Raw genomic sequence first — 141,777 nt, forward strand, 5'->3', positions numbered from 1 at the left:
ACAAGTCTTCTTATCTTCTTTTATTAATTTCTCAATGAAATATCCAAATAACCTTCATATATCTTCTTTTCAAAATGTGAATAATATACAAATAATCAAACAACTCTTCAAATAGTTCATTCAGTAGCAGCGTCAGTAGCGGCAGCAGGTATAGTCTGAACAAAGTCCAGTGCAACTTTTGGATCAAAGAATGTGTGAGGAGGGGAATTAGGAGGAAAAACTTTAATTCTTGTCAGGTAATACAAAGAGGGAAACAGTTTCTTATCATATGCTTGTTTCATTACCAAAGCAAATCTTGATCTTTGTTCCATTACTTCTTTTGGATAATCTTCATAAAAACAGAGCTCAGACTCCTTGACTCTAAAAACTCTGTTTTCTTGTCTGTCGCATTAATTGATCTTTAATTTTAAAGTGATGAAAACGAACCAGAATGGATCTTGGTCTACTTGAATCCTTAAATTTCAAAGTAAATGCTCTATGTGCTCTTTCTATAGCAGGCGGCTGTGATAAAATAGTAGGAAATAGAGTATGGAAAAGCTTACCAAAGTAAATCGTTAAATCTCCATCTTCAGCTCCTTCTTGCAATCCAACAATTCGTATGTTCTTTCAGCAAGACCTAGTTTCCAGGTCTATAATCTTATTTTGATATCTTTCTAAACAGGTTGTAGTTTCAGACAATCTTTGCTTAGTTAACTTCAGTTCCTCTTCATGTGCAATAACTTGAGTTTCCACATCTTTAAGTTTTCCCAGAAATGACTTCATTTCATTATTATTCTTTTCCAGTTGGTCTTTAATTGATCTATTCTGATCTTGAATTAAATTCAGTGTCCAAATGATATCTTCAGCCCATGATGGCATTTCATCAGATCTTTCCTTCGGCATCTTTCCTTTTCCATTACCTTTGTCACTAGGTTCAGGCAGATTCTTCCCACTCCTCGTAGACATAAACATATTACTCCCCTTCAAGAATCAGCAAATAAAAATTTTAAATACAAATTTTAAACTGGGGGGGAGAGAGAAAACTAAGAGCAGCACAAAATTACTGCTACTCCATCTACAGACAGAGGCGGTCTCCGATAGTGTGACAATCAAACAGGCTGCTTCATCATGGATTGTGTTGAAGTGCATGAAAATAGTTGGATCTGCATCAACGTGGCTTGTGGAAATCTTCCATCACAGTCCTAACATGTACCTTGCAGAAAAAGCTTGTGGAATAAATTTGGGGTATCAGGAAGTGGGTCACTCGCCATAGAATACATAGTCTCTGACTTGCTCTTGTATCCACAATATTTGGTAGCTGGTCCAGTTGAAGTCCTGGTTAATCATGGCTCTCAGGATAATGAAAAAGGAGAAATAGTGATATAATGCCATTGAATGGGCCAATGATTAGACTCTCTCATTGACTAGAATTTCCTTGATATAAGTTTTACCTGTCACTTATATGCACATACCTGCAATATTGAGATTGTGCTGCATGTGGGCAAGGACTGTTTCGTTTGCTGAAGATTTGCAAATAGAACTCAACATTGAGCAAATATCAGTGAACATACCCAGTTTTGAGCCTATGATGGAAGTAAGGTCCCTGATGAAGCATACTATATGCTTCTTTAAAAAAAAGTGAGGGAAGTCAAAGAGATGGTGAAGAGTCTGAGAATTTGAAGATTGGTTACAAGACACTAAGAGTGAATAAGACTAAAATTCGAGCAAACAAAGCATTGAGATGTAAAAAGTTTCTCATAATGCTCAATAGAACAGTGATATACAGTTGAAAGAAAGTTTAGCCCAGGGAGGAATAAAATATTTCATATTTCTGCATACCTAGAGTCAGTGGGAAATTCCATTACGAAATATGCTGTAGGATTGTTGTTAGAACTAGGAAATAAAATTTGATTAAAGTGTCCCAAATGACATTAATGAAAAATGCAAGGCCCAGTTTTTATCTTCAGCCTGATTTTCAACCTCATTGATCTGTAGAACAAGACCTCCTACTCACATACAGGGCAATTAACTTCTGCTCATGATTTTCCTCTTGAAATGACTCTTCATAAAGCCACCAGTACTCAGAGTGTACCTGATGCACCATCAATAACTCTCAGAGACGTGAGTCAAGATAGGCTTTTATTAGCTGGAAGAAAGCACCGTCAGCAGCAAGAGCCCACCACACAGCATCCTGGAGACTGAGGGAGGAGCAGTGCCTCCAATCGCCTTTATACAGGGGTCTGTGGGAGGAGCCACAGGAACAGTCAGCGGGGGGGCGTGTCCAGACAGGTATATGTAGTTCACCACAGTACCGTTCGTTAACATTCTCCACAGCACTCTGCAGTCTATCCACTTACTCTGGGCACTGCTCACATTTTAGTGTTCTTTGTATCATCAATAGTTTTGCTCCATTCAAGAACTGATTTTTAATGGGCATTTGCCCACATCCACCATTCTCTTGGTGGCATGGAGATGCATCATAGGTATCAGAGACATCAAGGCAGCCATAAATTTTATGTAGTAGGAGCCACAGTAGGCGCAACACTTCAATGAAGACTAATGCTGTCGTGGTTTCTCGTGCCCCACAAACAACCAGGAGACGCAGAAGATTCTTCAAGAAGTATTAAACTTTAATTTGCAAATCAAAGCTGAGACAGTCATTGAGCTAGTTGCTGATTGCCCACCGACCGATCTTTGTACATAGCATTTTTTATAGCAATCTCCTGGTTTAGTTGTATTAGCATATCCAATCGGTCTACAGTTGCGTATCACCAGTACATCCGCCACTATTGTTTCTACCCATTGACTTAATCATGTTCTAATCTACATCTCTTAGCTACCTCTCATTAACACACCATTATTTTAATGCTGAGTTTAATGCTGAGAAGTGTGAGGTTCTACATTTTGGCAGGAACAATCCAAATAGAACATACAGGGTAAATGGTAGGGCATTGAGGAATGCAGTGGAACAGAGAGATCTAGGAATAACAGTGCATAGTTCCCTGAAGGTGGAGTCTCATGTAGATAGGGTGGTGAAGAAGGCTTTTGGAACGCTGGCCTTTATAAATCAGAGCATTGAGTACAGAAGTTGGAATGTAATGTTAAAATTGTACAAGGCATTGGTAAGGCCAAATTTGGAATATTGTGTACAGTTCTGGTCACCGAATTATAGGAAAGATATCAATAAATTAGAGAGAGTGCAGAGACGATTTACTAGGATGTTACCTGGGTTTCAGCACTTAAGTTACAGAGAAAGATTGAACAAGTTAGGTCTCTATTCATTGGAGCGTAGAAGGTTGAGGGGGGATTTGATCGAGGTATTTAAAATTTTGAGAGGGATTGATAGAGTTGACATGAATAGGCTGTTTCCATTGAGAGTAGGGGAGATTCAAACGAGAGGACATGATTTGAGAGTTAGGGGGCAAAAGTTTAAGGGAAACACGAGGGGGTATTTCTTTACTCAGAGAGTGATAGCTGTGTGGAATGAGCTTCCTGTAGAAGTAGTAGAGGCCAGTTCAGTTGTGTCATTTAAGGTAAAATTGGATAGGTATATGGACAGGAAAGGAGTGGAGGGTTATGGGCTGAGTGCGGGAAGGTGGGACTAGGTGAGATTAAGAGTTTGGCACTGACTAGGAGGGCCGGAATGGCCTGTTTCCGTGCTGTGATTGTTATATGGTTATATGGTTATAATCTACATCTCTTAGCTAGCCTCTCATTAACACCCCATTATCTTCTACATTCTTAAGATTTCATTCTCATTATACATGCATAGCAAATAGCAAACTCAAAGCTGACTACATAATCTTGGTTACACAGCAAACAATGCAACTTTTATACTCCAATATATCCCCCTTTGAGACCCATAGGGTCTCATACAGAGAAAGAGTCCGCGCACAAAAACCCCAATAAACTCAAGCACTTATTCCCAAATCTTGGGTTAAACTATAATTTTCTGCACCAAGACCTCAAAGTATTCACTCCCTGTTACCCTGGGCCGCTAAGCCAAAAACCTGTCCCTTTGTACCTGAGACAGGGAAAAAAAACTCAGAAGCCCTTACAATCTACTCCCACACTGTCGTTTTGCTCTTGCTCATCCTGCAGGTGTTGTAGGCTGTAACGATACATTTTCGGTGTTTCTTTCTCCGCTAAGCTTGCTTCAGTAATTGCCACGAGCATCGGAAATTGTTTGGTTGCAGCACGCACTACAAGAGACTTGAGACAAGGAAGAAAACAGCACGGCACAAGCGCACAGCTCAACAATACAATACTGACAGTTATTGCTATTTTAGTCAGCCATGCTCCCCATCCTCCGAGTCTACTTTCTAACCAGTCAAATAACTGATGTCCGGACCCTGCATTCTGTTTAACTTCCTTTCTTAGACTTTTCAACTTATACATTGCCTTAGTAAACGATCCTTCTGGACTAGTGTTATTTGGTATAAAAGTACAGCACTTCTCTCCAAACATCACACAAACTCCTCCTTTTTCTGCCAACAGCCAGTCCAATGCTTGTCTATTCTGCCACGCCATTTTGCTAGTTGCATCTAACTGTTCTCCCAAGGCCTCCAGTGCATCATTGGTGTAGTTGATGAATCTTTGCTGATTGTAATATATATAATTTATCCATTCAACAGTCTTAATAGTTCCTATCAAGGGTAGAAATGTTTCGAAGCCTGCAGCAATCTCATTTCTCGCCTTAAATTCGTTAGGTATACCTCTCGGCTGTCCTATACTATCTATCCAGATCGTCGAGTCGGGTTCATATTTTCTCCTTTTCCGTAATAGTGTCTGCTGTTCAGAGATATCAGTGTTGAAGTGTACTTCAGGGGATACTATAACTTCTTGAAGTAGCATAACACGTGTACACGTACCTGCCCAATTGATGGGAAGCGTGGATCTTAGACCGCCTTCCTTACCACACAGCCACCAGGTGTCCGCTAAGGGGATGGTCTGTGCGTCCAATGCACCTTTGGGTGGAGGGGAACCTACTATGTGTCTTTCACCTGGGGTACATCCCACATCTGAGTGCAGCTACCTCTGAAATGACCCACTGGACGAGCACCTTTCCTCGTAAAACATTCATAGCTCAACTTATACTGCATTATAAACTGTTCCAGTGTAGGTGTCTTGCTCCTTTTGTTTACAGCCCATGGTCTGCTGTAGTTGCAGTCAGAGGCAAGCTTGCGTTGATCAAACTGCGAGGAAGCCTGATATAACATACACCAATATGGGCACATTGGTGCGTTTCTCATACAGCTTTGATAGCAGAGATCTGTTATAACACAAAGCTTCAGGAAGCAAGCCTTAATCGAACCTGGACACTGTCGTTCACATTGCTCCCTATACTCTCTTCGCCACCGTGTGCAAGTGGAGGAGTTATAAGGCATGGGAACTACATGCTGAGTGGGGCTTTCCCTTGAGCACAGGTAACAATTCTGTCTCTTCATCATTCCTGCCGTGTAAGTTGCCCATTGATACCACTGATTAGTACGTGTCTGTAACCATGGTGAGGAGGTAAGTGTTGTGCTCCTCTTACTTCTTTTCTGTAGGTTCTGTGGGGACTTAACAGTCCCATTCCATATCTGCCACACTAATGGTTTCCAAGTCTGCATTGGAGTATGTGGGTGCTTTGTCCCCAGGGGCACGACTGGTCATTCCCAGCTCATCCCCATTATCTGAAGAAGCCCTACTATCCACCACCACATCCTGAGGGTCTTCAGACCCGTCCTCAGAATCAAAAATTTCCCTTACTAATTGATCAAACTCCTGAGGTGCAGTGTCAGCTTCTTGTTCCTCCTGTCTGTCTCCTGCTAACTGCTCTTCCGCATCACTTACCTCGGACACCTCACCTGATTGCCCTTGCGGGACTGCCCTCGTGCAGTGGTTCAGATGGTACCAGGTGGAGCGTCCTTCTACCTGAACTGCGGTGGGTGATGCCTTGGTCACCGTAAAGGGTCCTTCCCTTTTTGGCTCGTTCCACTTTCTCCGAAAAACTCGCACGTAAACCTGGTCTCCTGGATTGATTGGTCCTTCCCCTTGTACAGTCTCCGGCTCTTTCTGTTTTTCCTGTGCATAAATAGACCTATGTATCATAGCTAGCTGCTGCATGTATTGTTTCAATTCTATTTCCAATTGTTCCAAACTAGGTCCTTTATACGGCCCTCTCCACTGGGGCACTGGCATGGGCCTCCCAGTGAGCATCTCATGTGATGTCAGGCATGTCATTCGATTAGTTTGCATGCGGTAACTCATCAATGCTAACGGTAAAGCATCGACCCAATTAAGTTTAGTGTCTGCACAAATTTTGTTGAGTTTGGCTTTCAGGGTTCCATTAATTCTCTCTACCATGCCCTGCAACTGAGGGTGGTATACACATCCAAATCTTTGCTTTATCCTCAGCGCTTGTAGTACCAATTTGACCACTTTCTGGATAAAAGCTGAACCATTGTCTGAGCTAACTTCTGTAGGTATTCCAAACCTTGGGATTACTTCATTTGTCAGAAATTTTACCACTGTCTTTGCCCCTTGATCTCTTGAAGGTACCGCCTCCACCCATCTGCTAAATCGACCAATTACTACCAGCATGTATCTTTTCCCTCTCACTGTCTTTATCATGTCTACGTAATCGATCACTAGATGTTTTAATGGTCCTTCAGGTACAGGAATGTGACCTATTGGGGTTATAATTCCCTCCCGAACATTATTCTGTGCGCATACCTCGCACTGTGACAAGACAAAGTCCACTGAAGCCTGTAAATAAGGTGACCAAAAACCATCCTTCTTTATTTTCTTTATCACTTCCCCCCTTGCACAATGGTCAATCCCATGCGCTTCTGAAATCAGAATCGTCAGTAGAGGGGTGGGCGCTACCAACAAACCGTCTTCCATGCTCCACAAGCCTTCCGGGTTCTGCTTGGCCCCCCTTCATCTCCACATTGTCTGTTCTGCCAAAGTTGCCTTACCTTGTATTTCAATTAGGTCCTCTACCACAGGTTCTGGAGCTAGGCTTACCTGGGGGGCAATGACAGCTGATGTACATCCAGACGCTTTTCTGGCTGCCTCGTCCGTAGCTTGATTTCCCTTTGTTATTACATCATTTCCCTTTTTATGTGCCTGGCATTTTACTATAGCCAATGCTTTAGGTTTCATTATGGTTTTTATTAAGTCTAGAATTTGCTGACAATGTTGTATGGGATCTCCACTGCCTTTTTTAAAACATCTCTGTTTCCACACTGCCCCGAACAAATGGCATACTCCATGAGCATATGCCGAATCAGTATAGATGTCTACTTTCTCACCTTCCATCATTTCACACGCAGCTGTCAGGGCTTTGATTTCCGCTAGTTGGGTGGAACATGGTTGGGGACAGGACTCCATCCTAATAATCTTATAGCTCGACTGATCCTGCTGCACTACTGAGAACCCTGCATGATTTCCATCATAATCCCTATAACAAGAGTCATCTACGAACAGAACCTTTTTATCTGCATCCTCTAGTGGTTCTGACCGTAAATCTGCTCTCAATTTGGCAAATGCCATCGTCTTCCCTACACAATCATGGGGTTCTCCTTCATAACCCAAAGGGACAAAATCGGCTATATTACTGGTAGTGCATCTCTGTATAGTTATGTCAGGAAATGTCAATAGCATCTGATACGTTGCTATCCTGGCTGGCGTCAACACAAATTTCCCTCTTTCCAGCAATTCTGCTACTTTGTGGTGTGTGTACAGAGTCACAGGATAGCCCAGGGTTACAGATGATGCCTTTTCATATGCATAGTACAGCGCCGCCAATCCCTGATAACAGGGTGGATACCCCTGAGCCACCTCATCTAGTCTCGTACTGTAGTATGCTATCAGCTGCTTTGCTTTTCCTGTGCCTGTCTCTTGTGTTAGAACCGCTGTGACATAACCCTCCTGTCGGTTGGATACATACAAATGAAAAACCTTCTCGTGGTCAGGCAAAGCTAATGCTGGTGCTGGCTGCAATTCCTGCTTAATAGTATTGAAAGCTATCTCTGCCTCTCCATTCCACTGTAAGCCGTTCTTCAAATTTGTATGTCCTGCTTCTTTCATTATCTTTCTCAAAGGTGTCACAATCTCAGCATATTCTCCTATCCAACCTGAGCTGTACCCTGCCATTCCCAAAAACGTCATCATTATCTTCTACATTCTTAAGATTTCATTCTCCTACTAAATTGGTACATGCACAGCAAATAGCAAACTCAAAGCTGACTACATAATCTTGGTTACACAGCAAACAATGCAATGTTTATACTCCAATAATGCCTACCCAGGTCTGGGCTTATTAAGATAGTCCTTGCTGAGATCTGTAACTTGCAGACTCAAGTATAGGCACACATACATTCCTTTACCTGTGGATGTCAAGATCATAGACACCCTCTGCTCCCAGGCCTAGGGATCATCCCAGACTGCTACCATTCATCTCTACCACATCTCAGTGTCCTCCTCACTGCTGCATTAGAGAGGGTACTTTATCTCCAAACTTGAGAAGAGATTTATCTGCTTTGAGACCACAGAAGCAGGGGTTTGCTATCATTGCAGTTTTCCCTAACATCAGAATCAGTATTGGGTTTAATATCACGGGCATGTGTCGTGAAATTTGTTAAGTTTACAGCAGCAGTACAATTCAATACATGATAAATAAATGTAGAGAAAAAAACTGAATAACAGTAAGTATACAAATGTCTATTAAATAGTTAATTTAAAATAAGTAGGAGAAAAAAAAAACAGAAATAAAAATGTAGTGAGGTAGTGTTCATGGGTTCATTTAGGAATCGTATGTCAGAGGGGAAGAAGCTGTTCCTGAATCACTGAAAGTGTGCCTTCGGGCTTCTGTACCTCTTTTCAGACTAACAATGAGAAGAGGGCATGTCCTGGGTGGCAGGGTACTTAATGATGGATGCGGCTTTCCTAAGGCACTGCTCTTTGAAGATGTCTTGGATACTACAGAGACTACGGAGCTGACACACGGACATGTGACTTACTCTGTTTTAAGACCTCCTGCATGGAGGACCCAGCTGTAGGCTGGAGGTTCACCATGGCTCCTTTCACAAAGAGCATGCCATCCATGGGAATGTCCTTCACTAGCCTACCAGGTCCTACTGAAATCCTGAGAGCTCAATCTCTCTCTCTCTCTCTCTCTCTCTCCTTTCTTTTGCAACATTTATTCTTGAAGCATTAATACTCTCCAGCATTTGAAGAGTGCTGCGATGCACTTACGTCTGTTTAAGTGCTGGATCTGAGAAACTCCTGGGAACTTGGTAGTAGAAGAGTTCCTAAGGGAACCTCCTTAAATAGCATTAGTAAGCCATAAGGGGAATTTCAAAACTTGGGGATCCAATCCGAACACTGCCCAGTCAAAAATTGGATAGTCAACAAGTACACATGGTAATTCATTTGGGGATGCAAGATGCTGCAGGTTCTGGGATCTGAAGCAATGAACAAAATACTGGCGAAATTCAGCAGGTCAAGCAGCATCTATGGAGGTACATGGATAATCATTGAGTTGAGATCTTCCTTATAGACATACCCCATACATGTCCTGATGCAGTGAACCTAATTCTAAACAGCATCTAGCTATATTTCAAAACATACCCTTGTCGATATGGGGTATTCTTCTCTCAACACATGTTAGGGGTAAACCTGATAACTATGAAGATACCAACAGGGTAGATAGTAAGAAATGACAGACACGGTAGCATAGTGGTTAGCACAATGCTTTACAGTACTAATGACCCAGGGTTCAATTCTTGTCACTGTCTATGTAAGCAAGGTTGTACGTTCTGCCTGTGACTGCTTTGGTTTTCTCCAGGTGCTTCAGTTTCCTCCCACAGTTCCAAGTCGCACCAGTTGGTAGGGTAATTGGCTATTGTACATTGTCCTGTGATTAGGCTAGAGTTCAATCAGGGGTTGCTGGGCCATGCAGGTCGAACGGCTGGAAGGGCCTATTCCACGCTCAATAAATAATAAATAAATCGACATGCCCAGGATCAAATAGCTTGGGTTTAAAGTTGGGGAATAAGAGGGTTAGAGGGAATCAGCCAGAGGCTGGTTGCAATCTGATCTCCCATTGCCTGAGAAGGGAATGGAAGGCAACAGCACAATTGCTGGGAAATGGATTAGTGCCCATTTGTACATGATAGTGGATAGCACAAACATGATAGGCCGAATGACTTGGTTCTGTCCTCTGATTCTACATACATGAATTAACTGGCTGGAGCCCAAAATACATTTGTAGACTGGCCTCAGCCTCTAACTTACATGATTTGCAGCAGAAAACTATTTAGCCATGAGGGTCCCGAGGAAATGATACGGCCTCTAGTTAATAGGGTTCCCAAATTAGTAAATAAATCCTAAATCCAACTTGACATCTGGATTATAAACTAAGTTTTTTCCAAAGATACAGCCAAATGATCTGGACAATACTTTTATTGGCAATGACAGATGAAATATATAGTGAAATAGCAACCTGTATCTATAAAACTACATTTCTATGCACCTACAAATATAATGGCATTAGGCCATAATGGCACCTTGGTTCTGGACCCACCATTCAATAAGGTTAAGGCTGATCCTACATATTGTCCATTTTCAAATCTCCCGATATCCACAATAGTCCAACTAAACTATGAATAACAACCTCAAATGCAGTGAACAATTCAGAGTGCACAGTCCAATGGAAGAATATTCTGACTAATAAAATTCTCACTTTATTTACACATTATTAACCCCTAATCTGAGACCCCTTCTCTTAGTTCTGAATTCAGGAGTCACTGGACAAACAGAATTTCAGAGTCTGTCCTGTCAAACCTTTGCAGAATCTAGAAACTCAAATACCGCAGATCCAAAATGAAACACAAAATATTGGATGAGAGCTATCGGCCTGATATGTTAACTGTTTACTCATCTCCGTAGATGCTACCTGGCCTGCTGAATTTTTCCAATACACGATATTGGAAATAGGTCAGCAAACCAGGCAGGACTTGTAGACAGAGAAATGAAGATAATGCTTTAAGACACTGAACTTCTTTCACAACTGGGAAACTTAGAGATAAAACAAGTTATGAAGTGCAAAGAAGTGGTGGTTGGGGCTTTCAAAAAGGAAAATGTTTTGGTAAAGTGTAAGCCAGCAGGGAATGAAAGACAGAACAAGTGATGATGTATGATAAGAGAGAGTAGCAAGGAGATCAGTGAATAACAAAAGGTCTGGGGAATGTAAATAATGGAAAATGAATAGTTATCTGAAGAAAATATCTATGAATGCAAGAGATGTTGCTGAAAATATTGGAATTAGTGATTATTTCATGCTGTTGAACTCCCCGTTGAGTTCTGAAGATTGTATTGTGGTAGGACACAGAGGGTGGTGATAAATTTTTTTCCAAACTGGAGACATTTCACCAGTGAAATCCTATAGGGATTCATGCCACCGGTGTTCCTCATTTATATGAATAATTTGTATGAGAATATAGGAGGCACTGCTAGTAAGTTTGCCAATGACACTAAAATTGGTAATATTGAGCACAGACGTTGAGATGTCATGATACAGTTGGACAAGGTGCTGGCAGGGCCGCGGGTGAAACGCTGTGCATAGCTCTAACTACCGTGCTGTTTGAGGGATTTCATAAAACTGGCAAGGGTGAAAAAAACATTTACAAGGATGCTACTGGTAATGGAAGGTTATAAGGAGAGGCTGGTTAGAAAAGGACTTTACCTTTGGTGCATAGAAGCCAGAGGGATGATCTTGAAGAATTTTATAAAATCATGAGGAGCATGAACAGGCGAATAATTACAGCCATTTTCTCAGGCAGGGGAGTCTAAAACTAGAGGGCTGAGCTATAAAGAGAGAGGGGAAAGATTTATAAGGGACGCCAGGAACACCTTTTTCTGTATAGGATGGTTACATAATGCAATGAATTGCCAGGGAAACTGGTAGAGGTGGATACAATTATTACATTTAAAAGACATTTGAACAGGAAAATGTATAGGAAAGGTTGAGAGGGATAAGGGCCAAATGGAGGTAAATGTGACTAGCTCAGTTATGCAACTTGGTCATCATTGACAATTTGGGTCAAAAGACCTGTCTGTATTCATGCTGTATAGTTCTATGACTAGTCCATAAGACATAGGAGCAGACATAGGCCCATCAAATTTGCTCTGCCATACGATCTTGGCCTCCTTTCCCTCCACTTTAAATATACCCAATGACTTGCCTCCACCACATCCGTGATAATGAATTCCACAGATTAACCACCCTTTGACGAAACAGATTCCTTCTCATCTCTGTTCTAAAGGAAGCTGTGCCCTCTGATCCTAGCCTCTCCCACTATCGGAAACATCCTCATCACATCCACTCTAACTAGGTCTTTCAATTTTCAGTAGGTTTCAATGAAACCCACCCTTCATTATTCTCAACTTCAACAAGTACAGGCCCAGAGCCATCAAGTGCTCCTCGTATGTTAACTCATTCATTGCCCGGATTATTCTCGTGAACCTCCACTGGACCCTCTCCAATGCCCGCACATCCATTCTTAGATATAGCGCCCAAAACTGCTCACATTACTGCAAATACTGTCTGTTCTATGCCTTACAAAGACTCAGCATTATATGCTTGCTTTAAATTCTAGTTCTCTTGAAAGTAATGCTAACATTGCATTTGCATTCTTCACTACTGATTCAACCTACAAGTTAACTCTTAGGGAATCCTACACTAGATCTCCAAAGTCCCTTTGCACCTCCAATTTCTGAACTGCAGAGTTCTCTAAAAACTAGTCCAATCCCCAAACTGCACTAATCAAACATTGCCCAAAACCCAATACTCCTGCACCTTCCTCCAGCAGCAGCAAGCCAGAAGGAGAGGGAGACTGGTCAAACAGAGGCAGACAGTGCTGAACACCAGCTTACCTTCCACTCTCATCCTTGCTGATTTCAATCTTGCTCAAAGCTTTAATTGGTGATTAATGGAGCCGGTCATGGGTTTGCACCACGAGGCTGGATACTCTGTTCTCAACCTCCGCAAATTTCTTCCGAGGTAGCGAAAGCACCAGATCACCTAGTCGGCCCAAAATGTGAATTACAGGCTCCAGTCGTACACAGACTTGTAGTAGAAATATATTTTATGACAGATTAAGTATTCGTGAACTGTGTGCAAGACGTCACTGTTAATCGCTGGCTCCATCCTGACACAGCTGCAAGATGGCATGGCCCGGATGGGGGAAATTTAATGAAAGGTGTTGCTTTCTTGAGCAAGTGCCTCATGATTGATGTGGGGAGGGATGTACTGGCCTGAGTTCACAGCTCTTGCACCTTTTTATAATTTCTGTACCAGATCAGTTAGGAAACCTGCAACAGTACATCTGTAGAAATGTTAGTATTCGGTGACATGCAGAATCTCCTTCACACTCTGAGAAACTAAGGACGGTGTTATACCGAATAGTTCATACAGAACTGGTAGAAGGCCGTCAGCAACCACGACTTGTACTTATTTCAAATGCCAAGGCGGAGGGCTCATTATTAAAAGAATACAGAGTACATTCCAAATTGCATGAACACCTCATCAGACTGATGGATGGAATCACTCGCTGTAGTAACCCAACAACCTTTACCCCGCCCCGCCTTGCGTTGGCAGGCTGGGCCGGAAACGGTGACGTCTACGAGGAGCGTGGGAGTCCGCACGTAATGACGCACGCAAGCGTGCGTTTACCGGCAGCGCGCTGACGTTGACCCGCCGGCTTCTGGCGGACGGCCATCTTTGCCAGTGCGGATCCGCGGTTAATGCGAGTGAGTGGTAGTGGGGAGAAAGGAAGACGAGCGAGGTGCACGGAGGTCCTCAGAAGCGCAGCACGCCGGGTTCAGTGGCGCCCGGCCGGCCTGAAAACTCGCCGACTTTCGGGTTTTTCTTCCCCACCCCCCGCAGAAGAGAAAGCGAAACAAGAGAACACGCCAGCAGCAGACGGCGAGGTAAGGCGAGTGGAGCCTGGGCCCAGTAGCCGGGTTGGGGCCTCGGAGTCTGCAGTCCGCGGCATCTCGCCCGTTCAGCCGCCTCTCGATCTGCGGCCCAAGCTTATGCTACCTCGCAGCTCCTTCCTGTAACGTAGGGGTGAGCCTGCCGGTGGGGCTGAGAGTGCGCAGCTGAGTTATTTACGGTGGGGAAGTACTGATGGTTGACGCACTGCAGCTTTGTCTCGAAGCCTGTTCACCATCAATCTCCTTCACCCCCCCCCCCTTCCCCATCATCAAACTTTACACCGAGGCCAGATTTGTTCCCCAAGCTTTGTTTCAGTCCTACGCATTACTTGTCTGTGTGCGTCGAGAATTTTTTTAAGTAGCCTTGAGTTTCGTATCGAAAGTACATTTCAGGTTAGGATCTGTGAGAAGAGGAACGAGGAAGACGGATTTACAGCTTTGTTTCACCCTCTTTCTCTCCCCAATCTCTCTTCACCCCTCCCCAACACGCACATACTGTTTTAGAGTGGTCTTTTAGTTTTCTTTTAAATTAGTACATCTAAATGAAATATCTATTGTAATAATTTAGGAAGTTTGTCAGGTTCCTTTTAAGAATGTCTTCATGACCGAAGTGGCAGAAGACGTTCCTTTTCGTGTTCTGTACTTCGATGCCAATAGAAGTTGCCCAGTATTGTGAGTAAATGTAATAAGATGTCCCTCAAACCAAATGTAATCTTTTTAAGTGTACAACTGCGAAAGCGGTGTTCTAACGTTCATTAATATTTTCGCATTTCCGCTGTTTATCATCTTGCCAACTGTTTACTTATGTAATTGCAGACCGTGTTTATGAAAGCAATAAAACATGTCCGCAAGCAGATATATTAATATTTATTAAAGATTATTAAAAGGTAATCAATTTTGGCGTTTTGGAGCAAACTTGTAGATTTTAAATGTCCACAATTAGCCACGGAATTTTGTAACCCCGTTTAGTTTAGCTACGTTTCAAACTGCAGAATAGGTTGATCCTGAAACAGACCTTCAGTTTGTACTTTAAAAGATCATTGGAATCGCCAGGAAGTATTGGTCAGCATTTCCTTCTGGTTATTGTCCAGTTATGCAGATAGGCAGAGTCAGAATGTGACTAATACTTTCTTGATTTTGTAGTCATGTTGGTCATTGACAAAAAGGTGATAAGTAATGTGCCCCTTTAAATTTTTGTCTGATTCGTTACTGAAGCATTTAACTCTTCAGTTTCACAGAAGTTTGCTGATGATGGAATTTGGAGCAACAAACAATCTGTTGGAAGAATTTAGTAGATCCAGCAGCATTTGTGGGAGGAAAGGAATTGTCATTGTTTCAGCACAGTCCTGATGCAGTGTTTTTTTTGATCCACTGAGTTCCTTCAGATTATTTTTGGTTATTAACTATTTGTTACTTGGCAATTGTCTTTTTCCAGGGTTGATTCTTGGCTTCACTCATCTTTGTATTGCAGGATACCATGACCCAAAAATTATCACTAGTTTACTCTTTTTTTACTCCTGGAATGAATTTTGAGGTAGTATCTGAATGGTTGACTATGGGAGTTTTATAATCTAATCTGCATTTCTGTATTGTTCATGTATACTGAAAACATGCACTTTTTGTACTTTTTCTGGTTTTGTTATAGGAATTTGTTACTACTGCCCTCTAGTCCAGCACAGTTGGAATCCAACTGTTTCTGAGCCACAGAAATTAACCTTAATTATCTTAACCTGAGCAGGAGAACTCTTCTTTTTTAAATAAAACATTTCCCAGTTCACAAGAGTTCCAGAAACTGTCAGTAATCCTAAATTTTCCTGACTGAGAAAGGCTTTCAGCTGAGATTGCAAAATTTGCACTGGTAAGGTTGATAAGCTTTAGGCTAACAAATTTTGGTTAGTTTTGGATCTTAGAAAGAATTAGTTAATTGTTATCCATCTGTATTACAGATTCAAAATGTAATGGGTAACAAGAGTTGCCAAACTACAGAATGCCGGTCTAGAGTGTTTCAACCTGTAGGAAGCTTTCAACCTTTTTTGTCCAAGCCTTGATCATTGGATGGAGCACAGTTCCAATAGCTCAATTATATATAGCTACATTAGAGATGTTACATATATCCCCTGTTAGTCCTTAACCATTTTTCAATATTTTACAACAACACACACAAAATGCTGGTGGAACACAGCAGGCCAGGCAGCATCTATAGGGAGAAGCGCTGTCAACGTTTCGGGCTGAGACCCGTCATCAGGACTAACCGAAAGGAAAGATAGTAAGAGATTTGAAAGTAGTGGGGGGAGGGGGAAAATGCGAAATGATAGGAGAAGACCGGAGGGGGTGGGATGAAGCTAAGAGCTGGAAAGGTGATTGGCAAAAGTGAAACAGCTGGAGAAGGGAAAGGATCATGGGACGGGAGGCCTCTGGAGAAAGAAAGAGGGGGGAGCACCAGAGGGAGATGGAGAACAGGCAAACAACTAAATATGTCAGGGATGGGGTAAGAAGGGGAGGAGGGGCATTAACGGAAGTTAGAGAAGTCAATGTTCATGCCATCAGGTTGGAGGCTACCCAGCCGGTATATAAGGTGTTGTTCCTCCAACCTGAGTTTGGATTCATTTTGACAATAGAGGAGGCCATGGATAGACATATCAGAATGGGAATGGGACGTGGAATTAAAATGTGTGGCCACTGGGAGATCCTGCTTTTTCTGGCGGACCGAGCGTAGGTGTTCAGCGAAACGGTCTCCCAGTCTGCGTCAGATCTCACCAATATATGAAAGGCCACACCGGGAGCACTGGACGCAGTATACCACACCAGCGGACTCACAGGTGAAGTGTCGCCTCACCTGGGAGGACTGTCTGGGGCCCTGAATGGTGGTGAGGGAGGAAGTGTAAGGGCAGGTGTAGGTGTTCCGTTTACAAGGATAAGTGCCAGGAGGGAGATCGGTGGGAAGGGATGGGGGGGGGGGGGGGGAGTGGACAAGGGAGTCGGGTAGGGAGCGATCCCTGCGAAAAGCAGAAGTGGGGGGAGGGAAAATATGTTCGGTAGTGGGATCCTGTTGGAGGTGGCGGAAGTTACGGAGAATTATATGTTGGACCTGGAGGCTGGTGGGGTGGTAAGTAAGGACAAGGGGAACCCTATCCCGAGTGGGGTGGCGGGTGGATGGGGTGAGGATAGATGTGCGGGAAATGGGAGAGATGCGTTTGAGAGCAGAGTTGATGGTGGATGAAGGGAAGCCCCTTTGTTTAAAAAAGGAAGACATCTCCTTCGTCCTGGAATGAAAAGCCTCATCCTGAGAGCAGATGCGGCTGAGATGGAGGAATTGTGAGAAGGGGATAGCCTTTTTGCAAGAGACAGGGTGGGAAGAGGAATAGTCCAGGTAGCTGTGAGAGTCTGCAGGCTTATAGTAGATATCAGTAGATAGGCCGTCTCCAGAAATGGAGACAGAAAGATCAAGAAAGGGGAGGGAGGTGTCGGAAATGGACCAGGTAAATTTGAGGGCAGGGTGAAAGTTGGAGGCAAAGTTAATGAAGTCGACGAGCTCAGCATGTGTGCAAGAGGCAGCGCCAATGCAGTCGTTGATGTAGCAAAGGAAAAGAGGGGGATGTTTCACAAAGCCAACAAAAAGGCAGGCATAACTGGGACCCATACGGGTGCCCATGGCTACACCCTTGGTTTGGAGGAAGTGGGAGGAGCCAAAGGAGAAATTATTGAGAGTAAGAACTAATTCTGCTAGACGGAGGAGAGTGGTGGTAGAGGGGAATTGGTTAGGTCTGGAATCCAAAAAAAAGCGAAGAGCTTGGAGACCATCTTGGTGGGGGATGGAGGTAGTGAAAATAAGATGGTGGGGGCCAGGGAACTTAAAATCATTGAAAAAATTCAAAGCATGAGAAGTGTCACGAACATAGGTGGGAAGAGATTGAACAAGGGGGGATAAGACAGTGTCAAGGTATGCAGAAATGAGTTCAGTGGGGCAGAAGCAAGCTGAGACAATAGGTCTACCTGGACGGGCAGGTTTGTGGATCTTGGGTAGGAGGTAGAAACGGGAAGTGTGGGGTGTGGGAACTTTGAGATTGGTGGCAGTGGATGGGAGATCCCCAGAGCTGATAAGGTTGGTGATGGTATAGGAGACAATGGCCTGGTGCTCCTTAGTGGGATCATGATCAAGGGGTAAATAAGAGGAGGTATCAGAGAGTTGTCGCTGTGCCTCGGCCAGGTAGAGGTCAGTACGCCAGACAACAACAGCTCCCCCCTTATCAGCAGGTTTTATAGTGAGGTTGGGATTGGTGCGGAGGGAGCGGAGAGCAGAGCGTTCGGAAGGAGTGAGGTTGGAATTGGAACAGGGTGTGGTGAAGTCAAGATGGTTGATGTCCCGTCGGCAATTAGCAATAAAGAGATCCAGAGCAGGCAGAAGACCAGAGCGGGGTGTCCATGAAGAGGAGGAGGGTTGAAGATGGGAGAAGGGGTCCTCGGTGGGGGGTAGGAGAGTCCTTGTCAAAGAAGTAAGCTCAGAGACGGAGCCGGCGGAAGAAAAGTTCAGCGTCATGGCGTACGCAGAACTCACTGAGGTGTGGGCGAAGGGGGACAAAGATGAGGCCCTTAATGAGGACAGAGTGCTCTGCCTCAGAGAGTTGAAGGTCGGAGGGAATGGATGAGAGATGGGATCAGAGGGGGGAGGGAGGCTGGTAGTGTCAGTGGAGAGGGAAGGGTTGGGGTGAGAGGAAGATGGAGCCTCTGAGGGCCCAGGAGCTGACGATGGGATCTGAGGGTGAGGGGATTGCATAGTGGTGGTGGGGGAAGGGGAGACGGGAGTCACAACATTTACATTTACATTCCAAGAATCCAAATATTCCTTTGAGCCACTTGTTTACTTTTAGATAATCTGTAACAAACCTGTTTCTTTTGACTTTAGATACTGGATAAACTATTATGTTTTGCTATTATTCTGTAGCAAGTACTTTGCTGTTGTTTACCTTTGATTATTCAAGCCACTTAATGGTCTGCCTTCATAATTTCAGTTTGACCAGTTTATGTTACCTTCATTTCATTGACTGTATGGCATGAAGCTAGAGGAGAAAATTATTTTGTACATCATGTCTGGATATTCGAAAGATATCAAATTAGCATTGCTGGGTCTGTCTGTTTCACCCACACCTCAGCCACTGCAACTTTTCTCTATTAAGTACTCATCTAATTCCCTTTGTTTTTGTTTTGTTGAATGTGTTGAACCTCAGAATCAGGTTTATTATCACCGGCATGTGACGTGAAATTTGTTAACTTAGCAGCAGCAGCTCAATGCAATACATAATAAGACCATAAGATATAGAGCAGAAGTAGGCTATTCAGCCCATAGAGTCTGCTCCACTGGTCCAATTCTTCCAGTCATCCCCAGTCTCCTGCTTTCAACCCATACCCTTTGATGCCCTGGCTAATCAAGAATAATATAGCAGAAAGAAAGATAAATAAACAAATAAATCATTTAAAATATACATATATTAAATAAATCAAAAATCATATTAAAAAAACAGAAATAATATATATTAAAGTGAGGTAGTGTTCAGGGGTTCAATATCCATTTAGGAATCGGATGGCAGAGGGAAAGAATCTGGTTCCATCTCTTTTAAGTACAGTCAGCCCTCCTTACCTGTGGGGGATTGGTTCCAAGACCCCCCCCCCCCCCCCCCCCCCGCGGATACCAAAAATCGCGGATGCTCAAGACCCTTATTTAACCTGGCTCAGTGCGGTGGACATTAGGACCTGGCGGTGCAGCTCTGAATCCGCAGTGTTTCTGTTCACTAAAATAATCACAATTGAAAATAAGATGGAAGTAATAAAGCGATCGGAAAGAGGTGAAATGCCATCGGTCATTGGAAAAGCGTTAGGCTACAGTCAGTCAACGATCGAAACAATTTTAATGGAGCATGTGAAAGGCTCTGCCCTGATGAAAGCTACAATTATTACTAAGTGGCTTAATTATTGAAATACATATGTTTCTTAAGTGTTTTATATGTATAGAAAGGTAAAATATGTACTATATACTAAGAAAAACGTTTGACTAACTGACGCTAAATAATACCGGATGTACCTGTTCCGACTTCAAATCCGACTTAAAGACAGACTCAGGAACGAAACTCGTTCAGAACTCAGGGACTGCCTGTACTTTTAAGTCATTTCTAGATTACTTATACCTAATACAATGTAAATACTATGTAAATAGTAGTTATACTGTATTGTTTAGGGAATAATGACAAGAAAAAATAGTCTGTATATGCTCAAATAGCAATTGCTGGAGAGAGAACTTCCGGGTTTTCCCGCTCCGTGGTTGGTTGACTCTGCACATGCGGAATCCACGGATAAGGAGGACCGACTGTAATGTATTTCAGATCATCATAGCTTGCTGCTCTCTTTTTAAGTCATTGTGCTTCTGGTTCTTGCAGTGAATTTAAATCTGTCTTCCAGTAATCAAATCTATGTGCACACATAAAACACACATCTTTCTTCCTACATTTCTTCCACTCCCTCAAGTAATTTCACGTTATCACCTTATTTAGAATTACAAAAGGCCTTGTGAAGAAAGCAGTACTGTGGTGTATGAAAAGCAATCTCAGGCTACGTCCACACTACACCGGATAAGTCCGTAACTGAAGCTTTTTCTCTTTGTTTTGACCCTCCATCCACACTAAAATGGCGTTTTCATCCCCCGAAATCGGAGCTTTTCAGAAATGCTTTCCAGGGTGGGTATTTTTGAAAATGCTGATTCGGCAGATCAGTGTGGACAGGGTAACTGGAGAAATCTGAAAACGCTGTCAGACGGCAGCGCGCCATTTCATTGTTTTCTTGAACGCAACCTAACAATTTCAGAACAGACGGCAACAAGACTGAAGCCAGAAGAGTTAAAAATGTACTCAGCAAATACTTTGACCCATAACTTACTGAATAAATAAGTATACTCACTTTGCCCTGTTTTCTGGCCTTGCTTGTATGAAGGTGGTTTACCTATATATGCAAATACTTCTCTGACAGTAGATGTGTAACAGCCTAATGTAACTTTGTATGGAAATACAAGATAATACTGATGCAGACATGTTTTACACATTTAACAAGCAGTTTTATTAATGCAACAGAGTTTGTCAGTTTTCCAGTGTTCGTTGTCAGCTGGGTCATACTGTCCGTGAACTCCCTGTCGGTTGCCTCCATACGTTTCAGAATTTGTTTTTTTTAGTTTTAAGTCCTCCTGCGCGAGAACCAACAGCTGCCCATCGTTTAAGTTTTTCTAGTCTGTAACTGCACAAACACTCACCATCTTTCACAGCAAGATTCGACACCAAACATGTCGCTTGTTTTCGGTGGATGTGTCCTGCGCATTCGCAGTAGGAGGAGATTTGCCAAAATCTCCGTTTTAATGTGGACAGAGATATTTTTAAAAACGCACAGTGTGGACGCCTATCATTTTTGCGTGAAACTGGCGTTTTCAAAATTATCCAGTCTAGTGTGGATGTAGCCTCAGTATCTGCACACAGCTACACTGCTTTTAGTAGCTCTCTTCAGCGATCTCAGTTAAGCGTGTCCTTGATGTCTGGCTTCAGAGTTGAACAGAATTCCATCTTGGATATAACTGGTAACATTTTAAAACAAAATCAGCATATGTCCAATCCTCTTGAAATTGAGTACTGTATTCTGTTAGCCTTTGGATTGCGCTAAAATTGTTTTCTGTTAAATTTTAGTAGATGCTTTCTTGTTCTGTGATAATCCCTGAAGACATTATGATAGGAGTGCTTCAGTTAAATTACCACCTCAACCACATTAATTCTCATCAATACATACTATTTATGGAACATAACCACATAATTCAAGCTTTGAAACTTGGATATTGTAGTCCATTTTAGCTTTTTGAAGACCAAAATTTGCTTGAACTTTGGTGCCCATTCTGAATGTAATACTTTTGGTTGGAATCTTACCAAGGCCTCGTACAATGTAAGCATTGTATCCTTGTTTTTAAGTTGCAACTTCTTAGAACCTGGATGAACACAGGATGAGAAAATAGTTCCCATTGATATACTTTGATAAGTTGGAGGCTTGTGTAGGTTAAACTCAAGATAATGCTTCATGTTCTTTACGGTTTTGAGACATTTCAGTATTTCATTTATTTTGATTACTTTTATACCCATGTGCAGTAGTTTTAACATGACCACTGTTGGTGTCTCTTTCTCTCTCTACTTTAAATTCATCTTTGTATTATTTTAAAATCTTCATTTAATCCTATTCATGTATGGGTATTGTTCTCATTTGTGGAACAGTTCTCTTTTCCTAAGAGTATTTATGGTATGGTCAACAACTTGTGTAATAACTCATTCAAAGTAGTGACATCATATTTATTACATACTTCCTCGGGCAGAGTTGATTGGCTTTTTCAGCCCATTGTGCCTGTGGTGGTTTGCAGAGCAAATCCCAATCCCCCTCTAATTTTCCTAACCGCTATTGATCAACATTTGACATTGAACTGAAACAAATGTTTTAAAGGGTCACTAAGGAGATGGCTGGAGAGGCCAAGGGAAAAGAGCAACTGAGAGGTTTTAGGGTAGAAGTGCTAGCGCAAAATACTTGGCCCATTGATTAAATTTGTATGTGCAAGATGCTAGATTTGGAAGAATGTAGGTAGAGCAAGGTGAGCTTTTTAAGCTGAAAGCTATTCTGGAGATCCAATACATCAAGACAGTTCAGTGCTAGACTGAGAATGCAGAGCAATTATCTGGATCATCACAGCATTGAGTTGGAGGCCATTGCTACTACTTTTCTCAATGCTCAGTTAACAGGTGTGATGCTAAATATCATGCATTGGTAGACAACTTGAGGTTGAGTAGAAATGAGTATCCTCCGCATAAAATAAAGCATATTCAAATAATGTTGATAAGGAATGAGCAATCTGAGAATCCAGAGCAAGTTTCACAACTCGACTGTGATCCAGGAAGGGGAAGTAATAGCAATTTTAATTCTTTTGCTCCAGATAGGTAAGACAGAAACTAGATAAAGGTATCTCATTTATTTGGGTATTGTTAAAGAACAACAGTAGAAAATGTGGCAAAGGGATTGAAAACATTCTAAATTAGTTATTTATGATCTTTATGGGCTATTCCCTAACTGTACCAGGATGGGGAATTTTTATTTGAAGGAAATTTGGAATAGAGGGAAACACGTGCATATATTTGGGATTTTACATTATTCATGGATTTTTGGAGGAACAGTAGGAATTTAAGAGGACAGAAGTTTATTTAATAAACCTGAGTGATCATGAAGATAAGTATGTAATCAGAGTACATTTTAGACTGAATACCATAACGTAAAGCTGAGTGGTCAGCAGCTTGGTGGAACTAGAATGAAATGGAGTTATGGGCATTGTGAATTCAGAAGTTGTATGTTAAGGAATCACCAGTTCTACAGTGAGTCCTTGATGTTCGGCTTTACAGAATGGGAAGACTGAAGTGTCAGATAGCTGAGGTCATTGCTTCCTCACATGATGTTAAGACGAGGATAGTCTATGAAGACTTTTTTTTAAAAAAATTGGAAGTTACCTTTGATTCTGGGATATTTTGCAAAGGATAGTACAACTTGTAGTTCTATGTTGTCTAGATGTAACTGGCAATGATTAAGCTCATTAATAAAAACAAGATGAACATGTAATTGTCTTAATGTGGACAGTGGCGTCAAAGCTGGACGCAAGTTGGTAACGCAAGCAAAGACATGGTGAATTGAGGCTTTGGCTAGAGCTCCAAAGTGAAGGCTTTTGAATCAGACAATGAGACAACGGGAGAAAAATTAAAATGTGGGGAAAAAATTGTGCAGCGTTTCTCATGTGGGCAGGTGAATAAGGATTTTAAAGTGCTGAACAGTGTTAAGTGTGTCAGTAGGAAAGTGTATATGGATTGGTGCGATATGTTGCACCATAAAGTCATACTTTCCTATTGATATCTTTTCTCTTTAAGCTGCTGTGGTGGAAGGCGCTGGAAAGCTTCATTAAAAGTATCAGATAGGTCTCTGTCGAGACAATGATTTTGATACAAGATCTTTTTCAATCTAGTCCTTTCAACATTTGGTAGGTTTCAATGAGAACCTCCACATTCTTCTAAATTCTAGTGAGTGCAGGCTCAAGTCTGGAGGAAGGAAGACTTGTAGAAAGCCAGTAAGAATGGATTTGCTATTGCAGTTTAATGAATCAGTTATGGAAATGTTGAATAGGACAAAATGGAGGTTCGTTAGTGTTATGTGTGAGAGGACAAACAGCCAAAATAAACAGTTGAAGGAATATAAAAACTCAAGGTTAAAGCTGAGATCAATGTATCAAATCTAATAAAAGGGAAGCCAGAGGTAGAGAACTATTGAAGTTGTACAGTGGTGCTCATCTGTAATCTAGCACAAAAGTGCCCAGATAGCAAAGTGAGAGTTAGGTCCAGGTGTTATTCAAAGGTAATTATAGGCTAGTAAACCTAACCTCAGTGGTTGGGAAAGTGTTGGAGTCTATGTTGGCTGATCCTGAGGATATTAGGACAGCTGTTACTAGTGTCTAGGCATTCACCTAAAGAACAATATTAGTAATAGACCAGGCAGCTTCCAAAGGATGTCTGTTGTATGAGTATAAAAGCTGTGACGTTATGAACATGGGTCATATAGTTAGTTATGCCGCTGGAGATTTTTCCTTAAGCTTTTAGAAGCTTGCAATTGAGAGACCAATTGTTCAGAAATCAGTACTGCAAATCAGAAGGCAGTCCCATCTGTGATTGTTCCCCCTGCCAGTTAGCCCTCGATGTTTTGCAGGTGAGACACACAAGACTTGTGGAGCATTCTATTGCCCTACTTCGTGAATAAAGAATGGTGTCTATAGTGCATTACTGTATTAGCAGAAGGACCTCTTAAAACAAAAAAATGCAGCAGTAAAGTTCTCCTTTGCTGCCAGTATCCAAAATTCTGATTTCTTTGAAAACTGGTATGGTCCCAGAGGACTGGAAGATTGCAAATGTCTCTCCACTCTTTAAGAAGGAAGGAAGGCAATAGAATGGAAATTATAGGCTAGTTACCTAACCTCAGTGGTTCAGAAAGTGTTGGAGTCTATTATTAAGGATGAGGTTTCAGGATACTCGGAGATTAATGATAAAATATGTCAAAGCATGGTTTCTGTAAAGGGAAATCGTGCCTGATATTTCTGTTAGACTTCGAGGAAGTAACAAGCAGAGTGGACAGAGAGGCAGAGGATGTCATTTACTTGGATTTTCAGAAGACGTTTGATTAGATGGCACACATAAGGTTACTTACAAGATGAAATCCTATGGCATTACAGGAAAGATACAGGCCAGCATAAAGGAATAGCTGGCAGCCAGGAGGCATCAAGTGGGAATTAAGGGGGCCTTTTCTGGTTGGCTGCCAGTGACTAGTGGTGTTCCTTGGGTCAGTATTGGGACCTCCACTTTTCACATTGTTTGTCAGTGATTTGGATAATGGAATTGATGGCTTTGTGGCAAAGTTTGCAGGTGATACAAAGATAGATGGAGGAGTTGTTAGTGCAGAGGAAGCAATGCGATTTCAGCAGGACTGAAACTAATTGAAAGAATGGACAAAAAGTGGTAGATGGAATAAAGCGTTGGGAAAAGTATGATCATGGATTTTGGTAAAAGAAACAATAGTGTAGACTATTATCTAAATGGGGAGAAGGTTCCAACATCAGAAGTGCAGAGAGGGACTTGGGAGTCCACATGCAAAACTCCCAGAAGATTAATTTACAGGTTGTCTGTGGTAAGGAAGGCACATGCAATGTTGACATTTATTTCAATGGGAAAAGAATATAAAAGCAAGGAGATAATGCTGAGCCTTTATAAGACTAGTCAGGCCACACTTGGAGTAATGCCAACAATTTTGGGTCACATATCTCAAAGGATGTGTTGTCATTAAAGAGACTCCATGAGCTTCATGGGGATGATTCTAAGAATTAAGGTGTTAACATATGAGTGTTTGGCTGCTTTGAGCCTGCACTCACTGGAATTTAGAAGAATGTGGGGGTGATCTCATTGAAACCTACCAAATGTTGAAAGGACTAGATAGGGTGGATGTGGAGAGGATGTTTCCTATGGTGGGGTATCCAGAACTAGAGGGCACAGCCTCAAAATTGAGGGGTGACTTTTTAGGACAGAGGTAAGGAGGAATTTTTGTTTTTTTTCAGCCAGGGAGTAGTGAATCTGTGGACACAAAGTACACTGCAGATGCTGTGGTCAAATCAACACGTACAAACAAGCTGGATGAACTCAGCAGGTCGGGCAGCATCCATTGAAAGGAGCAGTCAACGGATGCTGCCCAACCTGCTGAGTGAATCTGTGGAAATGCTCTGTCACAGACTGAGGTGGAGGCCAAGTCTGTGGGTATTTTTAAGACGGAAGTTGATTGTTTCCTGATCGGTCAGGGCATCAAAGGATACAGTGAGAAGGCAGTGTTGTGGAGTTGAATAGGATCCAGGATCGGCCATGATGGAATGGCAGAGCAGATGATGGGCTGAATGGCCTAATTTCCTCCTATGTCTTATGGTCTTAACTGCAATTTTTTGGGTTTTCTTTGACATTACAGTAATTCGAGCTCTGTTAACCTTCAATAGCCACCATTTTTCATGGAACATAAAACAGTAGAGCACAGGAGCAGGCCCTAAGGCCACAATGTTGTACTGAACCAGCTAAAAAGCAAAAAAAGACCCAAACACTCATTCCTCCTATTACCACAATGCCCATACCGCTCTTAACTTCCTCACATTCATGTGCCTATCTCAATGTCTGTTAAAAGCCACTAATGTATTTGCCTCTACTTCCATACCAGGCAGCGCATTCCAGGCATCCATCACTCTGTTTAAAAGAAAATCTTGCCCCTCACATCCTCTTCAAACCTAATCCCTTCTCACCTTCAATGTGTGCCCTCTGGAATTTGATGTTTCAACCCTGGGAAACAAATACTCCCTGTCAACTCTATCTACGCCTCTCATAATCTTAAACCATAATCAGATCTCCCCTCATCTGCTGTCTCTCCAGAGGATCCAAACTAAGTTTATCCAGCCTCTCCTGATAGCACGTATACTCTAAATCGGGCAGCATCCTGGTAAGCCTCTTCTGCGCCCTCTCAAAAGCCCCAGCATCCTCCTTGTAGTGCAGTGATCAGAACTCTATGAAATAATCCAGACGTGGCCTAACCAGAGTTTTATAAAGTTGCAACATAACCTCTTGACTTTTGAACTTAATGCCTCAACAAATAAAAGCAAGCATTCCATAAGCCGCCTTAACCACACTATCAGGCCTGTGTAGCCACTTTTACGGAGCTATGAACTTGGATCCCATGATCTTGCTGCTCAGCAATACTTAAGGATTTTGCCCTTAACAGTGCACTGTCTCCTTGCATTTGCCCTATCAAGGTGCAACACCTAACATTTTTCTGGTTAAACTCCATCTGCCATTTCTCTTCCCATATCGTACTGTATTCTTTGCCAGTCTTCTATGCTATCCACAACTCCACCAATCTTGGTATTATCTGCAAGCTTACTAACCCATCCAGGTCATTTATATATATATTATAAACAGCAGCGGTTCCAGCATAGCTCCCTGCAGAACACCACTAATTTACAGACCTCCAGCTTGAATAAGTCCCTTCAACCACTGTCTTCTATGCGCAAGGTAGTTCTAAATCTAAACGGCCAATTAGCCTCCCATGAGGGACTTGGTCATATGCCTTACTGAAATTATGTAGACAACATCTGCCCTACCTTCATCAATCTCTCATCAGCAAACTCAGTCAAGTTGGTAAAACGTGACCGGCCATGCACAAAGCCATGCTGGCTCTCCCTGATTAAGCCATGGGTTTCCAGATGTTCATATAACCTATCCCTAAGAATTTTCTCCAGCAATTTCTCTGCAACTGGCATGAGACTTGCCATTCTATAGTTTCCTCAATTTTCCCTTGTTCCCCTCTTAAATATAGGTGCAACATTCGCCACTTATCTGTCCTTTGGGACCTCGCCTGTGCCTAGACTGGACACAGATACTGATCAAGGCCCCAGCAGTCTCATCTCTTACCTCCTTCGATAACCTGAAATAAATCTCATCAGGCCCCAGGGTCATTCACCTTAATACTTATTAGGGGGCCCAGCTCTTCGTCCTCGATCTGTAAATACCCTAACACCTTAACATATTTATATACGTACTTGGCACTGATCTCCTGGTTCTCCATGTCCTTTTCCTTGGTAATTACTGCAGTAAAGTACTTTTCAAGTACCTCACTCACATTCTCCGCATCCAAGCGGATGTTCTTCTCCCCTCGCCCCCCATCCTTGAGTGGTCCTATCCTCTCCCCAGTTGTCCTCTTGCTCTTGATGTATGTATAGAATGCCCTGGGATTCACCTTAATCTTACTTACCAAGGACTCTTCATGGCCCCTCTTAGCTTTCCTAATTCCCTTTAGTTCTTTTCTGGCATCTTTATATTTGTGTGTTTTGTTTGATCCTAACTTCCAAGCTTTACACTCACTTTTTCTTGACCAAATTCATTGCCCTCTGGTTATCCAAAGTTCTCTATCTTTCCATCCATGTCCTTTCTAACAGGAACATACCTGTCCTATTGTCAACCTTTAACTGTTACCTGCTCAGTTGAGGAAAAACACCAGAGACACAAAATTACCTCTGAAACGGTTTTTATTCAGAGAGAAGTTCGCAGCCCCACGCACTTCGGGCATAAGGTAGCCAACTTCCAATTTGTCGGTTTACAAAGGTCATACTTATACCCAAAAGCAGGATACTACATTCGCAAATATGGTTACTGATTCGAATTCATCAATTGATTGGCTATTGCATAGCTAAGCATGCGAACTACTCAGAATTTAGCAAAGGTTAAAGCGTAATACCTAGAATTAATACTGACGTACTTCAGGACACTTGAAATAGGTATCCTTAAAATATTTTGCCAAGCACATTGTCTTGTGGTTGTAGGTTCCCTTTTCCTTGTGGTCTCCACGTCTGGCCTGGCACCTTATTTTAGCTACCTCTCCTTACTTCCCCAATGATGTACCTCTCTCTTGTCCTGTCTACATATTTTGCTACACTTACCCCTCGCCCACCCCCTCTACACGTACCCCTTACCCTCTTCACATTCTCACTATACTTAGTACAATTGATCTTTAAACACCGTCCGCATGCTTGATGTGGACATACAAGAAAAAAGGTGTTCCAAATTAACTCTTCTCCATCCTTGCCTAATGCCCTCATAATGCTCTACTCCAATTGAAAACTCTTGAGAGAACCATACCTATCCTTATCTATAGTTACCCTAAAAGTTAAGGAGTAGTAGTGGTCATTGTTTCCTAACTGCTGAACACTGAAAGGTCAGTCACCTGGCCAGGTTCATTATACAACAACAGGTCCAGTAGAGCCCCTCCTCTCATTGGACAGTCCACATAATGATTGTAGGAGCCCTCCTTCAGACAAATTCTGCAAACAAATTCTGACCCACCTAAATCCCTTGCACCAAGATGGTCGCAGTTTATATAGGGAAGTTGAAATCCCACATGACAACAACCCTAATATTTTTTACACATTTCTTTAATCTGATTACATATCTGTCCCTCAGTGTTCTGGGAACTACTGGGGAGGTCTGAAGTACAGTCCCATTTGTGTGATTGCACCCTTCCTGTTCCTGAGTTCTTCCCAAATCTGTCAGCCATAAGTGCAGCAGTGCTATTATCCCTGATTAGCAATGCAGCTCTTCTCTCACTCTTTGCCCCCCCCCCCCCAATCTCCTCTATCTTATCTAAAACTTCGAAAACCTGGACGTTAATCACCCGTTCCTGCACACCCTCAACCAAGTTTCAGTATTAACCACAACATTGTAGTTCCATATACAGTCGGCCCTCCTTATCCGCGAGGGATTGGTTCTAGGATCTCTCATGGATACCAAAAAACGGGGATGCTCAAGTCCCTTATTCAGCCTGTCTGAATGCGGTGGACCTTCAGAACCCCAGACCTTTATTTAACCTGTCTCAGTGCAGTGGACATTAGGACCCGGCGGCGGTGCTCTGAATCCGCAGTGTTTCTGTTCACAAAAATAATCACGATCACGATTGAAAATAAAGTGGAAATAATAAAGCGATCGGAAAGAGGTGAAGTGTCATTGGAAAAGCGTTGGGCTACAGTCAGTCAATGATCGGAACAATTTAAAGGATGAAGTGAGAAAGGCCCTGCCCCAATGAAAGCTACAATTATTACTAAGCAACGCAATGGTTTAATTTTGGGTTTTTGATCCTCCACATCAACCAGGCACAGATGGAGAGTGCGCTAAGGAGCGATCTGTCACTGGATCGAACTCGAGAACTTCCGCTCCTAAACATGGTGCTGAAACATACGTTCTTAAGTGTTTTATATGCATAGAAAGGTAAAATATATACTGTATACTAAGACAAACATTTGACTGACGCTAAATAATACCGTTTGTACCTGTTCTGACTTACTTAGTAAGAGAACTTACGATTTTTTTCGCTCCTGATCCACGCAACCTACACACATCTTCCCGTATACTTTAAATCATCTCTAGATTTCTTATAAAACCTAATACAATGTAAACACTATGTTAAATAGTTGTTATACTGCACTGTTTAGGGAATAATGACAAAACAAATAGTCTGTACATGCTCGAACAACAAGTACTGGAAGAGCTCTTCCGGGTTTTCTTGCTTCATGGTTGGTTGAATTCGTGCATGCGGATAAGGAGGGCTGACTGTATTCATCCATGCTCTTAAGTTCATGACCTTTACCCATAGTACTCATAGTAATAAAGTACACACTTCAAACTACCTGGTTTACTTCCGTAATTTCCTTTGGATTTTGTTTCTGATTGAATAATATTCAAATGATAAACTGCCAGAGGTTCTCATCAGGTCAGGCAGCATCAGTGGATATAGGAACAGAGTTAATGTTTCAGCTTAATGACTAAAAGATTATTGTCTTGAAATACTAAAGTTCAAAATAAATCTCATTATCAAAGTACGTATGCCCCGTTCTGAGCCCCGAGATCCATTTTCTTGTGGGCATACTCATTAATTCTGTAGAATAATATCTATAACAAAAGCACTGAAAGCTGCCCAACTAGGGCATTCAACCAGAATGCAGAAACACCAGATGAAGAGTACTTGACAGTGAGTCTTTAGGTTCTGGGAACATTTCGGTGATGAGTTCAAGAACCTGAAGGTTGAGGGATAGTAACTGTTCCTGAACCTGGTAGTGTGAGCCCTCCTGACGGCAGCAGTGAGAAGAGAGCATGTCCTGGGTGGTGGAGGTCTCTGATGGATGCTGCTTTCCTGCAACAGTGTTTCATGTAGATGTACTCAATGGCTGAGAGGACTTTATCGTGATGGATTGGGCTGTATTCACTACTTTCTGTGGGATTTTTTGTTCAAGGGCATTGGTGTTTTCATACCCATCTGTGATACAGCCAGTCTATATACTCACCACCACGTCTATTGAAATTCATCAGTTTTAGATGTCACGTTGAATCTCTACAAACTCCCAAGGAAGTACTGCCTTGCTTCTTAATTGGACTTGTGTGCAGGGCCCAGGATAGGTCATCCGAAATAATAACACCTTGGATTTTAAAGTCTGATCTTCCAATGAGGACTGGCTTGTGGACCTCAGGTTTCCTTCACTTGAAGTCTATAATCAGCTCCTTGGTCTTCCTGACATTGAGTAAGAGGTCGTTATGACTCTACTCAGCCAGATTTTCAGTCTTTTTTTTGCTGATTCATCACCACCTTTGATTTGGCCCACAATGGTGGTGTCATCACTGAACTTGAGTATGGCATTATAGCTGTGCTTAGCCACACAGTCATAAGTGTAAAGCAAGTAGAGAAGGGAGCAAAGCTCGCAGCTTTGTGGTGCATATGAGCTGATGGATATAGTGGAGATGCTGTTGCCAATCTGAACTGACTGGGGTCCGCAAGTGAGGAAATCCAGGTTCTGTTGGATCAGTAGTTTTGCATAACCAGTCTAAATATGAGTTCTATTGGGAGGTCCTTTTTTAGATTTTAGTTTTAACTTGCAAATTTGACCAGGATGTTGTATATCCTGTTACTGATTTCACTCCCTTTCTTCTCCCCCACCCACACTCCACTTCATTTACTTCAACAGGTTCACTATTGATAGTGGCAAAAAATAGTAGTGGATAACTGTCAGGTTGGAGGCCAGTGACTAGTGGTGTGCCTCAGGGATCTGTACTGGGTCCAGTGTTGTTTGTCATATACATTAATGATCTGGATGATGGGATGGTAAATTGGATTAGTAAGTATGCAGATGATACTAAGGTAGGTGGCATTGTGGATAATGAAGTGGGTTTTCAAAGCTTGCCGAGATTTAGGCCAGTTAGAAGAGTGGGCTGAACGACGGCAGATGGAGTTTAATGCTGATAAGTGTGAGGTGCTACATTTTGGTAGGAATAATCCAAATAGGACATACATGGTAAATGATAGGGCATTGAAGAATGCAGTAGAACAGAGTGATCTAGGAATAATGGTGCATAGTTCCCTGAAGGTGGAATCTCATGTGCATAGGGTGGTGAAGAAACCTTTTGGTATGCTGGCCTTTATAAATCAGAGCATTGAGTATAGGAGTTGGGATGTAATGTTAAAATTGTACAAGGCATTGGTGAGGCCGAATTTGGGGTATTGTCTACAGTTCTGGTCACCGAATTATAGGAAAGATATCAACAAAATAGACATGATTTGAGAATTAGGGGGCAAAAGTTTAAGGGTAACATGAGGGGGAATTTCAATTTAAAGATCTGAATTCTGATGAAGGCCTGCTGAGTTTTTCTAGCTTTGTTTACTGATGATTTTTATCAGTTACGGATCTAGAACTTCCACAACAGCTGCATCTGGTTCAAATTATGTGAGCCTGGATTGGCAAATATATTGCTTTCTGAAATTTATAGGTAATTCCTTCCAGGACCTAATATTCCCATGGTTTTAATTTCCACATCTGTATGATGCACACCAGCCTTAATTGAAGGAAAAAGAAGTAACATGTCTGCCTCCATTATATTATATCGTTTCTGGGGAATTTTAGGCAAATTATTACAATTAATTTTTGTTATTTACTTTGTATCAATTGAGGCTTAGCTTTGGTTGATAAAAGTATATTTCATAGAAATTGGTTTAAGGTACTGAATCTAATACCAAAAACCTCCTTTATGTTTTATGTAATAATGGTCTGAAAATTAGAGGGCATTAGGTGTCTGCAGTACCATTGTGGTTGTTTTCCCCTAAAAGGTAAACACCATGTGGTAATATGAAGAGCAAACCTAGGAATGATGGCTAATGAAAGGCATTGCCTGCAATATATGATCAAGTCAGGACTAAGAAGTGTAATAAAATATGATAAATATTTTGTAAATTAGACAGTTAGAGCATATATTAAATTGCATAAAATGGTTTTTGATTACATATTATTTCTTATGGGTTCTTTGAAATATTAATGACAAAACTGTTGTGGAAAGTTTTAAATTGCTTTGACCACCTAGTAACTGTTTCAGCAGTAGCTTAGTTGATAATCTTCTTGAATTTTACTTGAAGGTCTGTAACATTCTCGGTTAATTAAATTTTCATACCTTATGACTTCAAGCATATAAACGGCATAGCCTTCTGTGGTACTTTAAAGCAGAAAATTTCATGCAATGATAGGCCTTACATTGCAGTTTAAAGGAGAAAAGAATGCAACTATTAATTTGTATCTTCTGTTTTTATGTACTGGTCATTAAAGCAGTCTGAAGTTGAATTCCTGCCTTAACTTTTTGCAGTTGCCCAATACTTAATGTGCCATTCTAACAGTACAACATCTTTTGCAAGAAAAAATTTGTACCATTGCATCCAATTCTTCCTTCCCACCCAAGCAATGATAGACCTAGTTTTCTGAACATATTTGGTTTTACCTGATTGGTATAGGCACAATGAAAAAACTGAGACTTGATAAAAATGAAGGCCTTGCATATGACTAAGGTTACTACTGGTCAAGAAAATGAAAACTAATATATTACTATCTCTGAAGACTGTTAGTAAGCATGTGTGGTTACAGTTCGTGGTTGTCATGTAACAGCGTCTTAGAGGTTAATGCTCCAGGGACCAGCTTTGATCGTAACTTCGGGTACATTCTGTGAGGAATTTGTACTTTCTCTCTGTGACAGTTTGCACTTCTGCTAAATCCATTGATTTCCCCCCCCATATATCAAAGATGCATTATGTTAATTATTATAAATTCCTCTTAATGTGCGTAAGCAATAAAAGAATTGATGAGAGTTCTTGGGCATATGATTGAGTAGAGTACAAGGAGATGAGGGGAAATTTGGAGTTATTCTGCTGGGAACTTGCATGGTCTCCATGTAAATAAAGTTTTGTTTTATTTAGAAACTATGCATTATTTATAAATGGAGCATTTATAACTGGTAACACACATAATTCTGGAGGAACTCAGATGCTTCATCTGGACACCTCGGCCTGAAATGTTGACTATTTATTCTTTCATCAATGCTGCTTGACCTGCTGAGTTCCTCCACCATTCTGTGTGTGTTACTTTGGATTTCCAGCATCTCATGTTTGTGATTTATAAATGGTTGCTCCTTTTTTAGTTGCTGCTTTTGGGCTATTTTTGAATCAGATGGCCTGCAGATAATGAGCACTGAGCTGAACTGAAATATGCCTTTTTATTTTGTATTTTATATTTGGTGTTTTGGCTCTTTTTTTGCCATGTGGGTGTTTTGTTTTTTTCTTGCTCTGGGGTGGGGGGGGGGGGGGTTGGTGTTTTACTTTCAACGGGTTCCATGGGTCTGTTTCATAGCTGTCTAGGCAAGACAAATCTCAGGGTTATATACTGCATGCATACTTTGAATCCTTTGATTTCAGTTTCATTGAATATTTTGTAATACTTTTTTGATGTACTTAATGAAAATATTATAAAGCAAAATTGAGTGAGACGTGGTACATTTTCCTATTAATAGGTAAAGCAGTATGCAGGAGCTGAGCACATTGCTAAAGAATTCTTTGAAAGTATAATCAAATAGCATTTGCAGAAGGTAGTGAAAGGTAGCGAGCAGGTCCTGCAGAATCTGTGAAGAAATCCTACATGCTTAGATTATCAGCATTAGTAATATTGCTTTTATTTCAAACAAATAATGTTTTGTCCACTTGTATAGAAATGATTACAAAGCTGAACACAGATTCTGCATGTACTAGAAATCATGAGAAACAAACAAACATGCGTGAGTGTGCACACGCACACACATACACAGTGCCGGAGGAATTCAGGTCAGGCACCGTCTATGGAAATGAATAAACAGTCAACATTTCAGGCTGAGACCCTTCATCAGGACTGGAAAGGAAGGGGAAAGAGAGCAGAGTAAAACGATGGGGGAGGGGGAAGGAGGACAATCTAGAAGGAGATAGGTAAAGCCAGGCGGATGGGGAAGGGGGAGTGAAGAAAGAGGCTGGGCGGTGATGGGTGGAAAGGGCAACGGACTGCCAAGGAAGGAATGTGCTAAGAGAGCAGTGAACCATGGGAGAACCAGGGGTGGTGGAGTGATAAGCAAGTGAGGAGAAGCTGTAAGGGACCAGAGTGAGGAACAGAAGAAGAGAGAGGAGGAAAAATTGAATTTTAGCAGAAAGAGGAATCAGTATTCATGCCATCAAGTTGGAAGCTACCTAGAGAGAATACAAGGTGTTGCTCCTCCACTCTGAGGGTGGCCACGTGATGACATGTTGGAATGGGAGTGGGTTTTAGGAATTTAAATGGCTGGGCACTGTGAAATTCATCTTATTGTGGATCGTGTTGAGGTGCTTGATGAAATTGTCCCCTAATTTCCATTGGGTCTCACCAATACAGAGAACGATTGCAAGCATTGTAGCTTTGTTATCAAAATGGTTTAATTTGCAGAAATTATACTAGAATTGAGAGGTTATACAGTAAACAAAAATAACCAGAGCGCATGAATAGTCCTTCAAAATAACTTGCACTCAGTTGCTTGATGATTATGGTGAGTTAGAAAACATAGTATAATTGCTAATATAGAATGTAGTTCAGTGCTTGGAGTAGGGGAAAGAGGAACCTTGTGAGGATTTTAGTGACACAAAACTCTGGTTCCAAAAGTCTTAGTCAATTATTATTTATTCTATCTTCAAGTATTTTGCTTGACTCCGATTCTTCCTATAGCAATCACATGTTCTTCTGTTTGCCACCATGTTTTCAACCATCACACTCGTCCAAAACATTATGAACAGTTGGCCCCTCCAGAGATCAGTTGTATCCTACTAATATTCTCCCAACCAATCCTTGTAATTATAATGCATAGAAGGATATTCATCCAGTAATTTTCTAGTTACAGCTCCAAAACTCAATGGATCTATCAAATATGGTTTCAAGTTGTCTCATCCCAATTTTCAAGATACTAGTCACCTCCATCTTGTGACGGTCAGATATGTGGCTGTTGCACAATATATTTAATAATACATGAGCCAACTGAGGAAATTACACCAAGGTATTTAACTCAACTATTAGATATTCTCACGCAGCAGAAGATGCCTACAGCCTCATAGCAGCTGGCAAACCCATTTTGCCAATCTCTCAAATGCTTGTTTGTACTTGTAGGCTGTCTATAAGCTACACATTTGTAATCTGGGAGAACCTGTCAGGACTGGCTGTTGTTTGGCACACCAAGGGTTCGGCCTGAGAGTCCGGCTTGTATTTGGAAGCCTAAGATCTCTGGAGATGGGTGGATCGAGGGTCGGTGTCACAGCAGGAGACCTGTGTGTTGTCGGGGGAGCCAGAAAATCTACTGCTACTGTATGCCCGAAGACCAGGGATCTTTGTGATCTTCAGGCACAGAGCTCAGAAAAAGCAACGTAATGGAATTTTTACATTGTAAACCAGCGAGTTGTTTGTTATGTCTCCCCACTCGCTGGGAAAATGGAGACACCTCCCTTTCCCTTATTAGAGAGAGAGAGCCTGTGGTATACCTGATGAAATGCAAAGTCTTTGGGGTAACTCAAGTCTGTGTCTTTGCTATTGCTTTGCTCACACTTGAGTGCTCGGTGGTGGTGCTGATGCTTGCTTTTTTTTTGCCAGTGGGGGGAGTGGGGATTGTTGCTCGCTGCCACTTAAGCGTGGGGGGGGACGACTTTTAACTGTCATTCATTCTTTGGGGCAATTCTCTTTTTTTTGTGGATGTTTGCAAAGAAACATTTCAGGATGTATATTGTATACATTTCTCTGATATTAAATTGGACCTTTGAACTTTTGTACTCTTCCTTACTACTTCCTTACTGATAGATTTCTGCAGTTTCCTTATTACTGATTTGAGGTTAACCAATCTGTCATTATTTTCTCTATTTTGTCATTGGAGCACTAGGTTCTCTAGTGCTCTATTACATTGCTGCCTTCCATTGTGAGAGACATTCTAGAAATCAGTGCAATTTTGAGAGATGACAGTCAATGCATCCACTATCTGACCTATAACAAGCTGACACGGTTGTTCTAACCACTACTTGATTCATAATTCAAAACTTGTGCTGTATTGTCTTTACACAAATATTGGCATAAGTTGTTAACCCTGTGCCAGCAAACAATTTAAGTCATGCATGTTGTTATTCCCTTCGTACCAATATTTCACTCGGATCACCATTCCAACAGCACTTAAGAAAAGGGATCTGCTGTTGGCCAAGCAGTTGATCCTTCTTCCTGCCCCTAGCACGGGATCATCCCTGTGATAGTCTCCAGAGCTCCTGCTGCTTCACATCCAAAGTCCCTCGTTCTTATCAGTTTAAACTGTTCCAGTTTTGTCGGCTCTGGCCAATCTTGTTGATGTCTGTTTTGTCATTGGCTCTGGTCCAAGGCAGAAAGAAGTGACACATTGATTGGAAGATGCTGACTTGTGAGTAGACTTAAGAAACTGCAATGGTAAAAAGATCCTGATGGGAGTTATTTACAGGCCTTGGAACAATAGCCAGTATGGGATATATAAATTACAATAAGAGATAGAAAAAGCATGTATAAAGGGCAGTGTTACGATGGTCATGGGGAAGTTCAATATGCAGGCATATTGGGAAAATCAGGTAGGGCCTGGATCCCAAGAGATGGAATTTGTAGTGTTACGAAAACCCCGTAACCAGGTAACTTACCAGCAAAGATAGATGGATCAGCTGAGTCGGATGCTACTATTTTCAAACGTTTTATTCAATAAGGGCACAAACGTATGGTTAATACAAACATTCAAATCGTCAAAACTCAATCTAAAACACCGGTGTAACCATAATCAATCAGAAATAAGCTCTTTCGTTGTCTAGGGTATATAATACTGAGTCCAATTGGAAATATAAAGAGTCACTCTGAAGTCTGCAGGCTTTTCTCTTTTGGTTTCACGTGTTGGAGAGAGAGAGAGATAAAACGGAAAAACTTGCCGTTTACATCCGTGGAATCAGGGGAGCGATCTTCCCCGTTGTTAGTTAAAAGCGATCTTCCGTTGGTTCCAGCCACAAACCCCGCATTCGGAATTTAACGCACGTGGCTTATTTCAAAATGGCTTCCCGTTCCCATGGGAAGCGGTATCGTGCTTCTTGGTGTCTCCTTGGTGCGTCTGAGGGTCGTCCTCTTTCAGACCCTTCTTTATACTGCCTCACGGGATCTCAGGTGTCAATCAGGTTGCAGGTGATGCAATCTCTCTCAACCAGCCCACTTTGCCCGAGGGCTTTACAATGTCCCTGCGAGTTGGCACGTCTGCAGTTCCCAGGTGTCTCCTGAGAACAATGCCACAGTCCCCAGCTTTTGTCCCAGTGGAATGTCTTTCCATTTCCTGTGTCCATTCAGCCTGTCTCTCTCTCTCTCTTTTGGGTCATTGACCCCCCCTTTTCTAGGGCTCTTGCAATTCTCACAAAGGAGGGGGCTGGTATCATAACACCTCCCCTCTTAAAAAGGTTTTTACCAGCGGTTAAAACCCAGAGTGGTACAGTCTTACAGAAATTTTGAATCTAATACAGAGTAATACAGTTATACATTCAAGTCAGCATCTAAACAGTTAACAAGTACAGTGCCCCTTTAGTTAATATCTTAACATCTTAATATCTTAAAGTCTTGTAGCATCAGACTTCAATTCAATAACCACCTATTTATTTATTGTTTTCAGCCACAAAACTGCGGAGGTGTGATCTTAGCTTAGGTGCATCTACAAAAGTTTATGCGAATACTAATCGTTTCGGTCGGTTTACTTCGCCGGCAGGTCTCCAAAGGTCTGTCTTTATTATTCACAGGCTTTGGCGCAACCCGTAAAAAACCTGCTTTGCTGTTTTAAAAAAAGTGGCATCCCCATTAACCGTCACCTCTTTTCTGGCGAGTCCCCCCGTTGGGACTCCCGCCCGCCTCGTTCATCGGGGCTATTTTTTCAACACCATGCCCCAAACTGTCAAGACCCTTCAGGCTATTTGTTTTTAATTCCAACTCCTCTTTCAGGTAGCATTTCGAATGCAACCTCTTCACACCCCACCCTGGCGTAACAATAGAGTGGGGGGCCCCGCTATTTCCCGACTCACTCTGTGAGCGATCTGCCAGGTTTAAAATTTCTTCCTTCGACTTGGGAACTACAGACTTTCCGTTTCCTTCAATAACAATCCTCATTCCCCCCTTAAATTCGGCATTAACCTTGGCCCCACTCTCGAATACAAACACCGTGGAACTCACACTTCCCACGGTTACCAAGGTTAACCCTTTTCCTACTGAACCAACCCTATCTGATCCACAAAGACGGCCGCCCCGTCCCCCTGAATCAAACACCTCAGACTTCCCCTGAGCTCTGTTACCAGGTTCAGCACCACGTGCGCCCCCATCTTGGACACACCCAAACGGGACATTGGCCCCTTCCAGGCTTTCAATACCCGTACCTTTTTCAAATTCTAACGTCCCCCGATCCTTCCAGTTACTTTCTAGGCAGCCCCCCGTTGGGGAAGGCGCAACCCTGCGAGCTGAAACAACCTCCTCGGCCATTTCAGCTGACTTCTCCACAGCAAGGATACCCTTCCTCTCTAAGACTGCCCTCATTTCACTCTCGGGACCATCGAGAACACCTTTAGAACTCTGAACTTCTTCTAACAATTCTGCCAAACCAGACAGATTAACCATGTCCAACTCTGGACATTTTAACAACTTTATCCGTTTCTCAACTTTAGTTCCTACCTCTAGGACCTTTCTCTTCACTAAGGGCAGGGCTATTTCCTCTCCCTTACCCCCTTTTACTATACTGCTTTCTGTTTTACCACCCTCGGAACCCTCATGGTACAGGGTCGGTACAAACATCTTGGCCAGATTACTGCTGGCCCGATTTAAACTGCTCACTGCTTTTCTGGACAGGCTGCGTGTGACCGCGCATGCGCAATAGCTTTGGGACTCTAGGGGCGGGGCCACCGCACTCGCCGGTCGGCGGGTCGGCATCATGGCTGCCCAAATCCTCCCTCCTGCTAACACACTTTGTAACAACGCGACCCACTGCTCTTGTGGCCACTTCTGGTTCACTGCCACCGTTTCAAAAAAACAAGAAATAACTATCAACATCCGTCTCTTCGAACGGAGGTACTACTCTCAACTCCCGACTAACATTAAACCGCTCTCTCCTTAGCTCCTCCCTCTCTCTTTCTCTCCCCGCTGCCGCTCTCTCGGCTGCTGCTAACTCTCTGATCCGAATTTCATGCTGTCTTTGCCTCTCAGCGTGATCCTGCTCGTTTTCCAGTTCTAACCCCTTCGCCAAATTTAACAAGTCTGATTTGGTGCTCATAAATTCACACACGTCCATCTTTGCTGGTTTTTCTGTCTGGCTACCTGTGTACCAGATCCAAATTATTTTGTTTTGACTTACAATCCCGATTGACTGACCTCCCCCTTTTTGGTGTCAAATCCCGAGACGAGAACCCCACTTGTTACGAAAACCAGTAACGGGTTTCACTTACCAGCAAAGATAGATATGTCAGTTGAAGTCCAATGGTACTATTTTCAAAAGTTTTATTAATAAAGGGGCACAAAAATTAAGGTTAATACAAACATTCCGATAACATGCGTCAAAACTCAATCTAAAACACCGGTGTAACCATAATCAATCAGAAATAAGCTCTTTCGTTGTCTAGGGTATATAATACTGAGTCCAATTGGAAATATAAAGAGTCACTCTGAAGTCTGCAGGCTTTTCTCTTTTGGTTTCACGTGTTGGAGAGAGAGAGAGATAAAACGGAAAAACTTGCCGTTTACATCCGTGGAATCAGGGGAGCGATCTTCCCCGTTGTTAGTTAAAAGCGATCTTCCGTTGGTTCCAGCCACAAACCCCGCATTCGGAATTTAACGCACGTGGCTTATTTCAAAATGGCTTCCCGTTCCCATGGGAAGCGGTATCGTGCTTCTTGGTGTCTCCTTGGTGCGTCTGAGGGTCGTCCTCTTTCAGACCCTTCTTTATACTGCCTCACGGGATCTCAGGTGTCAATCAGGTTGCAGGTGATGCAATCTCTCTCAACCAGCCCACTTTGCCCGAGGGCTTTACAATGTCCCTGCGAGTTGGCACGTCTGCAGTTCCCAGGTGTCTCCTGAGAACAATGCCACAGTCCCCAGCTTTTGTCCCAGTGGAATGTCTTTCCATTTCCTGTGTCCATTCAGCCTGTCTCTCTCTCTCTCTTTTGGGTCATTGACCCCCCCTTTTCTAGGGCTCTTGCAATTCTCACAAAGGAGGGGGCTGGTATCATAACAGTAGAATGCCAATGAGATGGCCTTTTAGAGCAGCTGATGGCTGAGCCCACTGGGGAAAAGGCAATTCTGGATGGGTGGTTGTGTAATGAACCAAATTTGAATAGGGAGCTTAAAATGAAGGAACCCCTAGGAGGCATGATCATCATATGATAGAATTCACCCTGCAGTTTGAGAGGAAGAAGCTAAAATCAGATTATTGGTATTGTGGAGTAAAGAGAAATACACAGGCTTGAGAGCGGAGCTGGCCAAAGTTGATTCGAAGGGGATTCTAGCAGGCATGTCAATGGATCAGCAATGACTGGAGTTTCTCCAAAAGTTTTGTTTCAGATATATAAAGAGTAAAAGGCAAGAGTGGATATCGGATCACTGAAGAATGGCACTGGAGGTGTACTAATGTGGATCAAGTAAATGGCAGTCAAACTGTAATTCTTTTGATCTAGTCTTCACTGTAGAAGACACTAGCCATGTGTCGGAAATTTGACAGTGTCAGCACAGTGCCATTACTAACGAGAAGTGCTTGGGAAGGTGGAAAGTCTGAAGGTAGTTAAGTCACCTGCACTAGATGGACTATCCCAGGATTCTGAAAGGTAGCTAAAGAGATTGTGGAGGCATTAGTACTGATCTTTCAAGAATCACTAGATTCTGAAATGGTTCTGGAGGATTGAAAAACTGCAAATGTCACTCCACTCTTTAAGAAAGGAGGGAAACAAAAGACAGGAAATTATAGGCCAGTTAGGAAGATGTCCATTATTAAGGATGTTTCGGGTATTTGGTGGCACATAATAAAATAGGCTGAAGTCAGCATGGTTTCACTAGGGAAAGTCTTGCCTGACAAATCTGTTGGAAATCTTTGTGGAAATAGCAGGCAGGGTAGACAAAGGAGGGTCAGTGGATATTGTTGGCTTTTCAGAAGGTCTTTGACAAGGTCCCACACATGAGGCTGATAAACAAGGTTACAGTTTCCCTTCCCCCTATTTGTGACATTTAACAGGAGCACTGTAGGTGAAGGCCCTGATGCATTGTTGAGAATTCCTACCACCTATCTCTCAATCTTTGATTCATTCATCAGGGAGGAGGTACAAGAGCATCAGGTCTGTGACTGCCGGATTGGGTAACAATTTCTCCCTTCAGGTCGCAAAATCAATGAATACCCTGTCACCGTCAAAGTCTCATCACTAGTAAAAATAAGCTATTTATTATTTGCCTGTGATATGCATTACATGCATTTTGAATTCTATTTATTTATGGTAATATTTTGGTTTATGTGGTGTATGTGATATGTTTATTGGGACATCCATTCATTAAGAGAATTGTGCATCCTTGCAGGTTGAGTCGGTAATAAGGAAGGCAGATACAATGGTAGCATTTGTTTTGAGGACTGGAATATAAAAGTAAGGATGTAAAGCGGAAGCTTTGATGCATTGGTCAGACCACGTTTAGACTATTGTGAGCAGTTTTGGACTCCTTATCCAAGAAATGATGAGCTGCCATTGGAAAGGATCCTGAGGAACTTAGAGAATGATCCCAGGAATGAAAGAGTTGTGTATAAGAAACACATGGCTTTTAGAAGAATGATGGGGGAGGAATCATTGAAATGTATCTTGAAAGGCCTAGATAGTGTATGTGAAGAGGATGTTTCCTATGCTGGGGAAATCTGCGACAGAGGGTGCCCCTTTAGAACAGAGATGAGGTTTCATTAGCCAGAGAGTGGTGAATCTATGAAATTCATTGCTGTAGACAGCTGTGGAAGCCCATTAAATTTAAAGTGGAGGTTGATAGGTTCTTGGTTAGTGAGGACATCAAAGGTTCTAGGGATATGACAAGAGAATGAGGTTGAGAGCAACAATAAATCAGCAGAAAAAAAACTTGATGGGCTGAATGGCCTAATTCTGTTCTTGGGTCTTCTGTCTCTTCAAAGAACATCTCACAAGCATCTTCAATTTGGAAATGACCTTAAGTTATCAGAATATTTGGAGGAGCCATGTTGCGTGCAAATTTAATTGCTTTGATCTAGCTATTCCAGAGCAAAGCCAGTTCACAAAATGGAGGTTGCCAAACCATCTCACAAAACGGTGGCCTCTATTCCTTCTACCACATGACAAGAGCAATGACAATTAGTTTGTTTACTTCCACTGTTCATGGCTTGTTCCAATTAGAGGTTGGTCATATTTTAATTCGTGGCCACGATCTCTTCTTTCTCCCCCTGCTCCAAACAAACAGAAGATTCTGCGGATTGCATTAATTAATGTATCAGGGTGAATACAAGCCACGAGAAACTAAACAATTCAGGTCCATATCAAATAATATTGGTAAATTGAAAATTAGCAAAATGTTATGTACTGTATAGATATTGTAATATCAATAAACATTTAAAAATATCAGTATAAGCTTGTATTGAATATTTTAAAAGTATGTCTAATTTTATATTACAGTATATGTTGGTGTGTATAGCATTAATTAGTAAAATACAATGAGGTACAGGTAGGTATTACTCATCAAAAAGTAAGACAATCTCTAAAGAGACTTGGAATGGCATTTAGAATGTAAACTTAAATTGTTTAAGGTGACCTTGAAAAATATTTAGGAAAATAAATGACTGGAAAATCATTTGACCAAAGAGTAAAACAACAATAATGTAGAAACCATATGAATGCAAGAATGTAAATTAATATTCAGACCACAATTTCAAACTTAATCCCAAAAGGGGGAATTCTGCAAAATATCATTACTAAGTCCACATGAATTTAGTAATCAATCATTTATCCCATAGACTAATAATGGCTTCATTATGGTTAAGAATTCTGACCCACTTAAGTATGGGTGGTTTTATAGCAGGCTTGGGTAGTACTTGTTCAGCAAAACGAAGTCCCTTGAAACTTCGGAAACCAATGTTAGGATTAAGTTAGGCAAACTGCAATTTAAGGATCTATTTTTATGATGTGTACTTGAAATGGCAATGTGATAGGATCATTTGCCAAAGCAAATTTTAGAAATGTCCTTTTATTAACAGGCAAGATAGATAGCGAATAGTTATAAGAAGCAAGCTCATAATCTGTTAAGTCTTAACCAGATCTAATACTCTCCCTTCTGATGACAGGAAGTCACTTGGTCACTTCAAAGACTCCAAGTACATTTATTATCAAAGTTTGTATAAATTATACAACTTTGAGATTTGTCTGCTTACAGGCTGCCACAAAGCAAGAACCCAATTCAAAAGCATGCAGTAGCATTCTGAGCCAAAGTTAATCCATAGACCTGAATCCTCAGAGTAGACCCATAGCCTCGGACTCAGTTCATAATGTATCAGTTTGTGCATCCTTGCCATTTTATAGTTTAGTTGGGTGGGTTAGTAATTGAAACCCGAACTCCACTTTATGAACCTTGGATACCAGGTAGGTTGGGTTGTATCTATGATAAGAAATATTAAGAATTACTCCAATAGACCCATTCTACAATCCAAGGAGTTGATTTCTCAAAATGAATTCCCTAATGTCACAGCCTCCTTCCTGTCCATACCTTCAGTTCATCCAAAATCCAATCAGGAGCCCTGTAATTCTTTAATTGTATCATATTGGCCCCCACTTACAGAAACTAACTATAAGATGCGGGCTATACAAATGTCATCCTTAGTATGTTAATGTTGTGATGGAAAATAACTGGTTCTTTGAGTCTCAACAGTAGAGGCCTGGACACACGCAGTTTTAATAATAAGGAATTTATTTACAAGGGGAAGTCGGGTCAACACAAGCAACTACAATACACAGGAAGTGGTGTGGGGACAGGGTACGGTTACACAAACAAAGAACAAGGGACAAGCACTACAACAGCTATCCCCCTTGACCTTGGATAGCTGCGGCTCCCTTACCAGGACAAACGATAGACCTTCCCAAGCATAAATCAATGCACTTACCTCCAATGTGATGGTCTGTAAGAGGGCGAGCCAAGGGCAAGTCTCACCTTTTAAAGCATGGGGCTGGGCGAGATAATCCAATTAAGGTGACCAATAATTTAGGTGTGCATTGATTAGTTAGGAGGGACCAAATGTTGATTGGCATGTGGTGTGTCCGACCAGCCAGGTGGCAGTGCATCTGTCACTTGGCCGGTATCTCTGGATACAGTTGAGTAGTTTCATTATTTACTTGGTCAATAATTCAGTTTGTCTTGTTTCCCGTGCCATAAAATATGGAGCATTTTCAAAGCAACATTCGCCTGTTGCTTACCTAAAAGTGTTAGTCCTTTCAATATCTTCATCATGTCCATTCACAATTTCTTTCATTTTGTCATAGAAACTCAGCTGAAGGTTTTACCTCCACAATATCTAGTGCACTTACAATGGAAATTCGGGCCCCCATTTCTCAATCCCATAAGTTTAATAAACTTCCTTTGCCTGTCTCATGTTTTGAAATCTGAGTGGGTAAACTATTTAATAGATGTTCAAAAATCTGGAGACTTATTCTACACCAATTAGGAACTTGCAGTGATGTCAAGTTCAGCAACACTTACACATTGATATATCCAGGTACTAGGATTATTTATTATGCTTTTTTTCTCCCCTGACTTGTGAACAGATTATGTTTCTTATAACATAAGCTTTGATCCAACTATTCCTGAGGAAAGCTAGTTCACAAACCAATTCACAAAGTTGAGTTTGCAGAGCAGTCTCTCAAAATGATATTCCTTCCATGGCAAGAGTAAAGACAATTCTCATATTTCACTTGATGCCAGCAGTCTCCATGGTCAACGTCTTTGTAATCAGGTTCTGCGGGCACCGATATTTCAGATTGATTAATTTCTCCAAACATTTCTTTGACTACTCACTCCTATACGGCACTGTCTCCTTGAGGATAGACACAAAAGAATTGTTTAATTCCTCAGGCATTTTCTTTTTGGAACATAGTATCTCCCATCCCTTTTCCATAAAACACAGTTGCATGGCTTTTCCTTTTTTCTCATTCATACAAGTCCTTCCAACCTGTTTCTTTCTATTCTTTTGTGGTTGTGCTTTCCCTTTTCTGATCAATGCTTTGGTGCTTTTTGTTCTGATCCCCCCCCCCCCCCCCTTTGTAATGTTTTACTTAGGTATATAGTCAGGGCTACTTTTCCTCTTTTCTGCCTTAAAAGGATATGATTTAAATGTTAGCTGCTTCTTCACAGTGAAACTTTTAATGCTATTGCCTAGTATACTATAGCCAATGTACTTAATGTGTTATAATTTTTTAGATTTAAGATCCTATGCTCATTGAACTAAATCAATTTCATTTTTACATAATATTTATTTATACTCCCTAAAGCATCATTAACTGCCATAATCAAAACTAACTCAGTAAAGAGCACCAGATATAAAATAGACGCTTCTCCTGCACCAACTGAACTAAAAATAAAATCCTCTTTTACACTTGAGACCAGAAGACAAAGGGGCAGATTAGGCCATTTGGTCCATTAAGTCTATTCTGCCATTCGATCTTGGCTAATTTATTTTCCTTCTCAGTCCCATAGCCTTTGACAGCCTTACAAATTAAGAACTTCTCAACCTTTGCTTTAAATATGCCCAATGAATTGGCCTCCATAGCTGTCTGTTGCAATATATTCCACACATTCACCCCATCTGATGAAACTCCTCATCTTTTTTCTAAAAGGGCATCCTTCTATTCTGAGGTTTTGCCATCCGAATTTTCCTAGACTAAATTAATGTTCCCATGTTGTCCTTGTTAAGTACACCTCTAATTTCCTGTTTATTTTATTTTACAACTGTATCCATAATCACAGCTGTTTCAGGGCATTTAAACCAATCCCACAAATGTTTTCTGCCCCATCCAAATACATTTCACTTGATCTTCTGAGCAAGGTCCTTCTTCTGTTGACTTTACGTGTTTAATAAACACCCCTTCCTCTGTTTTGCCTCGATGTTCTTTTAAAACGAACTTCTCTATTATTTAACTCGTGCCTTGGTCATTAATTAACCATGTATCTGTAAAGGCTATTATATACATCCATTGTTTCTATTTTGCTATTATTAGGAGTGAAGTGTCAGTTCATTTTAAAAATACTCAAAAAAGATGTGCAATATTTGGGTGGATAGTGTTTACAGTGGGGTCTTATAATCGTCTTCCCTGTTCTCTAGAAGGCACTGTCCTTGGCAAACTTTTGTTATTACCTTTTTTTTGTTGATACTTTAGACTCTTGCATTTTGCCTACTATTGAAGTCTGTAATTTTTAGGTTGCAGGATTGCGATCAGAGATTTCCTTTCTAGATGAGCTGCCAACCTGCCCAAAGTGTCTGGGTTAATGGCGGCAGTGACCCTACTTTGCTCCTCCTGTCAGTAGAAACGTCTGTTCGACCTGTTTGTCAGAGGCTATTTGAGACTCTCACCATTAGCTTTTACCAACTATTCCCCCCTCCCTGCAATAGCAACCTTAAGGAACACCTTGAAACACAAAATAATTAATTAAATGTGTCTTTGACATTGGAAATATATGAATCTAAAATAGCCTATTCACTGGTTGGTTTCTTAATCTATTGATTTTCTTGTACATCTGATAAGTTCATCCTCCAAGCTATTTAGTAATTTGACTTTGTCAGTGGATAGTAAAATAATCTTGATCACGATAATTTGGCACCTAACTTTGCTGTAGTTCACTGGAATATCTATCATGCTATAATGATATTGAAAATAAGTAATTTAAAAATGCGTTGGGGTGCTAATAACCAGTAGCCAGGGAAATATGTGTACTCCTCTGCAATATCTCTTGCATAGAATTTCTTGTTTATTTATGTGATGAAAAGGTAGTTAATTTTCTACAGATGTATTATATTTGGACTCGTGAGCTGAAGGCTATTGTGTCCTGTTTAAAAAGGAAGGAAAAAATATTTTGTCAGATGTTAAAATAATTGTATTTCTAGAATGTTGTCGAAAAGTTCTCAGTAATCTCAGTAGGGGATTTTAGATGTTCTTTAATATTTTAAATGACATTCAGCAGTTTACTTACGAGCAATGGAACTGTAACAAGTCTTATGACAAGATTTTTTAGTAGTGACTTTAAATTTTCTGAGAATAGAAACTTTATCTTTTAAGATTCTTTGAAATTGTGTCTTTACAGCTCGTGGCTGGTTCTGGATATGATCTAGGCCTTATCAGACTCGATGAGTTTCCATTGAAATGTCCGAGAGGTCAGGCCAGAGCACAAAGGCAAAGGATGGGAAAACAAAGTATGCTACACTCAATCTTTTTAACACTTACAAAGGGAAGTCAATAGAAACTCAGAAAAATGCAGGTGAGTCTTGTGTAGAAATGCTTGTGCCCTTTTTTATCATTGGGCTCCCAAAGCCAGTGTTTAAGCATCTTCTCTTTTTTTTGGGGGGTACAGGTTTTTCCTTTATCAAGTCACCCTACAGTAATTCTGTTCCATCTTAAAGGGATACTTCTGGTCAATATGTCTATTATTACCATGGTGAAACTTGGAAAAACACATAGTGAGATGAGCACTTACCCTTTATTTAACAAGAATTAGTACACTGGAGCAGTGCAATTCTTTTTCTTAATTAGCCATTTTAAGACCAAAATCCTATAAAATCAAATGGAATCTTATGAAATAGTTATCATTTATTACAGGTCATGACTCGTTTGGGTGTGAACAAAAATACTTTAAAATTGAGGTCCAGTTCTGCTATGTCTTGTACAGAGATCTGCAAATGAGTTAATGAATGTAGTCATGATATTGAGAAATCAATTGAAAATTGTTAACAAAAAGTATTTGTGCAAAATAAAAGCTGTGTGTAGTTGATTCTTATTCCTGACCTTCATTTGGTCATTGCCTATAGTTGCAGCACGCCATGGATTGCAGAGCCTGGGAAAAGTGGCCAGCTCACGGCGCATACCACCACCCGCCAATCTTCCCAGCCTCAAAGCAGAAAACAAGGGAAATGATCCTAATGTGAATATTGTACCAAAGGATGGATCAGGATGGGTCACAAAATCAGAGCAACAGGAAGAAAGGTACAGACTGCATTGAATTTTACTGTTCTGCGTCAATTAAATCCATAAATTTTATTGCAGCTTCCAATATATGGAAATTTATTTTATCTGTAGTAAGATTTTCTTGTGATGCCTGTTATAAATCTAAGTATATAAAATATATTGGTTCTTTCTCTTAAAAAAAGAACTTATTAACATCTAACTTTTTTATGGTGGATCATCGTTGCCTCCTGAGATGAAACATCACCAGTCCACTGTCTTCTTCCATTGACAGCGGAGTTTTTAAGAATGATTGGTGTTTATTTTTTTTAGTTGCATTTGATATTATGACATTTAAATAATTTTGTTCTGAAGGAATAAGGAAGAAAATAGAAATGTTTTTGTCAGCAGTTACTTGGTCAAGTCAGTGCAATTTGAGTGGAATAGATTTGTATGAGAGCTAATATCAGTATTGTGATTTCAGTAGCATTGCCACAGAAGTCCAGGTACAAGAACCGCCGCAACCTAGCTCGGATCCCCCAGCTTCAAAAGCACCAGAGGCACCAGTTGTGAAAACCTGGGCCCAAACCAATAACAAGCATACTGGGCAAGGGGATGGTAAGTTTCTTCAAGATGGAGTTAATCAAAATTGTGTTAAGTAACATGCCCCGTACTTCTGTTGAAAATTGTTTTGTTTGTGTACAGTGATACAAGTGTGGTAATCTTGTTTTGGAACTATCTGTGAGGTATGTGAGTCAATGTCCGTTCTCTGTTTAATAAAGTACCCCTCCCCTGGTTTTGCCCAGATGTTCTTTTAAAAATAATATTACTGTATTACTTAACTCGTACCTTGTTCATTAATCAACCATGCCTCTGTAAAAGCTCTTGTATCCATCCATTGTTTGCTTTTACTAGGACTCACGGAAGTGTCAGTTTGGTTTTTTAAAAATGCTCAAAACAGCGTATGCAATATCTGGTAGATAGTGTTTACAGTAGTGTCTTCTAATCATTTTCCCTGTTCTCTAATTAGTAAAGCACTGTTCTTGAAAACTTTTGTTATTGTCTTGTCTTGCTGCTACTTTAGAGATTCTTGCCCATGCAGCAGACTCTCCCCTGTCCGCACAGCTGATGAATCCAAAATAATGGCAGAGATTGATTGTTTGGCACCAGCAACATCACAGGAGTTGACAGTCATTTGAGCATAACATAGGACTGCCTTTGGGACTCATGGTATACTCCCGAAGCCTTCCTCATGAGTGGGTATAGCCCAAAGGTAGCGGAGTTTTGAGATTAGAGTTTTCCTTGTAGATGAGCGGCCAAACACAGCTGACGAGCCCCACTTTCCCAAAGCGACTGGTTTTAAGGTTCAGTAACCCATCTTTGTCCCCTCTCATGTCAGTAGAAATGGTTCTGCTGGTCTTCAGAGACTGCATTTGCTTCAATTCATTCTAATTTGTTTCCCAGCTAGTAATGAACCTGGCAGTAACAACAAATCCCATCAACTTTACATTAGAATCCAGAAGGTTCATGTTTTTTGGTAACTTTTTTAGGCTACTATAAACTGTTTCCATCAGCATGTGGATTGTTTCTTGTTGATAAAGCTCATTTTTATCTTTTCACTCTCAACTCTATCACTTTGCATTAGGTTGGCAGCCATGGCAGGAAAGTTAGAATTGCTTTTTCTTGTGACACTATAAATTTGGGTACCTTTGCCCTAGATATCATTCAGCACTTTGTCTTGTCTTTCTAACTAATCCAAGCAAATCGTAGTCTCTATAAATGTTCAGCTGAGTTTAAAATCCTACATCCCTGTTCCTGCAACTTGCTTGTTACAATTCAGGCATATTCACTGTTCTATCACTTGGCCTCACCACCTCCAAAATTTCTTTGCCTGCATTTTTCCCAACCCAACTTCTGGGCCCTCCGTTGGTCAGTGTTGACCATGGCTATTAGATCCCAGTTGTCTACACCATATTCAAGCTGAGGCAGTACAATATGAAGAGCAAGCTGTTGCCAATGTAGCAGGCTCTCCTTCTCCACGCAGCTGATGAATTCAAAGTAATGGTAGAGGCAGATGTAGTTTGGCACTAGTGATGTCACAGGAGTTGACAGTCAGCATTAAACTCAACATAGGACTGCTTTAGGGACTTCAGCTCCTGAGTTTTCCTTGGGGTTTAGTCCTAAAGCCTTCCCCATAAGTGGATATAGCCACAAAGCACCGAAGGTTTGAGATCAGAGTTTTCCTACTAGACATCAGCCACAGTTGGCAGTGCTCGAGTCCCATCCACCAAAACATCGCAACCATTTCTTTGGTGTTCAACCAAAGGTATTCTGTCTTCCAGTGTATGAAACATCAACAGCCTGCTTCTCCTTTGATCCCATCTTGTAATCTTTGCTCTCTGACTCTAGCTTTCTATGTCTCTTACCCTGCCTTAGGTCCTCCTGAATTTTGACGTACATCAGACGAATTGTCTGGAAGGGATTATTTTGTAATTCCACACTTAATTGTGCTGTATTCTTACTTTCCACCTTTATTTTCTTATTTCTGCTATCTTTCTCATCAGCATCTGTGCCCTTGTTTCTTGGGGCATATCTAAGTTGAAGCCTGTATGAAAATATAAGTTAAAATTAAATGTTACTGGTATAATTGATTAGATTTTGAAAAACAAACGAAATACACAGAACTATTTGAGGCAAATTATGTTTATAATTTCTTTTTTTGGTATCTCAATTCAGGTATTCAAAGTTTAAACAGTCACTTCCAGCATGAGTTCCCAAGCCTGCAGGCAGCTGGGGATCAAGATAAAACTGTAAAAGAGTTGCCAGATGAGACTTTTGGATCTGGGCCCAGTTTACGTCCCCAATGTAGGTGTTCAAGTTTACAATTTTTCTAACTCTGTTGCCATCTTCTTGCATCTCTTGTAGCTTCCAAAGATCACTGGCTGCTTCCTGTCAGCTGGAGCATTAACATATGAATTTTCTTAGCTGTATTGACTTTACTGTTAACGTTGATGAGAAACAGATGGGGATTTTTCCTGTGCTAGAGTTCTTGTGAGCGTCTCCAGCTGATGAAAGCTGGAAATGTTCGGAGTATTAAGATCAGACCAAAATAAAAGGTGATGTTGACAGTAGTTTCATAGAACGATCCAGTGAACTACCAGTCTTCCAAGTTATGACAGGGTTTTATCCCTATGAATTCTTCATAATTGACAAATTGGAAATGCAACTGTGAACCAAGTTTCATACAGAAGATGATGCCTGCAGCTGGTAAATCCATCCTGCTGGTCTCCCAAATGTTTATTCTTGCGTATGGCTTTAAACATATGATGGGTGTTAAGCTGGGTAGCCCTGTGCACACTGTTGGATTATCAGGTCAGTATCATAACTTAATCTACATGTTCATTTTATTTTCAAAGTATATGTATGTCACCATATACCACCCTGAGAATAATTTTCTTGTGGGCATACTCATCAAACCTATAGAATAGTAACTATAAAAGCATCAATGAAAGATCAACCAGAGGCAACAAACTGTACAAATGCAAATATAAATAAATAGCAATAAATAATGAGAACAAGAGATAGAGTCCTTAAAGTGAGATCATTGGTTGTAGGAACATTTCATGATGGGGCAAGTGTAGTAATTTTAGTCTTTAAAAATTCTTTCCCCACCTATGTGTTTAAGCCTCAAAAAAAAAAGTTTGAGTTGCATGAAATCACAGTGACTTCAATAACTGAATACCTGATACCAGCAGAGCACATTTATTTTGAGAGATTTCATGTTATTCTGGGTTAGTACAACTCTCCAGACCTGTACAAGGCAGAGGTCAGCATATCTATTTGTTTGACTTGGAATTCCAAGTATAAAGGTTAGGAGAAAATGACAAATTGCTTAAATTTCACTTACACTTCAAAAAAAATTATTGTATTTTGCATCTTTAATGGATCTTGCTGTTCCTTGCCAGATTCCTGCAGTATGTGGTTGAACAATTCAGTTGGCTCTCCCCATATAGTTCAGGTTATTTACTTATTTCAAGATGCAGTGCAGAACAAACCCTTCTGGCCCAACGAGCCACACATCCCAGCAACCCACCTATTGAACTCTAGCCTAATCACAGGACAATTTACAATGACCAGTTAACCTACTAACCAGTATGTCTGGATTGTGGAAGGAAACTGGAGTACCCAGAGGAAACTCACTCGGTCACTTTGAGAATGTACAAATTCCTTACAGGCAGCACCAGAAGTGGACTCCAAACTCTGCCCTGAGGTGTAATAACGTCGTGCTAACTGCTATGCTACTGTGTATAGATGGAGATTGTGAGTCAACTAAAATTCCATACCAGCCACTGTAACACGGGCTATTTTTTTCTTGCAAATCTACGCTGATATTTTTGCTTCACACAAGTCTCCTCCAGCTCTGCATCATTTTACCCCATCAGGTTGTATTTTTTCCTGTCATGAATTACACAGCAGGCAGTCTCTACTTGGCAGTTTGAGCAAGTACTGTCCTGTGCAGTTGTGAAGAAATCAGATTGACCCTATTAAAACAAAAAAAAATTCAGGGGGATTTCCATTTTGGAAAGCTTGCAGCTATGTTGTAGTCTCATACAGTGGTGGTAGAAAGTTTGTGGACCCTGTAGAATTTTCTCTGTTTCTGCATGATCTAAAATGTGATTGAATCTTCACACAAGTTCTAAAACTGGTTAAAGAGAACCCAATTAAATAAATAACACAAAAGCACTATACTTCATTTATTTAATGAGAAAAAAAGATCCAATATTACATGTATTTGTTGGAAAAGTAAGAGAACCTGGGGTAATGCCTTTTACAAAAGCTTTTTGGAGTCAGGTGTTCCAATCAATGAGATGAGATTGGAGGTGTGGGTTGTAGAGGTGCCCTACCCTGCAAAAGAAACACAAAGTCGGGTCACTGGCAGAGCCTGCTCTTCTCCAGAAAGATCTGTTTATGTGCACCATGCCTCAATCAAAACAGCTTACAGGGACCTTGGATGAAGAATTATAGAGTTGCATGAAGCCGGAAAAGGCTACAAAAGCATTTCGGTCCACAGGAAGAGAAATTGCCTAGAAATGAAGGAAACTCAGTACTGTTGCTATTCTCCCTAGGGCATCCTACAAAGAGCACAGTGTGTAATGCTGAATGCTAAAGGAGGTGAAAAAGATCTCAAGGGTAACAGCAATGACCTGCAGAAATAATCTAGAACTTGCTAAAGTCTCTGTTCATGTGTCCACTATAAGAAAAACATTGAACAAGAATGGTGTTAATGGAAAGACACCACAGATGAAGCTGCTGCTCTCCCAAAAAAAAAATGTTACACATCTCAAGTTTGCAAAAGACCACCTGGGTGTTCCACAACACTTCTGGAGCAATGTTCTGTTGACAGCTGAGATGAAAGTTGAACTTTTTGGCAGCAATGCTCATTGCTATGTTTTGAGGGAAAAGGACAGTTTCCTCCCTATCCAAAAAAATAAAAACACACACAGGTTTGTAGCTTAATTGGCCACTCTAAAATCTACCAAGTTTGCAGGTGATAGAATCTTGGAACTTGATAGGAATATGTGGATAATAAAATGTGACTTTCTTGTAAGATGAATGTAAACAGGGTTTTATGGTCAGAATGGTGGGTTAAAGGGACAATTTCTATTCTGTACTTTTCTGATTCTAGGACTTCAGATACATTGAGGCTTCAGAGGAACAATCTGGGTGTGTTTCTAAATGATACCACTCGATACAATATAGAATTTAACTTACATTTTGTATCATACAGATGTTGCTACTTGGAGAGACGCTGGAGGAAAAACAGTGATGGAACAAGATGGAAAGCCCACTAATTTAGAAGATGGTGGGACCAGAATGCCAATGCCAGAACTGAATGATGGATTCAGGGGTCTTGATAAACGTGATATACGAGAAAAGACATCATTGCCTGTAACTAAGATAAATGGACAGCTGGTTATCTCAGCTGCACCACAATTTAGAGGAATAATGACACCGTATGTAAGTACTAATCCCTTGCTGTAAAGACGACTATATATGTACAGTGGCATGCAAAAGTTTGGGCACCCCATTCAAAATTTCTGTTACAGGGAATAGCTAATCAAGTAAAAGATGACCTGATTTCCAAAAGGCATAAAGTTAAAGATGACGCATTTCTTTAATATTTTAAGCACAGATTACTTTTTTATTTACATCTTTTACAGTCAAAATAACAAAAAAGGAAAAGGGCCCGAAGCAAAAGTTTGGGCACCCTGAATGGTCAGTACTTAATAACACCCCCTTTGGCAAGTATCACAGCTTGTAAACGCTTTCTGTAGCCAGCTAAGAGTCTTTCAATTCTTGTTTGGGGGAACGTCACGCATTCTTTCTTGAAAAAGGCTTTTTGTTCTGTGAGCTTCATGGGCCATCTTGCATGCACTGCTCTTTTAAGGTCTATCCACAGATTTTCAATGATGTTTAGGTCAGGGGACTGTGAGGGCCATGGCAAAACCTTCAGCTTGCACCTCTTGAGGTTGGCCATTGTAGATTTTGAGGTGTGTTCATGATCATTATCCTGTTGTGGAAGCCATCCTCTTTTCATCTTCAGATTTTTTACAGACAGTGGATGTTTGCTGGTATTTAATTGGATTCATTCTTTCCTCTACCAGTGAAATGTTCCCTGTGCCACTGGCTGCAATACAAGCCCAAAGCATGATCGATCCACCTCCGTGCTTAACAGTTGGAGAGGTGTTCTTTACATGAAATTCTGCACCCTTTTTTCTCCAAACATATCTTTGCTCATTGCGGCCAGAAAGTTCTATTTTAACTTCATCAGTCCACAGGACTTGTTTCCAAAATGCATCAGGCTTATTTAGATGTTCCTTTGCAAACTTCTGATGCTGAATTTCGTGGTGAGGATGCAGGAAAGGTTTTCTTCTGATGACTCTTCCATGAAGGTCATATTTGTGCAGGTGTCACTGCACAGTAGAATAGTAAACCACCACTCCAGAGTCTGCTAAATCTTCCTGAAGGTCCTTTGCAGTCAAACAGGGGTTTTGATTTGTCTTTCTAGCAATCCTACGAGCAGTTCTCTCAGAAAGTTTTCTTGGTCTTCCAGACCTTAACTTGACCTCCACCGTTCCTGTTAACTGCCATTTCTAAATTACATTACGAACTGAGGAAACGGCTACCTGAAAGCGCTTTGCTATCTTCTCACAGCCTTCTCCTGTTTTGTGGGAATCATTTACTTTAATTTTCAGAATGCTAGGCAGCTGTTTAGAGGAGCCCATGGCTGCTGATTGTTGGGACAAGGTTTGAGGAGTCAGTATTTATAAAGCTTTGAAATTTGCATCACCTGGCCTTTCCTAATGATGACTGTGAACAAGCCATAGCCCTAACAAGCTAATTAAGGTCTGAGACCTTGGTAAAAGTTATCTGAGAGCTCAAATCTCTTGGGGTGCCCAAACTTTTGCAGGTGCTCCTTTCCTTTTTTTCACTCTAAAATTGTACGAAACAAAGTAATACACTAATCTTACTTAAAATGTTGAAAAGAATGTTTCATCTTTAACTTTAAGACTTTTGGAGATCAGTTCGTCTTCTACTCACTTAACCATTCACAGTAACAGAAAGTTTGACCAGGGGTGCCCAAACTTTTGCATTAACTGTATAAAACTCTTCCCCCAGCCTGAAAAGGTGGTACCTCTGCATGTCTTCAAGATGTCTGACAAGTCTTGCAGAATAGTGAATACTTGATTCCAGGTTCTTTAGGAGAATTACGGGGTATTTTGTATGCTTTCAGTTGTGCAAGTGTACACTTGGCTGCTACCAGAAATGAGAGAAATCAGTTTTGTGAAAATACTGTAGGAAATCATAGGAAGGATTAGAGGACTAAAATTGAGCAGATGGTCAGAATTAGGAATGATGTCAACTGAATGATTAATAATGGTAAGAAAAGATTAATAATTAAGGCACACAAGTTCAAACTAATTTCTGAGCTAACTGAAGTTATGCTTTATACACTGACTTGTTATCTAGGGTGATTGGAACAGTGATAGAAGTCCTTTAATGGTAACATTCAAAATTAATATCTTTAAAAGTAGAAGCAAGAGAATTGCAGAACATGCAGTAAATGCAGGAGTGAGATGTTTGGTAGTTCCATCAAAGAGAACATGCATATTGGGCTAAATGGTGCTCAGCTATCCTCTTGTGTAGTTGTGTTGCAAGCATATCAGAAGTGAAGTAAGGCAGAGTCTGATGGATTGAAGGGAGAACAACAAGTTAAGTAAATTGATGGATTAAAGATGGAAAGAGAATTTGTTTTTTTTATTAGAGGCATATGTTGAATAAAAATGAGATTTTTGACATTTTGCTCAAAGGATGGTGCTTCTGACGGGTACTTAATTATTGGTTTTTTGTTTGGCAATGGTTATACTATGCAAGCTTATTGTTGGAAATAAGAGTTTTGAAAATATACAATGATATGTGAGATGTTGATCCTTGTTATTCATAGTGTAAAATGAAATCAACAAGATTAAGGCAGGATTGTATCCATTGAAAAATAGCAGAATTTTAAATTTCTTGGGCAAATTAAGAAAATTTTATATTCTATCTTCTCTTCAAAGAAATGCTTTAAATTATTTGATTTTTTTAACCAATCAATAACAATTAGAAAATGATGGTCAAACCTGCACTCAGCAGTGATTTACCTTTGAAACAGCTATGATCAAATTGCTTTCAGTAATATATGCTAGATGAGCCCACAAATTAATCAAGCAAATTATTTTTCAGACAAGTCAAAGGTGAAACAACACAAACTTATGCATTATTTTTCTTTATTATAAATGTACCCCTAATTTCCTTATGAAGGTTCAGCCACCTTTACTTTAAACAACTCCATGCCTTGGCTTTACAGTTCATCTCTTTAACAGTACTTATTCTTAGAATCACCTTTGCCATTTGCAATGCACCTACGAAATATCTTGAAAAACCTTGACCAAACGGAGAGCACTGTATAACTGAATCTTGTTCTCAAAGTCTACATCTTAAAAGCATTGTTTTCAATCACAATTGAATTAATGTAGGAAGTTAAAATTCAAATTTGAATTTATTAAGTATGAATGATTTTTCTCTCTTGTAAGTTGAACTATGAACATTTATGCAAGTGTTTGCTTTTTTCAGATGTCTTACCCACCTGCAAAAATGCAAGGGTCATATCGGTTACCATACCCAGCACCAAATACCAAGTAAGTATTCTACATTTTCAAAACATAGACAAAATTCATGCTTCTGAGGATAATAGAATAATTTTGTTTTCATAAAAAATGAAAAATTAGGGCAGCTGATCTTTGTACTTTTTTTCTGGATAAAACGATTACTGAGATTCCAGTGGTAGTTGCATTGGAAACCATAATTGCCTAAATTTTCAAATCTCAATGTGCTTGACATTTTAGTATTATTTTAGCATTAGTTTTAGATGCCCTTTTAAAGTAAGGGAATACTCTGTTAAGACTAGAAATACCTCCCTCTTTCATTCAAAAAAAACTGTTCACATTGAAAATTGAATAAGCTTAAGTCCACAGTTATGTACCATTAACAGTTCATTGCTCATGGTCTAAAACCATTGCCACATTTGTTTAGCAAGATGAAGGGCCAGGATTATGCATATATTATTAAGTATATGAACCAGATCCCCAGCTATGGGTAACTAGCCCCACTGCCTTATGGGCAGCCTTGAGAGAGATGAAGGCTACAGGAATAAACCCAGATAGAATATCTGGAATGGCTTGATGACTGGGCATCCCAGAATCTCCATACCTTCTGCCCAGGCTTGTGCCCTAGAGCGGTCATGTCAGTTTCACTCCATGGTCTTTTGAGATAGGTGGATGCTATCAATATCGAAGTTTAGACATCAGACTGCTTTTTATTTAACAAATGTAGAATATTATTCCATTTGATAAATTGTTTTTTTTCTCTTCTGTACATGCTGTGCTTTAATTAATTTAAACTCTGGATGTATTCATGGTGTAAAATGTATTTAACAGCCATTAAACTTGTTTTGACTTCTAATATCATTTAGGAACCAAGCTTCCGCAAGGCCAGGAAATACTCAGTGGGCTCTTGACCTCCTTGAAAGGCCCTCCATTATTAATGCAAATGATTTGAAGGAACTTGATAACCTGGATACTGAAGCAGATGATGGCTGGGCAGGTAAAACCATCAAATGTTGGATAAGTTTTCAGCAGAAGTCGAAATTGAGGAATTAAATTGAGTGTTTGTTCTATTCAGGGGCCCAATCTGAGGTGGATTACACTGAGAAGCTAAATTTCAGTGATGAAGATGAGGGAGGATCCACAGAAGGCAAAAATGAAAAGCGGTATGAATTATTTTCTAAATGGAGTACAAATTGTCAGCGTTTTAAAAACCTAATGGGTGGCCAGTTAAGATTTGAATTGTAACAAAAGTCCATCAGTTTTATTTCCATTTGAGTATAGCAGAATTTCTAGAGCCAATTCTATTTGATATTTAATGCTGTGAAATAATTATTTCTTCATTTTTGAAGTCCTCAGTGTTTTTAGTTTAATATTATTTAGTGCCATGATACATTTGATGATCCTCAAGTGCTTAATCTGAGTGTTTGCCCTGAGTGTTTGTATTTTAAACTGGTTGTAATAGATACAGGTTAAATTAAGGGGGAAGCACATGGCTTCAGTTTTCATTTCTGTCTATGTGAACAATACCATTCTCTTAATGTCTTCAGTCCATAAGACAAACAAGCAGCATTAGGCCATGCAGCTCATTGAGACTGTTCAACACTCCTCCATCACTGATTTATCCCTCTCAACCTCATTCTCCTGCCTTCTCTCTCTAACCTTTGTTGCCTATACTCATTAAGAACCTGCTTTAAATATACCCAATGACGTGGCCTCCACGGCCACGTGGCAACAAATTCAACAGATTACCACCCTCTGTTCTGAAGGGGTGTCCTTGTACTTTGAGGCTGTGCCAATTGGTCCTAGGCTCCCCCACCTTTGGAAGCAACCTCTCCATGTCCACTGTATCTAGGCCTTTCAGTATCCAATAAGTTTCAGTACAAGCTCACAGCCATCAGATACTCCTCGTGCGTTAATCGTTTCATTTCTGAAAACATTCTCGTGAATCTCCTTTGGATCTTCCCCATTGCAGCACACATTCTTATAGATAAGAGGCCCAAAATGCTGTCCAACCAAAGCCTGCATCCTTGCTTTTGTATTCTAGTCCTTTTGAAATAAATGCTAACACTGTATTTGCCTTCACTACCATCGACTCAACTTGCAAGTTAACCTTTAGGGAATCTTGCACAAGGACTCCCAAGAGGTCCCTTTGCACCTCTGAATTTTGAATTTGCTCCCAGTTTAAAAAGTAGTCTACACTTCTATTTCTTCTACTAAAGTGCATGATCGTGCACTTTTCTGCACAGTGTTCCATCTGCCAACTCTTTTGCCCATTCTCCTAATCTAAGTCCTGTAGACTCCATGGTTCCTCTACACTACATGCCCCTCCTCCTATATTTGTATCATCCAAGCATTGACATATAACATAAACTAAGTGGTCCCAACAATGACCCTTGCAGAATACCACTAGTCACCAGCAGACAACCTGAAAGTCCCCTTTATTCCTAGTCTTTGCTTCTTGCCAGTCAACCAATCTTCTATCCATGTTGGTATCTTTCCTGTAATACCATAGACTGTTTAGTAGCCTCATGCATGCCACCTTGTCGTAAGCCTTTTGAAAATCCAAGTAATTAGCATCCATTGGTTCTCCTTTATCTATCCTGCTTGTTATTTTCTCAAAGAAACCCGAAAGATTTGTCAGATAAGATTTCCCCTTCGTGTAACTATGCAGACTTTGGCCTATTTTATTATATGCCCCCAAGTACCCGGAAACTTCATCCTTCATATGGATTCCACCATCTCCCCAACCACTGAAGATAGGCTAACTGACCTATAATTTCTGATCTTTTACCTCCATCTCTTCTTAAAGAATGAAGTGACATTTGCAATTTTTCATTCCTCTGGAACTGTTTTAGTCTATTTGCATATTGATTAAGAAATTTGTATTGTTGCATATTTTTACATACACATCTCAGAACAGTAGCTTATATCTGAGTACAGATCTTGGTGAGAAGCATTCCTTTCTCAGCATTTTCTTTGAGACTTCTTTGTCAATAACAAAGTTGATAAACCACCTTTTTTGTGAAATAGTATTTTCTGTTTTCCTAATCTCCCTATCAAAGTCCTTTAATTTTATAAACTACAAATTTAGAGATTTTGGCAAATTTTATCTACGATAAATCATTGTAGAAGTTCCCGTTATAAATATTGACAAATAACTTGTGTTTATTGGCATTTTTATAGATATATTGAACAATTGTGGACTACACTGCAGCAAAAAATGTAGGGCTTTAATACTTATGTCTTAAGCATAATTTTTTTCCTGAATCTTGAACCCTAAGATTTTCTATTCTATCTTAATATTTTATACTTGAGGGAGTTTTGTTCTGTTCTTCCAAAGTAAGAATGTGATTTGATGCTGCAATTCTACCATGATTGTGTTTGTTTAAATATGTCCAAAGATCTGAGGTCCACATGAAAAGTATGAATTGCAGTTATTTGATCCATAACATTCTTAAATTGTAATTTGCTTGGCAGGGTAATGCCTTGAATTGCTGAATGTTTTTCCTTTCTCCCTCAAGTCTCAAGATGCTTATGTTCAGTTTTAATAGGTGATGTACTTATGATTTTAATTCCTCAGGTTACAGTTTCACTTCTAAATTGTGCTATTTTGTTCATCTAAGATTACAGATTCATTGCATGATTGCTGCATGATCTTAATCCTATACACGAGTTTTCTCCCTCTCCTTCAAATCTCAAAAGAGTAGCTTCTATTAAAAGGAGATTTGGTAGTTTAATCTGGAACCTCCAGTTATTTTGGCATGTTAACTGTGCTAAATGGGGCATACTCTGAAAACCTGGTGGATTGGGCATGGGTAGAGAGCTCCGGTAAAACTCGAGTCAATGATCAAGAGTAAGGACTCCAGTGATCAGAATAGTATGTATCACAAAAAAATTGTTGTGAATGTTTGATGGCTAGTCATCCTGGCTCCAGTTGTCACTCTGCAAGTTCCTCAGAGGCCTGTTCATTTCTACCTGTTTCATTAATGATCTTTCTTTCATTACAAGGCCAGAACTATTGATATTCACTGAATGCCATTACCAGTTCATTACCATTGGTAATTCAAGCTACCCATACCTGTATGCAGCAAATTGAGCTTAATATTCAGGCATGTTCAAATCCTCAAAATCAACAAATTTCAAAACTCTAGTTTGTTTTAATAATGGCTGTATAAAATAGCCAGTCAGCCCCATTAAAAACAATGTCCCTGAAATCATGCTTGCTAAGCCATGTTCAGATCAGGAAGGGTTCTGAGCTGCAGCTGTTGCTAGTATTTCTATACATGTACCACAGTGGAGGCTGAACGCTGCCAGGCAATATATAAATTTCATTTTATATCATTTGTGCAAAATTCTTCTCTTTAAGCAGCAGAAGAGTTAATGCATATTTCATTGATTAAAAGGCTTCACTGTCTGGCCTCTAAAGAACTAAAAGGACATTTTCCCCACTGCTAATGTGTAGTGTCCCATTTCTCTACCCCCTCTGGTCATCTATCTTAATATCCACCAAACTCCTGTAACCATCATTACTTGCCCAGGTGTTCTATCTCATTGCTCCCCAATGCCTCTTCCTGGATTGATGCAGTGGTAGGGGATTGGCAGAAGGCCATATCTAAACCATAGGATTTGCCAGTTGTCTCTTTAGTTGATCAAGGACCATTGGGCCAATAGTTTGCCTGACCCACCCCAAAGAAATACTGCAGTTTAATGTTATTTTAGGAATACACTTTTCCTGTTCTATGTGGTAGATAGAGTAAGCTTTATAGTTTGAGGTTTTAAAGTCAAATTGATTCTATTTTATGGAAATGCAACTGCTTTGAATTTGGAGGGCGGGGTTTGGAATGTGGAGCTGGCTATTAGGTTTAGGCTACATCCACACTACGCCAGATAAATCCGTAACCAAAGCTTTTTCTCTTCGTTTTTACCCTCCGTCCACACTAAAACGGCGTTTTCATCCCCCGAAACCGGAGCTTTTCAGAAACGCTTTCCAAGGTGGATATTTTTGAAAATGCTGCTTGGGCAGATCAGTGTGGACGGGGTAACCGGAGACTTTTGAAAACGCTGTCAGATGGCAGCGTGCTATTTCATTGTTTTCTTGAATGCAGCCTAACAATTTCAGAACAGACGGCAACGAGACTGAAGCCAGAAGAGTTAGAAATATACTCACCAAATACTTTGACCCATAACTTACTGAATAAATAAGTATACTGTACTCACTTTGCCGTTTTCTGTCCTTGCTTGTATGAAGGTGGTTTACCTATTTATGCAAGTACTTCTCTGACAATAGATGTGTAACAGCCTAATGTAACATTGTATGGAAATACAAGATTACACTGATGCAGACATGTTTTATACATTTAACAAGGTGCTTTATTAATGCAACAGAGTTAGTGAGTTTTTCAATGTTCATCGTCAGAAAGGTCATACTGTCTGTGAACTCCCTGTCGGTTGCCTCCGTAAGCTCCAGTATTTGTTGTTGTTTTTTTTTTCAGTTTTAAGTTCTCCTGCGCGAAAACCAACAGCTGTCCTTCGTAGTCTGTAACTACACAAACACGCACTTTTACGGCGAGATTCGCCGAAATCTCCGTTTCAATGTGGACAGAGATATTTTCAAAAACACATAGTGTGGACGCCTATTGTTTTTACCTGAAACCGGCGTTTTCAAAATTATCCAGTCTAGTGTGGATATAGCCTTTGGATTAGTGTTTTGGAGACTACTAAAGTTTTATTTCTTTGCATGGTTACAGTGCTGAGCAGATCGCCAAAGCAGAAAGCCTAGGATCAAGAACTGAGAGTCCTGATGTCCGGAAAGAAACAGAGTGTCCTGTTGGTAAAGATACAGCTGTTGAGCGTGCAACATTACAAACAGCTCCACTTTCACCGAACAACAGTTCTCCAAATAGAGACCCACAGTCAGATCGCCAGGTAATTAAGTTCAGAACTCCTTGATTGTGTGACACTAGGTAAAATATGCGGTCTTGTCATTCTTCAAGATCATAATTTATTGAGCCCATGAATATGTTGACGTATTCCCCTGAACGTGCAATTTTTGAGTCATGTACTTTCTCATATGTACACTCCTGAAACCCATAACATGTTCAACATGATATCCTATCATTACTATGGTTAATAATAAAAAGCTTCTGTGTCATTCAACATAGCCCTTCATGACTTTTGTCATTGGTATATTTTTGTAACTTCCTCTTTAAGAAACATTTTGTTTCACTGTTCATGTTTCTTTGTGAGTGCAGTTGATGATCAAAGTAAAATGTTTGTTTTACTCCAGTCTCTAGAAATGTCCATAGAGTCTGGATTGCAAGCCTCCTAGACCACAAGTTACATCCTGGTGTTGTATTGGATAAGAGTAGATCTTTAAATTTCCTTATGTTGGAATGGAAGGTATTTGCAAGAGCAAAGCAGGCTGGCACTTTTGTCACATACTTTTGTTCCATTTTCTTAAATGTTAAGACGGGTCAGGTTGTTCAACAACTTCTAACTTGTCCATTTCAGCTCTGTGTATATCATTTTCCCCCCATTTGAAGGGACTTAATCGCTTTAAAGTGCACAGTTTTGAATAAAATGCTAATAGTTGTTTATTCTGTAGGAGTTTGGACGGACATCATTGCAAACTGCAGCACGAGACTTGCGAGGACTAGGAAATGTTTCTGTTAATCAGAAACCAGCTTCCCAGGTAACCTAAAGAACAAAGCAGTACAGAAAAAAGTGCAACATACTATATTATAATTAAGTTACTATAAAAAAATTTATTGTAAAATGACATGTTAATTTTGAGTTACTGAAGAGTGACTTAAATGTACTTTTTCTCCAATTAAATCACAGCACCTACCTCCCAGTCGTCAAATTGGGCCAGGAAAGCATCCTATCAAACCTCTATTACCTTGTGATGGTGATGAAGCTTGGCGACAAAGAAGAAAGGCCTCAAATTCTGATGTTTCTGCTGCAGTTGAAAGAGCTCGGAAAAGACGTGAGGAGGAGGAGAGGCGAATGGAGGAGCAGAGGTTAGCAGCTTGTGCAGCAAAACTCAAAAAACTTGATGAGAAGTTTGGAATTCAAGAAAAAAAGGCAAAGGAAAATGAAAAAGAAAAAGCAAAGATGAAAGAGAAGGTGCAACCGGAAAAGGAAATCAAAGAAGAACAGCAGAAGGAACAGGAAAAGGAGCAACAGAAGGAAACAATAAAAGAACAGGAAAAAGCAAAGGAGCAACTGGAGGAGTCGGCAAAGATCGAAAACCATCAGCAAAAGGAAGAGGAACTATCAGAGGTAAATGAGGAGAAAAAAGAGGTGGAAAAGGAACAACCACTGGAAAAAGAGAAAGCACGGCAACAAGAGACTGAAGAGGCAAAGGATTGCCCACAGGAAAAGGAGGAAAATACAAATGAAGGAGAGGGAGAGGGAGAGGTTGAAAAAATCATGGAAGAGCCGTGTAATGAGTCTGTTTTCAAAGACCAGCAAACAGAGAATGAGAGCAGCACTCAAACTGAATCAGGTACTTAATTTTCAGAAGAAAATGTGGGTAGATTAATGTAGTTAAATATTTAGGAAACTCTTAATATTGAACTATGTTGAAATAAAAACATGCTATCTGAAGCTTAGAGGCGTGGAGTGGAGCTAAGGGATGACGATAGAGTGGCATAAATAGGATGGTCAGGATCTTGGTCCCACATAATGGTAGCAAAAACAAGAGAGCATAGGTTTAAGGCAAGAGGTGGGAGTTTCAAAAGGGGTTTGAGTTGAAGGATTTTTCTCCCACATCCAGAATGAGAGATATCTGAAACTTACTGCCCAGAGGTTTTCATGGAATCAGAGATGACCACTATATATTTTAAGTTATTTATACAGGCAAGGCACACAGAATATGGATGTAATGCAGGAATTGGGAGTAATATATATAGGCTAAAGTCTGTATGAACATATAGGGAAAATTCCCCATGACTGTTTGGTCCAGTGATATTTTACTGACAAGATCTGAGATTTTATTTCCTGATAGGAGGCGAGGTATTATTTTATGAGCTGGTTCTAGATTGGGAAGGCAATAGAAAATTGATTTTTGAAGTTTCTTCTAAAATAGTACTGCATTCTGTAGCCCATTTTCAAATATTTAACTGGGATTATCTTATTTAGTCTTTTAGATTATTTCTCTATCAGTCATTTAACATAAGACGGAAGACTAAAAGGTATAGGAGCAGAGTTAGCCCACTGGTCTGCTCTGCTTGGCTTCCAGTCTAGAATGAGGTTGTTCTGTCATGACCCTTTGGGGGAAAAGACAGAGAGACTTACTGTTTTAAGTGAAATGTATTCCAGGATGCTTGGGTAACTTGGTCTCAGACTTCAATAAAGACATCAGTGGAGGTAAGAGTTGATCACATAGTACCAGTTGACCCCTTACTCTTGAGATTTTGAAAACTTACTTAGAAGCAAGAGAAGGCTCCTTGTGTCTACTCAAGCACTTTAGCAATGTGGCCAAGGCACCATTTTTCTACATTAACCATATATTCCTCAATTTCAGTGTGGTAAGCAATTGTTGCACTTCTATTGTGTTTAGGGTAAAGAGAGCAGATTTGCATACTGTATTCCAAGGTTGTAATTGAGCCTTGGTGAGACTATTCTTACACTCATCTGTTTGCAATAGAAGTTTATCTAAATTGCCTGCTGTATCTGTATGAACATATGTATGTACTTCAGTGATTTGTGACTTTCTAAACACCACTCTCTAACAAACAACATTCTGTTTGTTTTTATAATTTCCAAAATTGATGACCTCATATTTTGCAGTCTGCCATTTTGTTTTCCCTAAGTTGCCCTGAAGCCCCTCTACCTTTTTAACAGGCCACACTGCTTTGCAGCTTTGTAACAACAGTGGTGGAATTATTGCACTTGGTCCCCTTTATCAAAAATACTGATGCATGCACTAAAGAGCTGGAGCACCCAATGCTAGCCTACTCTACCAGCAGCAATATTCTCAAAGCATCTTACTCCTCTTGATGTTGTTTCAAAAAGATGCCACTTGTTATTCTAAACATGAGTGAATATGGGCCTGTTCTGCTCAGTTTTTTATGAGGCAACTTCCTTGTCCTAGTAGTTAATCTAATAAATCTTTGCCGTATATCTTTCCATAAATAAGGGAGTGCACTGTATTCTGGGTGATCTTGTTGCCACAAACGGTCCTGTACACATTCCATTGGTATTAACGACAACATCACATTTGTTTCCTTGCGTTCTGTTAATCTTGTAGATGTCTACATTACTCAAAAAAGCAGCATTGAAGAGTCTGGCAATATTTAAATAATACTCTTCTATACATGCTTCAAAAATAGATAACCACCTTTGCTGTTATTTGTTATATAAGGCTATAAGACATAGGTGCAGAATTAGGCCATTCAGACCAAGTCTGCTTCGCTGTTACATCATGGCTGATTTATTATTCCTCTCAACACCATTCTCTTGCCTTTACCCCATTACATCTGACGTCCTTATTAATCAAAAACCTATCAACCTCCAACTTAAATATACCCAATCACTTTTCCTGCAGAGTCAATGAATTGCACAGATTCGCCACTGTCTGGCTAAAGGACTTTTTCCTAATCTCTGTTCTAAATGGACATCTGTCAATTCTGAGGCTATACTCTCTGGTCCTAGACTCCCCTACTTTAGGCAACATCTTCTCCACATTTACTCTATCTAGGCCTTTCAATATTAGGTAGGTTCCAGTAAGATCCTCCCCTCATTCTTCTAAACTCCAGCGAGTACAGGCCCCAGAGCTATCAAAAGCTCCTCATATGTTAACCTCTTCGTTCCTGGGATCATTCTCATGAACCTCCTCTGGGCCTTTTCCAATGGCGGCACATCTTTTCTTAAAAGGGGCCCAAAACTGTTCAAATACTCCATGTGGTCTGACCAATCCTTTATAAAGCCTCAGCATTATAGTCTTGCTTTTGTATTCTAGTCCTTTCAAAATGAATGCTAGCATTGCATTTGCCTCCTTTACCACCAACAAGTTAACATTTAGGCAATCCTGCACAAGGACTTACGATTCTTTTGTACCTCGATTTTTGAATTTTCTTTCCATTTAGAAAATAGTTCATGCCTTTATTCCTTCTGCCAAAATACATGACCGTGTACTTCCTACACTATATTCCATCTGCTACTTCTTTGCCTAGTACACCAATCTAAGTCCTTCTGCCAGCACCCTGCTTCCTCAACACTATCTGACACTTCACCTATTTTTGTAAGTTCTGCAAACTTGGCCACAAAGCCATCAATTCCTTTATCTAAATAATTGACATTTAACGTGAATAGAAGTGTACCAACACAGACCCCAGCGGGATACCACTCATCACTAACAGCAGCTTTAAACGTACCCAATAACTTGGCTTCCTTCCATTAGCTGTCTGTGGCCATGAATTCCATGAATTCACCACCCTTTGACTAAAGAAATTCCTCCTCATCTCTGTTTTAAAGGGATATTCTTCTACTTTAAGGCTATTATATCTGGTGCTAACTCCCCCACCAAAAGAAACATCCTTACCATCTGTTTACTCAGCAGAATTATAATATTTTCATTTTGTAGTTGCTGCCTCTCGTGGCAGCTACCTTTGTATCATCAACCATTGATAATATTGCTTTCCTTGGTCACTAAGCCTTAAACTCCTTATGTACCTAACCTGTGAGTTACAGCTTGGCACCATGAATATGGTCTTATCCAATTCTCTTTTTCTGTCAACAGATCCTGTATGCATGCCCAATATGTTACTTATAACACCATGATCTTCAACTTGTGCAATAATGTTTTATGTTACGTTTTATTACACAAATGCTTTTAAGAAATCAAAATATACTACATTCACTATCCTAGTAGTGACATATTCAAAGCTCAACAAATTTGTTCAACATTCTTTGACTTATCTATGTTGACTATGCTGAGTCATTATGCTTCTTCAAGCATTGGCGTCACTTAGCAATTATCTCACATTTTCCTGACAACTAATGTTAAGCAAATAGGACTATCTTTTTTTCCTCCCTCTCCTTTAATGAATAGTGATTTTTTTTGGGGGGGGAGGTAGTGGCAGGAGCAAAGAAGTAGCATGGGGTAGCTCATGTGCTTACTGCGCAGAAAGTAATAAACAATTTGAATTCCTGTATTGGCAGATGGTGTTTCTCTACCCATTGATCAGCTGGACAGTCCTCTCAATGAAAAAGAGATCACACAAACGCCAAATGATGCGGATGTTGATTTGGCTTCCCAGTCGCGGCCTGCTGCTCCCACGGGTTACTCAAAGCAGTTTCAGAAGTCATTGCCACCACGATTTCAGCGACAACAGGTGGGGGCTGGTGGTGGAATAGGCTAGTATCATAGCTGACTTGGCATTTCGTGTTGTATTTCGATACAAAATGTGTGTCCATGTACTAATTAGCATTGATGTGAGTACTTGGTTTTGTAATAGTCAATCAGCCATAGAAGTTTCATCTGAGTTTGAAGTTAGTACAAACTAATGCTGCCTGGTGTAAGTATACTGTTTCTACCATTGTAGGTAACAGTTGCCATTGAGTTCTTGAATCTGCTCAATCGTCAAATGCTTATTTAATAAATTAATATCAGTGTTAAACACAATTCAAAAAACTAGGTTTGTAATGAAATTGACATTCTATTTTAAAGATTGTTCCTATAGGAAGTGAAAAATGCACATTTACAGAACAGCAATCTACTTTTGAGTTTGATGTAAAACAAGTAACTCATTATTTCTTGGTTAACTTGCTATATTTGATATGCCTATTAATTTGCAAATAAATAATGTGATATTGTCATTTGATAAAGCTGCAATATTAATGCCTTTGAAAAATCAATAGAACTACAGATGCGAGAAATCTGAACTTAAAGTAGAAAATGCTGGAAGTACTTAATAGGACAAAGCAGCTGTGGAAGGTTTCAGATCCAAGCTTGATCTGAATTGCCCAGTTTTGATGAACCTGAAACATTGGCTGTTTCTCTTTCAACAGCTGCTTCTTGGCTTGTGCGTCTCTAGCATTTTCCTGTTTTATATGCATCTTTATTGATATAGCTACATGATTGCTTATCCTCAAAGGTTCGTGGCTCAAATAATTTAATGACGATTCCTTTTCAGGAACAGATGAAGCAGCAGCAACACCAATGGCAGCAGCAGCCTTCAGGCATCCATCAACAAACACAATCCCAAACACCAGCCCAATCTCAGACCCAAACCCAAGCCAAGCCTCAGCCTTCTGGTGCTTCTGTGCCACCACCTCCACAGCATAGGCCTATATATCAGACACCCCTAGCTCCTCATCATCAGCACTTGGCTTCAATGGGATTTGATCCACGGTGGATTATGATGCAGCCCTATTTGGATCCACGTATTATATCTGGAAGGCCACCAATGGATATGACACAAATTCACCCTGGTTAGTAATTTAAGTTTCAAATTGGTATAATGTTATGCAACCATGATTTTCTTTGCAACTGCTTTTAAAAGAAGTGAAATTAAAAATCTTTGGATTTGCTAGCTAATGACCCTTGGTGAAAAGTGATCGTGTGGATTGGAAGGAATCAATTTTGAGCTTGGTTCCTCAGTCATCTTTATGTTGAATGATACAGGGAGAAGAGATTTTTTTAAGCTAATAGGCAAGAGTGGGATTACTTTTTTAAAAGTGTTCTCTGTAAAGTACCACTGGCTTCATTGCTGGCTAATTTAACAGGAGCTGTATATCTGACCAGCAAAGAAATGTTGGGTAGTGAATTAATAATTGGGGGAGGGGAACTGTGAATCGTGGATATTTAAACAAAAGTTGATTCAAATTGATGAATTTGTAGTATGTGGAAGAAAATGAAAGCATTTTGAATTCAACTGCTGTTCTGTAATTTAGATGTTTTTCATGTACAAGTGCAAAAGAAATGCTGAAAATAAGGGTCTTTGATCTGAAACATTAACTCTTCCTCTCTTCACATATATTGACTAGCCACATTTTAAGCATGTTCTTCTATTTCAGGATTTCTGGTGACTGCTTTTTTTCCCTTTTTATTTCCTGTTTTTCGTATTCCAAGTACTGGACCTATAGAAAGATATCTGAAGATAGCATAGTGCTTTTTAAAATGTTGTTATTATTGGCATGGCCTTCCAATTTGCTTTCAATTGATTTCATTAATTCTCGTCAGCTTGCTCCTCATTTTACAAAATATTTTGTGTCCAGAGGTGAATTCTAATTATTTAAGTTTTTTTGTAATAAAAGTAACATTTCTCTGATATTTTACTGTTAGTGACTAATACTTAGCACAGCCACTATCAATTTGTTGTAGCAATGTTACTTAACTCCTGTTCATTACAGGTATGATACCAACGAAGCTAATGAGGAGGGATCAAATTGACAGTTCTGGATCAGGATCTGAAACATTTGACCATCCATCACGTCCCACCAGAGATCATACCATTCAGTCCGCTGAGCCTCAGTTGGTGTGGGGGTCAGAGTCTTATCCTCACACTGAACCACAACGAACTACCACTCCTACGGTAGTCGTGGAAGAAAGTAAAGATTTAAGGCAAGTGTTTGAAGTAGGAATCCCATAAAGAAAAATTATTCTGAAGTTCTCATTTCAAAAACCTATGGCTTATAGAAATAGGGCTTCAATTTTTTGGGTACTAAATGTGTTGGAAATCTACTGGCAGTAAAGGCACCATAATTTAACCCAAAAGTACCTTCCTCAGGCTAGAACATACTGGGGAGGGAGGTGATTAATATTCACATGAATTTCTGTTCAATTGTTATTAGCATTGAATGTATTGGATGTATTGAATGGATATTTGGATGAAGGTGAGAACCAGAAATTAGTCTTATCTTTTTGAAGTACATAGTGATTTTCAAGCTCACTTGCTGTCTACAGCCATCAGAAAGAAGAACAAAAAAAGTCACTTTCATTGAGATCGTGCATTAATTTTATGTTAAATATTTCAAGTTTCATGATGACATGAATGTAATATGTTAGAGAACTCATCTGCTGTTTTTGTAATCATGGCTTTAACCATTTTTCTCCAGATCTGAGGTAGTTGCAGAACAAGAGAGAAAGTTGCATGCCTACTCTACAGAAAAGAGACAGCTGTCACCACATTTGAACCAGGAACTATTCAGGGACAAGACTAATGATGAAAAAGGAAAGTTTACAAATAAATCACTGGAAGATGAGCAATCTGTTCAGGTTGAAAATATGGGTGATCCTGGGAACTTAGAACCTGTGGATTCTGGTGTGATTCGTGGCTCACAGGAAGAGCCAATTTTGCGTGGAGAAACCAGGACAGTTTTAAAAAGAAACCTGTCTCATGGGTCCAACCATTCGCTGAAATTGGAAGATCAAAAGACTGATTCTGTGCCAAATACAATTAAAATACAAAACAGGGTTATGGAATCAAAAGACCACATAGACAAACCAGATGAAAAAGCAAAAAAGGAAAGTAGAACACTCGAAGTAGTAAAAACTGAGAAGCCATTTAGGAGAGAGTCCAGGTATGACACACGTTGGGGTCCTAGACCTGGTTCTAGGAGAGATGAAGGCCACATGAGGCCTGTGCGACGTTCTGGTCCAATCAAAAAACCTGTTCTAAGAGATATGAAAGAAGAACGCGAACAAAGAAAGGAAAAAGAAGAACGTCATTCCATTCCAATAAAAGGCAATAAAACTGCAAAAACAGAAAGGAGAGAGCCATCACAGGCAAACAAAGTAGTTGTTAAACCAGAAGCTGAGAAATCTCCTCTGGACACTTCCTCATCTGTGATTAAAAAAGCAGGCCAGGATCTAAAGCCATCAATTGATAAAACAGAAACTCCATCAACAATTACGTCAGTCGGTAAAACAAACAACAATCAAGCAGTTTCAAATCAAACATCAAAAGATGAAAAGCAAGAGAAAGCACATGTTAAAAATCAGGTTTCAGATAAACAACATATTGAAAACCGGTTTTCAGCCAGGCGAGATTCTGGTTTGCCCCCACGTAACTACCGGAAAGAGATTAGGGAACAGCGTGACTGGTTTCCTGAGCAGGTATACAGGGGTAGAGGTTGTGGAGAATTCTATTCTCGAGGGCACAGCTTTAGAGGTTCCTACAGTGGCCGTGGACGTGGAGGAAGAGGTCGTAGTAGGGAATATCCACGTTACAGAGAGTCACGACAAAGGTCTGAAAACGTATCGAATGTATCTTCTTTTCGGCAAAGGGAGGAGAGTGAAACACGCAGTGAAAGTTCTGATTTTGAAGAGGTTCCAAAGCGTCGCAGACAACATGGCTCTGAAACAGATTCTGATACTGAAGCTCATGAAAGTGCCAGTGAAACAATTTCTGACAAAGAAAATCCACCAAAAGGGAAATGCCTGAAGAAAGAGGGAAGGCCAGACAGTAAACCTGTTCAAAAGTCTTTTAGATCTGAAAGCACCTTAAAGGTGGATAACAGATCGTCAGAGAAACCTGTCTCAAAAGATGTTGACTCAAAGCCAAAACCTGGTTTTCTTCCTCGAGGTGAACCATCGAGACGTGGAAGGGGAGGGATGTATAGAGGTGGTGGTAGGGGCACAGGAGGCCGGGGTGGTTCAAGGTCTGCATCATTGAGGAAGTCAGGACCTTCTAATTCAATATGGTCTCCAAGATTAGAGCCTTCCAGGAGGGATGATGGGGAAACAAAAAAAGACCATTTTGAACCTCTTCCTTTTGATAAGAGACCTGTTAAATCAGAACGCAAGTTTGACCATAACAGAGAACAACTTCGTAAGCAAAGACCCACTCGACCACCAAGACAAGATAAACCACCTAGATTCAGGCGTTTGAAAGAAAGAGAAGCTGCAGCTAAAGTAAATGAGCACACTGCAACAATAAATACAAACTCTAATAGTAATGTGCAGGAACATCCAACCTCATTGGATTTAGCTGGAAGCAAGTCACCCGATTTATCCAATCAGAATTCTTCTGATCAGGCTAATGAAGAATGGGAAACTGCTTCTGAGAGCAGTGACTTCAATGAGAGGCGTGAAAGAGATGAAAAGAAAATTACGGATATCAACTTGCAGGCTACAAAGTCTGGAGAAAGTAACTTCCTTCCAAAGAGGGATGCTGCAAAAAGAAGTTTCTCCAGTCAGCGTCCAGGAACAGATCGACAGAATCGTAGGAGCAATAGTGGGGCGAACAAGTCTAACAGAAATTATTCTGCAAACAAGAATGAAAGGCGTAGTGGATTATCATCAAAGACTGGTAGAAGAGGGTAAGTTCTTCCGGAAGTAATTTGAGGACAAATTATCAGTACTATTGGGCACCACATTTTCAGTTTAACTCTTTGATGATCTTCAGTCAATTAAGATACAGTGACATACCAAGATAACTGGGTTATTCTTGCAGTTTGAAATGCTTAGATCATAATTGCAAGTTAGAAATGAATTAGCAATGTTTTTCAAGGCATTTGTGGTATAAGTTAACTTGCTTGCCAAAAATACTAAATTTTGATCAATGGATATTTTAACAATTTAGCATTTTCCTTGCCCAGTCTCTGTACCAAAAGGAAATATGGTTGCAGAGTGACTTTTATTGATTTTCAATGAGATTGATTGAGCAATTTCTTACTCCACCCTCATGGTGATTCTCAATTTTCAGCACACCACACTTTCACCGTCAGCAATTGTGGATTGTTACACAAGTAAAATAAGGTTTTTTAAGATAGCAAATCTGATGTATCCACACTGTACTATTTTTTAAAAAAATGTTCTGCATGTAAATAATACATTTTCACTGCCCAACTGTGTATGGGCAGCAACGTGTTCTGCTTTCTAACAAGGAGACACTTAGAGGGAGACAATTCTTGGTCAATCCTTTAAAGGAAAGAGACATAGAAGTATTTGAAAAGTGAATTTGTGGCAGATGCACAACTTTGCTTGTAGTAAACTACATGTAATACACTGCAAACACTATATGCAGATATTTGAGCATCTGATTACAGAAATCATGTGTTTTATCACTAAAATCACTGCTACATTACTCCAATTTCTTTGAGGCAAAACTTTGTCACCTTTTTTTTAAGAATATAAAAACATGCATAAATTAACTTAATTCACTTAAAAGCTGTCTCTTTGGGATTTAGTAAGTTAAACTTGAATGGTCAGGGTAATAATGTAGAATGAATGGGTGGAACAGCTATGGAACTGTTGGTGCTTCAGTAAGTAGTATAATTATCTTAATATACCTTAAGTTTTTCATTTTGTTTTTTCTTTCTACAGTTTTAGCAGGTGGAGGAGTGGGTTGAGGGAAATAATAGCCTGTCTTGTCTGTGGGGGATTGTGGTTAGTTTCTTGTTTGTATGGTTTGTGTGATATAGGCCTTTAGAAGAGAGAACAGCAATGATTGGTATTGATCCCACCAGCAGTAACGTGGCTCACCATCCAGCAGAAAATAGCAACACAGGCACTTCTCTGAAGTCTACTAAAGAAGCTACTGGGAAGAAAAGAGAAGAGTCAAAATCGGCTAAAAAAACAAAGGAAAAGCCTGATGCACTGTCGCAATTTGACTTGAATAACTATGCTAGTGAGTATTGCATCATTACGAATGTTGTACTATAAATTTTGTGTCCACAGTTTTGACTTTGGGGGATTTTTGTTGTTGTAAATGTTTCTTTGATAGTTTTGTATTGTCTGATAAGTTGTTTTTCATTTCCTTCCAAGAATGACTTTGCAGGTGACGCCCATGTTATGGCCATTAGAGTAACAATACCTTTGTCAGTGCAAAATTTAGAACTCGCTGCTGTAAGGTTTGAAATGCAGAATAAAATCTTACATTTGTGGGGGGCTGGGAGGGAGACTTTTTTCCCCAACTTGTTTCTTTGACATGTGCACAGAAGACAGGCTTTGAGTTATGGATAATCAAGATACGGGCTGTTTTCTAGGAATGCAGTGGTTGCCTGTTTTGGTAATCTAAATGGAAAACCAATTAGGTTAGGGGAGCAGAGAAGGTTATTGGGGTCTCCCTACCTTCTGTCCAAGACTTCTTTGAGAGTCGATGCCTCCAGAAGACACAGTACATCATTAAAGACCCCTCACACCCTCTCCATGAACTGTTTGTTCTTCTGCCATCAGGTAAACGTTACAGGAGCATCAAAACTAAAACCACAAGGCTACTAAACAGCTTCCTCCCACAGGCAGTCAGACTGCTAAATAGCTGCTCTACCTGACTCTGCTTTGGACACTTTTAACTTGCACTGGACGTTTATAACTTGATTTTAACTGACATGTGGCTGTTGTGTTTTACTATTTATTGTTATGTTTATTATTTAGTGTTGCATTTGTTATGTTATGATTGCACTGCTCCTGGGAAACGCTGTCTCATTCTGCCTTGCAGAGCTGATGTACGGTTAGAATGACAATAAAGTTTTTGAATCTTGAATTAAAAGCGTTAAGTAAATGGTAAAACTATATCAGGAGATGTCCAGCTCACTGCTCATCAGAATAGAAATTGTTAGAGGTAATTGCAAATATTTGCAAATCTTTAATACCTTTAAGTAAAGATATGCAATATCTTTAATATGGGTAATGTTTTTTAAAAAGCGGAAAAAGAGTGATCAGTAACAAAATAGTAATGGTCCCAAATAAAAACTTGAGCAAACTGTTGAAAATGTGAGGTACAAGGCTGGAATGGATGATTATCTGAAATTGCTGAATTATTGTATTGAACTTATTAACATACTAATTTTTATAGATGCCCTGTAAACTAGTTCCAGAATTCCTGTTTTTATTGTTTTTCCCGGTTCTGTATTTGCTTTTAAAGTAAAATTAGAACTAGATGTTATACTACGGATTTGTGGTTTGAGCTCTGCTAAATTTTTATATTCACTTGTACCAACATTGAAGAGGTCACTGTACGATTTCTCTGTAAGGAAGAAACATCTCAGAGGTGGTCGTCCTTGGGCACCTGTTTTAGTGGCTGGATTCAAATTAATTGAAGGACGGGTATCACATTACTTGACTTTTCCTGAATGTGACATTATTACTTCATGGTGTAGTTGATGAACTTCTAGTTTCCAGATCCAATGTAAAACATACATTTGTTCACCATACTTTCCTTGTCAGTAGTATAACAAGTTCTTGTCCATGAATGTTCATGAGCGAAAACAACATCTTGCTAAATTTTGGAGAATGTTTGTTATTGTAAATACAAGTCTAATTGGTTAATGTTAACAATTGATTTTGTCTATTAGGTGTGGTAATCATTGATGATCATCCAGAAGTGACAACAATTGAAGATTCCCAATGTAACACTATTGATGATGGATTTACTGAGGTTGTGTCAAAGAAACAACAAAAACGTTTACAGGATGAAGAACGCAGAAAAAAAGAGGAGCAAGTTGTACAGGTGATGGAATTAATTCATTCATATCTAGTGAAAAGATGCTGAGCATATCCAAGTCATCTTTGCCTTGTTGCTGTCAATGTACATTTCAGTAGTTTGCTTATGTCTATCCACAGGTGAATGATAATTGTTCATGTTTGCCACATCTCCTAGTTTGACCAAAATTTGAAATTTTAATAAGCCCTAAAGGTCAGCACTGAGCTTTGACCACCTCTATTCTTATCCTACCTGGAAAAACAATCATTTAATATAAGACCATTAGAGCAGAATTAGGCCATTTGGCCCATCAAGTCTGCTCCATCATTTAGTCATGGCTGATCCTTCTTTCCCCTCCTCAACCCCACTCCCTGGCCTTCTCCCCTTTCGTAACCTTTGATGCTGTATTCAGTCAAGAACCTATCAAGCTCTGCCTTAAATACACCCAACGACCTGGCCTCTATAGCTGTCTGTGGTAATAAATTCCACAAATTCGCCACTCTCTGGTTAAAGAAATTTTCCCTTAAGGAAACCATGCTGACTTTGTCCTATCATGTCCCGTGTCACCAAGTACTCCATAACCTCATCCTCAGCAATTGACTCCCAACATCTCCAACAGGTTAACTGGTCTATAATTCCCTTTCTGCTGCCTTCCCCCTTTCTTAAAGAGTGGAGCGACATTTGCAATTTTGCAGCCCTCTGGCATCATGCCAGAGTCCAATGATTTTTGAAAGATCATTGTTAATGCCTCCACAATCTCAGAGGGTACCTCTTTCAGAGTTCATCTGGCTCAGGTGATTTATGTGCCCTTCGGTCTTTTAGCTTTTTAAGCACCTTTGGGATAGTAACTGTAGTCACCTCATCCCTCACGCCCTTCAACATCTGACACACTGCTAGTGTCTTCCACAGTGAAGACTGATGCAAAGTACTCATTTAGTTAATCTGCCATCTCCTTGTCCCCTGTTATTATTGCTCTGGCCTCATTTTCTAGTGGTCCTATATCCACTTTGATATTGTTTGCTTGCTTGCTTTCAGATTTCATCATTTCCTTCTAATGATTCTTTTGGTTGCTTTCTGTAGGGTTTTAAAAACTTCCCAATCCTGTCTTCCTACTAATTTTTGCTTTGTTGTATGCCCTCTCTTGCTTTTACATTAGCTTTGACTTTCCTCTGTCAGCCATGGTTCTACTATTTTGCCATTTGAGTATTTCTTTGATTTTGGAATACATCTATCCTGCACCTTCCTCTTTTTCCTAGAAACTCACATCCCTGCCAGCATCTCCTTCCAAATTACTTTGGCCAACTCCTCTCTCATACCACTGTAATTTCTTTTACTCCATTGAAATATTGCTATATCATACTTTACTTTCTCCCTATCAAATTTCAAGTTGAGCTCAATCATATTGTAATCACTGTCTCCTAAGGGTTCTTTTACCTTAAGCTCCCTAATCACCTCTGGTTCATTACATAACACCCAGTTGAGTACAGCTGATCTTCTAGTAGGCTCAATGGCAAACTGCTCTAAAAAGCCATCTCGTAGGCATTCAACAAAATCTCTCAGGATCAATTTCCAACCCGATTTTCCCAATCAACGTGTATGTTGAAATCTCCCATGACTATCATAACCTTGCCCTTTTGACATGTCTTTCCTTATTTCCTGTTGTAATTTGTGGTCCACATCCCAGCTACTGTTTGGAGGCCTGTATATAGCTGCCATCAGGGTCCTTTTACACTTGCAATTTCTTAACTCAGCCCACAAAGATTCAACATCTTCCAATCCTATGTCACATCTTTCTGTTGATTTGATGTCATTCTTTACCATTAGAGCCACGCCACCCCTCTGCTGATCTTCCTAACCCTCCGATACAATGTGTAACCTTGGACATTCAGCTCCCAACTACAACCATACTTCAACCACGATTCAGTGATGGACACAACATCATACCCAACAATCTGTAGAAGTGTTGAATATTTGGAAAATTTAGGCTGCCAGTTTCATCATATTATCATTCTTGTAATCTCAATTTCCTTTAGATTTGTTCCTTTATCTCTTTTTAATGGTCTGTAGAATAAACTCGGGGTGAGCAAACCTTTTTGTTTCTCAACAATCTGATTCACTTTGTGTTTCTGAACCATCTGATTCATTCTTTCAAGGACATTCTCTCTTTGAAGTGCACATTCTTTCCTGATCTCACTTGTTACCTTCACTGTTTTCTAAATACTTTGCATCTGTGAATATTCATGACCACGCTACTTAATACTTTTTAACCGAATTTGTTATTTTGCAACATATGTCAGGTTTTGTATGCATAATTCTGTCAGTTGTGGGGGCAGAACTAGCACCTGACCATAAACAACAGAGCCAGCAAGCTGCTGGCTAGATTTTCTTATCATGGTGAGTAGTTTACTGCTTGAAATGATAGCTTGTTCATATTTTCGATATTCTTATTGAATGGTATTTAAAATTTATTTATTTCAGAACTGGAACAAAAAGAATTCAAATGAGAAAGGAAGAGGCCAGAATTCTAAATTGCCTCCACGATTTGCAAAAAAGCAACAACAGGCAGCCCAACAAACTCAGGCTCAGGCTCCAGCTTCAGTTCAACCACAGGCTCAGCCTCAGCAACAGCCTGTGGTTTCGACTACAGATTCAGTTCAGGATTCAGCACAAGGTCCATCTTCAGTTGAGACACCAGTATCTGTTCCGGAGCAATCAAAGGTGCAAGGAGGAAGCTGTACTTCAGGGAATAACAGCGAATGTTCACTTTCAGCCCCAGCGCAAACACACAGCACACTGGACACAGAACTATGGGACAACCAGATTAGCTCTTCAGGTGTCCTTTCAGATATCACCACAAAATGTTAGTATAAGTTTATAAAATATATATTTCATTATTTTGTTTCTTCTGGCACCATTTTGGCATATGTCACTGAAAATCACAAGTGGTATTCAATCCAGTTGACTTGTGTTTCTACAAGGGCTTTGTTGAATCATTCACACTTAAATGATTCAAATTTAACCACTGAGCTTTTGAAATTTTGGTTTATTGCTCCACTATTAGTTCTGACAGATCCTGTTTATTCTGTGTCCAAGAAGTGTTTAAGCCCTCTTGTGATTGACTCTTGAGTCAATTTACTTTAAAAGTTCTTAATTGGCCACATTGACTGGAATGATGAAGGATGCCCTACATTCCTTTGTTTACACAAAGTACACTGCAAATGCTGTGGTCAAATCAACACGTACAAACAAGCTGGATGAACTCAGCAGGTTGGGCAGCATCCGTTGAAATGAGCAGTCAGCGTTTCGGGCTGAGACCCTTCATCAGGACTGAAGAAGGAGGGGGCAGGGGCCCTATAAAGAAGGTGGGGGGAGGGTGGAAGGTGCCAGGTGAAAAACCAATCAGAGGAAAGATCAAGGGGTGGGGGAGGGGATAGGCAGGAGAGGTGAAGAAGGAATGTAAGGGGAAAGCACTATGGGTAGTCGAAGAAGGCAGAATCATGAGAGAGGTGATAGGCAGCTGGAAGAGGAGGCAGAGTGAAAGTGGAATGGGGGAAGGGAGAGGGAGGGAATTACCGGAAGTTGGAGAATTCGATGTTCAACCTATGAACTGCTGTTGCTGCCCGACCTGCTGAGTTCATCTAGCTTGTTTGTACGTGTTAATCCTTTGTTTATCCTGACTGATTTTCAAGGGAGAAATGTGGCTGTTGGGGGGTCATTTTGGAGTGAATTGATAAGCATTTGAACCACAGTTGGTTGGTGCTTCATTGTCTTACAGATATTTACTTGGCTTTTGTCTGGCTAAATAGGAAATAATATAATTGGTAAAACAGGCTAGTTAGCATGGTATTTTTTTTTAAATTACATCTATAATTACCGTGACAGAACACAATGTTCACTTGATCAGGCAGAACCAGTATGATTATGTAAAGGTAATGCTTGATGACTCTGACTGAATATTTTGAAGAGATTATTGAAACATTAAGAAGGGAAATAATAATAATAATAATTAATAAATAAATAATATTTTTAAAATTTCCAGAAGACATTTGATAAAGCCTTCACACGATGCTGTTCAATTAAGAACAATTTTTTGCCCTTGTGAGGAAATTGGCAAATTGTAAGACAGTGTATTGAGATAATGGACACGATTTAAATTGGTAGGATGTGGATATAGTTGGGGTCTGAAGGAATCTATATCAGGGCCTTAGCTTTTCAATGCATTTATAAATTAATAATTTGTACGGTTTTGTTGAAATTGCACATAAAGCTTATAAAAGAAAAACACTGTACCAAAATAGTTATAAATGTTGAAAGACATTTTATACTTGATAATATTATTGCCTTGTTCTCTTATCTGGAACCAACTGTTGTCGTTGGTTGTCTGTACATCTTCAAGAAGCACGTAGTGACAGGAAAATCAGCACCTAGGATTTAGGGAAGGGTAAGGTATGGGAAATCGTTGCAGTTCTGTATATTGCTCCCTCTTGCACTCAAGTAGAGAAAGCATGTCACTAATAAGCTTGGTGAAATTCATTTCCGGAAGTGGTCCTACCAATACACCAGCTGCTCTTCATCAGTACAGGCTGGCTCCCAAAGATGAATCACTGCATGCAATTACAAGGAGCCCACCATTATTCTTGCTCAGAAACTCTGATCCATGCATATATACTTACTGTGCCAGTCCATATTTTAATTAAAAAGCTAATGGAATGTGTACATTTACATATAGAGGACTAGATTACTAAAAGGAGTTAAGTTCTGGTTGGACCACATATGAGACACTGAGCAATTTGGAGCATCCCTCTGTTAGAAGGGATATAATGCGGAGGGCTGAGGTACAGTGGAGATTAATAATGGAAACATTAAATTATGAAGCTATATACATTGGGTTATATTGCCTGAAATTTAAAAGCTAAAGAAATTTTATTGCAATTTTCATTAAGGACATTTTATAACTTGATAATAATGTTATTGCCTCTTATCTGGAACCAACTGCTGTCCGTAGCTGTTTGTACATCTTCAAGAGGCACATAGAGACAGGAGATTCAGCACCTAGAATTGTAAAGTTACAGTGGTGCTAGGAAGTTTGTGAACCTTATGGAATTTTCTTATCTCTCTGCAAAAATATGACCTAAAATGTGATCAGATTTTCACGCAAGTCCCAAAACTAGATAGAGAACCCAATTAAATAAATAGCATAAAAAGGATTATATTTGTTCATTTATTTATTGAGAAAAAATTATAATTACATGTATTTCTTGGAAAAAGTGTGTGAACCCATGCTTTCTGTAACTGGTGTGACCCCCTTTCACAGCAATTACTTCAACACTTCAACAATTAACATTTCCAGTAACTGTTAATCAGTCCTGTATATCGGCTCAGAGGAATTTTAGGCCATTCCTCCTTGGAATACTACTTCAACTCTGAGATGTTGGTGGGCTTCCTTGCATGAACTGCTTGCTTCAGGTCCTTCCACAACATTTCTATAGGATTATGGTTAGGACTTTGACTCGGCCATGCTAAGACGCGAATTTTCTCTTTTTAAACCATTCTGTTGTTGATTTACCCTTGCTTTCGGATCATTGTCATGTTGCATTATCCAACTTCAATTAAGGAGTTGACAAACTGCTACCCTGACATTCTCCTGATATAATTTTGAATTCATCGTTCCTGTAAGTTTGCAAGCTGCCCAGGCCCTGTGGCAACAAAGCAGCCCCAAACCATCATGTTCCTTCTAATGTGCTTGGGATGAGGTTTTAGTGTTGGTGTACAGTGTCCTTTTTCTTCTAAACATAGCAATATATATTTCTGCCAAAAAGTTCAACTTTTGATTCACCTGTCCACAGAACATGGTCCCAGAGTGTTGTAGATCTTCCAGGTGGTCTTTTGCAAACATGATGAGACATGCAGCAAGGTTCTGTTTTGGAGAGCGGTGGTTTCCTTCATGGTGTCCTTCCATGAACAGAGACTTTAGCAAGTTCTAGAGATTTCTGCTGATCTTTTGCTGTCTCCCTTAGGTTCTTTTTCACCTCCTTCAGCATTGCACATTATGCTCTTGATGTGATCTTTGCAGGATGCCCACTCCTAGGGAGAGTAGCAACAGTACTGAGTTTCCTCTGTTTGTAGACAAATTCTCTTGCTGTGGACCAATGAACACCCAAGACTTTAGGAATGCTTTTGTAGCCTTTTCCAGCTTCATGCAACTCGACAATTCTTTTAAGGTACTCTGAAAGTTGTTTTAATGGAGACATGGTGCACATAAGCAAATCTTTCTTGAGAAGAGCAGGCTATTGTCAGTAACCTGACTTTGAGTGTCTCTTTTTTTTTTAATAGGACAGAGCACATACAATCCACACCTCCAATCTTATCTCATTGATTGGAACACCTGACTCCAAATAACTTTTGCAGAAGGCATTACCCGAGAGGTTCACATACTTTTTTCCAACAAATACATGTAATATTGGATATGTTTTCTCAAATAAATTAACAAGTATTACATAATTTAATTGGATTCTCTTTTTGCAGTTTTAGTGCTTGTGTGCAAATCTGATCATATTTTAGGCCATATACGTATGAGCAGAAATAGAGAAAACTACAGGGTTCACAAACTTCCTAGCACCACTGTATAAGGTTATAAAGATATTTATTAACATTTTTTGAATCTTGGACTAGGAGCATTTATAAAAATTAGAACCAGACTATTCAGTAATAAAGTTAGAAAACACCTCTGTGTTGAATATATTGGAATTGGATCTGAGTTGGTGGAACAAATTCAAGGGCATTAAATAGCCTACTTCTGTTCCTTGTATCATGTTCTGGTGAATATACTGTATTTGCAATATGATTAGTTATCTGTCGTATCATGTCTCAAAGATTCTATACAGTTTAATTTCATGAATATTTATTTAGCGATGAAGCGTGGAGTAGGCCCTTGGATAGGATGTACAGGGACTCCTTACAGAACGGTGCCAGAATTGAACTCTGAACTCCAGAACAACCCGAGCTGTAATAGCGGCATGCTAACCACTATGCTACCGTGGCTCAACACTTAAAATTCAAAGATAAGAATTTATTTTGTAGATATGATCAAGGTTATATGTTGCAAATTTCCCACTGGTTACGACATTTGGATTGTTAAATCAGTTGAGTTTATTTTGCTGCATTTGGGGGCTGAGTTTGTTTTTCTGCAGATGGAGAGGTTTATAATAGCTGTACTACTGATCTAAGAAACATGCATTTGAAGAACAAAATCAGTTGCATTAATGAAGTCTGTGATGCATTTCGAACTGCTGGAAGGACAACTGTGCCTTAGGATAATGGACGTAGAGGTATGAATTAAAAAGAAAAAAGTGTAATCTGTTCTTATTTTCTAGTGGCATCCATTAGTCCTCCACAGCCGCCATCTGTCAGTGCATGGAATAAGCCTTTAACATCTTTTGGATCTTCCTCATCTCCTGAGGTAAGCATAACGATTCAGAGTATTGAGTAAGGTTTTAGTTAATTGTTTCTCATGGTCCACATACATTGCACCTTCCAGCTGCAGACTACTGCTACGAAATCTTTGTATGGTGAAAAGGAAATATCTCATTTTCTGCTCCAGTAGAAGTAGAAAATTAATGGGAGTTTTTGTTAGGTGAGGTTTGAGCACAAAAACCATTCATCAGAACCTTATCAAACCACAGTTCATCTGTTCAGAATCTTTCACATGTAATGTTCCTCTTGCTGTGTTGATAAAATTTAAATATTAAACATGAATGGGTTTAGCTTCCAAATTGAAATTATCTCTTGATATTCCTGCACTCTTAACAGTTTAACATTTGAGTTGTTGCCCATGCTTTACAACAAACAAATTGCCTGAAGCCACAATCCCAGAGAAATTTTCAACACATCCTCAAAGTCTGATTGAGATCTCTTGACATTGCAGTACAAGCACTCAATCTAATGTAAGATCTCCAGATTTTATTTTTCTGCAGAACTGCATGGCTGTTTCAAATTGTAATAAGTGATTCGTTATAGTTACCCATGATTCACGCCTTTGTACACTCATGGCCACTTTATTAGATACACCTTGTTTATGTTAATGCAAATATCTAATCAGCCAATCATGTGGCAGCAGCTCGATGTATAAAAACACATAGACATGGTCACGAGGTTCAGTTCGAAATGTGATCTAAGTGAATTTGATGTGGAATGATTGTTAGTGCCAGACACAGTGGTTTGAAAATCCCAGAAACTGCTAGTCCCCTGGGATTTTCACACAAAACAGTCTAGAAATTACAGAGAATATGTGAAAAATGGGGGGGATAAATCAGGTGAAGGCAGTTTATTAGGTGAAATCGCCATGTTAATAAGTGTTAGAGGAGAACAGCCATTCATGATTACTCAAATAACCACGTGTTACATCAGTGATGTGCAGAAGTACATCTCTGATCACACAACATGTCGAACATTGAAGTGGGTGGGCTACAGCAGCAGAAGACCACAAACATACACATAGTGACCACTTAATTCATTAGGTAAAGGAGGTACCTATAACATGGCCACTGAGAGTGTGTGTTGACTCTGAGGCTCAATAAACTGATTAGAAAGGCGGGCTCTGTTATAGAGTCAAACTATACCCCACTGGAAGTTGTAGAACAAAGGACCCTACGGAAAATCCTGGCAATTCTGGACAAGGTTTCTCACCCTCTGCGTGTCACCTTGGCTGAACAGAGGAGCACTTTTAGTAATAAACTAAAGCAATTGTGCTGCTCCAGAGAGCGCTGTGAGGTCATTTTTACCCTCAGCCATTAGGCTCTATAATGAGTCAGCCTGTACTAGGGGAGTGATGTCCCCCTCCTGTAAGACTGTTATTAACCTCTGTTTACCAGAGCTCTGTTTACCAAAGGCCCTGTGCAATACCACCACATCATATCTGGATGGTGTGAATGTATACCCATTACTGTATAATACAGTAATTCTTAACCGTGTGAACTTGTAAATCTTGGATATCTTATTTTTAAGGTAACTTAATCTTTTATTCTTTGTATTTGTATATCTGTGCACTTGTAATGCTACTGTGACACTAATTTGGGATCAATAAAGTATCTATATGTATATATGTATTGCACACACAGACACACGCAATAAAAAGTTTGTAAACCCTTTGCAATTTGCAATTTTCTGCATTAATTACTCAAAATGTGGTCTTACGTACAGTGTGTATGTTTATCTGCCTGTTACGTTGCTATCATTTAGGGCAGCAGTGAAGATCCTCCATATCTGATGGTGTTTGGGCCTTTCTTCATTGTGTCAGTAGCTTCTTCTCAGTTTTCACTACTATCAGTCCCTGGCGAAGACGCAGGAATACCATCACACTCAGATGTAGAAGGGTTCTTCATTGCTGCTTCCGTAATCATTTTGTTTTACCTGTCAAGATTGTTAGCCCTGAGCTGAAGTTCGGAACCTGGTTGACTGGAGACCATTTGCCCTTTGATCTGATTGGTGTGGGTGATCCTGCCAAGAGACAAAGCATAAGTCTCTAATTCCAGCCAACATAGCTCTCCGGCTCATTGAGGCATGCAAGCCTTCAAACTTCAACAAAGCTGTGGTCCTCTTGGAGGCATTTGCCTTGTACTGTTGTTTAACTGCAAAAAGAAATTGAATAATTGCTCTTTAAGGACTTGCAGAAATTAATTTAATTGAGGTGGCAATCACTATAAATTGCAATGATCCAATAACATTATCAATTTATTTCAGCATGCTTTTTGGGATTTGCTTACAGAGAACCTTGTTTTCTGTAATTGCATAAGGCATGTTTTCCATTTTCTTGCAGGGAACGGTTTCTAGTCCAGAGGCTGGAATTGAGCTCACTATTGAGGCAGGTCAAGTAAATAAAAGTAGTTGCACCCCAGCAGCCACAACCACCACCACTGATGTGGAAGCAGAGAGTGATGTAAGCACAACAGAAAAGGCTGCTGAACTGAAGTTGCCAGAGCCAAAAGAACAGCGACAGAAGCAGTCTCGTGCAGGCCCTATCAAAGCTCAGAAAGTAAGCTACTTTGACTATGGTTCACTGGAGAAAGAGTGCAAACCTAATTTCAGACTGTTGGTATTGTGTAAATAGTTCAAGAATTTGTGACCAGGTGGGGTTGACCTGTAAGCTGCAGACCATTGCAAATATCAAAACATTTGTATGCTTTACCATTTGGCTTATTAAAATAGGAGTGCAGCAACAATTACAACTTGTTTGATTTGTTACTGCATCTGCATGTTAGTTTCTATTTAAGCTAGGAAGTCAACATTGCTACTTCCCAACAGAAACAACATTTCAGTGCAGGCATCTGTTCTGGTATTAGGCCCAGATTAAGAACAGTTGAAGCTGGATTCTTTTTCCTACGTGTTTTACCACCTGTGCCACTTTGTTTCTCTCTCAATCCAAATTCCCTTCCATCTACTTTACCTAATTTGACTGGTACATTTATCTCCTCCAGCATTCTTGTTTTTTTTCCCTCATCCTTAAATCTCTTTAATTAAGGGAATTGTCAATTCTAAATTTTAACAAGATCCTGAATATCATAGATTTATGCTATGCAAACTGACTCCATCCCAACTTCAAGCATCATACATACATTCATTCAGTAATGTAAATGGATCTTTAGTTGAGGAAAGTTTAACAAAGGCGCACATAGTGAAATCCTGCATCAGCAAACTTTGGAACATTCATATATTTTCCAGTTAATTTTTTGAGCACAGTGTGGCATGTATACATAATTTTTAAAATATCAGAGTACCCCATTATTCAATTGTGCACTTGGGTTTAGAGGAATCAAGACAGTCAAAATGTTCTGTTCACACTTAAGTATTATCACCTGATGGTGGAAAGCCATTTAGCATTTACAATGTTACATATAAGAATTTTGACTTTGTGCTTCTTGTAACTAAACAGGTTCATCTGTTATAACTTGATAACCATTAACAACGGTCATTTTTGCAGCTTCCAGAGTTGAATCTAATGGAGAACAAAGAACATAAACCTGGTCCCATTGGCAAGGAGCGATCATTGAAAAACAGGAAGGCCAAAGATGTGCAGCAGCCTGAAACAGAAGGAAAAGATGATCCTCCAGCCGCTACTGTTGGCGGCCCAGAACCTGTTATAACACAGGAGTCAAATGTGGTGACTGAATTAAGCACTGAGGTAAAGACAATGATCTCTGTGCCAACAACAGAATTTGAAGAAAATTCTAAGGTAAAGTCAATACAATAAAATGCTTAAGACTGATTGTTGATATTGTGCATTACCTGCAATCGGTTTTGGGGTGCCATTAAAAATTGATGAGAACGCATAAGGCTTCTGTTGTGAATGGGCAGGGCAAATGAAATTAAATGTGGGCCATCCACTTCAGTAAATAGAATGCAGTTTTTAAATTATAAGAGATTGAATAACATTTTTGATCAGAAGAATCTTGGAGTTCTTGTACTGGAATTGCCAGAATGTAATGAATAGGGATAACACAGTTAAGAAAGTAAACAAAAATCCATTGGCCTTTAAGATTTGAGTATAAATGTAAAGAATCTTCATGCAGGTAGATGGAGCCCTGGTAAGATTGCACCTGCCGTATTGTCTCCCTTACTAAGGAAGGATATTCTGATGATGGAAGTAGTACAGTGATGATCAACTAGATTAATTCCTCGAATGAAGGGACTGTCTGATGAGGAAAGATTGGACCTGTATTCTTTAGAGTTAGAACATTGAGTGGTGGTCTCAATTAAAAGTACAACATGCTTATCAATGTAATCAAGCCAGAGAGTAATGAATCTTTGGAATTCTTTAACCAAGAGGACTATGGAGGCTGAGTTGCTAAGTTATATTCAAGATTTGGATTAATAGATATTGAAGGAAATGGCAGTGTCAGGGAAGCAGGGCTAAAATAAAAGGACAGACTTGATCCTTTTGGGTGTCAGATGCTAAAACCACCCCTTGTTTTCACTTTTTAAAGACATTGCTGATAGTGTAGCTAGTGATTGGATGTGTTTGCATGTGCTGACAGTAGGATGCTATGTCCTTGACTTTAGTTTCAATTAAGTTACCTGGAAAAATAGATATATACCTTGTATTTTCTTATTAATAATTTAGTGGCTTCCAAAAGATAGAACACCCAATTAAGCTGCTACTTCATTAAATAAAAATTCCTAGATTTTGCCATTTTATAAGATTTTTATCTGTGACATTTGATGAGCTCCAATATTAAACTTGCCTTGTGTCATTGGATTAGGATGCCATATTTCAAATAACTAATGCACACAGTGAAAACTTGAAGTGCATTTGATAATCACTTCTCATATTCACAAAGCCTTATAAGACTCACTCAAAATTACTTGTTAATATAACATTCAACTTAATTCAACACTTTGAAGAAAGTGAACATTGGAGAGATGCTGAAGATTTTAACGTCCATTTTTCAACACTGAATTAGTTCAGCAGTTGATATTTAACATGTTATGAACTGCTATTAATGACTATTAGGCAGGATGAGAATTAGACCATCAAATATGCTCCACCATTGAATCGTGGCCCCTCTTTTTGCCCCACTCAGCCCCATTCTCCTGCCTTCTCCCTGCAACCTTTGATGCCTCAACTGATCAAGAACATATCAAGCTCTGCTTTAGTTATATCTATTTATTTGGCTGCCCCAGCCATCTGTGGCAATGAATTCCTTCAATTCACAGCCCTTTGGTGGCTATCAAAATTCGTCCTTGGCTCTTTTCTAAAGTGACATCCTTGTATCCTGATGCTTTGCCCTCTGGTCCTGGACTTTGTCACTACTGGAAAAATCTTCTCCACGTCCATTCTGTCAAGGTGTTTTAATATTCAGTAGCCTACAACGAGATCTTCCCTCATTATTCCAAATTCCAGCAAGAGCCATCGAACACCTCATACGTTAATCATTTAATTCCCAGGATCATTCTTGTGAACCTCCTCTGAACCCTTTCGAATATCAACACATCTTTTCATAGATACGAGGCCCAAAACTGCTCACAATACTCCAAATGTGGTATGACCAACGTATTATAAAGCTTCAGCATTATATCCATGGTTTTACATTCTAACCCTCTTGCAATGAATGACAGTGTTGTTTGCCTTCCTTACTATTAACTCAGCCTGCAAGTTAACCTTTAGGGAATCCTGCACTTGGAATCTGAAGTCCCTTTGCAACTCTGATTTCTAAATTTGTTCCCCATTTCAAAAATAGTCTACACCTTTTATTCCTTCTATCAAAGTGCATGACTTCCCAAAGACTGTATTCCAGCTGCTACTTTGCCCTGTCTCCTAATCTGTCCAAGTCCTCCTGCAGAGTATCCTGCTTTCACAACACTAACTGCCCCTTAGACTATCTCTGTATAGTCTGCAGACTTGGCCACAAAGGCATCAGGTCCATTATCCAGAGCATTAACATACAGCATGAAAAGTTGTAGACCCAACACTGACCCCTGCAGAACACCATTAATCACCAGCAACCAACCAGAAAAAGGCCCCTTTTATTCCCACTCGCTGCAAGATCAATTTCAGCTAAATACCTTCAATCCTGTTTTCAGCCCCATTTTCAATTGTCTGTTGCTGGAACTTAAATTCTTATCCCTTTCTGAACTTTTTGTCTTGTCCTTAATTCTGGAGACTTCTACAACTACCCAGAACTGTTCTCTTTTTACTTTATCCATGCTTTGCTAAGTTGTTGAATCCACTTCCCTACTATTCAGTTGAAATTAAGATTGATTAGAAAGTTAAATAGAAAGTTTCTTGAGATGGTAATAGGACAAATATTTGACTAGTGACAAAAAAATTTATTTCAATGCAGATGTGCCTTGTCCTGGGATAAAGCAGCAGCACTCTTAAGATGCTGTTGGTTTTAATCTGATAACTATTTAGAGGATTGAATTTTGATCAAATTTAAATGTTAAAAGTTTCAAATTGCTAGTTTTTTTTTAAATTAAAATGCCAGTGCAAGTATCCAGGAGATATACACATCAATATACATAAACTAAAAGAGAATGTGAGTGAAGTACCTATGAAAACATTGAACTCTAACCTCAAATATTGGCCAGTGCTACACTTTTGTGCACAGATCAGTGATTATTGGAAAATTGAATCCTTGTTTATTAGTATGTGATAACACACCACTGAGGCCCTCTATGTACCTAATGGTTGGTTGGCATCCATCTGTCTCAAAGAACAATGGGAAATGATGATCATCGCAAGCCTGGGCAGAAGGAGATCCTGAGATGCCCAGTTGTCAAGACCCCCTTCTCTTGGTCTCACACTGTAGGCCAAAGAAAAGCTTGCTGTCTGGGTTTACTCACATAGTCTTTGTCTCCCCAAGGCTGCCCACAAAGCAGTGGATTTATTTACCCATAGCTGGGGATCTGGTTCACAAGCACCAGGGTGTGTGCAGGGACCAGACTTCATCGCCTGTAGTTCAACTTGAGTCTTAACAGAGTTCAGTTTCCATGTGTTGCCCACGAAGAGGCACTACATGAGGCTTGCTATTGGAGAGGATATGTACTAACAGGGAGAGACTTGCACATTCAGTTCTCACTTTCACAGAACTGCTGGCCAGAGGTGGAAGCTGGAAGTGAGAGCAACAAGTACTACCCACTACACTACCACACTAGACATATCAGAACAACCATTTTGACACCATTGGGTGTACCTAGTCCACTCCAAGTAATGAAAGTTGTGCCTCAATGTTCTAAAACCATTAACACAAACAGCTTACTGAAATACAGATTGAAGAGCCACTTGTCTAAAGTTGTAGATGTAACAAGGCTTTGTCCCATCACTCAGATGTCTCAGATATCCTTGAGATGTGTAACCACTCTAATGCATGGTGTATTCATTTATTGTTTCCCTCATCACTTGTACTTGATCAATCCCTGAAAAAAATCAATATATCTCATGGAAATAATTTGAATGTTTCTTTATTCGTATGTTAACTAAAGAATCTAGCAATTTTTCATGGAGTCTGGGACAGCCTTTCACATACATGTAAAGCAATTCAGAAGGTTATAAAAAAAACAATGTATTTATGCATTACAATGCTGTATGTGCAGATTTTATACTGTGGTTGTATACTTGTTTTTTAAAAATTGGAACTGCAAATTGTGTGTGCCTACTTAACACAAGGTTAAAATTTAAGTGAATGTAGATTTCTTCCGAAAGGCTGATTTCTTGAATGAGTATCTAAAGTACTGTCAATGACCAAACTTGAACCAGTCTGGTTATTCTCCTCTGACCCCTCTCATTAACAAAGCATTTTCACCTGCAGTATTGCTGCTCGCTGGATTTTTAAAAATTATTTTTGCACCATTCTTTGTAAACTCTAGAGCAGGGTTTCTCAGCCAGGCTTCCATCCGCAAGAGATAGTGATTATTTAAAAAATAATCATTTTTTGGACTTCACAATGTGCGATGCAGTGGTGGGCAGCGTCTGAGCAGCCACGTAGCAATCTTGTTCGAGGTCTCAGCCCAGTATAGCATTGCACAGAAGGACCTTGTTTATTTGGCTGAGCCCATTCTCAGTTTTTGACATGAGATAGGGGAGGCTGTTGATAATTGGTGAGCACTGTTGCCAGAAGGGGAGGGGGCGGTAAGTTAATAATTGGTGAGCGCTGTATTGCAAGGAGGGGAGGATAGCAGGCTGATGGTTAACACTGTATTGCAGAGTGGAGGATGGTAGGCTGATGAGAAGCATGAAGTGTGTTTTCTGAGCATTGAATGGACTAGCCCATCTTGGGCTGTGACATCAGCCTCTCCCTCCTGAATTATCTCCCCCAGCTTCCCATTACGCACCGCCAACTAACTTATGGGAGCAAACAAATTACCAGCGTAGTAGAAAACTGAAGGGATACTTTCATTCTAAAGACAGTCTAGTGTGGTGATTTTTTTTTGAAGAGGAGGTGTGAGATGGAAGAGAAGGATTCTAGTCCTAGGCCTAAGGACAATTCTGATAAAGTTAATGAAGAATCTCAATCTTCTGAGTCATTTAATTGCAGTAGTGCAACAGCAGACACAAAAAATGTCGGTCTTTACAATGAAAGTTGTTTATCATTGGGTTTTACATGGACTGGGGATCTGAGTTGTCCTATTCCTTTGTGTAGAGTCTGTGGCAAACAACTTACAAATACAGCAATGGCTCCAGCAAAATTGAAAAGACACCTAACTACCAATCACAGCCATATGACACAAAAGTGCTGATTATTTTAAACGACTTAGAATCTCAAAGCAAACATTAAATCTTTTGAAAATAGTCACAGTCAGTAAAACAGCTCAGGAAGCAAGCTATTTAGTAACTTTAAGACCAGTTCACTAGAGAACATTTTAAAATACTGAAAACCTGAACAAAGAGCACACAGGAGTACTGTGTACTCCTGCACACAGTAATCTGGTGGATTAGCAGAGGAAGAGTGTACTTTAAAGAAAATAGGCCCGATTTTACTGAATGCTTTGAAGATGAAGAATGGCTGCTGAAACTAGTCTACTAAACAGACATTTTTCATCATATGAACATAGAACATAGAAAACCTACAGCACAACACAGGCCCTTTGGCCCACAAAGCTGCGTCGAACATGCCTGAGCTCCATATGCCTGTCCAGGAGTCTCTTAAATGACCCTATTGTATCCACCTCCATCACCATCTCCAGCAGCCCATTCCATGAACTCACTACTGTCTGCGTATTTTTTAAAAAACTTACCCCGATACCCCTGAACCAATTGAGCAAGTCTCTGCAAGGCCCTGGAGAAAGTGTTTTGACTTCAAGTGACAAGATTTTTGGATTTAAAAGGAAACTGAATCTTTGGAAAAATCGTGTTGCAAAAGGAAATCTTGAAATGCTTCCACTGCTTCTTTGGCTTGAGAGTGAGAAAGGATATCAGAAAGTCTCGAGTCTTATTGAAACCCTCCTGGAAGAACTGCAGAACAAAATTGAACAGTATATTTTCCTCTCTTTCAACACAAGTGTATGACTGGGTGAGGGGCACTTTCTCTGAATCTTCTGCTCAGCTTGAGAACACAACTGCAAGAGAAGAGGGAGAACCTTGTGAGCTGCAGTCTGATTATGCACTCAAAATGAGATTTACTGACCTGCCCCTGGACATATTCTGGATTTCTGTGAAAGAAGAGTATTCATAGTGGGATGCAACGATCATTTTGCTGCAGTTTTCAACCTTTTACATGCATGAGCAAACACTTGCCTGTTTAACAAGCATCAAGAGCAAGGATAGAAATCATTTCATTTCAGTTGAAGGTGAAATCCGTGTGTGCTTATCTCAAGTTCAACCCAGAATTGAGAAATTTATTTTTGCTTTGAGTTTTTAAAATTTATGAAAGGGAAAGAAAGCTTAATTTCAAGAAAGCAAAGCTAAAAATTAATTCTCTACTCAAAAGAACATTGACAATTATATCTACAACTTACTGATCACACTAACATACTATGAGCTATAGATATAATAACTTTTATGCAGGGGTTCCCTAAGACCTGAAAATAATTTCAAGGGATTGTCCAGGACAAAAAGGTTGAGAAAGGCTGCTCTAGAGATTGTGCGTGAAAATCCCAGGGGGTTAGCAGTTCTTGAGATAGTTAAACCACCCCATCAGCACCAGCAATCATTCTGTGGTCAAAGTCACTTGGATCATATTCCTTCCCCATTCTGATCTTTGGTCTGAATAAAAACTGAATCTCCTGACCATGTCTGCATGCTTTTATGCATTGAGTTGCTGTCACGTGGCAATTAAATATTTGCATTAACAAGCAGTTGTACCTAATAAAGTGGCCACTGAATCTATTTTACCTTCTAATATCAGGAATATCATTCTTTATAATTATATGCCAGAGGTTTGTGGTGGATTCCAACCCAAACCTTTTGGTGTCAGAAATGTGAAATTTTTAAAAAAAAAACATTGACTTAAATTTCAGATGCTCCATGGCATAGTGGGCACAAATATTGAAAGGTTGGATGTTGTCTAGTTTACAAAATAACTTGTCTCAATTCCAAAGTCTGGAGATAATTTGGGACAGTTAGTATGCTTTGTGTTTTAGATTTGACAGCAGATGTGTACTTTAAAGTTCTGAATATACATCAACTTTAAATCTTAGGAATCAATGACTGATTATACAGCTCCATCCTCATCACTGCCAGATTCGGTGTCATCTGGCAATAGTAAAATAGAGGATTCCCTGGCAAGCAATGTAAGTAACACAACAAAGAACACTTGTTTTATGTTTTGAAGTGCCATTCCATTTCACAAACACTTTTTGAATAATGAGCTTGCTGCTGAAGATTACTGAAGCTAAGCTGTGTCATGTAGGGGATCCTGTTGCCAGGTTAAGTATTACTGTTAGCGGCTATATTATTCTCTATAAGGGAACATCCAAACTGTTTATCTGCACAATCTCATAACAGAGGCTTGTGTTCGCACATAACTTTTAAAATTGATATGTTCACTTATTTTAAAGAATAGCTTGCACTAGACCAGGTGAAATGCAACTTAAAATTTCCTGCACCCTAAGCCCTTTTCAGAAACTTAATGTATTTATAATTATCTGAAACCTGTGTTGTTTAGAATCACCACTGACCTCTTGTGTAAATAGACAAAAATACTTGCAGTAATGTTAAATGTAATGGTATGGGATTTTTCTGAACATTTTTGGATACTGTAGTTTTTCTAGTTCCAGTGAGAGTGTGATGTGTGTTGCCTGCATTTCAGGTGCCCCTGCCCCACACCCTTCCCATCCCCAGGAGGGAGACTCTACAACAGAGCTCCAACCTGACACCAGTCTCTCCCGCCACTGTCGACTTCACCCTCAAGGTATGTACTTGATCCCTCTAGGGGTATTTTGATATGCAGGGAGAGAGCTGAGTGTGATGCATTTGTACATCGTTTTACCCTACATTTTACCTTCCATCACCTCTACCTGAATATCCCATGTCCATTAAACTGTCATGATCTGTAACAGTGCTCCTCCTTAATATTTTTGCTGTTGTAATGCTTTATGACTGAGGATCACAAATCTGCAGTTTATCCAAAGCACAGCTGTTTTGTATACCTTCAGGCCCATGAGTATTCCAGGCTGCTATTTCATCTATTTCATTTAAACTGTTGTTGCAAGTGTTGTACAGTCATCTACAAAGTCCTTTAAGTTTGCTGCTCTTTTGCCTCGAAGAATATCATAGGATGCGCCACAGTTAGAACACATCGGTGGTTCTGTTCATGGGTTAACCTTTCCAAAGGTTTATCAGGTGACATTAGGATAGCTTATAGTAAAGGAGAAGCTAGGTGTACAGCGGGTGTAGTCTGATTAAAGTGGGACAGATTTAATAAGCTGGCATCTGATTTATAATTGACCTGTTACTGCAGTTGAGAATCGCTTGCTGTTAATTGTTAATTCAGCATCTTATAAAGCCACCTGTCCTCTTAATAAAGTTATTATCTGGCAGCAAGAATGAGTCATTCAGATTGTTATGCCATTGCTACCTATATGAAAGAGTTATTCAAAAATGCTGCACATTAGACCTCTTCAAGTGCATGTCCAGCTGCCTTTGGTTTTGTCATCCTTTCAGGTAATGCATTTCAAATCTTAATGAAGGAAGCAATGTTTCCCTACTAAATTTTATTCCAAGAGAGACTTCAGCTACTTTGTTTCCACGTTACAGAATGGCAATCGCAGAGACCCTTCTATGAAGCTGATCAGTAAATTGCGGTTTTGTAACAATTTGGCAAACTTTAGAATTGTATTTTTGGGATCAGTTTGCAAGTCACTGATTTCCACAATGTGGTAGATTTGTACTCACCAGCTTTTAATTACTAATACTCTAGTGTATATTGAATCAGATTTTCCTGCCTATTTTATGTTGGCTATCCAAAGGAAATTGAGTACACTATCAAAGTAAAATTTCGCTAGTTTCAGATCTCAAATTGATGTGCCTTTACTCATTTAGTAGTGTAGGGAATCCTATAACTCGTAACAATGAAATGTTAATCAATTTCTGTAATTTCTTATTATTTTAATCTCTGAATATAAATGAAGCTTCTCCCCCAACCCCCATACTGATGGGAAAGATGACTAGATAAACATCTTAACAGTTGCACTCAGTTGTGCCTAATTGCTGATTAATTGTGATTGCAGTTTAAGGATTTGATTCCTGTCCTGTACCCCACTAGTACAGAATAAAGTCTCACCAAAGACAAGTGAGGAATTATCTAACTTTGAGATTTTGCAAGTTTTAAAAAAACACACTCAAATAACCTGCATATTTTTTATTATATTTCACTAATTGCTTTCCAATCATGTTGGTCATTTGTTTTTGTATTAAATCCTTTAATCAAAATGTGATACTTGTCAGTATTAATGCCTTGATATTAATTGTAGCAAAGTCTATCACTACTGCTTTACAAAAAGTGTTTACAAAAACAACCATAGTACAGCTTTTTGCATAACTAATTCAATACCTTGAGTGCCAGCATATTGAATGAAGGGGAAGTGTCATTCATTCTGTGCCCTGCAGGAAAATTCTCTGCCATCAAAACAAATACTACCCTACCAAAGGAACTTGTTTAATTTTGCATGCACTCTCAGCCCATGGGCGAAGTGGCTGTATACAAATATACCACTCCTTATGCAAATTAAGTAGCATTGTCCTTTGATGGTGAGGACACTGGGGTGGTGGTGATCTGTTTAGTTTTGTGGAGAATAAATTTTGAAAAAAAGCAAAAACCATATTGAAAAGGTAAGTAATGTTTTTTTTCTAATTTGACTTTCTAAGTCACAGTTTTAAAACAAGTTCTGTTACACATATTTGAAGTTTAGTCTTCTAAAGTACTTTTAAATGACTGTACAGTTTGAAAACTCAAAATATTGAGTTTTTAAGCGTATAATAAATGTTAGCTCAATTTAATTGAAATAATCCAGCATTAATGGTGGTGCATTTAACAAGGTGCTTTTTTTTCTGAGACTATCATTGTTTATGAAGTACATTGTAATGGTGTAAATTATCATTGCCAGAGTTCTCTCACCACTAGCCATTATTCCATATTATACTAATACTTACAAAAGGTTTATGGAGATTTTAAAGGCAGACTAAATTTTTTTGTATACAAGATATCCTATTTTGTTGCATAACATCTCAATACCTGTTATCATCAACCTATTTTAAATCATTTTTGTCTGGTCTTGTTTACGAGCAGGTTATGATTTGGGATGCTGTATATTAAAATGGGATTGTGAAATCGATTACAGCTAAGTGAAATCTGACCTTGAACACAGTAAAACAAATGGACTTTTCTTTCTGTTTAAGATGGAATGCGCACGGAAGGCCTGGGAGAACTCGCCAAATGTAGGAGATAAAAGCTCTCCAGTGACCTCGACAGCATCACCAATCAGTAGTAGTAATGGGGGGAGCAGTAGCACTTACAGTTCCTTCTCCAGTGCTTCCATGCCTCCAATTCCAGTAGCTTCAGTCACACCCACTACATCTCTATCAGGTAACTGCAAACTAGTAGTTCTTTTAGAATATTATTTTATAATATGGTGAACTGCAGATCACTTCTGTTTTCGTTAATTTATCTGTAAAGCAGCGAGATGGTTTAATTATTCTAGTTTATTGAATATGAAGCAAAGGTTGTTAGCCTTTAGAAAATAGTAAAGAAATTAAATTCAAAATGATTGTTTTCTTGAAACTAATTTCCAATAAGATTTGCATATTATAAAGCATACATTAGCTTTGTTTCGAATAATAGCTTCCATAAATGTTGTTAATTGCTGAGTGTAGGCCAGCATGGATTTGTTGTACTTATGTAAGTCTTCTTTGCTGTCAGCAGGATCAGGGACGTACACTACCTCCTCACTGAGTACTAAAGCAACCTCCACTTCTGACCCACCCAATATTTGTAAAGTCAAACCTCAGCAACTGCAGACCAGCAATATGGCACCTGCAAGTCATTTCTCTCAGATAGGCTGTGTAACATCCCTTCTACCCCAGCAACAACAGAATCCTCAGGTGTACGTCTCCCAATCTGCAGCAGGTATGTTATGATCTAAGTTTGTGGTATTTGGCTTGAAACTGAAGTTTTTAAAGTAAATAGCAAATGGATTTTCATTTGAAAAGTAGTTAAATATTGTCAGGGTGGACTAACAAGTCCTTGTGACTCAAATGCTACAAAGAATGGCATAGATCCAGTTTGAAATATTTATTAGCTACTCCAGGAAATTAACAGCTTTTGTACTTTGTAAATCCCCATGATTCATTGGCCTTTCATACTGATGTCAAATTGGGGAACACTAGTTTATGAAATGTACAATTGTCTCTATGAAATGTTGGTCTTCTACATTGGTCGCATATCGCTTATGTTACAGTATTATCTAAAAACTGAGTAGTAGGGAAAGTTGTTAATCAGCATGCTAATCACTTTTCAGTTTGTTCACTGAGCATTGTCATCCTGACTGATTCAGTCATTAAGTTTAAAGCTCATTTACTATATTAAACATGGTTATGAAATTGAATGGGAATGAATTTCAAAAACAAAATGATGCACAGCTATAGATATACATATTTGGCATGAGACCAAGAGCAAATTTGTACCTTATAGTATTTCAGGTATCTTATTTTCGAATGAGTTGTTTCATTCCTTTATGATTAAAGTGCAGAGAAGTCATAAAGAAAATCTGTTTAATTTAAAGAGCCTGCAGCACAGATCCCAACCTTCTACATGGATACCAGCCATTTGTTCAACACACAGCATCCTCGCTTGGCTCCTCCAACTCTGGCACAACAGCAAGGCTTCCAGGCAGGCCCTTCTCAAGTAAGATTTGCCTCTTTCAGAATTTTGTCTGATTGCTTATGAAAATCAATTTGGGTAAGCTATTGAATTTCTTGTCTTCCAAAGGAAACAACCTGACATTTTATTAACTGAATTTTCAGTTTGTCTTTCTTAAATCCCGTGATTAGAAGGCATTTCATTTGGGCATCATTCTTCAAGGAAATGATTTGCCGTATTGGCAGCATGTTCTAATGCATATGTATATGAATAAATTACCATTTCTATTATGTCTGACAGCGGAACTCTACAAAATATTTTCATCATGGTAAATTTATTTCTCTTTAAAATTTAAAAGATTTAAAATGAAGTACGTAATAAATGAGCAGAACCGTTCAGGCAGTTTCAGGACAATTTAGATTGAAAAGTCAATATAACAGTAATGAAAAAATTCAAGAATTTTTTTACCAATATCATATGGAAATAATCTGAAATATAACTTTTTTTAGCCAAAACAAAAATTTGAGAGAACAGGAAAATTGGTGAAATTGTGGAATAGATAGAATCCACTGTATATATTTGTAATTGCTGCACGATTTCTCTGCAATGTTTTATACTTCACAGCATCCAAAACAGTTTTATAATAAATTAATTCGCACTTGAAATTAATATTTTGATTTTGAATGGATATCTTTTTACTTAATTCTGTCATTGTCTATAATAATAGTTATGGAAACTTGGTGTGCAGTTCTTCTCAAACCGCACCATTTTTAAAAAACTTTGTTTGTCTGATAATGAAAGCAGCTTCCCAAGAAAGTCAGCAGGTATAACTAACTGTAAAGGTAGAACTTTGATAAAAATTATACAAGTCACCATTGGAGCATATCTGATATAAGAACTGTCCTGAAATGAAGCTTAGCTCCATGACTCAGAGTATTGCTATTTGTTCAAGGGATATGGATATTGCTTACAGGATTGCCATTTATTCTCAGTCCCTGGGTGAGTGGGCAGATACTTGGCAGATGGCGTTTAATGTGAATAAGTGTGAGGTTATCCACTTTGGGAGTAAGAACAGGAAGGCAGATTATTATCTGAACGGTATAGAGTTGGGTAAGGGAGTAATACAAAGAGATCTCGGAGTCCTTGTTCATCAGTCACTGAAGGTGAATGAGCAAGTGCAGCAGGCAGTGAAGAAGGCTAATGGAATGTTGGCCTTTATTACAAAGGGAATTGAGTACAAGAGCAAGGAAATCCTCTTGCATTTGTGCAGAGCCCTGGTGAGACCACACCTGGAGTATTGTGTACTGTTTTGGTCTCCAGGGTTAAGGAAGGACATCCTGGCTGTAGAGGAAGTGCAGCGTAGATTCACGAGGTTAATTCCTGGGATGTCTGGAGTGTCTTACTCAGAGAGGTTAGAGAGACTGGGCTTGTACACGCTGGAATTAAGGAGATTGAGAGGGGATCTGATTGAAACATATAAGATTATTAAGGGATTGGACAAGATAGAGGCAGGAAATATGTTCCAGATGCTGGGAGAGTCCAGTACCAGAGGGCATGGTTTGAGAATAAGGGGTAGGTCATTTAGGACAGAGTTAAGGAAAAACTTCTTCTCCCAGAGAGTTGTGGGGGTCTGGAATGCACTGCCTCGGAAGGTAGTGGAGGCCAGTTCTCTGGATGCTTTCAAGAAGGAGCTGGATAGGGGAATCAAGGGATATGGGGACAAGGCAGGAACCGGGTATTGATAGGAATTGATCAGCCATGATCTCAAAATGGCGATGAAGGCTCGAAGGGCCGAATGGTCTACTTCTGCACCTATTGTCTATTGTCTAATTGCTGCTTTGGCATTAAATTGCGCTCTAAGACGGCCAGCAAGATTGTGTGTGTGAAGTTGCATTTATTCCAGATCGGGCCAGGTTGTCAGATTTCCTTCCTTGAGGGAAGAAAAGTTATTTGTGAACCACATAGATTTTTTCAGCAGCCTGGTTTTGAATTAAGTTTATTATCTCAACTTTAAACCTGAAATTGTGATTCTGGAATTCAAACATGCCCCCGCTGAGTAATCTGGATTTCTAGATACGGGTCCAGTAACTTTATCACTGTGCTGAGCAATGGGCATCACATAGCTTGACTGTACCTAATGCAATTGTGTCGGTGTTTCTGGTGAGACCTTTTAGTTATATGGAAAGATGCGAGTTCAAGGAAAATTACCATTTTTCTTTCATCTTTTGCCTTAGCCAACTGCAGTCCAGCAGATCTCCATACCTATATATGCACCAATTCCTGGACAACCTCAGGCCCAGCTAAGCTTAGGAGGAGGCCCTTCTGTTTCACAAGCCCAGGAAATGTTCAGCACATCCCTGCAACCTTTTAGGTAAAGCTGCTGCCAAGTTGTTATGTAAAATATGCATGTTTGTGTTTGATATCAGGAGCATAATTCAGATGTCTGTTTAATCCACTAATAATATTTGGAGCATTGAAAATTCCCATTGAATAAAAGTTCCTATCAGTTGAATTAACCAGTTTAGCATGCACAGTCTATGTAGCAATTTTGGTTTGTATTATAACTAGTTACTTCAGTGTACGGTGATCATATCTGATATTGCTAATATATTTTGTTTGAAAATGTGTATAATTTTTCAAAGATAATTATTAAATAGAAGTACTTGGTTTTCAAGTGTATAGATAACTGAGGAATTAATTTCACATTGTAATTAGCTTCCTAATGTAGTTTTGTTGGCTGACTTCTGAATGTTTCAACTTGCAGGACTCAACAGGCTTTCCTGCAAAACAACCTCTCCCAACCATCCCCTGTAGTTCTTTCAGGTACTGCCTTGCACAATTTTCCGGCAGTTCAAGCCCAGGATTTAGCCAAAGCCCAGTCTGGCCTGGCGTTTCAGCAAACGTCCAATGCACAGCCGATTCCTATCCTTTATGAACACACTTTAAGTCAAGGCTCTGGTCTTGGTGGTTCTCAACTTCTAGATACCCATCTGATACAGGTATGTATAAATTATTTCCATATTAGTTAAGGAAACTAAGGGTAATATTGTTTGCATTGTAAACATTTTCAGTCTACAGTTATCAAAAGTGTTGCATGGGTCTGCTTTTAAAGGGGAACTCTAATCAGTGGCATGTGCAGGGTCTGAGAACAGGAGAAGCCGATGCAGGCAACTACAATATATGCTACCAAACCTTTCAACATTTTCATAGGAAAGTAAGTATTCCCTCTAAAGAAATATTTTTTAAAAAGTAAGCAACATATACATTTTCTGCATTGCTGATAATTAGAAAACTTATAAAATTGTTAGTTTAATATTTGTGGCTTTGGTTTTAACCCTGTATGAAAACATAGACTAAAGTAAATTAGGCTGGATATACCTTCAGAAGCAGTGATGCTGCCCAATTTGCACGCTTGTGACTCTACTCAAAAAATTAATACATTCCAGTATGTTATTCACCAATGAAGGCACTTATCCTGCTTCTCCTAGTACATGCTTCTTTATTTTTGATATATTCAGCTTGTAATAATTCTTCTTTGTACCAGAAGAATTACTTAATGACCTGTTTCCCCAACAAAGTTTGCTTTTATAAAGAACTAAAACCATTTTGAAGTTTTATTTTTCGAATGCTTATTTTCACTTCCATTCACAAGACTGTAAAACATAGGAGCAGTATTAGACTTTTTGGCCCTTTGAGTCTGCTTCACCATTCAATTATGGCTGATTTTATTTTCCCTCTCAACCTATTTTCCTGCCTTCTCCCTATAACCTTTGACAGCCTTACAAATCAAGATCCAATCAAATTCGGCTATAAATATACTCAATTACTTGGCCTTCATAGTTATTTGCCCTCTGGTCATAGATTATTTCACTTTGGAAACATCATCTTCATGTCCAGTCTATCTAAGTCTTTCAATATTTGGTGGGTTTCAATGAGTTTCATCTCCCCTCCATCCCATTCTTCTGAACTCCAATGAGTAAAGCCCAAAACCATCAAACACCCCTCATATGTTAACCCTTTCATTCTCAAATGCCTCCTCTGAGCTGTCTCCAATGCCAGCATATCCTTAGATATTAGTTATAAAATTTCTCTCAGTACTCCAAATATGGCGTGACCAATGCCTTATAAAGACTTAGCATTACATCCTTGCTTTCTAAGGTAACCCTCTGGAAATGAATGCTAATATTGCATTGGCCTTCCTTACCACCGACACTACTGACTCAACCTGTAGGTTAACTTTTAGGGAATCCTACTCTAGGACTCCCGTGATTTACTGAAAAACTTGATTCCTGTTGAGCCATTTTTACATAATACAAGCTGAATTTCTCCAGGATTGTAGTGGTGAGTAGCTTATCAGAAGCTTTCCAGTTTCAAAATAGAGTGGAGTTCCCTTTTAACTACTGAATCGTAAAATCTGTACTGTTTAGATATTCCTTCTGCCAGTGTGCTTGACATTAACTTGAACTACATGTTTCTGTGTAGGCAAGGCCGGGTCTAACTCAGCCATCCAACCTTTTTACAGGTCAGGTTCAACAACCTGGCCAAAGTAACTACTATAGCACAGCTCAGTCACCCAATGCTGCTCTTCAACAGGTAAAAAAAAAGTTTTGGGTGTCTTGTTTTATGTTTAAATTAATCAAAATGTTTTATAAGGGGGTTGTACTTTAAAAAAATTTTAAGTTGACTGGAACTTTTCATAGTCTGCATTGTGATAACTAACTTCCTTCAGTTTTCTTTTTGCTCTCATCTCAGATCTGTGTACCTCCAAGTGGGAGGACTGGTTGGAGGCCTGCTCCCAATGCATTCAGTGGTTAGTAAAGAGATTCACTGCTAAAGCCACTGAACTGGTCCCCTGAATTTCCAGTTTTCCTTTGGGGAAGTGCCTGACCTAAATGAATATTAGCTTTGCAATTGTCACCATTCGAGTGAAGCGGGAGATTACTCTAAAAATTTTTGGGACAGTCAGAAGTTGTTTATTCTATTTTGATTTAGGGATACAGAGCAGAATAGGCCCTTTGAGCTGCACCGCCCAGCAACCCTTGACAACCCCAGTGTAACCCATGGGGCAGTTTTGGAATGACCTATTAACCAGTATGTCTTTGGACTATGGGAGGAAACCCAGAGCACCCGGAGAAATCTCATACATTCCACAGGGAGGACATACAGACTCCTTACAGAGGACGCTGGGATTGAACTCCAAACCTCACCCCAAGCTACAGTAGCATTGTGCTAACAGCTACACTACTATGGCGCCCCATTCTTAAAAGTTCAAGAACTTTTTAATTCTATTGTTAACTGTTTTTCATTTGTATCCCCAGGTGACATTGCCCCTTCCAGGTTCACAGCTGTCCTTACCAAATTTTGGATCTGCAGGACAGCCCTTGATTGCTTTACCTCAATCCATGCAACCTCTACAACATAATCCAGCACAGGCCCAGCCTCATAACCTCAGTAGACCTACACAGATCAACCAACCCTTTAGGGGCCTTATTGCAACGGGGACACAGGCTGGCATGATTTCTGCGCCAGGGAAGGTATTGAAATGAAGAGTTGATCAGATTATTTTAAATTTGTAAAATGTAATCTGGAAAAATCATTCTAAGAGTTTTAATGTTAATTTTACATAGCATCTTTGAGGAAAACAAGTATCTTGTAATAGTTTGATTATAATGTATTTGTGAAAGTGAAAATTTGGCATGTTTCAGATGGCAGAGATGGATCTAAAGCCTTATGGGTGTAGTGTGGATGTGAAACCAGGTACACCACCAATCAGTGTACGGAGTATTACACCATCATCTAGTCCATTCAGGTAAATTGTTTCTGATCGAGAGATAATGATACAGCACTTAGCACTGTGACATTACTGCCGCTCCACTTCCTCTGCATAAAAATTCTTCTCATATATTTAGTTCTGAATCTGTTCCAATTTCCACTAATTGGAAATAAACAAACCCACTTGCTGTCAATTCAAACCACTTCCTTTGCTGGGCTAAGGTTTTAATGTCTTTGCCATACACATGGTATTTCTAAACTTAACAAAGGTTCTGTCCCCTTCACAAAGGCTGGCAACTTCTAACTTGATTTTGCCCGCTGCTGAATGCTTTTCACCCTTTTGTTGACTGTTCCAGCTGGCAGATCTGCTATCTTTCCCTCTCCAAACGGCTCATCTGAAATGCTGCAGTGTTTATTCTTAGTTGAACTAAATAGGCTTTGGGTCCCCTAAATACCCTGGTGTTTCTAAGTCTTGTTTCCCTGGTTCTGTAACATTTCACGGTTCTTCAACCTTGTCAGAATGCTGAGTCTTTTTTTCTCATTTAAACTTCCAATCACTGATCTAATAGCCTGTCTTGTGCTAACATATCCCACCATGCTACTTGTAAAGTCCTTGATCGTGTTTTTCACTATAAAAGGTTCTATATAAGTGTGGAGAATTTTTGTTAAAATCTGCAGTGTTGGATCTGAAGATGGCATTCTCAATATTTGCCTGCCTTTTGAAATCAACTGCTTTGTATTCCTGTAACTTTATCCACACAATGCCTAGTTTCATGGGATGTTATGTGCTTTCAAGCAAGTGATTAAATTTAACAAATGACTAAGTGTATTTTTCCAAGAACATTATTACCTTTTGAAGATTAGTTATTATGGTTTAATTCCCACATCTACCAGATCTTTGATATTTGCAATGGAGTCAATCTTCAGCTCAGAAGTCAGCACCAATGTGCAACATTCCTATGTATCTCTGCCAAAGTCTTGCATCCCAATGGTGGTGTCGTTCTAAGTCAGCAGCACCATCTCTTACCCTGTTGCTCTGGCTACTACTCCAGTTGACTTCCTGCAAAGCCCAGTGTGGCAATGATGTGTTCCTTTAGTGGACCCACATTCCCACCCTCAATCTGGGAAATCTGCTCCCGTGCCTCTGCTGGTATAAATCTGACGCACATAAGGAATATACATACATGACCCTGCATTTGTGTTTATATTGGAGCAGATCTCGCTGATTGTAAATGTCAAGAGGTCTGGTAGTTACTGTACAGATTACCATCTGTTTTTAAAATAGCTGCATTGGATTTGCAAACTTAGTCCTTGTATTTGATAGAATTTGTTTTTGGTTAACACAGCGTGTTTTCTGATTGATTTTTCACTTTTAGAGCTAGCTCCACAAGTCCGAACAGCCAGTCTAGCAAGATCAACAACATGGTCTATCAGAAACAATTTTCTTCTGCTGGGGTTCGGATTGCCCAGCCTTTTCCACCACAGTTCCCACCACAGGTATGAGTTTAAAGTGCCAGCTAGAGCATCAGCTGCTGTCTTTACATTTTCCTTAGTTTATTGAGTAGTCTTTCCACTTTTGCTTTTTACTGTCATGAGAAGAAATAATTCATGACTGGATTTTTTTTGAAAGTGTACCTTTAAGTAAAAACTGCCAGCCAGTCCCAGTCCCAGTGGTTGCTTGGGATAGAATTTAACCTTAAAGTCATTCTGTTTCGTTTCTTTATTTTCCTCTTTCTTAAGTTTATATTTTTGTATGGCTTTATTCCTTAAAAATTGAAACGCTTAAGCTTATGTTTTGTTAATTAAATATTGATTTCAGGGTTTTAATCTGCTGATTGTCATTGTAAATGTTTTGGAAATACTTTGGCAAATGCGCACAGGTTACAACAATTCAAATAGATGCCTTGGATTGACTTTTTAAAGGGATAAGCAATAAATTCTGTATTTGCTGGCAATGCCCATGTCCCAATAATTATAAATAGACCATAAGACACAGACATCTGTTTTAAGGGGTATCCTTCTATTCTGAGCCTCTGGTCATGCTGTCCTACTATTGGAAACATCCTCTGTATGCTCATTTTGTCTAGGCCTTTCATGTAGTAAGTTTCAATGATCTCCCTCATTCTTCTCAACTCCAGTGAGTACAGGCCCAGAGCCATCAAACGTTAACCTTTTAAAGCCTTAGCATTACAGTACATCCTTGCCATTATATTCTACTCCTCTGAAGATGAATGCAAACATTGTTTGCCTTCACTACTACCGACTCAACCTACAAGTTAACCCTAGACTAGGACTCAAGCCTATTTGCAACTCCAATATGTGAATTTGCTCCCCATTTATAAAATTCTGTGCTTTAATCCTATGAAAAGTATGTGACCACGCACATCCCTACACTGTATTCTATCTGCCACTTCATTGCCTGTTGTCCTAATCTGTCCAAGTCCTTTTGCAGACTCTTTGCTTCCTCAACACCACCTACCCCTCAACCAATCTTTGTATCGTCTGCAAACTGGGCAACAAAGCTTATCAATTCTGTCATTCCACGCCAATGACATATAATGCACTGAACCATGTGGAACACCACTAATCGTTAGCAGCCAACAAGAAAAGGCCCCCTTTATTCCCAGTCTGTCCTCTGTGCTGCTCAGCCAATCTTCTATCCATGCTGGTATCTTTCTTGTAATACCATAGACTCTAATCTTGTCTATCCTGCTTATTATTTCCTCAGAAAATTCCAACAGATTTGCCAGGCAAGATTTCCCCTTACGGAAACCATGCTGACTTTGGCCTATTTATCGTGTGCCTCCAAGTACCCTGAAACCGCATTTTTAATAATGGACTCTAGCATCTTACCAACCACTGAAGTCAGACTAACTGGTGTATAATTTCCTGTCTTTTCTCCCCTCCCTTAAAGAGTGGAGTGACATTTGCGATTTTCCAATCCTCTGGAAGTTTTAATCTACATATTAGCTCTGAAGTTTGACAAATTTTGCTTTTGCTTTGTAGCAGTGTTAAGGAGCCATGGCCCTAGTTGATTAATGACATCTTGCCATATGCAAGTTTGAAAGCATTAACTACTGCAAATTTACCATTGTTGCCATTTTCATTTCTCCATAACACACAGGAGCAGAATTAGGCTACCTGGTCCGTAGAGTTTGCTCTGCCATCTGTCATGGCTGATTTATTATCCCTCCCAACCCCATTCCTGTCTTTTCCCCATAAACTTTAATGCCCTGACTAATCAAGAAACTATCAACCTACCCTTTAAATATGCCCAATACTTGGCCTCCAAGCCTGTGACAATGAATTCTCGATCTTGAGTAACATGCATCAGATGCAAGAACTCCTGCTTGATCTTCAGTTTTGGTATCATCTATGGCTTTCCACTTGTGTTAAATGATAATGCTGATTGCAGTACAGCTCAGTACCATGTAGATCCAATTGGCAATTACACTTCATTCTAATTGTTTTCACCAGATGCTTTCCCAACCTAACTTGGTCCCTCCATTGGTGAGACCTCATGGAAACACCTTTTCAGCTCCTGTTCAGAGGCCTCCACTGCCTCTGACAAATCAGATGCAATCTCAAATGACCACAGGTATCATCTGCCAAACTCGTCCTCAGCATACACCAAGGGTACCTTCAGGCCATACTCAGGGCATCCGTGGAAACCAGGCCCAAGCTGCAATGATGGCTGAACAGGATTTGAAGGTTAGCATTGTTGGCAGTTTTGTGAAAGTTATAAATATTTGAAACCTTGACACCAAATGAAACTAGTCTTAATGAGGAAATGAAGTGTGGCTTACTGTATCTCTTAATTGAACTATAACAATGTATTGCACATGCCACTTTCTTTGAAATCTCTGGGGAAAAAAAGTAATTAACTAATATTGCAATGGATCTGGCCTTGATTGCAGTTCTTAATTCACTTTCCAGATAGTGAAATTACCGTATTACTATTGGCACTGGGGATAATGCATGATATTAACCTTACTGTGCCAATAGGGTTTCCACAGTCCATTTGTTAATTTTCTAAGACAGAAGTGATTAGAATCTATGAAATGAAAAATAAGCAAAATGCAACAAACTCATCAGGGATTTAGCTTTGATTAGATCTAGTTACCTTTTGTAAGCAGAGGTTTGAAACATCTGCACCCATCAGTGCCCCTCAGAAATTAAAACAAAGAATTAATGTTACAAATCAAGCAGCAGGCCTCACGAAACAGACATAAGAAATCCACAGCTACTTTCCTGGATGAATTATCAGTTTTTTTGTGTGTCTGTGGAGGATGGTATTTGAGAGAGAAAAAACTGCTGAAATTAATAATTTTGCAAGTTTGGCCAGTTAAATGATTTCTATGCACCATTAAAAGAAGTTTTTTTTTAAACATTTCCCATCTCTGCATTGCATTTTTTGTATATGCTTCTAGTTATTGTCAAAAGGATCAAGGTTATCATTCTTTTTTGTTAAGGCTAAGCAGCGCGCTGAGGTGCTTCAATCTACCCACAAGTTCTTCTCTGACCAGCAGCAGCAGCAAATCAAGCAGCAAGTGAGCAAGCCTCACAAAAATGACAGCAGTGGGAATAAACCTACCGAGAGTGGAACAGGCATTTCGAGTACAAGAGAAGAGAAAGTAGAAGAAAAACCAGCTTCAAGTCAAGCTGTTGTGTCAAAACCTGTTCGAACTGGACCAATCAAACCTCAAGCAGTAAAAACAGAAGAAACAAAATCATAAATTGCTGATAAACATAGTGGGTGTCATGAGTATCTTATGGGTGTAATGGGTGCTCTTCTCTATGAGATGAGAGCAGAAATATTGAGCTCAAACATGAAATTTCTTTTATAGCAAAATGAGATGTGAAGTAGTCAAGTGAAAGCTGAGCTAGCCTAAGATATGCAGAAATCAGATGGATCATTATGTTGAACAAGAGAAACCCAGATGTGTAAACTAATCCTTGACTGAACATTTAGTGTTGACATTTGAATCTTGAAGATTTGAAGAGGCAATGTCTGACTTGTGTGACATTACTTTTCCTTAAGATAATCACTGAAAATACGTAAACGTGGTAAGCCAGTGAATGAAGGATAACCAATTTTACAGGTTTTATGGTAATGATTTAATCCTTATTTAAAAACTATCATTTAAAAAATATTCATGAGCTTAATTACAGAAAGGACAAATTGATTTCACTTAGTGAATAAGAGGTTTTGAGCCTATTAATTTCCTATTGTTTATGCAAACCATTTTAATCACAAGTCTAATATTGCCTTTTTGATTATATGCTAGTATTTTAGTTGTAGGATGTACTGTATTATACCATGTGAATGTAAGATATCTTGTTTATTTGCTTATCAATCATTAATGAGGGACTGTGCTAAAAGCACAGCTGTTTTTATTACAGCAAACTTACCCAGGTTTAAATTGAAATAAATAGATTCTGATGAAGGTACAAAACAATAGAGAATTGCTGTTATTGGTATCTAGAAACCTTGGCGCAGAACTTGAGCTGACAGAATGATTTATTGATGTGTATATTTTTGTCACATGACTTGTGGCACTGGAAAGGCTACTCTGCTGAAAAAATTGCTTTCCGTCAGTCATGTGTTTTGACGGTCAGTTTTATTTGCTTTCTTCGAAAACTCGGCTGTGATGTCTGGTTTTTGAGTTTTGTATTCCATCTGTACTGTGTATTCGTTTGGCATTGTACAGAAGTTAACAGCCATATTGGTATAGAAAGATTATACTTTAATTTTTTTCATTTGTACAGCGTTAGCGCACTATTAAAGATGTATGATCTTATTTACAATTAATTTGGTTTGGTTACATAACTAATAAAATAAGCTCTGAAATGTTTTCATATTGCTGAATACTGTGAATGGAGTATTTTACATTGCAAAAATCTTCACATTTAATGAAACGGCATCTTTGACTTGAACGACCCTGTTTCTCCCATCTCTGACACTGTGCATGAGGTGATCATTCACAACAGAAGGTGCTCAAGAGCAAGTTGTTTAAATATTTGTTTCAGGTTTGCTTTTAAGATTCTTCCAACATTTTTCCCTGTTCATTTGGGCAATTTATAAAATAATCCAGATTGGATTTAGTCATATCACCTTCCACCACTTTTCCAATATTATCATTTGTCTGTTATAATCTTGTTGGCTATTTGGCTGGTGCACAGAAAAGAATATAAGGACTTACACCAGTATCAACTTTTATTTTGCCAATGTTCAGACCAGTGAAATTGTATAATTCCTCAACAAATTTCCTGCTATTTTCCTGATTACTTTGAAAATACCCGTTTGAATGACTGATAGTGATGAAAGAGTAGGTGTGAGTTTGTAATACATTTTAAAAAGTACCTTTGCATAAGTTTAACATGTTCCAGCTTGATGCCACAGTTTTAAAACATGTCTACCATGAATTTCCACTTGAGCAAATTTTAGATTCCTTCCACATTATTTTCCTCCTATTTTAAATTTTTGACAATAGAAAATGTCTGGAAGAGACTTGTTTAATATAACAAATGCAGTTCAATTTCAGCTTTTACACAATGTTTGATTTATAGTGAGGATGTGGTCAAGATTAGAGAACAGATTTTGCAAGTAATACCTTAACTATTTGTATCTGGAGTTTTAATCGATATACACTGGTATTACAACAGTTCAAACTTTGGTTTAATAATATTGTGACCAAAAATGCTGGACAATCTTGAATCTGGCAACGTATTAGGAAAGAAGCTGAACATTTCAGGTCTGTGTCCTTGCTTTGGAACCCAGATTTCCAGCATCTGTAGTATTTCTTCCTTGTTTCAATAACTGTTTTACTATTCATTATGTTCTGTTCTGAAATAAGTGTACAACTTACTGCAGTGCTTTAAAAACTAGCCATGGTCTATACATGCATATACAAAAAAAAGAAAATTATGCAGCTGTTTGTCCGTGGGAGATGTTTTGTAGCCTTCATATCTTGGTAAGTTTAATGTCATACATAACCATGTTGAAATTGTCCCAAGCCAGTATCTTCTTTTCTGCTGGATTGTAATCAACCATGCTGTTGTATCGGTAGCGGTTCTCAAATGGAATGGCCAATGGCTTGCTGCTGTTTGTGTTAGTGTTGTAGGCAAAATTAATGACGGCATCTTGAATGGAATAACTGTTAAGCGTGTATAGAATTCCGCAGATAATGAAAGAATTGGCAACCGCCCTTTTGCGAATAGCTGTGGTCCATGTCTGTTCTACTTCTAGGGTGTTGGGGTCCAGTTTGGAGATCACAATGGCTCCATGAGCCTGACTGGTGCTATAAGTGACCCAAAGACCTAGCTCATCCACTGCAAAGTCAATGTCTGTATATCCACCCCAGGAGTATGGAAAAGTTCCCCGGTAACCTGCGTTAGGCAAGTCCTTCTGAACTAAAATTGTCTCTGTTTTCATTTCAAACCTCAGTAAGCTCCTCGACCTCCGTTTCTGGTAGAACAAGGATCCTCTGTAAATGATGCTTCCTGTGCTTTCCACTGGTTGTGGTAACAAGTAAACTTTGCTGGTATAACCCTTCATGAACTGATCAAGGTCTTGGTATTCATAGAGCTGCCGTATATCAGTGCCAACAGTGTTGATTCTCCAGATGTGCTCCCTGCTGTGAGGTGGCACAGGTTCGGGATCCTTCATCCAAACTCCATACCTGCCTGCAATGGAGTCAGCCTTTTGGAATGTCACTGGTTCTCCCACCCATTCCAACATTCCACAACCTGCCAGGGCAAGATTAAGAAAGGTCCATTCACATTCTCTGTTTAGGACTGGAAGGTTCTATAGCGACACTTAAAACTGCCCAATGCATCAAAGGCACCAACCTACCCACCATCAAGGGCATGTATATAACCATTTTGTTTTCCTTTGCATCACTCCTGTACAAATGGACTTGTGTTCCACATTGGTTGTGCTTTGAATGAGAACATGCCTTCCATCAACAATTGTAATGGCAAGAGTTTAGACATGGGAGAACCATTTATTGAGGGAATCCGAGCAAGATGCAACTTAAACCCTGCCAGTTTGAGGGGAAACAAGGATTAGTGGAAAATTCAGAGCACCATTTGAAGATTTGGGTTCACTGGAATTAAAGTTGTGCAAGGGTGTTACGGGAAATGGTACTAAAGAAATAAACATTGTGATTTCTTACCCAAGGAAACTAAAAAGATGCCTTTTTTTTATTCTTGTGCTGTGTTTAATAAGAGATTTTATATAATTAAAAGTAGATAGTGTATCAAGTTTGATTAAAGGCAGCTCCTTTATATTCTTCCTTGGTAAATGTAACTTGAAAGGTATCCAGCAAGGTAGGAAGTTTTTTTCCATAATTAATAGGGAAACATATTAATGTTTTAAACATCTGAAATCTCGTGTAATTCAAATGCATTCTCAAACCAGAGCAGAAAAGATGGAGGAAAGCAAACTAAATTTGAACTAGGGCAAATAAATGAGGGGCCTTCCTGCAACCCATGATGCCAAGGGAAAGAAAATTAGGCTGGTGTGGTCCTTGGATTTGTGGAATCGGGAGCACTTCTCGGAAGCTGCAAGGTACAAAAGCTGGTCTGCATAGGAACCTGAGTGCTGTTCTAAACTCAGTAATATCCTAATCTTTATGCAGTCACTTTTTCCACCTACATTTGATAATTATTAAATGCGCAAGACTGCATTGGAAATGTACAGCTACCAGGATCTGTTGATACTTTTTCCAAAACCTGTGCACTAAAAAGGCTGACAATGTTAATAATTTCTAGAATTCTCCCTCTTTCATCCTCCTTCCAAAACTAAATTACTTAATCATTTTTAGTTTCCTTTTGTAATATATGGTTCCTATTGAAACTCAAGTTTGATAATGTTGGTGTAAAGGAAGGTGGACAGTGTTACTGCCCAAAAAAGTTATTCTAGCGTTGGCAGCACCTGCTGGTCAGGTCTAACACCTATAGGCAAGTTACTTAGCTGAGTTACCAGGTGAACTTGTGGCATTTTGCACTGCAGAAGCTATTGAGACCAAGTCACTGGGGACAAAATTGAGAAGGCAGAATGTTTGACATGAGTATAGTATTAGAAACATAGAAAATCTACATCACATCCCTTTGGCCCACAAAGCTGCGCCGAACATGTCCTTACCTGAGAAATTACCTAGGGTTACCCATAGCCCACTGTATTTCTGAGCTCCAGGAGTCTTTTAAAATACCCTATTGAGATAGGTCTGGTTCTCCGTTTACTACAGCCTGAAGAATCCTCTCTCTAAAACTGGAGCAACACATGTTTCGGGTCAACATTTCAGACCAAACCCCTTCAGGACTGGAAAGAAAGAGGGCAGAGGCCAGAACGAACTGGTTGGGAGAAACATGAGCTGGCGGGTGAGCGAATCCAGGTGAAAGATGGACGAGGGAAAGGTTGGGGGGAGGAATGGAGAAGCTAGGTGATCAGTGGAAGAGGCAAAAAGACTGAATATTTAATTTGATAGGAGACGGTGGCGGCCGGTGGAATGGGGGGGGGGATGAGATGGAGGGGTTAGGTGTGGCTGGGGCTAAAGAGAAAATAAACGTGTGGGGGTGGTTACTGGAAATCACCGGCCCTTGGGTTGGAGACTGCCAAATCAGAAAATAAAGTGATGACCTCTAATCAATTTAGCAGTAGGAGAGGTAATGGGAGACAGTGAGAGTGGAACGTGGAATGGGTGGGTGGCTCCTGGCTGTCGTGACGGGCGGTGCGAAGGGACTCGGCTACGTCGTTCCCCCAGTGCATCGCGTCTCGCCAATGTAATAGAGGCTACTGAATCTCTTCAGACCCGTGGAGTTCCTCCAGCACTTTTTTTTTTTTTTGTTTTGTGTGCTGCTTGGATTTCCAACATCTCTTGTTTGTGATTGAGTTTCTTTCAGTTTTAAAATAAACGAGAAAAAGATAAACAAAACGTTGCGCTGCCCGCAGTTTCATGATCCAATGTCGGATTCTCAGTTACTAACAATAGAGCGGGAGTTAAATTCGAGCAGATACCTGGGGGTTGTTGCTTTGAGAGTGAGGTTCCAGATTCACTCTGCTGTATCAGTTTGGAAGCAGGAACCTCTGTAATGATGTCCGATTTCAGCTCTTGGTACCTGGAATTTTCGAAGTTCCAGCTGGACGCTGTAGCGAGAGGCAGATTGCAATTAGAACTTCGACGAATAAGCAAAAACCACCTTTTCTGCAGAAATTGCACTCGCGGATCTCGAATGTTCGACCTCCCAAACAGATTTATGGAAAAACTTTGTCCAGAACTCTTACCTTCTTGGCGAGGCTGCGCTCTCTGTCGAGAAGATAAATTGAAGAACTCTTGTCTCCCTAAAACAAGACAAAATTCTTTGAGGACTCGCCATTCCTCAGTGTTAGCACCCGCTCCCTCCTATTCAACGCGGCTGTTGATTGCTTGTCATTTAATAAATGAAACAAAAACGCATGAATTAAATAAAATACTAATTTCTTTGATGCATTAAGGAAATATCTAAAATATTTGCAAAATACTGTAAGTCTTGGAATTATGAAGACAAGGCATATAATAGAAAATGCTGAAGACACTCATAAGGTCGGGTAGCACCTATGAATGGAGAAAAGAAATCAGGTCAAAAATCTTTCGTCAGGACAGAAATGCATAATGGTCAAAGCGATCCTTATCCAGCTTGAGCTGTCTGATCTTCACTCCTGTACAAAACGTGACTTTTCACTTGTAGATGCAAAATTCGTCACTCGCATGGAATAGTAAAGCGGTTAATCTCATGTAAAAACAAGTGTTCTGCTGCCAAATGATTGGATCTTATAGCGGACAGCCGATTTAAGCAAATCTTTCTGGATTCTGCTTTAATCTTTCACTTCTACAGGCTACATGTCTGTGCTGTTCGAGGCTTCTCGCTATTCCAGTGTAAAACCGGGGTTCGATCCTAGAGAACTTCGCTGGAACAGTCTGCTTGCTCCCGGATCAGCGAATGGCTATTAGGGATGGGTGGAGGTTGAGGGCAATCTGCGGAGAAGTTTGTGCCACATCACTGCCCTTGACCCTGAGCTTGCTTCGGTCGGTGCCTGACTGATTTCCTCAAGCTCCTGGTCTCGCTGATCAGGGCGATTTCGAGCGGGTGCGAGAAACTCCGTATGGGAGACCGGCTGGGGATGCTGAGCGCTCCCGGTCTCTGAATGGGCAGAGAAACCCAACATGACACGGCCCCTCCCAGTGGACAGAGACCCATCTGCATGAATAGACACCCACTCTTACTGGGCAGAGAGCCCTGTCAGTGACCCGGGACCCTGAGGACTGGCCCACTCAACGCTCGGCCCCGCAGCCCGGGTTTGATGTGCCCTACCCCCAGGGACGATCTGGTGAGAGTCCTGGGGAGTTTCTCGCAAGCCGGGACACTGGCCGTCCCGGAGCCGGGCGTTCTCCTGTTCGGCGCGTTCCAGCCTCCGCAGCAAGTCCAACTTTTCCATCTGCAGGCTCCTGACATCGTTCCGGACCCCTTTACCCCTCTCCTCCTGACCGGCAACCCAGCGCTCCAGGACCTTCAGCCGCTGTCCCAATGACTCCACCTCCCTCTGCTGGGCAGCCCCCTCCCTCTGCAGCTCCCGCACGGTTTTCAGAACTTCTCCGGGCTCAGAGCAGCTCGTCTCGACCGGGCTCGGCACCGTGAAGGAGTAAATGCATCGCCCGTCCCGGTTCAAACCGCGAGAGAAGGTGGGCTGCTGGCCGGAGGCGGCAAGGAGGAAGGAGGCGAGCGCAAGCAGAGAAAGGGCACTCATGTCGGCAGGCAGTCGCTGCTGTATGCCTGCAGCTGGGGAGCACGGGGTATTTATACTGCATCCCACAGGGGCGGACTCCACTGACGTGTCTGTGAATGGATGCATTGCACACTGAACACACTGGGTCACTCACTGCCAAGAACCGATAAAACACAGAAAATGCTGGAGACAGTCAGCAGGTCGGGCAGTGTCTGTGGAGAATGATCGTTAGCGTTCTCGTTCCAAGACTTTCACCAGAGCTGCACCCTGTGTCTCCTAAATCAAACTAAAACTGCAGATACTAAAAATCTGGGGTAAAACAGATCCTGCAATATCCTGCTTCCAGCAACATCTCTTGACGTGCCAGTTGTCCCAGCTGGATCTTAGTACTCGCAGTCCATTCGTTGCTCCCAATGGTTTTCCCGCAGTTCCGTTCTCTCCCCTCTCCGCTATGTGTTGGCGCTTTCTCTCTCTGTCCCATGGCCAGGCTCTCTCAAACTTGCCATGGAGTCCAGGTGAAGGGTCATGACCCGAAATGACGACTGTTCGTTCCCCTCCACAGATGCTGCCTGACCTGCTGAGTTCTTCCACCAGCTCGTTTTTCACCGTGACTTAACACGCGCTTGGTTTCCACCTCTACGGATGTTACTCACCTTAACAAGTATCTCCAACATTTGCTGAAGTTGCACCATCACCACAGTTGCACCATATTATTGTTTTTTTTTAACCTTCCATTCCTCCTAATTTCAAACTATTACCAAATCTTTAATTTTTCCCTCTCCAAGAGTCCTTTTTCAGTGAGTTTACATTCTGATAAAGCATCAATGACCTAAAATGTTCCTTTTTTTCTCTCCACAGATCCTGCCTGTCCTGCTGTGTACTGCGGCATGCATAGTGTTCTTTTCCAGTACGTACTGTTGTGTTCTTCAATGGAATAAGTGAGGCCCCAAACTGTAGGACACAGGGGAGAGAGCTGAGGGAGGGGTGAGTGATGAGCACAAAACTGTATTTATTTTAATTTTTCAAATTCATTTAAAGATTCAGTGCAGGACAGCCCCTTCCAGTACATTTATAATCAAAGTATGTATGCAGTATACAGCCCTGAGATTCATCTTCCACACAGACGGCCACAAAACAAAGAAAACCAGGGAACCCTTTCAAAGAAAAACATCAAATCCCTCCCATGCACAAGAAACAACACCGCGCAAATGACAACAAAACAAATCAAATGAAAACCAAGGCAGAACATACAAGGTAAATGGTAGGGCACTGAGGAGTGCAGTAGAACAGAGGGATCTAGGAACACAGATACAAAATTCCCTAAAAGTGGCGTCACAGGTAGATAGGGTAGTAAAGAGAGCTTTTAGTATATTGGCCTTTATAAATCAAAGTACTGAGTATAAGAGTTGGAATGTTGTGGTGAGGTTGTATAAGGCATTGGTGAGAGCGAATTTGGAGTATCGTGTGCAGTTTTGGTCACCTAATTACAGGAAGGATATTAATAAGGTTGAAAGAGTGCAGAGAAGGTTTACAAGGATGTTGCTGGGACTTGTGAAACTGAGTTACAGAGGAAGGTTGAATAGGTTAGGACTTTATTCCCTGGAGCATAGAAGAATGAGGGGAGATTTGATAGAGGTGTATAAAATTATGATGGGTACAGATAGAGTGAATGCAAGCAGGCTTTTTCCACTGAGGCTAGGGGAGAAAAAAAATCAGAGGATATGGGTTAAGGGTGAAGGGAGAAAAGTTTAAAGGGAACATTAGTGGGGGAGCTTCTTCACATAGAGAGTGGTGGGAGTGTGGAATGAGCTTCCAGATGAATTGGTAAATGCGGGCTCACTTTTAACATTTAAGAAAAACTTGGACAGGTACATGGATGAGAGGTGTATGGAGGGATATGGGCCAGGTGCAGGTCAGTGGGACTAGGCAGAAAAATGGTTCGGCACAGCCAAAAAGGGCAAAGGCCTGTTTCTGTGCTGTAATGTTCTATGGTTCTATGAAAAATACAGAATATAAAGCACAAAACTGAAAGAGTCTGGGCACGTTCAATTCAGCTCAGTGTTCATTATCTGCAGGCCGCCCCAATTCAAAGTTTCCCAAAATAGCAACAAAAAAAGGAGCAACTACAAACACACATCATAACATGTCCAATGCACAAACCCCGTCAAATAAACCTTGCCCAGATCTCCAGCACCACCCTTCAACAGCATTGAGGGATAGAAAGAGTGCACAGCCTTCCTTCAGGAGCAGCAAGCAAGGAAAAGAGAGACCGTCACACACAAACAAACTCCTCCGGCAGCAGCGAGTGAGTGGCTGGTAGGCAGTGCCCAGTACTCTTCCTTGATGATTTAATCAGTGAGAAAGGGGGTCAATCATGGGCTCACGGCCCATCTCCAGGCTTCTTGGCCTCAAGGCCACAAGCCTTGCTCAAAGCCTTAAGGAATACCCTCAGAGTCAGCAAAACAACAGATCACTCAATCAGTCCAAAAACACACCACTGAAATGTAGATCACAGGAAATAAAAGAAGTGGAAGAGGTAGTTTTGTGAGCTGTCTGGAGGGTGTCGCATGTTATCTGCTGCAACACCCAGCAACCCACCTATTTAACCTTCGCCTAATCAGAGGACAATTTACAATGACCAATTAACCAATACATCTCCTAACTCAGAATTAGAATTGAAATCAGAATCAGGTTTAATATCACCAGCATATGTTGACTTCATGTAATGAAATACTTGATAAATAAATAGAGAAATCTATTGAATTACAGTAAGTAGTAATTTTTATATCTATATATATATAAATTTGTTAAGTTAAAATAAGTAGTGCAAAAAAAACAAACAATAAAGTAGTGAGGTAATGTTCACGGGTTCTTTGTGCATTCAGAAATGGGATGGCAGAGGGGAAGAATCTGTTCCTGAATCGTTCAGTGTGTGCCTTCCAGCTTCTGTACCTCTTTCCCAATGACAACAATGAGAGCAAGGCATGTCCTTGGTGGTGGAGGTCCTTAATGATGGAAGCTGCCTTCCTAAGACACCGCTCCTTTACGGAGGCTAGTACCCATGATGGAGTTGACTAATCTTACAACTTTTTGCAATCTTGTGCAGTAGCCCCCTCATACCAGATGGTACTGCAGCCAGCCAGAAAGCTCTCTATGGTACATTTGTAGAAGTTTTCGAGTTTTTTAGTTGATGGATCAAACCTCCTCAGATTCCTAATGAAATATAGCTGCTGTCTTGCCTTTTTTTTAGCTGCATCAATATGTTGCATCCAGGTTAAGTCCTCAGAGCAATTGACACCCAGGAACTTGAAATTGCTCATTCTCTCTACTTCTGATCCCTCTATGAGGATTGGTTTTGTGTTCCCTCTTCTTACCCCTTCTCTGAAGTTCACAATCAGCTCCTTGGTCTTGCTGACATGGAGTGCAAGGTTGTTGCTGCAACACCATTCAACTAACTGATATGCAGGTATCTTGCTCCTGGATGGCCTTTTTGTCACCATCTGAAATTCCACCAACAATGGTGGTATCATCAGCAAATTTATAGATGGTATTTGAGCTGTGCTTATCCACACAGTCATGAGTGTAGAGAGAGTAGAGCAGTGGGCTAAGCACACACCCCTGTGGTGCACCAGTGTTGATTGTCAGTGAGGTGGAGATGTTATTTCCAATCTGCACAACTTGTGTGGATTGAACTGAAGAATATCTTGCATTTAAAAGTTGAAATAGGTGTATCAATGGAAATGGCATACAGGAACATAATTGATTTGTAGTCAGGAGTGAAAATGAGCATCTAGACCAGGGGTTCACAACCTGGGGTCCATGGACCCCTCAGTTAATTGCAGGGGTTCATGGCAGATAAAAGGTTGGAATCCCCTGGTCTAGATTGAGGCCTGCCTGCCAGAACAAATTGTGCTATCATTGTGGCAGGGGTTCACATACACGAAGCAAATGCAGATTTAAAGGTGAAACTTACAGAAAATGCAACAAAGTAAGATACTTACAAAAAGCATGTCAGTTAGACAAAAATAAAAGGACTGCCCAGGGAAGAGAAAAAGATAAAAGGTCAAGATACACTTTCAAAAAGAGCACCAAGCATCATGCTATTGATGAAAAATCTGGTAATAATGAGTGGCACAGAACTGAGTAGCCTTCAGATTTACAATGTGAAAAATAACAATAAATAAGCAATATGGGTTACAGCAGAGTTGAATGTCAAATTAATTAAAATGGAATTGAACCGTGGCTCAGCTGCTTCACTTACTCCATAAGGAAGGCGAGAAAAAAAGAGATATGAAAGTTGAAAAGGATCAAAGAAGATCCAGAGAGAAGAGATGACAAAAGGAGGAAGCTTACGAGTTACAAAACAGGTACCATGGGGTTGGGGAAGAGGTACAGAACTAACTGCTCTCCCAAACTAGGTGGGATTGTGCGTGGAGAAAATTATGTCAAAAGGCTTCAGAATGTGGGCAAACCAAGTGAGTGGCTCACTTTGTGGCAAATAGAATATAAAGTAATATATTGTATAGTATGCCAGTATATATTATGTAATAATATAATTTATATATAATTTATAAATTATAGGCAAGACAGCAGCTATATTTCATTAGGAGTTTAAAGAGATTTGGTTTATCACCTGAAACACTCAAAAACTTCTATCAATGTACCTTGGAGAGCATTCTGACAGGCTGCATCACTGTGGCATGTGGTGACTACTGCACAGGGCCGAAAGAAGCTACAGAAAGTTGTAAAGTTAATCACCTCCATCTTGGGTACTAGCCTCCGTAGTGTCCAAGTCATCTTCAAGAAGTGGTGCCTCAAAAAGGCAATGTCCATTATCAAGGACCCACACCACCCAGGGCATGCCCTTCTCTCACTGTTACCATCAGGTAGGAGGTACAGAAGCCTGAAGGCAAACACTCAGTGATTCAGGAACAGCTTCTACCCCTCTGCCATCCGATTCCTAAATGAACATTGAATCCATGAAAACTACCTTACATTTTTTTCTTTTTATTTATTATTTCTGTTTTTACTCTATTTTTAATCTATTCAATATACATATACTGCAATTGATTTACTTGGTTATTTATTTATTTGTTTGTTTGTTCTTTCTGTGTTATCATGTACTGCATTGTCCTGCTGCTGCTAACTTAACAAATTTCACGATACCCATGCAGGTGATAATAAACCTGATTCTGATTCTGATAAATAATATATAACAAAAATATCATGTAAAATAAGAATAATGTAGCATATTGTGTTATATGGTGCAGGTAGTGCGGTGGTTAGCACAACGTCATTACAGCTTGGGGCATCACATTTCTGAGATCAATCCCAGCATCCTCTGTAAGGAGTTTGTATCTTCTTCCCATGGGATGTATCGGTTTTGTCCAGGTGCTCTGGTTTCCTCCCACAGTTCAAATATGTACCACTTAGTAGGTTAACTGGTCATTGTCAATTGTCCCGGGGTTAAATTGGGGTTGGTCAGGGGTTGCAGAGCAGTGCAGTTCGAAGCGTCATGGACCTATTCTGCACTTTATCTCTAAATAACAAAAAAAAGAACTAAAATACAGTGAAGTTTCACTATACAGAAGATAGAGTATTAGTTATCAGCTGATGGGCTGGGTAGCATCATGAGTGTGTTGTGAATACTTCCCTGGAGACCAACAAACAAGTGCCATTTGATTAAAAGAGCAAATGATAAGTTAGCCTTTATTTGGAGAGGTTTTAAGTACAGGAGTCCGCGTCTTGCTGACATAACACCTGGAGTAGTCTCTACAGGTCCAGTTTTCTTTTCTGTAGAAGGATGTACTGTACTTGCTGTAGAAGGAATGCAGCGAAGGTTTGCTGCACTTATTCTGGGGATAGTGGATCTACCAGATGAGGAGAGATGGAGGAGACCGGTTCTGTATTTTCAAGAGTTTATAAGAATGAAGGGTGATCTCATCAAAATATAACAGGCTGAAGGATGTCTCACCTGACTAAGAAGTTTAGGGTCAAGTACAGAGTTTCAGAATTAGGACTGAGATGAGGATAAATTTTTTCTCTCTAGGCCTTTATAATTCTCTACCCAGTAGGGCTGTGGGAGGCTCATTCATTATTTTCCCTCAACACTCAGATCCATGCTTTTCTAGGATGAAGGGGATTACGGGATATGGGGATACTGAAGGAAATTGGTGGTGAGATCAAGGATCAGCCATCATGCTGCGATAACATTGGACGGTACAGCACAACTACAGGCTTTTCTGCAAACAATGTCTGTACTGAACACAGTGCTAAATTAAACTAATTATCTTCTGCCTGTACATGATCCATATCCCTCCATTCCATGAAAATTCATATGCCGATCACCACCATTGTATCTGTTTCCGTCACTTTTCCTGGTGGCCACCACTCTCTGTGTAAAATAAACTTGTCCTGAACATCTCTTATAAACTTCTAGCCCTTTCACCTTAAATGCATGTCCTCTTGTATTTTAAACTGAGAAAAAGATTCCAAATGTCTACCTCTCTATGTCTTTCATAGTCTTATAAACTTCCATAAAGCTTCCCTTCCATCGCCAATGCTTAACGGAAAACAATCGAAGTTTGTTCGACCTCTCTTATAGTCCCATACCCTCTACTCCAGGCAGAATCCTGGTAAACCTCTTCTGCAACTTTCCCGAGCCTCCACATCCTTCCTGTAATGGGGCAACCAGAATCACATAAAATACTCCAAGTGGGGCCTAACTAAAGATTTATATACTGTATCTACAATATAACTTCTTGAATCTGCTAGAAGGGATTCATGATCTATTCCTGCTTTTATTTCTTAAACCATAGTTGAGAAGTTTTAATTAGCTTTTTGCTTGGGTAGCAAGGTCTCAGCTTACCCTAGAAAATCAATCTCTACTTTCCCCATTGAATCTCCAACCCCTTTAACAGAGAACACAGGGGACACTCACAGGTCAGGCAGTATCTACGGAAGGAGAAACAGAGTCAATGTTTTAGGTCAGTAACTTTTAATTAGGTATCTGGCTTTCAGCTCGGGCAAGCGGCCAGGGCATGTGCACAACCGAGTAAGAGGTAGGACTTGGATCCTGTTTCCTGTAGCACTGTGTGGAAACCTACTCCGGACATTCTTTGTATTAGTGCTGCAACCGTGCAGGAATCTGACATTCTTGCACACAGCTCCTATCCCAGGATTTTTGTATAAGTCTGGTGGGAATTCCTGCAGGTTTCCTAGTACTGGCATTGAGAAATCCACCTTAGAAATCCATAAAGAGAGAAAAGATGAAATATAAAGGTAAACTAGCCAATAATATAAAAGAGAAATCAAAAAAGTTATTGTTAGATATCTAACGAGTAAAGAGTAAAAGAAAAGTGTATAACCAGCACTGACAAATGATGCTGGAGAGGTAGTAATAGGGGACAAAAAATGGCAGATGAACTGAATAAGTACTTTGCAACAGTCTTCACTGTGGAAGGCAGTAGCAGTGTGCCAGGAATGTGAGAGTGTCAGGGGGCAGAAGTGAGTGTCTTTGTTATTACTAAGGGGAAGGTGCTTGGGAAGCTGACAAGTCTGAAGGTAGATGAGTCATCTGGACCAGATGGACTACACCCCAGAGTTCTGAAAGAGGTAGCTGAAGAGTTTGTGAAGGCATTAATAATACTCTTTCAAGAATCACTAGGTTCTAGAATAGTTCTGGAGGACTGGAAAATTGCAAATGTTACTCTATTTTTTAAAGAAGGGATGAAGGCAGAAGAAAGGAAATTACAGTATAGGCCAGTCAGCCTGACTTCAGAGGTTGGAAATATGTTGGAGTCTATTATTAAGGATGAAATTTTGGAGTACTTGGAAGCACATGATAAAATAGGTCAAAGTCATCATGATTTGTTAAACAAGAAATCTTGCCTGTCAAATCTATTGGAATTCTTTGAGGAAATAACAAGCAGGATAGACAAAGGAGAGTCAGTGGATGTTTTTTTTTTAATTTTCAGAAAGCTTTTGCCAAGGTGCTACACATGAGGTTGCTTAACAAGAGCCCATACTATTACAGAAAAGATACTAGCATGGATGCAAGATTGGCTGACTGGCAGGAGGCAAGAGTGGGAATAAAGGGAGCCTTATCAGATTGTCTGCTGGTGGCCAGTGGTGCACTGCAGAGGGTGGTGTTGGGTCCACTTTCTTCACCTCATACGTCAGTGATTTGTATGATGGAACTGATGGCTTTGTGGCCAGGTTTGTGGATGATACGAAGACAGTTGGAGGGGCAGGTAGTGTTGAGGAAGCAGGGTGTCTGCAAAAGGACTTAGACAGATTGTGGGAATGGGCGAAGAAGTGACAGATGGAATATAGCGCTGCGAAGTGCATAGTCATGTACTTTCGGCGAAGGGTTAAAGGTGTGGCCTATTTCTAAATGGGGAGAAAATTCAAAAATCTGAGATATTGTGAGCAGTTAATGTGCTGACATTGGAGCGGGTTCAGAGGAGGTTCACGAGAATGATTCCAGGAATGAAAGGGTTATCATATGAGCAGCAATTGAAGGCTCTGGGTCTATACTCACTGGATTTCCGAATAATGAGGGGGATCTCATTGAAACCTATTAAATAGTGAAAGGCCTAGATAGAGTGGATGTGGAAAGGATGTTTTCTATAGTGGGGGAGTCTAGAGCAGAGGGCATAGCCACAGAATTGAGGGACGTCCATTTAGAACAGAGAAGAGGAAAACATTCTTTTGCCAGAGGGTGGTGAATCTGTGGAATTTGTTGCCACAGACAGCTGTGCAGGCCAATTCATTGAGTATATTTAAAGCAGAGGTTGATAGGTTCTTGATTAATCAGGCTATCACACGTTACAGGGAGAAGGCGGGAGAATGGGGTTGAGAGCAAGAACAATTATGCATGATGGAATGGTGGAGCAGACTTGATGGGCTGAATGATCTAACTCTTTCTGGAAATCACTACTGAGTGACAAACCAGTCCTAGCTTGAAGTACCGCACCCTAAAGCCAGCCTGTACCCTTATTGCTCCATTCTGTTCAAAATTGAGGGAGATGATAATTAGCTGAGAGAATTAGTGTACAATGTACAATACACCTTTCTTATCATCAATTTTTCTAGCCTTTCACCATTTTGATATTAGCTAAGAATAGATATTTTGGACATGATTTTGCATGACGTTATTCATTGGCCAGGACATACTTCAGGGCATCCCAAGGATGCAGGTGATAATATTTAATATTCTTCCTTTCATGTCATCTCAATTATTTTTATCCCTAATTTCAACTTTCTTCCCTCTCACGGTTTGAATATGCAGGAATTCTTTCCCCCCAATCAATATTAACTTAGGCAAACTTCATACTTCCTCTCAACTTCCTTCATTTTTAATTCCAAGGCCAGGATGGCTAGCAAATGCCCAGATAACCACTTGTTGCTACAACTGCAAGAACATAGAACATAAGGGGTAAGTTTTTTACTCAGTGGTGGATGCCTAGAATGCGCTGCCTGGTGTGGTGGTAGAGGCAAATATATCAGAGGCTTTTAAAAGACATTTGGATAGGCATGTGAATATTTGGAAGATGGAGGAATATGGGCATGGTGTAGGTAGGAGGGATTAGTGTTTGGGTGTTTTGAAATTGCTTTTTAGCTGGCTCAGCAAAGCATTGTGGGCCAAATGGCCTGTTCATGTGCTGTACTGTCCTTGGGGATATCCAAGAGGAGATTTTAAAGTTGTGAAGCATTTTGGCAGGGTAAATAAGGAGCTGCCATTTCCAGTGGCTGGAGGATCAATAACTGGGGCCGCAGGACTAAGAGAGAAATTAGGAGGACAAAAAGAAAGCATGCAAGCCACTTTGCATGATTAAGGAACATCCCAAGAGCGTCATCAGTTATTAGAGAGTGATAGGATGTAAAGGGAGAGAATAGGTCCCTTAAAGATCACCTTGACCATCTCAAATGGGTAGGATTTTCTCTGAATATTAGTCAGCAGTTTTTACAATGGAGATAATTTTTTTATTATTATTATTGAGATAAACACAGAATAGCCCTTTCCAGCCCTATCAACAGCAGTGCCCAGCAACCCCCAATTTAATCCTAGCCTAATCACATGACAATTTACAATGACCAAACCCGGTATGCCTTTTGGGCTATGGGAGGAAACCGGAGCACCCGGAAGAAACCCACTCGGTCAGAAGTACGTACAAACTCCTTACAGGCAGGGGCAGGAAATGACCCTAGGTTGATGGTACTGCACAGCATTGTGCTAACCACTATGCTGCTGTGATGGACCATAAAGAAATACAAAAGAGGTTTTGGCAGTCCTGGAGCATATTAAAGTGAATAAATCCCCAAAGCCTGACCAAGTGCATCCTTAGATCTTATGGAAAGCTAGGGAAGAAACTGTGGAAACTGCTGCAGAAATATTTACATCACCTCTAGCCATTAAGTTCCAGAAGACTCGAGGATGGCTAATGTTGTACTGTTATTTAAGAATGGTATCAGTGGTGGGTAAATTACTGCAGGGGATGCTGAGGGACAAGCTCCACCAGCGTTTGGATAGACGACGATTGATTAGGGATAGTGAACATGGTTTTGTAGGTGTGAAATCATGTTTCACAGATCTGTTACTTTTTTGAAGAAGTAAGCAAATGGATTGATGAGGATAAACCTTTTACAATGGCCTAAGGAGAGCTAGCTAAATGGATATATGATTGGATTGATGGTAGGAAGCAGAGGATGACAGCATACGGTTGTTTATTTGGAGGCTAATAGTGTGCCACAGGAACTGGTGTATTCTCCTTTTTAGTTGAACAGACATGGTTGGTAAGTTTGCAAATGACACTAAAATTAGGTAATATTGTAGACAGTGAAGAAGATCATCAAAAATTACAGGGAGATTGTAATTAGTTAGGTAATTAGGCCAAGGAATGTCAACTTATGTTCAATGTAGGCAAGAGCAAGGTGTTGCATTTTGGCAAATCAAATCAAACCTTTGCACTGAATAGTAGGTCCCACGGGAGTTCTCCTTAAGTGATGTCAAAGGCGGACAGGGATGAAGGTAGTGTATGGCACACTGGCCTTTATCAGAATGGGCAATGAGAGTAGGAAATGGGATGTTCTGTTGCAGTTGTACAAGACGCTGGCGAGCCCACACCTAGAGGGTTGTGTACAGGTTTGGTTACTTTGTAGTAGGAACGAGTATAAACAAGACTTACAAGAATATTGCCAGGACTTGACAACTTGAGATATAGGGAGAGGATAGGTAAAAGCCAAGGCATTATTCATTCGAAGGTAGGAGACTGAGGAGTGATCTTATAGAAATGTATAAAATCATAAGGAGTAGCAAGAGGGTTAACACATTTCCCCCAGTGAAAGGTATTCAAAAACTAGCAGGCAGCTGTTTAAAGTGAGAGGGAAAAGATTCAAGAGACCCAAGGAGCAATTTCTTCCTGCAGAGGATGGCGGTATATGGAATAAACTTTGAGAGGGATTAGTTGAGGCAGATTCAGTAACAACCTTCAAAAGGCATTTGGATGGGCATATACACTCAGCAGCCACTTTATTATGGACACCTGCTTGTTAATGTAAATATTTAATCAGCTAATCACATAGCAGCAGCTTAATGCATAAAAGCATGCAGGCATGGTCAAGAGGTTCAGTTGTTGTTCAGACAAAACATCAGAATGGGGAAGAAATGTGATCTCAGTGACTTTGATATGGAATGATTTGTTGCAATACAGGGTAGTTTGAGTATCTTAGAAACTGATGATCTCCTGTGATTTTCACATCCAACAGGCTCTAGAGTTGACAAATTTGCAAAAGACAAAAAAAAAAGCATCTAGTGAGTGGCAGTTCTGTGGGCAAAAACGCCTTGTTAATGAAAGTTCAGAAGAAAATGGCCAGACTGGTTCAAACTGGCAGGAACACAACAGTAGCTGGAATAACCATTTGTTACAACAATGGTATGCAGAAGAGCATGGACATACACAGTGGCCACTTTATTAAGTATGAGGGTACCTAATAGAGTGGCCACTGAGTGTCATTTGGATAGGCTTAGAGGGATATGGGTCAAATGCAACGTGGCAACGTGGCTGGTGTGGATGGACTGTGCTGAAAGGCTGCTTCCTATGGTATTACTATGACTCCTTGACTAAGAACTGGGTACAAAAAATATTTCTTTTTGACTGAAACTTTCTTCTGTATTTAGTTTAACAAATCTACAAGCATATTTCTCAAGATGTTATGATTAACTCAGAGAAGTAAAGAGGAATATAAATTGGTCTTAATCTCTAAAGAAACTACTATGTTTCCAATGAATCTATTTGCTGCCTTACCAGAAAATGATCTAAAATTTGAGAATTTTCTCTGGCCACATTTGCAAGGAATGAGGATGAAATCACACACTCAGTTATTCTTCATTAAATCCTCCAGAAAGTATAATAAAATTTCACCCTAAGCTTGGAAGCATTCTTAGGTTCTTGAGGTGAGAACAGCAAAATTTTTCAAATTGATTTTCATTCTTAAAAGTTACACACTGTGCTTCATTCATTAGAATCTATGAAATTAAAACCATTAAGCTTGAGTAGAAAGATTAAAGAAGCTCCAGCATGTAAAGAGACTGACATTAAATATATTTTCATTATAAAGGATAACAATGAGTAAATAAATGTGTCCACCTATTAACCTATAATTAGCAGTAAGGCACAAAAGAGAAGGGAAATTTTTTTCTTCATTGTTGATCTAGAGTACTGTATTGCCTTCAAATGATGGGAGAGTAGATTCAATGGTATAGTTTCCTCAGAAAGGGAACTGAATAAATATTTGAGAGGGTATTATCTTAAACTATGGTGAAAGCATAAAATTATACGACGACTCAGCTAGTGTCAACATAGACGAAGGACTCTATGATATTTGATACAATGACTGAAGACTGGTTTGTGAACTCAAATCTACCGATCATTTTTTTCAAAACAAAGATGAACAAGGTAATAACATTTAATAACTTAGAGGCACCACAATTTATGGAACTCAAATGGAGATGGGCATATTTTCCTGTAGGATATTTCTAGCTTTTAAAATAAATTTTTCTCCAATTATGCAGATTGAATTGCTTTCATTGTAGTTCGATCCATTGAAAGTGAACTATGATTTGAACCCATTAGAGGCTCTGAACTACTTGACTTCCAATAGGGAATGTGCAGCATAGCAAGTTGTAGTGGGAATCCAAGTTAATGTTTCTAGACAGTATTGCATTCCCCAAGCACTCCTGTTTAAATTAGGTAGTGGGACAACTGGGGATCAGGTTTGGCACATTCCATATGTGTTCAGCTCATTTCTATCAACTAGATGAGCTTTTATTGGAAAACAGTGGAAGCCACTAATTGACGCTCCCTGTGTACACTGATATTTTAAAAAATCTGTGGGTACTGGAAGTGTCAATTGTACCTGCATACAGTCTTTTGGAAGAGCTCCAAACCACCATTTTTTTTTGCGAAGTGCTTCCTGGTTTCACTCCTCTAGGTTATAATCTTACAAGTAAATTATCTTGGGAGGTTATACAGACAAGCAGAAGACTGGTCAAATTTTAAATATTCTCATTTTTAATTCAAGTACCTATGAGAATTTTGCATTATTGTCAACACTAAATAGTTGGTTAGGGAATACGTGGTTTGAGTAGCTGCCATCTTTTGCTACTGGCTAAAGACAACAACTGCCTTTTAATACACGAGGAAAGGATTTGTATCTTTGACAACCTTGGGACACCTCAAAATGTTTTACTGCTAATTCTTTCAAGTGCAGCCATGGTGGTAAAGTAGAAAACAGAGCAGCCCCTTTAGATAAAGCAATCTCCTTCACACGAACTGTTTGTCGTTTACAGACAGTGATTACGGGGTACACATTTGAGCAGGATGTCAGGAGATACTAAACAAAAAAACAAATGCTGAAGGTGTTCAAGAGACAACACGGCATCTGTAGAATGAGAAAAGTCATCAGCCAAAACATTACCTGTTTCTCTAACCACAGATGATAGCTAAATTGCTCGGCATCACTTCCCAAGCTGCCCCCAGCAACGCAATTAAATGTCTATTTCAACGATAATTGTAGTGGATAAGTTCATGGACTAGTTATAGATCAGTTTGAAATAATCAAAATTCACATGATGCAAGAATTAAACAATTTAAAAATAAAAATTCTACTTGATTATCTAACCATCTGCTGTGTTAATTGCTTTTCAATCAGGCTGTGATCATAACAGCAAGTGGAAGGTTACAAATGGACAAGTAATTAGGACAGTTATTTACTACTTTGACTTGCCAACATTTTACAGAAGATTGTTCGAGTTGAACTTTGCTCCAATAATGGAATAGAAATTACATCCTGCTTGCCTCTCAATTAGCAGTATAATACGGGAGGTGAAAAGGGACATAAAAGGACAGTAGAGCTCTATGAACCATAAACCACACTGAATGTGTGGTATTCAACAATCCCTAAAGTGCAATTAAAGACAAAATTATGTAAAGAGCTGTAATATATTAGCATGAAGAAATCTTATTTCAGTCTATTGCCTTTTGACAATCTGGGCCACAGATTTGTCTTTCACTAAATTAATCCACAAGATTGCAAATAACAAGAGTAGTCTGTATAGCCCTCAAACATTTAATATGATCTTTTGCCTCAAGTCCATTTTTCAGCTTATTCTTTCAGTATCTAAATGTTTCAGTTTTGCAGTTTCAGGACTCAATTCCATCTGCTGCCCACGCTCACCTGCACTAACTTTTTGCAGCCACATCACTCTCGACAATCTCAAGGTCTTTATTCTTACCCAGTCCACAAGTGGATCAAGCCATGTTTGCAACCAGGCCTTCGGGTCGGCTCCTGAGAGCCATTTTAACTCATCATCAGCCTCACTCTGATAGCTTGTGGTGGCAAAGAACTGTCTGAGTTTATTGTCAGAGAATTTCAAAATAACAACAATATAAAAACAAAACTAAAACTAACAATTCTAAAAATAATTTAAACTTAACTACCATTAATTAATATACAATGAAAAGAAAACAAATAAAACTTTGCCAAGTATACTATAGTACAGAAAGGAAACAGGTAATTATCATGGCCTCAAAAATCTGAAAATCAGTGTAATAACACATGTGTATTTCAGATTTCAATAGTACACCAGTCATTGAAGGTGGGCATGCAGGTACAGCAGACGGTGAAAAAGGCAAATGGTATGTTGGCATTCATAGCAAAAAGATTTGAGTACAGGAGCAGGGAGGTTCTACTGCAGTTGTACAAGGTCTTGGTGAGACCGCACCTAGAATATTGTGTGCAGTTTTGGTCCCCTAATCTGAGGAAAGACATTCTTGCCATAGAGGGAGTACAGAGAAGGTTCACCAGATTGATTCCTGGGATGGCAGGACTTTCATATGAAGAAAGACTGGATCGACTAGGCTTATACTCACTGGAATTTAGAAGATTGAAGGGGGATCTTATTGAAACGTATAAAATTCTAAAGGGATTGGACAGGCTAGATACAGGAAGATTGTTTCCGATGTTGGGGAAGTCCAGAACGAGGGGTCACAGTTTAAGGATAAAGGGGAAGCCTTTTAGGACCGAGATGAGGAAAAACTTCTTCACACAGAGAGTGGTGAATCTGTGGAATTCTCTGCCACAGGAAACAGTTGAGGCCGGTTCATTGGCTATATTTAAGAGGAAGTTAGATATGGCCCTTGTGGCTAAAGGGATCGGGGGGTATGGAGAGAAAGCAGGTACAGGGTTCTGAGTTGGATGATCAGCCATGATCATACTGAATGGCGGTGCAGGCTCGAAGGGCCGAATGGCCTACTCCTGCACCTATTTTCTACGTTTCTATATTACATGATGAGATTACATAAGGTGATGCTTAAACCTACTGAATGCAATTTTCATAATATGCAGGAGATGGGAAGCCAACATCAAACTGCAACTTTCATTCTCTGCGACTTCTGCTATCTCCAAAGGGATGCTACCTCCAAACACATCTTTACCCCCCTTCCCCTTCCACAGTGATCACTCCCTCCATGATTCCTTTGCCTAGTCATCCCTCCTGTGGTCCACTCTCCTCGCCTATCAGAATTCTTCCTCCAGCACATTGTGTGTGTTGCTGGGATTTCCAGCATCAGCAGATTTTCTCATGTTTTCTCTTCTTCTGCAGCCTTTTACCTTTCTCACCCACCTGGCTTCACCTTTCATCTTCTTGCATCCTCCTTCCCCTCCCGTTGTCTTTTTATTCTGGCATCTTCCCCTTTCCTTTCTAGTTCTGAAGAAGGGCCTCAGCCTGAAACGTTTGATGCTGAGTTCCTACAGCATTTTGTGTGTGTTGCATCCAGTAGCACGCATATTTACAGTGATGAAGCACTTTGAGAGGTTGGTTATAGCTAGAATCAACTCCTGCCTCAGGACCTGACAAAGGGTCTCGGCTCGAAACGTCGACAGTGCTTCTCCTTATAGATGCTGCCTGGCCTGCTCTGTTCCACCAGCATTTTGTGTATGTTGTTTGAATTTCCAGCATCTGCAGATTTCCTCGTGTTTGCACCTACGTCAGGATGCTGTTTGTTGACTATAGGTCAACAAACTATATTTAACACCACCATTCCTATAGTTCTGATTGAAAAGTTCCAGAACCCAGACATCTGTACCACCCTCTGCAACTGGATCCTTGACTTCCTAAGTGTAAGACCACAATCTGTATGGATTGGAAAAAACATTTCCACCTCACTGACAATCAACACTGGCACACTCTTAGCTCTACCCTTTCTACACCCATTACTGTGGGGCTAGGCACAGCTCAATTGCCAGCTGTACATTTGCTGATGACATAACCATTGTTGGCAGGACCGAGATATATCAGCTAGTTGAGTGGTGTCATGACAACAACAACCTTGCAGTCAACATCAGTAAAGCCAAAGAAATGATTGTGGACTTCAGAAGGGTAAGTTGAGGGAACACACACCAGTCCTCAGAAGGATCAGAAGTGGAGAGAGTGAGCAACTTCAAGTTCCTGGGAGTCAATATCTCTGAGGACCTAACCTGGACCCAACATATCAATGCAGCTCCAAAGAAGGCAAAACAGTGTCTGCATTTTTATTAGGAGTTTGAAGAGATTTGGTATGTCACGAAAAACACTTGCAAATTTCTACAAACGTACCATGGAGAGCATTCTAATTGGCTTCATCAGTCTGGTATGGGAGGGGGGTGTTGCTATTGCACAGGATCGAAGTAAGCTGCAGGGATGTAAAATTAGCTCCATCATGGGCACTAGCCTCCATAGTATCCAAGTCATCTTCAAGGAGCAGTGCCTCAGAAATGCAGTGTCCATTATTAAGGACCCCCCACCAGCCAAGGACATTCCCTCTTCTCATTGCTACTGTCAGGAAGGAGGTGCAAAGCCCTGAAGGCACACACTCACTGATTCAGGAACAGCTTCTTCCCCTCTGCCACCTGAATGGACATTGAACCCATGAACACCACCTCACTACTCATTTTATTTCTATTTTTTGCACTACTTATTTTTATATATTTCTCCATTGCATCCACATCTAATATAGTTGGCACCAGGATATGCAGTGACTACTTGTGAGCTGCCCCCAGAACAATCTTGCATGTGTTGGTTGTTTTACAATACATTTCACCATATGTTTCAATGTACATGTGCTATAAAAACTGTTACATATGATTTGATAGTTTGTACCAAGTACTTGACCAAATTCAATATATGATCCAGCTGCAGGTTAAAACTCAACAGTAGTTTGACCAGATTACAGCTAATTAATTGGAATTTGCAGCTATATAGTATTGTGCAATCTGAGAAAAGACTTTGGAAATTCTACTTTTGATGAGTATAATTCATACTTTATCAAATGATAAACTGTATTTATGAAACACTTACCAAATGGTTATTAACATTGAAAGAAGGAAGACTGCTGATTTAATATTAAAACACTTAAAAGCAATTTTGGTGTTTGTTTGGAGAATTTGTACACCCTTGTGGAAAGAGAAGTGATCAAATTAGAATAATTTGTAAACTGCAATACTTGAATTGCATTCTGAAATACTGATCAGGAGACAAGAGAAAACTTCTCTTACTTCAATGCCCAGATTGAAATGGGCAAAGTGCTTACAACTTGATGAATATTACTTTTAATATATCCTGTTGCTTTTCACATTTACACAAGCCTGGAATAACTTATTTTTACTATTCAATATTCTGAGGATTAGAACAACAAACTGGTTAATATTGGTGATCAAACCTCAAATGAGGTTAATTAATTGTTCAACTGAAATTTTAGAGACAGCCTGTTGCCATGTTTACATATTCTTACTAAATGCATGTACTTCCCTTGAATAAATAGCTTTATTACAACTTCCCTTTAAATAACTTTTTATTTTCATGGATCTCAGTACAATTTTCAGAACGATTCAAAACAATCAAATCACATTATATTGTAAAAAAATTCAGATGATTAAAAAGTATTTAACATTTTACTTGGAAATCAAGGTAAGACTTGATAGTTCTTGCCATGCTGTTGAATTATCCTTGTTCTCACTCAATTATAAACAGCAAGTTAATGTCAGCTTGTACAATGCAGATATACTGATGAAAATTGACACTAAAACACAGTTACAACACAAAGTAAAACTCAAGAAAGCAAAATCCCTTAATATTAAATGATAGGGTCTTTTAAGAGACTCCTGGATGGATACATGGAGCTTAGAAAATACTCATAGCTCATAAAGGGCTATGAGTAAGCCTAGGTAGTTCTAAGGTAAGGACATGTTCGGCACAGCTTTGTGGGCCGAAGGGCCTGTATTGTGCTGCAGGTTTTCTATGTTTCTATTCAAGTCCTTTCCCCCCAATGTTAAAAAATATTTTCTTCACTATACAACCGCTAGTGAATTTAAATAATGGTGAAAATGAGTCATTATACCTTGCAGCTTAATAATTGTCAAAAAATTCAACTACTGACAGCAACCTGCCCTATGATCTGTACAAGTTTATACTTATGGTAACCCAGACAGTTGTCAGAGGTGAAGAACTAACAGAGATGCTAATTAAGAGGAAAGAGCAGAAGGAAAACCATTAAGAATAAAATAGGCCCATCTCACAAAAAAAATCATGATCAAAAAGACACTGTCAAACACCAGACACAGTACCCATCTGTTCTCTTGCCTATGGGATTATCCACGGTATTAAGGAGCAATGTGGGGAATGAAGAACAGGGAGGGAGGAAGAAAGTTACAAAGAAGTTATAAACATACAGGCATGCCAAAAATTAAGGTTTCTCTATACAGCAATTGAGAAACGGCTACAATTAATTGCACATTGTATGTAAGATTCTGGGTTCAAATATTTTTTAAAGCACCTAAATTAGGCTGCTCTGATTGCAATTATGCATGAAACCCACTTCCATTTGGGTTTGTTCTAACTCATTGTTCAATCGGAAATGAACAGAATTCATCTTGCAATCCTTCAATCTACAGCTGATAAAAACAGACAAACTTCATGAACACTAACATGGTAACAGAATGTTTTGAAACATAATAAAGGAGAAAATTAGGAAAAGAATCGTACTGTTTCTCCTCCATTTATCTAGTGTTAGTGACTAAAAAGGTTTTAAATATAATAGCTCTAACTATTGACAGACCAGATCGAGGAACTGGAGCTGGAGGTACTCAGGACCATCTGGGAAGCTGAGAAATACTTAAATTAGACTTTTACTGAGATGGTTACCCCCAAAGAACTGGCTTCAGAAAAGGGGAGTAAGCAGTCAGTACAGGCTTCTGCTGTGACAATTCCCCTAACAGGTATACCAAGATACAGTTGAGGGGATGTTTTTTCCACAGCATCAGTCCAATCTCTGGGACAGCTCTGAGGCTGAGAAGGGAAGGCTGTTGACAGATGATAGTGATTGTAGACTTGATATGGGGGATGGGCGGGAGTGAGAGGATAGACAAGAGTTCCTGTGACTGCAGAAAAGACACCAATTTGGCTGTTGCCTCCTGGGTGCCAGGGATGTTTCTGCATGAGATCCTGTAGAATTATTGAGTTAGATAAGAAGTTAAGAAGCAGGACTCCAAGGCAAGTGATCCCCAGATCACTCACAGTGCCACATGCTACCGAGATCAGAAGTAGAGAGGCCCGATGAATTTGTGGCAGAGGAGCTGGTTCAGGGATTTAGATTCTTGGACTATTAGGATCTAGGTAGAGGCAACCTGTACAAGAGGGACAAGACAGGTTACACTTGAACCAGAGAGGGATCAATATCCTTGCAAGGAATTTTGCTAGTGCTACACAGGAGGATTTAAACTAGATTTGCAGGAGGTGGGACTCTGAGTAGGATGATGTCACGGGATAGAGCAAGAGGCAGTGAGAGTAAGTCTAGTAATCAGGATAGCCAGGAAATATTAGACAGAAGAATACTTAGCTAAACTGATTTCAATGCTCGAGGTTTAACAGGTAAGAAAGACAAACTCAGAATGCAAATTTGCTCTGAGAACTGGGATGTTACAGCTACAACAGAAACATGGCTGAGAGTAGGGCATAACTGGCAGCTTGATACAGATGCTAAAGGCACGACAGAGGTACAGGCAAGTGAGGAGGGGGTGTTGCCCAGTTGACAAGAGAAGAAGTAACAGCTGCACTTGGAGATGTCATTCTTGGGAGAATGTCCATATGGATAGAACTTAGAAACAAGAAAGGGAGGGTCCTTCTTCACTGATGATGCTGTATTACAGACACTCCCCAACAATCAATGGGAAATTGAGGAGCAAATGTGTAGAGAAATTGCATATTGTAACGATATTACTGGGAGACTTTAATTTCCCATTGTTAACTGTGTTACAAGTGTTAGGCCTCTACTAAGGAGAGTATTCTAGGGGCAAGTAACTGAATTGGCAGTCAGGTAGCACTTTGGCTCTAGTGACCATAATTCTATTAGTTTTAAGGTAGTGGTTCAAAAAGATAGGACAGGACCATCAGTTGGGTTTCTAAATTGGAAGGGTTAATCTTGGGGAAATTTGGCAGGTACCAGAGGTCAAGTAGTTGAGTCTGTTTGAAGGGGAAGGAGTGGATAGCATGTCAGAGGCTTTTAAGACAATCTGGGATCAACATCTTCCCATTGATCTGAAGGGCAAATCTGGCAAGTTTGGGGAACCTTGGTTGACAAAAGATTATGTTCAAAAATAAAGGAAGATTTCATTAAATTTTAGAAGGGCAAGATCAAGCAAACCCCTTGACTATAAAAAGATTAAGAATACTTTTCAGAGACTCTTAGATAGGCACATGGATGAAAAAAATGGAGAGCTATGTGGGAGGGAAGGGTTAGATTGATCTTGGAGTAGGTTATATTGTGGACTAAAGGGGCTGTACTGTTCTATGTTCTAATACACTTAAGATGGAAATCATGAGGGCAAAGAGAGGCCATGAGATGGATCAGGCAGGAAAGGTCAAGGAAAATCCAGAATGGTTCTCTAGCTATATTAAGATAAGCAGGGCCACCTCTATCTTGAGCTGTAGAAGTTGTTGGGATTTTTAAATGAACATTTTTTTCCTCTTTTTTTGCTAAGAAGAAAATCATGGTTGTTTAAGAGATAACTGAAACAAATAGAGATGTTTTGGAGGACATTTATATCCTATGGAGGAGGCATTTGTAGCCTGGTAGCATATGAATGTGGATAAATCCTTAGGCCTGACCAAATGCATCCTCAGACTTTATGCAAGGCTGGAGAAGGACACATGGAGGCCCTTGCAGAGATGTTTGCGTTACTGTTAGCTACTGATGAAGTTCCCAAAGACTGAAAGGCGGCAAATGTTGTTCAACTGTTTAAAAACAGCAACAAGACATGCTAGTGAATTATAGACCAGTCAGCCTGACTTCAGTAGCGGTAAAGTTACTGGAGGGAATTCTAAGGGGCAGTGTCTATCATCATTTAGATGAACAGAGTCTGATTTGGAGGAGTCTTATTAGGTGGCTTTGTGTGCGGGAAGTTGTGCTTGATGAACCTTATTTCCAAGAAGTAATCAAGAAGATTGATGAGGGTAAGAGTGCATACAAAGTTGTATTTTGGAGGAGAAAGGATTACAATACGGAATACAGATGAATGTGGAAAGTCAAACCAATGTAGGACTTATATTACAAATGGCTGGTCATTAAGTGGTGTAATAAAACAGAAGGAGTTTGGAGTACAAGCACATAGTTAATTGAAATTGCCATTAAAGCTTTTCAGACTGATGAAAAAGGCATTTAGCAGACTGGCTTTCATTATCTGAGACATTAGTATAGGAATTGGGAAATTATGTTGCAGTTGTACAAGTCATTGGTAAAGCTGCTCTTGAAGTACTACGTGCAGTTTTGGTACATACATGGTTAAACTGGAAAGAGTGCAAAAAAGATTTGAATATGTTGCATTGCTACAGGGCTTGAGTTATAGGGAGGGGCTGGACAGTCAGGTATTTGTTCCTTGGAACATAGGAGAATGAGGGGGCAACCTCATAGAAATGTTATAAATTAAAGGGACATTAATAAGGTGGATAGTAATAGTTTATTCCCCAAGGTAGGGGAGCCTAAAACTAGGGGGCATAGATTTAGGCTGAGAGGGCCAACACAGAAATTGGGAATAGCTGGGGTGGGGGGAGACCATGGTCAGCATGGACTCACTGGGCCAAGGGGCTTGTTATATTCATGCATTACTCTATGACTCTATCCACAATGAAGTGACAATGCATATTCACAGTGTATTCAATGAAAGTGTTAAATTACAGGTGGGGAATATTTTTTTAGAGACTATATAGCATTTGATGAATTTAGAAAATATATTTGTATTTGGTTTAAATAAAATTTCCACATTTAAAGTTATACTTTTTCAGTTTTATAAGATACTGTGCAAAAGTCTTAGGCATATACATAGTGTATAGCTAGGGCACCCAAGGCTTTTGCACAGCACTGTAGTAACTTTATGTATTGCATTGTACTGCTGCTGCAAACAAAAAACAAATTTATGATATGTGAGTGATGATAAACCTGATTCTGAGAGGTCTCTATTGTGGACTGAGAGTAGGAAGGGGGCAGGGAGAGGGGAGGGAACAGGAAGCACCAGAGAGGCATTCTGTAATGATTAATAAACCAATTGTTTGGAATCAAATGTCC

General features: G+C 40.0%; 2 protein-coding genes across 14 annotated transcripts; one reads left to right on the forward strand and one right to left on the reverse strand.

Annotated features, from left to right (window-relative positions):
- The first annotated feature begins 13,738 nt into the window (after positions 1-13,738).
- On the forward strand, positions 13,739-112,709 carry prrc2c (proline-rich coiled-coil 2C). Of its 13 annotated transcripts, none has more exons than XM_073063562.1 (36): positions 13,740-13,959; positions 48,863-49,036; positions 49,584-49,758; positions 50,201-50,334; positions 52,453-52,581; positions 55,505-55,734; positions 58,891-58,955; positions 59,789-59,919; positions 59,998-60,085; positions 64,670-64,847; positions 65,527-65,613; positions 65,763-66,429; positions 70,089-70,261; positions 71,063-71,360; positions 72,282-72,492; positions 72,987-75,191; positions 76,296-76,501; positions 78,168-78,322; positions 80,774-81,155; positions 85,669-85,754; positions 88,110-88,325; positions 89,271-89,522; positions 96,425-96,517; positions 97,036-97,137; positions 99,624-99,810; positions 100,144-100,350; positions 101,006-101,127; positions 103,317-103,453; positions 103,847-104,081; positions 104,195-104,296; positions 105,565-105,675; positions 106,401-106,616; positions 106,788-106,891; positions 108,231-108,351; positions 110,332-110,565; positions 111,327-112,709. In XM_073063562.1, the coding sequence occupies exons 2-36, from the start codon at positions 48,922-48,924 to the stop codon at positions 111,588-111,590; spliced, it is 8,418 nt and encodes a 2,805-aa protein (XP_072919663.1). In that variant the 5' UTR covers positions 13,740-13,959; positions 48,863-48,921; the 3' UTR covers positions 111,591-112,709. The 13 variants fall into 13 exon arrangements, with proteins under 13 accessions (XP_072919670.1, XP_072919663.1, XP_072919665.1 ...); XM_073063564.1 differs by having other exon boundaries at positions 100,147-100,350; XM_073063565.1 differs by having other exon boundaries at positions 76,341-76,501.
- A 765-nt stretch (positions 112,710-113,474) lies between these two features.
- myoc (myocilin) lies at positions 113,475-118,663 on the reverse strand. Its single transcript, XM_073063580.1, has 4 exons — positions 118,210-118,663; positions 117,143-117,199; positions 116,876-117,004; positions 113,475-114,603 (listed from the first exon to the last, which is right to left on the reverse strand). The coding sequence occupies exons 1-4, from the start codon at positions 118,640-118,642 to the stop codon at positions 113,819-113,821; spliced, it is 1,404 nt and encodes a 467-aa protein (XP_072919681.1). The 5' UTR covers positions 118,643-118,663; the 3' UTR covers positions 113,475-113,818.
- Positions 118,664-141,777: the final 23,114 nt, after the last annotated feature.

Source organism: Hemitrygon akajei, chromosome 12, assembly GCF_048418815.1.
Source record: "Hemitrygon akajei chromosome 12, sHemAka1.3, whole genome shotgun sequence".
In the NCBI taxonomy this organism is placed as follows: Eukaryota; Metazoa; Chordata; class Chondrichthyes; order Myliobatiformes; family Dasyatidae; genus Hemitrygon; species Hemitrygon akajei.

What these genes read in the sequence shown, in the direction of transcription:
- prrc2c (XM_073063562.1), top strand. Translation starts at nt 48,922, where the DNA reads ATGTCCGAGAGGTCAGGCCAGAGCACAAAGGCAAAGGATGGGAAAACA. An exon ending in TATGACACAAATTCACCCTG is followed by an intron (nt 71,361 to 72,281) that starts GTTAGTAATTTA and finishes TGTTCATTACAG; the next exon opens with GTATGATACCAACGAAGCTA. An exon ending in TCAAAGACTGGTAGAAGAGG is followed by an intron (nt 75,192 to 76,295) that starts GTAAGTTCTTCC and finishes TGTGTGATATAG; the next exon opens with GCCTTTAGAAGAGAGAACAG.
- myoc (XM_073063580.1), bottom strand. Translation starts at nt 118,642, where the DNA reads ATGAGTGCCCTTTCTCTGCTTGCGCTCGCCTCCTTCCTCCTTGCCGCC. An exon ending in TCACCAGATCGTCCCTGGGG is followed by an intron (nt 117,200 to 118,209) that starts GTAGGGCACATC and finishes GTCTTGTTTTAG; the next exon opens with GGAGACAAGAGTTCTTCAAT. An exon ending in CTCAAAGCAACAACCCCCAG is followed by an intron (nt 114,604 to 116,875) that starts GTATCTGCTCGA and finishes TTGCCCTGGCAG; the next exon opens with GTTGTGGAATGTTGGAATGG.